General features: G+C 40.9%; 1 protein-coding gene across 1 annotated transcript; it reads right to left on the reverse strand.

The window, feature by feature from the left end:
• Window positions 1–2,655: 2,655 nt before the first annotated feature.
• CDYL2 (chromodomain Y like 2) lies at window positions 2,656–82,730 on the reverse strand. The gene is made up of 7 exons (XM_054048624.1): window positions 82,545–82,730; window positions 41,542–42,136; window positions 26,954–27,171; window positions 15,828–16,000; window positions 10,474–10,684; window positions 9,683–9,826; window positions 2,656–4,636 (listed from the first exon to the last, which is right to left on the reverse strand). The coding sequence occupies exons 1-7, from the start codon at window positions 82,566–82,568 to the stop codon at window positions 4,478–4,480; spliced, it is 1,524 nt and encodes a 507-aa protein (XP_053904599.1). The 5' UTR covers window positions 82,569–82,730; the 3' UTR covers window positions 2,656–4,477.
• Between the last annotated feature and the right edge of the window lie 61,449 nt (window positions 82,731–144,179).

Below are 144,179 nucleotides of genomic sequence, written 5' to 3' on the forward strand. Positions count from 1 at the left end.
TTCTCACAATGTATAAATACTGCATATTAACACACATGAAAAATACAACTTCTAAGGCACCCAGAAATGTGTCCATACACTAGTTACAGGACCATCAACAAATATATTGTGTACAATTTGATGTAGACAGTCAATATTTGATATATCAAGATACAAGTCTCTCCGTACTGTACCAGTTTCAGAAAATATTTACAACACTGTGATAAAGGGGTGCCTGTACCCTTATAATATTATATTATGTACTCATCATTACAAATATTAGAAACGGTTTTAGTCTGTTCCATGACGTTCTGACAAAATAACGTAAGGGCCTAATTTGCAAAGTTCTACCTTTAATTTCTTGTGCAAGTTATTAGCTTGAAATCAAATAAATTTACAGAGACAGATTTTGTGAATTTTTGGTTCTTTGCTTCATCTCAGAGGTTTGGTAATAAGCCTTACCAATAGACATGCCAGCTTAGCAGAACATTGCTCATTTTCCAATAGTCTAGTGGATACATTTCCCCCCTTATGCTTAAAATGAATGAGAATGAAATGTTTGTAGCAGGAAGAGACCATTTGATCGTCACTATAAATGTCAGACTAGTTCACTTGCTAAGTAACTAATGCTTTGTTAGAATAATGTAGTTCTTTGGTCCTTTGTTTTTATGGAAGGCATAATATTTTTATTCACTAGAAATCACAATCCTGTCAACCTGTAGATAAGTTAGGGAATGACTTTCAGTGTAGTATTAAAGTAGTGGTAAAGAGATTAATATGGCTTAAAACATACAGTTAACTGGGTAGACACAGATAACACATCCAGGATACTGAATATTTAAATGTACTATGATTAAGATTGTCTATAAGTCTCTTATGTAAACTTCTTTAGTGTCTCCTAAAGAGTGCTGGCTTTAGCCAGATTTGACTTTTATAGACCCAGCCACAAAAAGCCTGAGATTAACTACTGTGGTTGGGAGAACAATATGCACATTTTATATAGAACAAAGCCCAAACTGACAAGTCTCTAACTATGTTGTTAAAAAAAAAAACAACCCGTATTATCCTTTTCACAAGAAAAACTTAAGGCCCTATACTCTGATTTTGCCAACTGTTTTGCAGAGATTACTTGGGGAAGTCCTTAATACTACATATGCAGATGCGAAGTTTTAAGATTTGTTGTACCTAATGGTAAGGCTTATTCACAAATGCAATAAATTTACAAATTACACTTTAAAATCAGTTACTTCAAGGCTGGCAAAAAACAAAACAAAACAGAAGACCTGCGCACCACCCCCAGCAAACCTGTCTGTATATATCCCTAACATTAAAAGAGCATTTTATTCTAGTGAAAAACTATTGGCACAAAACCAGTATACTATAGATTAAAAGAACAATTAATAGTAGTGAAAAAGATTGCCTAAAACGCATACCCTAACCTACCACAGAAATATAAAAGTTTATATTCTGAAAATATATACTGTATTAAAGTTTGTAAGCTTATTGGTTTAAACAGAAATGTACTGAAGTAGTAAACTAAACAACACTTATCTACAGCAAAAAATATACATGCAAGACAACACAAAATAAATTGCTTACCTTGAATATCTACAAATGCAAAACTGCAGATTTTTAAAGATTGTACAAAACAATTTACACAAGAATAAAATAACGTACTTAACAACAAATTGCATTTTTTTTAAATACTGTGAATATTAGTAAAGGTACCCAGACTAATATGTACAGTACATCTATGGATCTGAATAGCAATAAAGACCGAAACAGAAGAGAAAATCAATTCTGAGCCTTAAATACTCAAAAAGGAAGCTTTTGAAATATTAGCCTTTTTCTGAAAGAAAAACAAATTCTATAGAAACTAGACTGTAATTATTTAGATGTGAACAATTAAACATTAAATATTATTAGCTCCTTTTATGAAAAAACATATTTCAACCATTCCTTTGTCAAACAAAATATTAATGTGAATATTTGAAAATGCAATTGAAATGGTGCATTTTAAAGTTGATTTGAATTATGATTCTTTTTTGTTCTAAAACCTTCTGTGATAAAATGCATCTTCATACTGCTGAGAGGAATTTTCCTAGATATATCAACATATAACAAGCACAGTATTGAAATAAACTTTCTAGTATTTTACTGACATATTTTACATGACCTGGAGTTGTACCTCTCTGGACCAGTATAAGAAAAAATGGAAGTTGGGGCATCATGATACTTTTCCTGATTTTTTTTCTAAAGTCCCATATTGGAAGCCTGATTGCACAAACACTTATGCATGTGACTAATCCCACTGAAGTAAGTGACTTGTGTGCATGCTTATATGATTGGGTTCTATGGCCCTGAGCCAGCAAAGCCTTTAAGCATGTGCATAACCTGAACACACACTTAAATTTTGCTAGGGGGCCTAACAAGTAAGCAACCCTTAACATATAACAAGTGCTGTATCAACCATTTCATATTTGTACTGAAAGAATTACCCTTTATTTTAGACCACTGAAAAATAAGAGTCACTCCATAATCATGTACAATGTTGCATTTTGAAGACATTTAAACAAATTCTAACTACAGGTCAGATTCTGCCCCCCCCCCCTTTTTTTTTTACACTCTAAGCAGAATTGGGGGGGGGGGGAGGGTTCTGACCTAGCGCTCTGCTTTAAAAAAAAAAAAAAAAAAAATCAATGGCACAATTTGGCCCTAGGAACATATATAGAATGTAAATGGAAGGTATTTTACTTTTAACTATGAAAAACGAAAAGATGGATGGACTTTGTGGAAACCTACTGCTCACTAGAATTGTCGGTTTGCAGTCTCTCAAAGACTTTATTGAGACTCTTTTTTGAAAGATTGTAAGGAAAAAACGAACAAACCCCTCAGCTCACTTGTGGTTCTTTTAAACTGTAATCTGGGCAGTGAGCTCAAGGATGGAGAGCAAGTGCACAAATCACTAAAGAAACAAAGGTGCAAATTTTCTGCTTTGAGAGATTTTGATTTGGGCATACTAATATAGCAGTTTGATTCACTGAACATGTTCATGTTATTTCCTCCCTAACTGCCTGCTAGACTTTTGAATCCAGTGTTCAAAAGTCAGTATTGCTGAAAAATATTAGGGTCACATTTTGAAACAGCAAATTAGATTTCTTTTTTTTTTTTTTCTTTTTTCTTTCACTTTATCACAGACTGTTTTTATGGACAGCCATAGATTTTTTTTTTCTTCCGCATAACCAGATCATGGGGTGGCCAGCCATGGAGTATTGGAAAAGCAAAACAAAAACTCTGTCTCCACCCAGTTCAAAACCTAGCACCTTTTTATAAAACTCCTATCCCAGACCCAGATGCCTCCAGAGTATTAATTATCCCACAACTGAGCAATCAGGCAGATAGACTAAGGCTCACAAGGGTTTGTTTGTAGACTTCAGACCAAAAGGAGATGTTTAAACCTGAAGAACACTATGATGCCACATAAGGGCACCACACACCCTGTTATTAATGTCCAGCTAATAAGAAAATAGTAAACTTAAAGCATTTTGTTGGCAAGCCCTTCAGTGCTCCTCAAAAAGGCAGGAAGTGAAGAGAGACTTGTGTGGGACTCACTATTGCAGCTGCCACTGATTTTCCTTAACGAGTTTAACAAACTATGACTCGACTTCAATACATCTTTGTACAATTTCACACATAAAGGAACACGTACATGGCTGTCACTTTTAGTGCCCAGACATTTGGTGATTTCTGTATGTTCTTTATTGTATACACAGCTCACTGTTAAAAATGCACTGGGCTACTTGCATTCTCATGTGAAACCATTAATCCAGTCAAGGGAAGTATGAAAATAATATCTATATGATCAATAAACAGTTGCATACAAACATAAAATAAATAAGTTAAATAAATTCAATGAAAGAAAAAAATCCTAGTAGTTTTTTTTTTTTTTCCCAAAACTAACTTTACATATTATACACATAAATTATCAGGTTTTTTCATTACATTGTTAGAACTTAAAAAAATAATTAAAAGATTTCTGAAGTATAATAATCTGGGTCTGCAGAATGTTACTGTGACCTGATTTTCAGATCGAGCCCTCAGTGTCAGCACAGACATTTGTTGCAAAGCAAGAATAAGTTAAAAAAAGGACAGATAAAATAAATCATTACAGATGGTGTGCCTTACTGGGCCACAGTAGTGCTTTTCAGCACGTGGAATGTACACTTCTAACTGGATGAGCATGTGAATGATGCAGCACTCAGTAGAATTTATGTGCGCTGACCAAGCCTGCCTCCATCTTGATTACACAAAATCAAACCAGCTAGAAGCAGCTGTGTAACTTCTCAATTTAACTCACAAGGAAATTGACACAACCATATGTATTAAGATACACTGTCACAAATTCATCTCAAGGATGCGTTCCCTCTGCTTTTCAAACACAGGTAATGTTTGAACTCTTTACACTTGGAATGTTTTCTCTCGAAGTTAAGCTATGATTTCAGACTTCATAGATTTTGTCTTGCAAGTAGCTGAATAATGAATCCAGTCCTTTGGAAGAACTCCACAGCTGTTTTAACATCTGACACTCCTTTTCATTCACATCTTCAAGTCCAGATTTCAGGAAGCTCCGCACCAGGCATTTAGACTCTTCTAATACCTAAAGTGAAAATATTAGCAAAGGTGTTTTTAAATTTTTGATCTGTTCGACTTATTATGGACAGCAGTATTAACAGTGTTTTACCACTTAAATAATTATCTCCGTGGTGTAGAGAAGTTGGACCTGATTTTTCAGAAGTATTAAGCAGCCACCACTCTACCGGAAGTCAGTGGAAGCTACTGATACTCGGCACAGACATTTGTATTTATGCACCAGTCCCAAGATTTTCAAAAGTAAATAGTGATTTCAGGTGCCTCCATTATTGGGGGCCTTACTTAGGCCGCCTTAATTTAGAAACTGTCTTAAGCCAAATTAGATTGTCTCTCTTTACTTTTTTTTACATACAAAACCCAAAGGAACTCTAATAGTTAAATGAAATTGGGATATGTTCCATGCTTCACTATGTTCTAAGGGCAGGGGGTTAATACAAGATGTTAGTGTCTGTAGAAAAGGGAGACAAAAGGGAGCAAGCTCTACCAAACAACTGAGTCCTAGACTAAGGTATCCTCTCAGTTTTGCACTGTAACTTGTTACTATTCCAGAACTGTTTGTTTCTTCTCAATAGACTGTAAACAGGTCAATTATGAGGTTGCTGTTTTTTTTCTTTGTGGTGGTTTTTGTTTTGTATTTTTATGTACAATTGTCCACAAGGAACTAGAATGAGACCATTATATTCTACTTTTGAGCTCAATCTAGACTCCTAACTCCTTTATAACTTTTAACCCTTTTGATAGGTAGCTCATGCTTGGTCATATCATAAAAGTAGGGTTGGAAGAGACCTCAGGAGGTCATCTAGTCCAATCCCCTGCTCAAAGCAGGACCAACACCAACTGAATCATCCCAGCCAGGGCTTTGCCAAGCTGGGCCTTAAAAACCTCTAAGGATGGAGATTCCACCACCTCCCTAGGTAACCCATTCCAGAGCTTCACCACCCTACTAGTGAAATAGTGTTTCCGAATATCCAACCTAGACTTCCCGCACTGCAACTTGAGACCATTGCTTAACACCTATCTTAACACCTTTCTTCAATCTAACAGACTTTAGTAGAAGATGCTGTTGTACACCTGATCCGTGTGTGGGGGAATGGAGAATGTAGGATGAGATTCAGAGCGCTTCCCAGCTCATATAATATAGGACGTATCAGCCTGATCTGATAAGCTTATGCTGCATTTCCAAAGACCAATTCATGGTGGGTTTAGTTCTGAGTATCTTTTACGAGATGTAACAATGGTCTACAATTTTTGAGAAGTCGTCTGCTTCAGAGATAAAATGTGCTATTTATTATGTATTTTGATGTGCTGAATTCAAATCTGACAATTAAAACAACTGATTGGCTACTGTTTCTAAGCTATTTAAGTTTTTACATTTTATGTCTATGTATATTGTGTAGATAGTAGAGTTTTAATCATAAATTGTAAACCTAGGTCTTTTCATGTGTTTATGGTTGCTTTACATGATAATATTTCACCTGTCTTGTTTATGTTACACTTTAAAAATCAGCAAAAGGGTTATAGAAATAAAATTTATTATGAAACAAAAGGCAAAAAACTATGATGTACATAGTTTAGTCCTATTCAGTGTCTACTCGGCGCTTCTTGGCTTGTCTCTAGTATTCATTAAATGGAGCATCTCTTGTCACTGTCCAGCAATAGTCTGCAAGCATTGATGGGCTCCATTTGCCCTGATAGCGTTTCTCCATTGCTGCAATGTCCTGGTGAAATCGCTCGCCGTACTCGTCGCTCACTGCTCCACAGTTCGGTGGAAAAAAATCTAGATGAGAGTGCAAAAAATGTATCTTTAGTGACATGTTGCAACCAAGGCTTTTGTATGCCTTGAGGAGGTTTTCCACCAACAACCTGTAGTTGTCTGCCTTGTTGTTTCCGAGAAAATTCATTGCCACTAACTGGAAGGCTTTCCATGCCGTCTTTTCCTTGCCACGCAGTGCATGGTCAAATGCATCATCTCGAAGAAGTTCACGAATCTGAGGACCAACAAAGACACCTTCCTTTATCTTAGCTTCACTTAACCTTGGAAATTTTCCATGGAGGTACTTGAAAGCTGCTTGTGTTTTGTCAATGGCCTTGACAAAATTCTTCATCAGACCCAGCTTGATGTGTAAGGGTGGTAACAAAATCTTCCTTGATTCAACAAGTGGTGGATGCTGAACACTTTTCCTCCCAGGCTCCAATGACTGTCAGAGTGGCCAATCTTTCTTGATGTAGTGGGAATCTCTTGCACGACTATCCCATTCGCAGAGAAAACAGCAGTACTTTGTGTATCCAGTCTGCAGACCAAGCAAGAGAGCAACAACCTTCAAATCGCCACAAAGCTGTCACTGTTGTTGGTCATAGTTTATGCACCTCAAAAGTTGTTTCATGTTGTCATAGGTTTCCTTCATATGGACTGCATGACCAACTGGAATTGATGGCAAAACATTGCCATTATGCAGTAAAACAGCTTTAAGACTCGTCTTCGATGAATCAATGAACAGTCTCCACTCATCTGGATCGTGAACGATGTTGAGGGCTGCCATCACACCATCGATGTTGTTGCAGGCTACAAGATCACCTTCCATGAAGAAGAATGGGACAAGATCCTTTTGACGGTCACGGAACATGGAAACCCTAACATCACCTGCCAGGAGATTCCACTGCTGTAGTCTGGAGCCCAACAGCTCTGCCTTACTCTTGGGTAGTTCCAAATCCCTGACAAGGTCATTCAGTTCACCTTGTGTTATGAGGTGTGGTTCAGAGGAGGAGGATGGGAGAAAATGTGGGTCCTGTGACATTGATGGTTCAGGACCAGAAGTTTCATCCTCTTCCTCTTCCTCGTCTGACTCAAGTGAGAATGATTCTGGTGCATCAGGAACTGGCAGTCCTTCTCCGTGGGGTACTGGGCGTATAGCTGCTGGAATGTTTGGATAATGCCACTTTTTCTTCTTTGACACACCTTTCCCAACTGGAGGCACCATGCAGAAGTAACAATCGCTGGTATGATCTGTTGTCTCTCTCCAAATCATTGGCACTGCAAAAGGCATAGATTTCCTTTTCCTGTTCAACCACTGGTGAAGATTTGTTGCACAAATGTTGCAGCATATGTGTGGGGCCCATCTCTTGTCCTGATCTCCAATTTTGCAGCCAAAATAAAGGTGATAGGCTTTCTTAACCATAGTGGTTATACTGCGCTTTTGCGATGCAAAAGTCACTTCACCACAAACATAGCAGAAGTTATCTGCACTGTTCACACAAGTACGAGGCATCTCTGCTCACTTCAGCTAAACAGAAATGTGTCCCTTTGCAAAATCAAACACTGACAAATAAGAGAGCACAACACTGTATGATTTCTAGAGCTGATATAGGGCAATTTGTTCAGCAGAGTGATGTAAGCTTCGTTATGATTGCATCATCCATGACTTCTAGGAATAACATGACGCAATTCATATCATGTATGACGCAATACCAGTTTCAGATTGCATCATTCATTGTTTTGCCTAAAAAGCAAGTACTGTCCAAACCCAGTCATAGATTTATTCATAGATCCAGTCAAAGATGTATTTTAGTCATTTCTGGTTTAAATTGAGATCCCTTCCCTTTATAACTCACTTATCCTCTGCCATTCCCAAGTCAAGGGTCGTATATATTGACCCAATAGCATATCTTGAAAACTAGAGCCAATCAACAATTTTAAGCATCATTTTCGTCTCAGTGACCCAGAATTAGTAAAGTTTGACTACATTTATTTCAGAAGCATTTTGGCTGTAGAGCAGTGTAATCTACACTTGATTTAATTAAAAATCTTCTGTGCCTCTACTGTGCCTTGAACGACAGGTCTTTTAAGTGAAGTCAAAGAATGCTAAGGGCACGGCTACACTGGAAACTTCAAAGCGCTGTCGCGGGAACCCTCCCGTGGCAGCGCTTTGAAGTGTGAGTGTGGTCGTGTGCGAGCGCTGGGAGAGAGCTCTCCCAGCGTTCCTGGTAATTCACCTCCATGAGGGGATTAGCTCTGAGTGCTGGGAGTGCGGCTCCCTGTGCTCGGAGCCTGTCTACACTAGCGCTTTAAAGCGCTCAGACTTGCTGCCCTTAGGGGGGTGATTTTTCACTTCCCTGAGCCAGCAAGTGAGAGCGCTATACAATGTAAGTGTAGACAAGCCCTAAGAATGCCAGGGGCATGCAGTATAACTAAAGAATTAAGTACAAATGGCTACCAGTTGCTTTCATTTTGTTCGTGCTGTTTTAGGGAGGCTGTGGTTTTCATTGTTACTGTTTATATTACATTTCTTTTAAAAGCTTAGATGGAGCTGATGCAGGAATACACATGGGAAAAGGGCCTTGGAAAGCAGAGGTTTTAACAGCCACTAAGCTGCAATCTGAAAACAGGGAAGTAATAACCCCTTGGACCAGATTTGGCTCCCAAGATCCTTGCATGGATCTCACCTACATGGACCTCAAGAGAATGCTCTGTGGGGTCAGAAACTATCGGGGGGAGGGGGGAAAGGGAGGGAGGGAATTGGCAGCCTAGTGATGGATGAAAGCAGGAGATGGGGACATACATTTTCCCCTCCCCTCCACTGGCTCCCCTTCACTGGGGTAGGGGGGGTGTCCCATTTTTAAAGGCAGTGGCAATGCAACTCGATTGGAGCCATGCTGCAGGGAGCAGAGGAGAAGCTGCAGGGAGGGACAGAGAGTCCACATGGAGGTGCAGGTCTCCTGCTGACCCCCTGGCTCTGTGTGTGGATCCCCCTGGTTCATCAATGAGCCCTACAATCCATTCCATATTGGGAAGAGGAAGTGAAACAACCTGGGAAGAAATCCATGAGCAGTCCTTGCACAGACTTCCTTCCATTAGCTCTCCTCTCCAGAGGTTTTACTACAGGAGTTGAGAATCTAGTTCTCTAGTACATGCCTACCCCTTGTAGCACACCTTCCGTGTTTTCAGTGAAGTTATAGTTATAAATTCCTTTTGCCTATAACTGAACAAGTTTCTATTTAATTCCTTAATACGAGTTGTAATCTAGCTGATAGAAACAAAAACTGATAGATTTCTTACCACTGCGCTGCAAGATGCCATTTCCTTTACTCGCAGCATCACTTCTTGACTGAATGTTGTTGGCCAAAATACTTGTGACACAAGTCCTCTGCTGCAGGCTTCCTGTGCTGTTAGCTTTCTCCCACAGAACAACATTTCATTTGCCTGCAAAAGAAAAGGCTCACTCAAGCTCTTGGATGGTGATTTATTTCTGTCCTAGACCACATATGCCTAGTGCTATGGTCAAATAAGACTTGCAAATATTTTCATCCTTCTCCTTAGTGAGAAGTACTTATAAAGTGTTTTTGGCAGTGACATCTAAGCATTGTATAGGCAAATTAAAAAAACACATTAGCTGTTCATATCAGCATAGTGATGTCAGTGATTTTGAAAGGGTAACTGTCAGTATATAGGCAATGATACGACACTGATCCATGACAGCAAGTATAAGCTATTATGGGGGTCAAATTCTGATCTTTTTTTACACTGGGGTAAACTAAGTGACTAATGGAATTACTCCAGATTTACACTTGTGAAGCAGACAGCAGTGTAAAGCCCCAGTGTACCCTATTAACTAGCTATTGCATGAGTCTAGCATGGTGCAGAAAGATACTTTGAAACCTCCCACCTTAGCTTTGCCAAAGCAATTTGTTCCTTCCCTGACACATCCTTGAAAATGGCCCCTCTTCTCATGTCCTCTCTTAACCAGAGACTGTAAAATGTGTCAAGTTCTGTGACAGTCATAAAAACAGTGCAAAACAATATGGAATTAACCAAGCCTGCTGAGCAATTCTAGGAGAAAAGTGCCTTACCAGAGCAACACCCAGTATTTGTGGGAATGTATACGATGAGCAGCCAGCTGGAGTGAGTCGGATCGTCGCATATGGGGTCTGAAACCAAGCCTTCTCGCTTGCCCAAACGATATCACATAGTGGTAAGATAGAAGCTCCCAACCCAAGAGCTGGGCCATTGATAGCAACTACAATTGGCTTCTTAAATTGAATAAAAGCTTTTACAAAATCCCTAAAATAAAAAAAAAAAGGAAGTTCTTGAGTAGGGAAACACTTAAATTAGTTCTTGAGTTTAAACTATGTATCTGAAAACAGATCTGAATGTCAAATGCCTTGCTCAGTTTTTATGCCGTCTACTGGGCTTTTCCCCAGATGAACACTTCAGCTGATTTGTCTGTAATTAATTTATAAGAATACTATGGAATATCAAATGATTTCTCTTAAATTGTATTTGGTTTGTGTAGAGTAACTGGAATGCCTGGAACATGGTACCTTTTTGCGGTATGGTTAGGGCTAGTATTATTTCTGGACCAGTAAGTGATGGGTTGTATACTTAGTGGCTCTCACTCTATTCAAGGAAGGCCAGCATGGATTCAGGTGGTCTTGCTTAGCTAACTTGATGGAGTCCTTTAAATATATTGCAGAATGAAAGAGGAGGGAAACTCAATGAGTGCACTGTTGTATACGTACGTTAAGGAACCCAAGGCTCTGCATCAAAGATTAATGGTAAGGTATCATACTGAGACATGGAATAGAGATAAAACAGGGTGATCTAAAGAATACACACAAGCAGAAAGAGAAAGACACAAAGGGGAGCCACAGACTGGAAAAAACTACATTGAAATGAGATTATTAGAGTGGTAACCAGAGGTCACTTGCTGGATCTTTGTTAGAAGTGATTTAGATTAAGGTATAACAAAGATCTCCCTGTCCCACCTCTTACAACAAATTTGAACTGATGGGGGGAGATAAAAGAGGGGAAGCAGAAATAATGCAGTCAAATGCAAAATGGGTTGGCTCATTTAGGTGAGAGGGCGAGAACACAGTAAATGTAGTGCAATAAGAGCTTTGAAATAAGTCACCTGCCTTCTAGGAACAAGGGTATGGAATTTGTGCGAAACAGAACAGTCTGTACACTGATCAGGAAAAAGTGTGGGTGTAATTGTGGACGAATTATGGGTTCCATCAAACCAGTGCACAGCAAGAGAGAAGGCAAACAAAATACTGAATTATATTAGCAGAAGGAAAATGCAAAGCAAGAGGTGATACTATTACTGCCAAGTCTCATATGGAGTATGTTGTGGAAGCCCATGATTCCTTTAAAGACATTTGTCCTTGGATGTGCTTGCAGATTTCCTGTTGAGATCAATGGGACCTATACTTGTGCATCTGAGAGCAGGATTTTGATACTGGAGATGATGGCAGATCTCATGGAAAGATTAAGGCCCTGATTTTAGCAAAGCACAGGTGTATGCTTAACTTTGACCATGTGACTATATACAGGCTTAAAGTTAAGCATGTCCTTAGGTACTATGCTGGATTGGGATATAAGAGAAAGGGGTTTATTTTCAACAACAACAAAATAAAAAAAGAGAGGAGACTTTGAGATGACCCAATATTAGCGTTTACAATGTATGAAAGGGACTGACAGTGACAGTGATGTGTTTTTCAAAGAGGTACAGTATGATCAATATTAAGAGGCCTGAGTCTGAACATGAGAAAATAAGGAGTGAAGAGGGAGCTCCTGAACTCCGCCTCATACAATGGACAATAAAACCGGATGAGGTTACTAGGCAAGGCAAGTAGAGTAAAGAGTACTGTATCGATGGGCTCAGAAGGCAAAGATGTATTACTGGAAAAGGAGGGGATTAAGAGGAATTATAGTTCATGCTTCGCTGAGCAAAGCAAGGCCCAATGATTAACTCAAGGGCATTTCTCTGCCTGTAATGTGACAACCTTGATCAATTCCAAAATTTCAGAGTATTCTGGGCACCAATGGGCACAAGCCTATTGATTTTTGGTACAGATCAGAAACTGGAAAAGCCTAATGCAGAGGAAAATCAAGACTCCCAGACTGCTAGGTGCAGAAGGCAGAGGAAACTCCCTTTGCCCCTGCAGCTGCCTTCACAGATCGGAGGCAGCAGCTAAATGCGCTGCATGGGGAGACAGTCTGCAGCCTGGCAGAAACAAGACAGCCTTATAAGGAGAAAGGGGGACCCCAGGAGGGGAGAGTAGAATGTGAGGGGACATTCTTAGAATTGCACTGGAAGTTGTAAACACTGTTGCACAGTGGAACTTATTACAGTGAAAGGGGAAAATGTTATGTTTGGAAGGCTTTTGTTTTTACTAGAGGAGACATGAAAATATGGTCTTCATGTGCACTTTTGAATCTTGCAATGAGCTTGGCATGGACACAGCACTCTCATTGCAGGATCAGGGCTTGTAGTCGGTTAAAGGGCCTGTGCAACAAACAAACTGCAATCCTGTTGTTTTAGGCTATGATCAACATATGAGAGCTATAGCACAGACAGAAGGAATACACTGTGAGAATTATTCTTTTCATCTCATAATATTGATATGAACACATTCCACTCTCAGCTGATACAGAGAACGGACACGGGCAAGTTACTATACACTGGCGCACCCTACCCACTGACAAAGCAACATTTTCTCTCTCTCTACAGTGTTATTTTGTGTCAGTCAGTTAACTGCTTCTCCCTTTTCAGGGAATGATTGAGCAACAGAAAAGCATTGACAGTTAAGTTAAAAGTTTAAGAATATTGTATTTCCATGCTCATAAAATCTAATCCGACTGGGCCAGAATCTGACATTCTTGCTGAGAGGAAAGATGTTATTCTGAGACTACTACTGATTTTAACATAAGAAAGGATGGCAAAATGGACTATATAAGGACTTGATCCACACCCCTTTTAAATAAGAATCCAATTGACTTCACTGCTTGTTGTCAGGCCCTATATGAGGGACATACCAGATTTCATTGAGCAGTTTATACGGGGCCATATTGCAATATCCTTCCTTGCACTGAATAGTAGCTTACAATCCATGCGACTGTTTGTGGAGTAAGGCACTACCAATGCGAGTCAGAGTATCACAGTCTGGTCCATACTTGTTTAAATGTTGAATGGATATGTATGACTCTATACATCTATGGGATTTTTGTGTGTATAAATGTATGTTTATTTAGTCATTCATATTTATAAAACAAACATTAAACAAGTATTTACATATTGATTGTGGTGTGTGTGTGTGTATGGGTGTATACACACACACACACACACACAATTTCATACATAACTAGTGATTTTGACACACTTTGAAGGTGCCTGATTTTCAGAAAGTGCTGAACGTCCATCCCATAAAAATTAGGCCTCCTTCAGGTGTCCTCAGCCTCACAAGACACTTCTGAAAATTTAAGCCATAATATTATATAATTAAATTTACAAGACGTTCGTTTTTCTCTACTTTAAGTTTCAGAAATGTCTAATAGAAGTATCCAAATTGTATTGTAATAGTTGTGACAGATATGGCAATTTCCTGTGTATTCTTGGGAGACCTTACTGAATTAAGTTGAAGTGTCTTTGGGGTCCATTGTATTCAATGCAAATCTTATATATTTTGGATTGTATGTAGCCTCTCCAGGAGGCAGATGTGATGTGAGGCCCGGGAGTTCAAAGGTCTACATTGAAAATGTTCCAGACAAGAATGGATTTTGGGACATTAAATGTGAGGTATTCCCCAGGAAATCTACTTAGGGAGAGGTTACTGCAAATTCCCCACTTTCAGTTATGCAAAACCTCAGCCTTTTGAAACTATGCCCTAAGGAATGGGTAATTGTCTGCTGATTATCTGTTCCAGGAGACTGCAGATCACACGCCCAAGCTGTATAAAGAAATAGTTTTACTGCAGTTGGGATTCTGCTTCTGAATCTGAGACCATCATGAACTTATTATCACAGGGAAAACCCAGTTGTGGGTTTTGAAGGACTGACCAGGGCTCAAGGTTGGAGTTGGGGTGAGCTCTGGTAACCTTTTCAGCATGCATGTAGATGCTTTTATTGTTGTTAATGTTTTCCCGGTAATGCTTTTATCTTAAGAATACATGTGCTTGCTTAGAATGAGCTGTGTGATAATTTATAACTGACAGCAATACACAGGTGGCAGCCCCCGGGGAGAAAGAAAAGAACCAACACTGGCTTTTTTGGCAGTCTAGCTTGCTGGGGAGATCACAGTGTAGGCAGGGAACTGTATAACCTTAAAGAACCCCCAGTCAGGATGGAGTGACATGCGGGTCTCTGCCCAAGAGAGGTGACTGCTGGGACCCTAAAAAATACAGGTGCAATTGCCCTGAAACTGACAATAGTCACAGCAGTAACCAAGACACTGGTAATCAACAGACTGAGGTCATTACTAAAATGGCTTGACTTCTGTTAGATAATTCTGTTAATTTATATCCTGAAACAATAAAACAAGTTGTCCTAATATAGCTGAAGTCCAGATCTATAGGAAACCATCCTCTTTAGTTGGATTCCTTCATAATAATGTCAGAATGTTCTGCATAAAATTTGAAAGCTCTCAAAAGAGGAATACATATTTGTAGGAAATAATAAGTCTGAGCCAAGTTCTCAGCTGGTGTAAAAAGATGTAGTTCTATTGACTCTAATGGAGTAACACTGATATACACCACCTGAAGATCTGGTCATATATTTATACCATTGTGGATAATGGGAACATTTGATGGTTTATAGTGTAGACTGATTTATAGACAGCACTTCATAAACCCTGGATTTCTATTAAAATAATCTGATATTTTAAGCAAAACCACATTTTAGTTATGAAAATAGAACTACATTTACATATAAATTACATGATTTAAATGTAAGAAAAATATCAGAAACCTTTCTAATAAGGTTCTGAAATACATTAGACGCCTGCTATATTAATATAACATGACTAAGTCATAGATCCCCATTTGTACTGAAACTCATTAAAATGATGAAAACTGAAACAAGTAAAATATGTGGCTTCGAGGAACAATGTTAAAACATGAAGCCACAGCTAATTTAAAAAACAAAGTTACATCTCAATTTGAATTTGAGACTTGAGGAAGAATTTTGAAATACACTGAGGTAGTGGAACTAAATAAATCTTAACACATTGTACTGGAAATAAAAGAGTTCTGTCTCATAAGAAAAAGCTACAGCAAATCCATTCCTTTTTCTTGTTAAATGAATTTGTAGGACTGAAATTAGCATACAATCAACACTTAAATATATAACACTCTTCGACCTGACAGATATTTTTTATAATCACACACTGCATTTCATAATTTAGAGATCATATGTAAGCTTGGGTCACCTTATAGCTTCTGCAATCCTAGTGCTTTCTTTTCTTCTGTCATTGGATAACCTGCCAATTAAATATGAGTAATCTAGGCCACTACAGAATACACTTCCCACTGCGCTGAGAAGTAAGAGTTTACTGTCATCAGCTGATGCATTGCACAATGCTCTCCGAACTTCCTTCATGATCTGTGGATAAAGAAAAGTAAACAATTCGACATGCATGCCTTTGCAAGATAATTTATCTTGCTTTATAAAATTGTACTTGTTGTTAAAGATGTATATTTTGGCCATTGTAACTTAAGTACTTTGAATTATAATAGTGTTTACAAAGCTCTTACATCTTTGAAGTGCTTTGCGGACATGCAGTAATTCAGATCCATTTTTGACAAGGTGGCATTTCTTTGCTTATCCTATGGGGGAAATTCTGGTTACCTAAATTGTGTTATTCTATTGATATTTAACAGATTTCTTGTTTCTTGGCTTTGTTTTGCTCCTATGACTTTTAAAAAAATAAACGGATGTACATCATTGTACCATCAAAGTTGTTACCACAGCAATAGCATGGCAAGCTCTGTGTTTGAGTGAAATATATAAACCCTGGTCTTCAGTTCTTTCACCAGTTCAGTTAGGATAGTCTGTATCAGTCAGGTGGAACAATACAACTTTAAATGCACAGATTTATGGCTAATTTATTGTTTATAGTGCTATGGTCAGTGACATTTTTAAAGTCTACAAATGCTATCGTAATAAAAGCCACTAGAAAGATGACTAATTTACCGCTTGATTTACTATTAGATCAAATTATTCATAAACACTAGTCAAAATCTTTAAGACTTTGATGTACTGGTGTTGAAATAAGAGGCTATTATTATTGCAAGAACAACATTTTTCCTAATCATTTTAAGAAGGGGAATAATATTTCATAAATTTCTGCAGGTAGTTTTCATTCCGGCCCTGACTGAGCAAGGCATGTAAGCACATATATAACTTTAAGCATGTGAGTTGCCCTGTTGCCTGACTACTCTTATTGACTTCTATGTGTGAAATCCTGCCGATTTAAATCAATGGGAGTTTTCTTATCGACTCCAGTGGGACTATGATTTCATTTAGCGAGACTATGCATTTGCTTAAACTTTTGTACATACAGGTATTTAAGTGCCTTATCGATTCAGGCCCCTAAGCGTGATGGGCCAAATTCTGCTCTCATTTATGCTGAAAGATTTGGATGTACAGGTAAATTTTTCAAAGACTGCAAAATTTGGCTTGATGAGTTACAGATGTAGAGAAATAAGACATTCAGGTGGCAACTACTACTTTTCACTATTTAATGCTTGAAAAGTGCTTTACATCTCTGAAGTGCTGTACAGACATGTTCTAATCCAAATCTATTTTAAAAAATGTCACTAAATGTACAGGTGCAATTTTACGCATGCCACTTTTTCTGGACAGGCTTTGCACACACAAATTCTATGATTTATGGCAGTGTTTCCCAAACTTGGGATGCCACTTGTGTAGGGAAAGCCCCTGGCGGGCCGAGCTGGTTTATCTGCCGCGTCCGCAGGTCCGGCCGATCGCGGCTCCCACTGGCTGCAGTTCGCTGCTCCAGGCCAATGGGAGCTGCTGGAAGCAGCGGCCAGTATGTCCCTCGGCCTGCGCCACTTCCAGCAGCTCCCATTGGCCTGGAGCAGCAAACCGTGGCCAGTGGGAGCCGCAATCAGCCGGACCTGCGGACGCGGCTGGTAAACAAATCGGCCCGGCCCGCCAGGGGCTTTCCCTACACAAGCAACGTCCCAAGTTTGGGAAACACTGATTTATGGGAACAAGCTTGCATTTGCTTGTGCGAATCATGTACCGTGGTGTCCACCTGATTTGCATGTGCAAACAGAAAGATCTGAATTCTAGTGTGTATAAAGCTTGGACATGAGAAATGGCAAGGTAAGTTTTCAGAAGGTAAAAACTCTTTTGTAGGTACACATTCGAGTGCTTACAATCCTGACTGTGTGAAAATCAGGTAGTTATAGGCAGAAGTTCTCTCAGCTCTGTAGCTAGAATTCATGTACAAAAATGGCAGCACCAATTTTGTGAGGGCAATTTACGCCCAAATCATGGAGGCAGAGCCTCAGTCCTTTTGAGAATATTAACCCACAGTCATGCAAAAATGCAGCTGGGTAGAACAGCATATGCAAATTTTGTTATAGCTGTGAAGTGAGAACAATCTACTCATAAAGTTTTGCATGTGATTTTAGACCTGATCAGAGCTAAACATTTATTTCAGAAGATATAGAACTGTGTAAGGTAGAGCTCTATCGGATTGACTAGTCCAACTCCCTGCTATTATAAGATTGCTCTCGTCAGTCTATTTTCTAATGTTTTATGTGTCCCCAACACTGGGACTTCCACTGTTTCCTTGGCAGATTCTATAATGTAGTCAACATGTTTGGGCAATATTGTGTGGCCAAATTAGAAGCAAAACTTCCTGTTGATCGTAATGAGGAGTTTTGCTAAAAATGTGATGATAGGATATGACTCTCCTGACAGTTAATTCCTCCTGATATTCAACTGTAATGTTCCCATCCCCATATGTTTATATGCACATCTACAATTTCTCTCTTCCTTGATGTTATCATCCTTCAAACACTCGTTTCGCTCTTAGCCCATATGTATATCTGGATCTCTTCATTTTTCCACATAAATATTTCTAGACTTAGGTTTAAATGGATAGAATAATAGAAATGAAGGGCTTGAAGGGACTTTGAGAAGTCAAGTCCAGCCCCTGCGCTGTGGCAGGACCAGTTAAACGTAGACTATCCCTGACAGGTGTTTGTCCAAACTGTTTTAAAAACCTCCAGAGATGGGGATTCCAGAGCCTTCTTTGGAAGCTTAATTACCCTTATAGTTAGAAAATTTTCCCTAATATCTGAGCTAAATCACCCTTGCTACAGATTAAGCCCATTACTTCTTATCTGACCTTCAGTGAACAATTGATCGCAGTCTCCTTCATAGCAGCCCTTAACATCTGAAGACTGTTATCAGGTCCCCCCATCAGTCATCTTTTCTCAAGTCTAAACATGCTCAGTTTTTTTTAACCTTTCCTCATAGGTTAGGTTTTCTAGACCTTTAATCATTTTTGTTGCTCTCCTCTGGACTCTCTCCAAGTTGTTCACATCTCTCCTAAAGTGCAGTGCCCAGAATTGGACACAGTACTGCAGCTGAGGCCTCACCAGTGCCGAGCAGAGTAGGACAGTTACCTCCTGTTTATTACATTCGATTCTCCTGTTTCTACACTGTAGAATATTAGCTCTCTTTGCAGCTGCATCACATTGTTGACTCATTCAACTTGTGATCCATTATAACCCCCAGATCCTTTCCAGCAGTACTAGTGCCTAGCCAGTTTATTCCCCATTTTGTAGTTGTGCAGATCTTTCCTTCCTAAATGAAGTACTTTGCTCTTGGATTTAGTGAATTTCACATCTTGTTGTATTCAGACCAATTCTCCAGTTTGTCAAGGTCATTTTGAATTCTAATCCTGTCCTCCAAACTACTTGCAACCCCCCCTCCCCCGCATGGTGTCACCTGCAGATTTTATAAGCATACTCTCCACTCCATTATTCAAGTTGTTAATGAAAATACTGAATAGTACCAGCCCCAAGACTGACCCCTGGGTGACCCCACAATTTCCCCTGATAGTTTGACAGTGAATCATTGATAAGTTTTTGAGTAAGGTCTTTTACCCATTTGTGCAGCTGCCTTATAGTAATTTCATTTAGACCACGTTTCCCTAGTTTCATTATGCGAATGTCATGTGGGACTGTATGAAAAGCCTTACTAAAATCAGGGTATAACACATCTGCTGCTTTCCCTTATCCACTAGGTCAGGAACTCTGTCAAAGAAGGAAATTAGGTTGGTTTGGCATGATTTGTTCTTGATAAATCCATGCTGGCTATTTTTTTATAACCCTATTATCCTCCATGTGCTTGCCAATTGATTGTTTAATAATTTATTCCACTATCTTTTCAGGTGTTGAAATTCGGCTGACTGGTCTATAATTCCCTGGGAACTCTTTGTTCCCCCTTTCAAAGATACTATATTTGCCCTTCTTCAGTCTTTGGGGACCTCACCCGTCCTCCAGAAGTTCTCAAAGATAATTGCTAATGGTTCTGAGATTGCTTCAGCTAGTTCCTTAAGTATCCTATAATGAATTTCATCTGGTCCTGCCAAACTGAATACATCTAATTTACGTAAATATTCTTTAACCTGCTCTTTCCCTGTTTTGGCTTGCATTCCTTCCCCCTTGTTGTTAATATTAAATGTGTTGAGTATCTGGTTACCATTTAACCTTCCTTGGTGAAGACTGAAGCAAAATAGGCATTAAACACCTCTGCTTTTTTGATGTCATCAGTTATTAGCTCTTTTCCCCCCGCTAAGCAGAGGATCCACACTTTCCTTAGTCTTTCTCTTGCTCCTACTGTGTTTAAAGTACCTCTTCTTATTGCCTTTTATGTCCCTTGCTAGGTGTACCTTATTTTGTGCCTTAGTCTTTCTTATTTTATTCCTACATGATTGTGCTATTCTTTTATATTATACTCCTTCTAAGCAATTCATCTTCATTTCCACTTTTTGTAGGATTTCTTTTTGATTTTTCAGATCATTAAAAAGCTCCTGCTAGAGCCATATTGGCCTCTTACTACGCTTCCTATCTTTCCTTCACATCGGGATAGTTTGCAATTGTGCCTTTAATATTGTTTACTTGAGAAACTAACAGTTCTCCTGAACTACTTTTTTCCTTAGATTTTCTTCCCATGGGACCTTACCTACCAGTTCTATGAGTTTGTTGAAGTCTATTATCTTTATTCTGTTGCTCTCACTCCTTCCTTCCCTTAAAACCATGAAATCATAATTTCATGCTCACTTTCACCCAAAATGCCTTCCACCTTCAGATTCACTTCCAATTCCACCGTGTTGATCAGAATCAAGTCTAAGATGGTTGTCCCCCCTGGTTACTTCCTCCACTTTCTGGGACAAAAAGTTGTCCCCTACACAGTCCAAGAACTTAATGGAAATTTTGTGTTTTGCCAAATTACTTTTCCAACAGATGTCTGGATAGTTCAAGTCCCCCATTACTACCAGGTCTCGTCTTTTGGATATTTCAGTTATTTGTTCTAGAAATGCCTTATCCTCCACCTCTTCCTTATTTGGTGGTCTACAGTAGACCCCTACCTATTTTTTACCCTTTTATCTTTTTACCCAGAGACTCTCAACTGGTCTGCCTCCCACCTCCTTCTGGACCTCAGAACAAATATCTGTGTTTTAATGTGTAAAACCACACAGAAGCAGCAATTTGAGAAAAGGTTTTATTAAATGTACACAACACTCCTCCCCCATCCCAATTTCCCCCCCCCCCAGCCGCCCCCCCCCCGTGCTGAAGATTGTTTGTTCGCAGAGGGAGCCGAAGGACTTTAACGGTCAGTCCCTGGGATCAAGTTGAATCAGAGGAGGCCAAATTTCTGACATTTTAAAATGGAAAACATTTTAAAAATATAAATAAGAACTTATTTTCACCCGTACAAATGGGACATAATTCATATTAATATAAACACCCAAAATTAGAAAGAAAAAAAAAAATCCTAGAAAGCCTATCGTGGGTTAGCCCTTCCAGTCTCCTGATAACTTTTGTTGCTCCTCTCTAAATTTGTCAATACTTCTTTAGTGAAGATGTGCTCAGAAGCTGAACAGAGTATACTTGGATTACCAGAATTCCCTGGTTCTGTGATATGATGCTTGTGCAGCCTAAAATTCTATTGGCCTTTCTACTATTCCATGGTGCACATTTGTCTCTAACTTGCAGTTCGCTATCAGACTCTTCTAAGTCTCCATTGGCATTATAGTTTTCTACACTTCTCATTGAATATCTGTCTTTTAGATTGTTTTCCTATAGATGTTTAAACATACATAAACAGACGTAGCATACTTATTGATAATCATACAGGATGAGCACAAAATCTACTTCTCGGCTACACAACCGAATGCTAGCAATATTCCAAAATGAATATCATTTTGGTCCAGTTCATGCCATTGTTTTTTTTAAGCAGAGCTCCCCACTGAATTCAGTATAATATATTCTTTCTGTCTGTTTCCAGACTCTCTGTAGGGTCCCATGTACTATTTCTCTGGCCTCTCTGGTATTTATTTTCACCTTCCTGCCACTTAATATAATTTGTGAAATTCATTAAAATGTAGTTTATTTTGTCTTCCAGACCAGATCCAGCACTGATTCCTGCAGTGGCCCAGTAGATATCTTCCCCAACTCAATACACTGCTGTTTATCATTTAACTTTTCTTTTATGGCCCTTCAACCAGTTTTCATTTGTCAGGAGATTATTCCTACCCAAGTCCTATTTGAATTAATGATTTAATGTTATGAGCAAAAATTCACAAGACCAGATCCTCAGCTGGTGTAAATCAGCCAAATCACCAATTTAGGCCAGCTGAGGCTCGGTCCTGCATCTACTGCTTTGCTGAAATCCAAATATATTAAAACTACTGCTTTCTCTAGATTGCTAATTTTGTAGTCCTATAAAAAAAAGCAACCAGGTTTGTCTGTCTGGCAAGATTTCCCTTTTATAAACCGATATAAAATGTACTTAAACTGCTAAAAAAAAAATTAGACTACTATCTTTCTAAGAGCTTAGTTGAGTTATTTCTCCTCTCCCCTCCCCTTCTTACAAATGGGTGTTTTTAAAGACTTCTCTCTAAACTTCGCTTATATTCAGGAAGTCTCAGTGAATTGGGAATTTATCCCTAAACTCGCCTACACATAACCTGTATAAACCAATAGAAGTACCAGGTTTAAAAAATTAAATGTCATATATTTATTTGAAACTGTAATGGTCCATTTGCTGATATATATAATTTTTAAAAGAGAAACATTCTCTAAAAATGTTACAATGAGCAAAACGTTCTAAACCCTTGGTAGCATTTTTATAACTATTCTGCAGTGATTACTTTTGATAGCCTTGTTATTTATACATTTAATTCGATTATTTATTGATACATCAGCACTCCTGTAAGCACACTGAGTCCTTTCCAGTACAAGGATATCTGATAAATTATATGGGATGATAAATTCTACTGGAATGATAGGGCAATACTTGTGATTGAAGTCTGCCATAAGAAGCAATCTGTCTGCTAGGAGAATAATAATACAGATAGCTGTCAACTTGAACCTGACATATTTCATGAGAAGAAGAGTGCAAGTAAACCAGTGATGTGACATATATCCATAACACTACAAGCACTGCCTTTTTTCATGTCTAGAAGAATGAATGTTGGTATTTCATGTGTGTACCTCCACTTTCAGTTTTTGACTCATAATGCATATGGAGTAGTTTTGTCAATCTTTACTAAAGCCATCATCAATCTAGAATATATTTTCTCATCTACTCTTCTGCTTTTTAACTCAGTAAATTATTAATCCCCAGAAGTACTGTTACCCTAACTAGGAAGAATAAAAACAATGGATTAACCATGTTCCTGGGTCTGAAACAGATTTTGGATTACCAAAAGTTGTTGAGTTTAAAAAACAATAACAGAAGTTTTCTATACGTTTAGCTAATAAACTTTCAAAAAAGTTGGAATCAAATCTTCAAAATTAGCAAGTGACCTGAGAAGTTAAATAACCCATTGGTGGAATTTATGTTGAAAATTTGCATGACTCTCTCTAAAAAATGAAATAAAATACCAAAGCAAAATTATAATTTTTCAAAATGAGCAATGTCTAGTTAAAGATAAAAGGAAATAATCCCGTTCGTAATCTGAATCTTTTTTTCAAAAACCACAATGGCACTGAGCCAATTACAATCAATGCAAATCCTAAAAGAAAGGAACTTAGGCATGTTTTATGCTAAAATCAACTGCATGAACTTCAACTATGATGTAGTTACTAGCAATGAAGTATGATGTTCCGTTTAGTGTTCATTTACCTCCCTTTACTCTTGATATCAACAAGCCTAGTGATAATAACTTGAATTGCATACCATAGTTGAGGTTAATCTTTTGTCAGGCAAATGTTTGCTTGGCGCTGCTTCGACATGTGCAGAGAACTCTATAATATATAACCTTTGGGTTTTTAGACATCTTTAATTAAGTGGAGATAAACAGCGTAAATCACTAGTTTAACAAAACAGCTAAAGCCCAAAGGAAGTCCAGCTGTGGCTGGGTCAGGAGGAATCACAATGGAAAGCAGAGAAGCTATGGAGAGAGTGGGCCTTTGTGTAATGTATAGTTTATAATGATTCTGGGCTGCACAAGCCTTGCTGCCTTGTCTACTTACTCTACTGGTGGCAGCAACCATGGCGGCAACCATGGCGGCTGCAGCTAGGGTGACCAGATGTCCCGATTTTATAGGAACAGTCCCAATTTTTGGGTCTTTTTCTTGTATAGGATCCTATGATCCCCCACCCCCGTCCCGATTTTTCACACTTGCTGTCTGGTCACCCTAGCTGCAGCTCAAGTTTTAACTTCCACATCAGCTAGACCTGCTCTGAGCAGATTTGAGCAAACATTTTTTCCTATGTTTCTAATAGAGTCTGAAATGAACATAGTAACTTTTAACAAAATCAAACCCTCTTCCCCACTCTCTATAAATGTTCTGCACATGTGTGGTTAGTGCTGGTAAAAGGTGTCAAACTGACAGCCCTGGGGACTGAAGCTCTGTGTTCACCCGCAGAATATTGTCTCAACCCTGCCTAGGAGAAACCACACACTAGGGACCAGAGATTTGCTCCATACTGCATGGCCCTTGGTCTCATTGCTGAAATTGTGGGTTTTAAACACGCAAGCTAGATGTGAAAAGCTAGATACCCTGTTACTAAGCCCTCGGGTGACCAGATGTCCTATTTTTATAGGGACAATCCCGGTTTTAGGGACTTTTTCTTATATAGGCGCCTATTACCCCCTACCCCCGTCCCATTTTTTCACAGTTGCTGTCTGGTCACCCTACTAAGCCCTGACCATCCAGACCTTAGATATTAATGTAGCTTTAGAAATAAAAAGGCTATTTATTTCCATGTTTCCAGCTTCAGCAATGATATCAGCCCAGCACCGGGAATACTGTCAGTGCTGCAGATCTGAGAGAAGGAGCCCACCATATTTGTTTGTGTGGTTCATGCATAGAGGTGGGCTGCTGGGTTACAGAAAAGATTCAAAGGAGTAGGACAGGTATGGCTTCTCTGGAGAATTTTGGGCTCTAGCCAACTGCTCAATGAACTTGAACTCCTCTTGGCGATCTGGGGATGAGCTCTCAGGGCCAGCAACACAAAGCGATGTCTGTTTAAAGTTAACATGGCAAATCTTTGGTTTGCCTCAGTCAGCAGTCATTTAGTTATAGTACAGCAGTCTCATACATATACATAAAGTTGTTTGCCTTATAATGAAGTGATGGATTCTATAGGAATGATGGATTTAATGTAATTTTTATATGTATGGTGAGTACCGTTAAAATGGATGTTTGGTGCTCGATAGGATTTACCTTTACTACAGTATTCCTTATAATTTGGGCCCTACCAAATTCATGGCCATGAGAAACGCATCACGGACCGTAAAATCTGGTCTCCCCTGTGAAATCTGATCTTTTGTGCGCTTTTACGCTATACTATACAGATTTCACGGGTGAGACCAGCGTTTCTCAAATTGGGGGTCCTGACCCAAAAGGGAGTTGCAGGGGGGTCACAGGTTATTTTAGGGGGGTTGCAGTATTGCCACCCTTACTTCTGTGCTGACTTCAGAGCTTGGTGGCTGGAGAGTGGTGGCTGTTGGCCGGGTGACCAGATCTGAAGGTAGTGCCCCACCAGCAGCAAGGGTGGCAATACCATACCATGCCACCCTTTCTTCTGCATTGCTGCCTTCAGAGCTGGGCAGCCGGATAGTGGCAGCTGCTGACTGAGGGCCCAGCTCTGCAAGCAGCAGTGCAGAAGTAAGGGTGGCAATAGCGTACCAGACCATCCTTAGATCTGGCTGCTGCTGGCAGCAGCTCTGCCTTCAGAGCTGGGTTCCCGGCCTGCAGCCGCTGCTCTCCGGCGGCCCTCCTCTGAAGGCAGCGCTGCTGCCAGCAGCAGCACAGGGTTAAGTATAGCAGTACTGCAACCCCCCCACAACTCCTTTTTAGGTCAGGACCCCTACAATTACAACACCATGAAATTTCAGATTAAAATAGCTGAAATCACGAAATTTACGATTTTTAAAATCCTCTGACCATGAAATTGACCAAAATGGACCATGAATTTGGTAGGGCCCTACCTATAAATACTGCAAAAACTGTGTGTGATAAGTGTCTAGTTTTGTATGGTACCAACAGCATTAACGTCCGTGTGTCCCCAATATGAAAGACAGAGTACATTCCCCACTGGATCTTAACTATTTGAGGGGGGAGGTAAAATTTAAGGCCTAATGTGCTTGGCAATGCTTTTAGCTGTGTTCAATTATTGGGAATTAATTTCAAAATGACACATTTGTTACTTAATAGAAGTCTTGATAAACAAGACAAAACAATCCTAGATGTAGAATGACTGACTCAATGGAAATCAATAACATCACTTATACAGAGACACCCTGAATCCCTGTGCAGTTGAGTGCAGGGTTGGGGCCTCAGTTTGTAAAGAATACAATGCATGAAAATGTCAAATGGACAATTAAATAAAAGCAGTGAAGGATTAAGATGACTTTTAATTTTTTGAATTTTTATCCTGAGATAAGATCCTGATTTGAGATGTATATGTGTATAAATCCTTGCACCACTAATCAAACATATTATTAAGGGTAGTAATTTTTACATTTGAAAACTACTTCTTAAAACTGCAGGCAGGGATTAGTGATCACATCTTTCCTTTTCTTACTCTTCATCTTTTATTTGGGGAGAAATTATTTGAAAAAATAATTTCCATTGCATATAATAGTTAGATCCACCTGAATAAAACTCCAAGCATGGAAAGATGGAATATTTGAGCTCCATAAATTTTAAAAAGATATTCAATAGGGAACCCCACCCTCTAAAAATACAGATTAAGAGTTGCCTTAATTTTCAGGTTAACCACATTCCCATCTATTAAGATGGCTTTCTTTTGCTTTTATGGCTACATGCTTACCTCTGGGGTCAGTGCATTGTTATCTGAAGTCTGGCTGGAGAGCAGAATGTGTGTGAAACCATCTTCTTTCCGGACCACAATGTCCCTGAACCGACAGTTACTTTCATTTTGACGCACGCTGTACCTTAGTCTCTTATCAAAGACATAATCTTTCTCCCCATCCAGTTTCCTTTTCACAGTGCTGTGCAGATTCAGGCCTCCATTGGCCAGAGAGGAACCTTTCAAATGCAAACAACCAAAATGGATACATGTGATCATGTCTATACCTCCAAAGAAAACAGTGTAGTGTATTATTAACTTGAATTTCACTTGATGTCTAGATCATCCTATTCCAAGGGTGGGCAAAAATGTGTCCAGCAACCAAATGTGGCCCACGAATTCTAGTGTGTCCCCTGACTGCTCATTTTTACTACAGCAGTTCAGCCTGCGTATCCCAGCATGAAATGCTCTATCATGATCTGAGCAAAAGACCACTCTGATCTAGATCAATCATTGCATTTTGGGACTGGTAGTCTCAACAGATGTGCCTGTAGTGGAAAATGAGAGCAGCTGTACCCTGCTCTTTTATGTGAATTTGGGGTGACCCTCAAGTCCATGGGAAAATTCTAATTCAGTTTTCTTTGGCAAAGCTGGGCATTATTGACTTAGTCCATATCATCTCTTCCTAAGATACATATTGTTCCTTGTATACAGAGCTAAAGCCATTACCAACTCCATTTGGGAACTTTAATGTAGGAACAGGGTCCTCAATTGTACATCTCTACAGGGACTCAGAGCAAGATAGAGCAGTTCATATCAAACATTTACAGCTAAGCTGACTCCACTATCACACTCCTCTTCCTTATAATTCCAGCGGTCACCATTAAAGGTAGTATTTTACCCAGTGTTATCCCACTGTGGTATCTGAGATTATGCTCAAATTAGGATACAATTTGATACAGGGTGCTCCATTGGAGAGGCTGCAGGGAAAGGCAAACCTATTTGCACATGTGAAGTTTATGTCCAAGAATAAAACAGTTTTGGGAGGAAACTAAAAGTCATCTCATGACAAAATGCTGGCTTCCTCGAGGTCCCCTGACCTGATTACCGAATGCTCCAGTAAAGGATCTACATTTTAAACAGGATGACAAATTTAATTTTTTTTTTTTTTACTGTTAGCAGCAAGACCTTGTATTGTACATTATTGGGAAAATATTACTTCTCCTTCAATGGAATCGTGGAATAGTAAAATACATACTGTCCTCATATTAGAAAAGCTTTTACACCAAGTATATACGCAAGAGAAGTGCCAAAAAGAGGATAGCCATTTAAAAAATTTGGTCACCCTTTTTAGCATACTCAGAGAATGAGGGCTCTCCAACTAGGAAGCCAGAATCTTTAGCCAGGTTCTTTGAATATTAAGCTGATCCTTAATAAGTAATAATATATAATGAAGTATGTTAATGTCTTATTGTAACTTTACATTAATAAAAAGTCCCCTCCCCACAAAAGGGAGACTAGGACACAACTGTGGTATCTCATATGCCACTGTGTAGTAACAGTAGGTAAATACTGACTTTTTAATCACCTGTACTTATAACATTAAACTGCAAAAAAATGTATTAATGCTGGTGCCATTTTGCAGAACACATATTGATAGGAAAACACTAAATCAATGACAAGAAATACATGCTTCCTCTTTAAAAACAAAACCACCACAACGAAACAGCATCTTACTGAGAAACATTCAGTTTATCCTGAGTTCTGCTTGCAACAAATTGTAACTCCTGCTCTGTTCATATTTATAATTCCTATGGGATATTCAGGAAATATGTTGTCATTAGTAACAATACACAAGTAGGCCAAAGGCTGTGTTAAGGAGTCATAAAAATATCCTAAACACATGCTTTCTGTAAGTCTCCTCCTTTTTGCAGTTATAGATATTTTAAATGTCATTACCATTAAAATGATGGGTGAATAAAATAATTAGATAAGTTCATGGCGGATAGGTTCATCAATGGTTATTAGTCAAGATGGTCAGAGTGTCTCTAAACCTCTGACTGCTAGAAATTGAGACTGGATGACGGGGTAGATGACTTGATACATTTCACTGTTCTGTTCACTCCCTTTGAAGCATCTGGCATTGGCCACTGTCGGAAGACAGTATACTGAGCTAGGTGGACCATTGGCCATACTGGGTCAGACCATTGTTATGTTCTTATATAGACTATGCAAAAGCAGAAGTTAAAGTTGCTCAATTTACTTGATATATTGGCCATTTTTTTTAAAAAAAAGAGAGAGATGGTCCCAAAATACTCCAAACATGCAGGAAGGAAAAAGAGCAGTACAGTCTACATCCAAACCTGAATCTGTATTTAATTGTTTGTTCTTACCTCTAGAGCAGAGTAAACCAACCTCCTGGTTTTGGTATTAAAAAGCTAAGAGCGTTTTTTTGAGGAGGAGGGATGGAAATTAGGACATGGATTTAAATTTTGTAGCTTAGTTCATCTTTGTCCAATTAAAAACACATTGTTACTGATGACTGTAATGATGAATTTATAGTGAAAGATTCCCTAACAGGAGCCAGCCATCTTCCTTCGATAGTCTTAATATTTCCATTACTCGATGTCTGAGTAGCTAATTCAACGACATGACTAGCCATCACTAAACCCTGGACTCTGCAAATGTTCACATCCTGTAAAATATCCGTTTATACCCTGCAATTATTATATTTAGTACTAAACTATATTAAATGTCTAATAGTATTCAGCTGATAGAGTCTGGCCTGATTTAATATATACATATTTGTTAATTCTATTTTTTCTGGGATTTAATAAAACTCTTTTTAGAGTTAAATTATAGACACTCTCTAGTAGAGCTCTAGCAGATATATTCAATTAAATAATGGTTTATTAATTGAAACATTAAATTTAAATTAGTTCCTTAGTTTAGAAAGAATATTTGAAGCCTTTAGGGGGTTTTTGTTTGTTTGTTTGACAAGAATTATTTTCAAATGTAAAAATCCCAGACCAACGCCACATTTTAAAATGCTTGAAATTTTAAAAATTATAACTTGTACATTTTTGGCTTCTTCCTTGTTTTAGTGACTCATTACTAGAGCACAATGACTTGTCTGGTAGTTTATTCCTTTTTTTTCTGTTCATGAATTATTTGCAAACTGAGGTCTCAATCTTGCAAACACATATGTGCTTAACTTTAAACTCAGGAGGAGTTCCATGGAAGTCAGTGGGAGTATTCATGTGCTTAACGATAAGCAGTGTAGAAGTGTCTGCAGCCCTGGTGACTGACTGACTTTTACAGATTTGTTCGGCATTCAGAATTATTCAGCAAATACTTTGTGAAAGCATTTCAGCCTGTCATTGTTTGCAACCAACTTCCTTTATCTAGGTCTTCATCTATTTTCTGTTCACTAAGTATATGTCATCTAGGATGCATGGTACTGTTTCTTGTGCCTGACTGGAGGACTGTAGCTTTTTTACAAACAGTAGATGGGAAATACAGTTCACAGGTGTCCGGTTTTTTGACTGGAATGCCTGGTGAAAATGAGTGAGTGAAGGTGGGGAGAGTGAGCGAGAGAGGGAGGAGGGATGGAGTGAGCAGGGATGGGGCCTTGGAGAAGGGGCGGGGCAGGGGGCGGGGCAAGGGTGTTCGGTTTTGTGCGAGTAGAAAGTTTTCCTAATGGGAAAGCAAAGAAATTTCAAGATGGCTACTTGAATAGGTAACCTTGTTAGGAAAGAAGTCAGACATGACAATCATAGTTGTTCCTTCTTGCCTTTAAATCTGTGAACAACTTCTGGTATGAATCTTTAAGCAAACTTCTACTTAGGTATTCATCAATTTCATTTTTCACAAACATTCTTATAAATAAACCAAAGTTCTTGCATAAACTTTCATGGGAAATGAATAATTGGGGTTGTGAATAATTCATCTTTTTTTGTTTTTGGGGACCAAAGATTCCAATACCACTTTTGTGCACTATTTGCTCTGCTTTCTGCTCACTATGTTGTTTGGTCCATCTGCAAGCCTGCTGAAGAGGGAGATTTTGCAATAAAGTCTAAAGAACTTAGGAAATTAGATGCAAGAATGGACATGAGATGGAAGCAGCCTCGGGCTAACTGCATTGGTAATCTGCATACTATTAAGGAATAAGCAACAGCTGTTCTAAATACAGATGGTAAGGGAAGGGTGGGGGCTTAATTCTTAAGGGAAATCCATCAAAACAAAAAGCCTCTCGTCAATCAGTTTATCATCATTATTTGTTGCATCTCATTTTGTTCAAATAGTGCGCCAAGTGGGGAAGTTAAAGATATGACAAAAGACGCTGTTAACCTCACAGCAATTATTATAAGCAAAGTATGTGTCAGCTGACAGGATTTTAACCAACAGAAGGTCTACATGCAATCTACAATGGCACCTATGTTTTCTAATTTATGCTTTCCTCAAATGACACTGTAGATTGCATGTAGACCTTCTGTTGGTTAAAATCCTGTCTGCTGACACCCACCTTGCCTATAATTGTTTTAGGTTTCATGCAAAGATTTACACCGATGCAACTAAAATAGGTCTGGTCGTTTTTGCATGAAACCTAAAACTGATACAAATACCAATAACTATCCATGGATTATCTATGGGATGAATGTCTGATAGTCCCATGATAGAGCAATTCTGTATCAAAATTCTGAACAATGTTGCCTGTCTGTCAATATCAGTATTCCAGCATGGAACTCAGACGCTCATCTCTAGTTGTTGGAACCTACACATAATTTAGTTATCTACTTTTGAGATGGGCCAAGAGAGTGAATATTAACCTCTGCAGCTATAATTAAATAATGTGTCTTCCTACTGAATATTCAGCCTACAACAAAATGCTGCCTAACTTTTATCACCTGGTTAGTACATGGTAGGGTAACAGTTAACACCTTAATATGTCAAGATGAAAAATGACTGTGGCATGGAGTAAAGCTAGCCATCCCCCCAAAATGAATAATGTATGTGAAATAAATTAGAGATGTCACAAAAAAACACAGGAAGCTTTAGCTACCTTTGAGCTTGATTTCCCAGCCTAAGCACAAAGATGAAAATTTTAGTTCAGCTTTTTGGTGCTCTCAGTTTATATGTGAAAGAGAGCACGAGACAATGTTTCCTTAATTTAGCTAGGTCTATAAATTAAATACCGGGTAATAAATAATCTGCAGTAAAACTTATGAAGGTGTGTAGAAAGAGCCATGTAAAGATTGGGAAGAAGAGTTGGTAAAAGTCACCAAGGGAACAAAATTTATATTGGTGTCTAGAGATCCCAGCTGACTTCAGGGCCACATCATGCTAGGTGCTGTACAGAACTCATCCCGATAGACGTACTATCTAAAAAGATGAAACAAAAGGGTGGGAAAGGAAATAGAGAAGTGACATGCTTAAGGTCATACAGCAGTTCAGTGCTGAGCCAGGAACAGAACCCAGTCAAGTGTCCTATGCACTAGACCACACTGTCTCTCTAGCTACCATGTTAGCTAAGAATTGATGAGTAGGGCCCTACCAAATTCATGAAAAACGTGTCACGGACTGTGAAATCTGTTCTCCTCCTGTGAAATCTGATCTTTTGTGTGCTTTACCCTATACTATACAGATTTCATGGGGGAGACCAGCATTCCCCAAATTGCAGGTCCTGACCCAAAAGGGAGCTATTATTTTAGGGGGGGGTCACAATTTGCCACCCTTACTTCTAAGCTTGGCAACCGGAGAGCAGTGGCTGTTGGCCAGGTGCCCAGCTCCGAAGGCGGCGCCCCACCAGCAGCAGCACAGAAGTAAGGGTGGCAATACCATCCCATGCCACCCTTACTTCTGTGCTGCTGCTGGCGGCGGCTCTGCCTTCAGAACTGGGTTCCCAGCCAGCAGCCACCGCTCTCCAGCTGCCCAGTTGTGAAGGCAGCACCACCGCCAGCAGCAGGGCAGAAGTAAGGGTAGCAGTACTGCAACCCCCAAACCCCTACAATAACCTTGTGAACTCCCCACAACTCCTTTGGGTCAGGACCTCTACAATTACAACACTGAAATTTCAGATTTAAATAGCTGAAATCATGACATTTACGATTTTTAAAATCCGATGACTGTGAAATTGACCAAAATGGGCCTTGAATTTGGTAGGGCCCTAATGATGAGTCTCTCACACTTTAACCAAGTTTGTTACTCACTTGTTGCAAGGATGTTCCAGAAGAGCAAATGAAAATAAGAATGTCCCAGAGACAGTTCTGTTGCATTAAACTCTCAGGTGTGTGTTTTGGTAATAGTTTTAGAGCCATGTAATCAATTACGCATCTGCAAGTTTCCTTAAATCAACACATTTCTATCCAGACTGACCTGAGAAAGTGAGACAAGGTGGGTGAGGTAATATCTCTTATTGGACCAGAGTGTCACAGCTAAGGTGGAACAGATTGTTTAGCATAAGCAGTTAACATACAAATGAATGGCAAATAAATGGCAAATGAAATTTAATGTGGATAAATGTAAAGTAATGCACATTGGAAAAAATAACCCCAACTATACATACAATATGATGGGGGCTAATTTAGCTACAGCTAATCAGGAAAGAGATCTTGGAGTCTTCGTGGATAGTTCTCTGAAGACGTCCACGCAGTGTGCAGCGGCAGTCAAAAAAGCAAACAGGATGTTGGGAATCATTCAAAAAGGGATAGAGAATAAGACAGAGAATATCTTATTGCCCTTATATAAATCCATGGTACGCCCACATCTTGAACAGTGCATACAGATGTGGTTTCCTCATCTCAAAAAAGTTATACTGGCATTAGAAAAAGTTCAGAGAAGGGCAACTAAAATGATTAGGGGTTTGGAACGGGTCCCATATGAGGAGAAATTAAAGAGGCTAGGACTTTTCGGCTTGGAAAAGAGGAGACTAAGGAGGGATATGATAGAGGTATATAAAATCCTGAGTGGTGTGGAAAAAGTGAATAAGGAAAAGTTATTTACTTGTTCCCATAATATAAGAACTAGGGGCCACCAAATGAAATTAATGGGCAGCAGGTTTAAAACAAATAAAAGGAAGTTCTTCTTCACACAGCCAACCTGTGGAACTCCTTGCCTGAGGAGGTTATGAAGGTTAGGACTATAAGAGGGTTTAAATTCATGGAGGTTAAGTCCATTAATGGCTATTAGCCAGGATGGGTAAGGAATGGTGTCCCTAGCCTCTGTTTGTCAGAGGGTGGAGATGGAAGGCAGGAGAGAGATCACTTGATCATTACCTGTTAGGTTCATTCCCTCTGGGACACCTGGCATTGGTCACTGTCGGTAGACAGGATACTGGGCTGGACGGACCTTTGGTCTGACCCAGTATGGCCATTCTTATGTTCTTATGTTATGTTCTTATTTCAAAGGGCCATTCCAGGTGAAGTGGCGTGTTAACACCCCTCCAGTTATAGGTGGGTGAAGGAAAGAGGAAAAAGGCAGCAGGGGCAAGGGGTTTGGGATTATTATTGGATTTATGATTTATTACTGCAATGTGTCTATTCAGTCCATTGGAAAGTGTTGTTGTGCATCTTTCTTTTGAGGATGAGGACTGATAGGTCAGATCACTTTGTAAAAAGTGCTCACCCACAGGTGATGTGTTTTTGTTGTTATAATTTTTCCTGTGTGAGTTCATTCGAGAGCATACTGATTTGTCTGGTTTCACCCACATAACCCCTCACCCCCAGCTGCCTCCCTCACCTTCCTTCCTCCCCCCCCTCCCCGCCCCCATGATGGCCACTTTATCTTGAATGGTCCCTTAAAATGTGTTAACTACTTATGCTAAACAATCTGTTCCACCTTGTGTTTAGCTGTGACACTTTGGGTACATCTATACTTACTTCCTGGTCCGGATGTAAGCGATCGATCTTCTGGGATCGATTTATCGCGTCTTGTCTAGACGCGATAAATCGATCCCGGATCGATCCCGGAAGTGCTCGCCATCGACGCCGGTACTCCAGCTCAGCAAGAGGAGTACGCGGCATCGACGGGGGAGCCTTCCTGCCACGTCTGGACCCGCGGTAAGTTTGGACTAAGGTACTTCGAATTCAGCTACGTTATTAACGTAGCTGAATTTGCGTACCTTAGTCCGAAGTGGGGGGTTAGTGTGGACCAGGCCTTTGAGTATGTTTCCCAGACCTGAAAAAGAGCTCTGTAAGCTCCAAAGCTTGTCTTTCTCACCAACAGAAGTTGGTCCAATAAAAGATATTACCTCACCCACCTTTTCTCTCTAATATCCTGGGATCAACTTGGCTACAACAACACTTAGAAAGTGAGTATTTTTGGTTGCATTTTACTGTTTCCTATAATTAACAGAACAAGGGGAATAAAAGGAAGCAGGAAACTGGGTTGAATATTTAGATTAAGGACAACATGACACTATGAAGGTTTTCATAATGGAAAGATACAGAGGTTAGTGATACATAACAAGCAGGAATTCTTCAGCAGACGGTGTGCAGAACTAGAGTAGGGCAGGAAGAAGACTATTTAAAGGGAAAAATTTGATGCTGTCAAAGAATTTGACACAACAATCACTCTCAATTGCAGTATCATGAAAGAAGCAGATAGCAATGGGATAACAGAAGACAACAAACAACAGAGGGTCCTGTGGCACCTTTAGACAACAAATGTCATCAGAATACTGCTTCAAGCTATAGAAAGTTTTTTCAACAGATGTTCCAGAGTTTACTTAGTGTTTGTTTTCCTCATGGCCTGGCCTATTATAGTCATTCACAATGCAAGAGTCCAGACCTCCAAGGCTAACAGCACGCATCTCCTTAGCAACATCAAAACAATAGGTGTTCCTAGTTTATGGCAAGATGCAAAGGAAACAAGAGAACAGTGTACATTAACCTACAGCACACCCTTACACTTACTGACAGGGAAGAGCTGAGAGGATGTGGCTATTTCACGGGAATTACAATGCTGTGTGTTGAAATGGACTAGCTAGTGTAGATGGCAAGTCCAGCCCCCTAGTGGACAGAACCAGTGCGGCTCAGGGCATTTTTGATTTATGTTGTCCTCTAATGTCCACCAGGCAAAAAACTTTTACCCTAATGGAGGCAGATATAAGTATTCATATAGTCATTTGTTACATGGTTCTGTTCTGCCATTCTAGGTAACAGAACTAATAAAATACAGTAATCTTGTGATTAAGGAAAATTAAGAGTAAGTGGAGGAATGCAGAATGGAGATTTCTTTTTATGTTGGTAAATGTATTAAAAGGTGGGACTGAACGTTAGAATTTTAAAAATACAGATATTAATTTACATTGTGAGGTGCTTGAAGCTTTTATCACCAGCTGTTGATTCCCTTAAAAGATAATAGGAGAAGATGGTAAGCACTACTTGATCTGGGCTTTCAAGGTTGGGGCTGGATTCTTCCCTTCGGCAGAGAAGTCTATGGAAGAGGCAGTATTTTTCCAGGCAATTATCTCCTCAGGAGGGAGGGTGCAGATTGTGGGCAAAAGGTGTAGTCTCCCAATCCAGCAGATCCTGGGAAGAAAGCAAGTCCATGGGATCCAGAGGTAAAAGCCGTGTCTGTGGCTATCCCAGCTGCTCTGCTGAGTCTGACATAGCTGCACAGTGGTCCAAACCTCCAGTAATGTGCATGCAGGCATGTGCGTGCATGCGCGTGCACACACATCTACAAGTACCCCATGGGTCTGTTGGTGAAAATTGTATCCGTGGGGTGTGCAGGTGATAGCCCATACAAGTATATGTGTATACAAAGTGGGGCATGCATTAGTGGAGGCCACTTTAGGGAGCCACTGAACCTCAGTCCCCGAACATATATTATTTTATTTCTACAGCACCATTAGTATGTGTGGTATTTTATAGACAAAATACAGGTTATTTAATTATAGGGTTACTCAGCTTATGGTATAAATTTAATTATCAGGTTAATTCAATTATTCATTATTGCTATAGTATGAAAGGCACTTTTGGTTCAGGGTGATGGGATATGGGGCCTTTCACTTCTAGGCTATGGGTTGGACTATAGCCAAGATTGGGGATGACTGAAGACTTAGTTGCTGTCCTATGTAAAAGGAGTTGGTGATGTCAGTCCAGTACTAAGTGGACATATGCCCTCATCACAACTGGCATCTGTATTAATGCTAATAAGCCTTCCCATAAGTGTGCAAACTGAGGAAAGAACATATTCATCTCAGCCAGAAATGAATAGCAGTGCAGATTTCTTTGATTTACCTGTGGTTTCTGTCACACTCTCTAATTTCTTCCTGACAGGGAATGGAAGAAATTTCAAAAGCCTATAGCAAAAAAAATTTTAAAGCATTACTTTTAGTCTGTCTTGCCTGCTCCTCCTTGCCCGTTTTCTATCCCTTCCCCTCTTATTTTGGTTGCATAGTTTGTCCCCTTTTTCTCTTCTCCATTGTGCATGTTGGCCACTGCAAAGTGAGACTGGATGGAATCGTCAACTCAGGAGTGCTGCTAGATATAGAACTTTTGGAGGATATGCATCTAAACTCAAGATGTAGAGATCAAAATTCAGCTTCACTTTGCTTCTGGCTGCAGAAAGAACAGAATGGAGTGAAGGGAGCAAGACGAGTGTAAAGTACAAGAATAGAAGTGAAGGAGTGGGGGAGATACAATGTAAAAATCATTATAAAGAAATGTTCTCAGATAGTTTGGGCCATCTGCTGTTATGCCATAAGGCATATCCATAAGTGTCTGCACACCTGGGAGCTCAGGGCAAGGAAGGGTTTTTTTTCCAGACAGACCTGTCAAGGGTATTATTCAAGGAATGGGAGATACCGTTTTCTCCCCCCCTAGGGACAAATGAAAGTTTATTTGCCCCTCGAATTCTTGTTTATTTTCCCCTTTTAACAAAATGATCTTAAAATATAAAAGGAAGGTATGTGTAAAAACCACTGCATTGTGAATAAATACATTGTGTACTGGAAAATGAATTAAGAGCAATAGGCATTAAAAACTTTCATTCATTAAAATCTATAACTACAAAAAAATAACTTAAATGTTATACACATATAAGCAGAGTCAGGATGAGCTCTAACCTGACATCTGGTGGTGAATTATGGCGAGTGTGGAAAAGAACTCCAGGGGCTGATCTGGTTTGCATAGGCACACCCACCCGCCTGGCATGAGACAACAGCAACTGATAGTGGTTACTTTGGATGGGGTGGGATCCCCAGTTTCTCTGTTATTGGGGCAGGAGGAATAAAGTGTTGTTACCCTGATTATGTGAATCAAGGACAATGAAACTGTTTTATGACAGAGGATCTCACCATCACCTAAGTGGCACTCGCTAGACAAGGGACATGGGTTCCACAACCCAGTGAATTGAGAGAGGGTGGGGACAGGTATTTGTACCTGATGGTATGGCCCTCCCCCTCCCCCCTTTGAGGGCCTGAAACACCAATTGCACCACGTCCTCTCTCCACTGTTGAATGTTAGAGCTAACTTTGATTCTATTAGGAGTCTAGTTACAGGTGGCTGCTGAGCTGAATTCACTTTGGGCCAATGGTGCACCAGCACTAGGGCTCCCCTACTAGGAGCTGAAATCACTAAGAGCTGAAACCACAAAAGAACTAAAGTGACTAAGAGCTGAGATCACTGAGTGCTGTGTTAACTAGTGGGGGAGCCTGAAGCTATATTGCTAAGCGGCTGGTGGAGCAGCGAACAGCACGGAGCCTTGTGGGGATAGTTGGAGTGGCCCAATGAATGGCAAGCGGAGCTGTTTGCGGGGCTGGTTGGAGCGGCTCACAGGTTGGTGAGTGGAGCGGAGCAGCTCATAGAGCAGAGCAGTTTGTGGGACGGCAGGAAGTGGACTGGCTCGTGGTGAAGGCTGTGGCAGAACCTCACGGAGAGACAGCCGGTCGGGCTCGGATCACGTAAGGTGCCCCTTAACACCCTACATGCCCCCCTTTTACTCTGGGGCTGCACTGACCAGGGACAGAGACTTTGGGGGTGTTGGACTTCGGGGACTCTGGGTGATTTTTGGGTTGCTGGATTCAAGAACCAAAGGGAAAGGACATGGCCCAATTTGCTGGGGTGGGTCTTTTGATCATGGTTTGTGTTAGGAATCCTGTTTGTGGTGTTTTTTCCAATTTAATGCTGATGTCGTTTACCTCATGTTATTGAACATTTTCTGCTACACTCAGACTCCGTGCTTGCGAGAGGAGAAGTATTGCCTCTTAAAGGGGCCCAGGGGGTGGAATGTAATTGTCCCAGGTCACTGGGTTGGGGCTCGAGCCGGTTTTGCATTATGTTATTGAAACGGAACCCCTAGATACAGAACCCGGCCCTGGTTGCTGCCAACTTAGATGGGCAGAAGGGTTACACACACAACACAGCTGAAGCTCAATTTTCAAACAGACTCCTTCACCCAAACCCAGCAAAGCACAGAAGCCCAGACTCTCAGCTTTAAGCACGAGAGTTGCCTCATTGAAACCTTTGGGATTACTCATATGCTTAAAGATGAGCTTTCTCTGGACAGGACATTTGGATGCTCAGATTGGAACACAAGTGCCTTATTTTCAGCCTGGCTACCATGAACATTGGTTCATTAATGCCTGTGTGTGCACTTGAAAGGGTTCAAGTTAATGGGCATTTCGGTGCATCTCACTTGCAAGGCTTTAATTTCACAAAATGCAGGTGTGAACTTCTTATGCAATACCCAAATAACAGCAATGGTTGTGTAGTGTGGCAACTGCTGGGGTAACTATAATAATCAAGGTTATGGGATTAGCAAAGAAATAAACTGCATACTTATCTCACTGAAACAATACCAAATCAGTAATTAAGGAATTAAAAACACCTTGATGGCCATGTTGGGGCAACCTAGTATGGCTCCTGTCAAAGAATACTGCACCTCTCTAACCTACTAGAGTTCTTTGAATGTCTGTCCACAATGTAGTGGATAATGGAAAACTGGATGATATGATATGATTTATGTGGAATTTCAGAAAACCTTTGACAGTCATTCACAAGAGGCTATTAAGGAAACGAATACTATCATGGATTAGAAATTGGCTAACAAAAATAAAGAGTGGAAAGGAAACGATTTGTTCCATCATGGCAACTGATTAACAGTGGGCTGCCCTACGGACCTGTAGTAAGACTGGTTTGTTTGATATACATATAAATGATCTGAAAAGGAAGTGAAGTGCTAGAAACATCTGTAGTGAACAAAATTTGATGACTAGAAGAAATTGTGAGGAACTAGAGAGAGAGAGAGAGTCCTGAATTGGCAACATCACAGCAGATGAAATGGAAGGAATTTAAACTACTCACACACATTGCTGGATTCTAAATTAACTGTAATCACTCGGGAAAAAAGATTGGTGGGTCATTGTGAACCCCTCAATGAAAACCTCTGCTTGCTGTGCAGCAGCAGTAAAAAACCCAAACAAAATGTTAGGCAGTATAAGGAAAGGAATAGAAAACAATACTGAAAACAGTGTAGTGCTATTATATCAGTCAGCAGTACCCCCTCACCTGGAATACTGAGTTCAGTTCTGCTCACACTGTCTCCAAAAATATACAGCAGAAACAGAAGGGGCCAGAGAAGGGCAATGAAAATCATTAGAAACATGGCAAGACTGCTATATGGGGAGAGATTGAAAAGACCTGGCACTCCTTGGCTTATTGAGGCGATGCATGATAAATTGGTTGCTCCTATTTACCTTTTCACAGACTATAGGAACAAGTGGATATTCAATGAAATTGAAAGGGAGAAACTGATAAAATGAAATACACGACACATAATTAACCCACAGAAATTATACAAGGTATCATTGATGTCAAGTGCTTAATACGATTTAAAAAGGATTTGACAATTCTGTGGGCAATGAGAAACTCCCCAATTATTTTAAACAGGATGATTTTTTTAAAGGGGTATAAACTCCATTCTCCAGGACATAAGCCAACCACTAACTACTGGGCTAAGGAATAAACATCCCCTCTGGGCAGGTTATTATAAATTGTCTACTACGGGATTCCTTTAACCTTCCAATGAAGTCTTTGTCTTGCACCTTCCTATGAATCAAGTCACTGTCAAGAAATACTGACTTCTGGGCTCATCTGGAATGGCAATCCTGAATAATTACCTCCTAAAAGTTACTAGTGGCAGTAATAAGTACCGTAAAATTATCCAGGCATATTTATCACAAAGTTTAGGCAACAAATTAATACTAAGATAGTTTCCAAGATCCTGCCTTTTCTGGAGTGCTGGGCTGGTACTTGTGGAAGCAAATAGTGAGTTGGTAAGAGGTATAGCCAGAATTTCAGTGTTGTACATACCTCAACTGTCACCCCCACACCATTCCTCGGCATCCCTCCCCCACAAATACCTGTAAATAAAACACACCAGAGAGGTGTGTGACACAGTCCACATTGCCTCACATGACTCAGCGGGAAAAGGGAGGGAGGTGAAGAAGTGGATCGATGGAAAATTGTGTGCAGAGTCTGGACCTTTTTCATGTGCTTATTACTCATGCAGTATGACAATAACTTTTCCATGAATAGGGCTCTTTTATCAATTGCCATAATTAAAACCCAACAGAAAGGACTGTTGCTGTTTAAATCACATACCGATTCCATTCACAACAGGCACATCATTATTAACTTCCAACATGCTGGGCAAATCATGTTCTCCTTCATGGCCATTTAAATCCATATTTTGCTGTTGTGAGCCATTCCCAAAATGTCTAGATTCTTTCTCGTGACCAGCATCTCCGTTCTGTAGGCCATTGTGAGGCTTTTTCAATGGCATGATCTGTAAACCACTGGGCGTAGTTCGGTAAGTCACAGTTTTAGCGGCCCTGTCACCAGCAGGTGCCGGCTTTGCTGTGTACCCTCTTTTCTGTTTTTGAAGAGATGGGTTAATTCGCTTTCTTTTATGTGTTGACCCTTTGGCCTTCCCAGATTCAGAAGGTCTGTGTGATATTTTCTCAACAGATGACCCTCGGCTTTCTCGTAAAAATTTTGGCGCACTGGTCTGTTTCCCATGTTTTGCTCGTTTTTCTCTAGTGACACGTAGTCCATTGAACTCATCAATAAATTCCTCACAATGCAATAGGTGATGCTCAGGTTCCCACGTGTCCTCATTGCTTCCATAGCCTTTCCATCTGATAAGATATTCCCATTTACCCTTTTTGTTCTTCCTTTTGTCAACAATCCTCTCAACCTAATAGAAAAAGAGGAGATACCATTAGCTGTTAGAAAGAAAAACAATTCAGTCATGAAAAACATTTAGGGCCTGATCCCCAGATCCACACTAAGGTGCCTTTACACTGCCAGAGGCTGTTTACCGGGACCTTCGTGTAAATGAGAATCAGGTCCCTATTGTGAATATAAACTGATATTGCATTCTGGCACTGAACGCTGGGGACTGTCTAAGCAGGCTAAACAGAAATTTTGCCAAACAGATCAAACATATTCTCATTTTTTAGAAACCTCTCCGATCCCCTCCCTCACACCTGTAGTCCCATCAGATCCTCAATAGACCCTGGCTGACTGTTGATGTGGCCTACCTGGCTCCTGCATATACTGCTTGATATTCCATTTATGTATCACAGCTAAATGTCCTCATTTATCAAAGAATGCTCACAAGCAGATCTGGCTGTATATATGGAGGAACTTTGCTGGCCCATTTGGTACGTTAATAGCAATCCCATTTGCAGGCACTCACCTGTTTTCCCTGTGAAGGAATCTTAACTGTAATAATGTACAACCGTGTTTTCTGAGTATGGCTAACTCTGGGAATATATGAGGCTTACGATCAGTAAAGAATGTGTGTTACCATTGAAACTGCATTTCTAAAATGAGACCAATTGTCATCCTCCTCAGCTGTCTCCCATTGAAAAAAGCTAAAGTATCTTTTGCTGCCCTCTTTATACATTGAACACTCTATTCTGTGTATACGTATGCTCTGATAGTGACAGTTCTCTTATTACCTGAACGATAGGAACCCCTGCTACTTCATCTCTGAAACTATCTCACAAAGAAATCGTACTAAATTGTGTGGTCATCCTGTATATTGAGGGCCACATTTGCAACCTTGTGTGTTAACTTTTATATTTGCCAGCTCTCCCAAAGTCCGATTTCTCTATGGATGCAGTGTTTGCACTGAAATTTGTGCACACACATCAGTGTATGTGAACTTAGCACATTTATTTTTGAAAATCTGGCCTCTGATGACTGACACTAAACTGAAACTAACTGATTTGCATCTGACACCAAACTTAATTCAGGTCTCCACATGTATAAAGCAAAAGTTAACAGTACTGGTACAGACAAAGAAAAAATTAAATGGGTTAGTGCAACAACTTTTATTGGTCCCCTGAGGTGAAAAGTCGGCATGTTTACATGCACTGTGCCACTTCCCTCAGCTTATTTTCACTTCTCCCCGCCAAAACTAAATACCTGTTTAACTGTTATCTCCTATTCCTTTCTGGACATATCTACTATTAGCTCCTTAACTACCCTTTAAACTACAAAAATGTCCAACTGAATTCATTTTGCACATGCATATGTTGATTTGTTTGCACAATTACATTTTTTTCCATGCATAAAATTGATGCCCTCAAATTCTGAAGGCATGATTAAAAAAAAGCATGCTGAAAAACTGCTGACCATAATACTTGTCAGTAATAAATTCCAAGAAACCTTTGTCCATTCTTGGGCAGCGACTGTGTCTTCATTTATGTTTGTGCCACCCTGAGCACACTTGTGGCCGTCAATGAATAATAAAAGAATATAAGCAGCCTGCTACTTCTACCTGCGTCTTTCAGTGATGCTTCAGTTTAATATTTTAGGCATCACAATTACTTATATGATAGGGTGTATGAAATCATTGAAGGAACTGAGCATCAAAAGGAGATGGTGATTAGAAAGGGGAAAGCTGGTATTTACACATTTTAATGGGCAATGATGGGAAAGAGAATATAGATTAAATGCAGGACTATCCAAGAAATTTGAGTCTGCGTGTTTATCTTTGAATGTTCATAGTTTTAAATCAATCTATTTAGTGCAGCATCAATAGAATCCTGAAGGAAAAAGATCCATTTGGAAATAGAAAATAATTCATTAGAGTTAAAATGATTACAACTACAGTGCAACACCCATTATCAGCAACTGAGGTCTGTTTCTTAAAAGGTATAAAACAAAAGTGTCCAATGCTTTTCCAGATTAGATATAAAACCAATCCCACATATTTTTATCCATTCACAGCTCAAAATTATGTTGAGATGTAGTAAAGGCCAAGAGTACGTATTAGTAATTTATGTAAAATTATGTAAAATACAGTACATGGTTATTGTAGGTTTCCCCAAATTAAGCATTATAAACTCAAACAATTCAGATTTAAGGTTAAACTGGGGGCGAGGGGGAATTTAAACATCTTAAGTTATGGAAATGTACAGTTAGAATACAGAAACAACCTTACACTGCATTATACCAAGCAATAAGCATATGGTTAAGATTAAGAAATTTTACTGGTTGAGGTCCAGGTTTAAATTGATTTTTAAAAGACACATTCGATTCTTTTCTTTTTTTCCTCCACATGATGTCACAGCACTAGCAAAAACACACTCTACAATGCCAGCTGTCAGCTGTCAGTATCCCTACTCCATTGGCTTCAGGCCAGAGAATAGTAGAAGTAGATGACTTTTGCCTGGCTATAGACTGGGGCAGTACATCCATAGTCATCCTGTTGGACCTCACAATGGTATCTAGTAGTTCTGATCCCCAAACACTACAGTCCCACCTCCAAGAGGCAGTAGGATTGTGGGAGGCACCTCGTGATAGCTTGAGGCTGAGAGGGCTGTGATGGGAAATTGTTCCTCCATCTCAACTGCACTCACCCGTGGAATCCATCACGGCTCATTCCAATCTTCTATCTTATTTAACAGCTACAGAAAGCCACTGGGGAAACAGATGAATCAACATCTCCTCCACACTGAATATAACATCACCCTCTCCCAGCTTTCTCATGCTGATAGAAGTACAATGATGAAGAGCTGCTGCCTAAAGCGGGATCTAGGCAAGGTGGAGGTGACTTGTAGGGAAAGAAAAAGCACTTAGAAGAACTAGCCTCTTCCATAAAGTCCAATCTTAAGGACATCTTCCCTCAGATTGTTAAATTGCTTTGAAGCATTGTGATCCTGTTGCATTTAATGTTACCAGATGTCCACATGACATGACACTAGCTGCAAAAAAACCTACCCATTTCTGTCTGTGGCTGGGTAGAAAATGTTGTATCAAATTATGGAACGCAGTCCTGGCCATAGTCATCCACACATTCATGACCTTGACTATTGCAGCACACTGTATCAAGGAAAGAAGTCATGTGTCCTAGACAAGCTCCAATTGGTACAAAATTGAGAAGCCCATTTGCTAAGTAAGAAGGTTGCTGTGAAAACATCACATCACACTGGTAATCTTCCCACTGTGTACAAAGTCCAATTCAAGATCTCTGTCTTGATACACAAAAAATATTTATCAGGCTGACTCTGCTGACCTGGGGAGATCACCTCTCCCTTTGCTACCATGACCTCTGCAACAGCTATGTTCCACCAGAACAATGGAACTGTTAACCATTAGAGAAGGTTGATTACAAAAGACAGATCGTTAACAGGAGCTAACTGTGGACCTCACTCTCACAGGAGACATAGATGACAAAGGACCTCAAAATTTTCACAATTACATACAAAATATCTTTTCAACCTAGCTTTCCCATAATAAACTCACAAACAAAATTTCTACTAACCACTCAAGTGTAATTCTACCTCTGAGAAGGAAAGAGGTCATTTTGTGTTTCTTCTTTTTAACACTTGGGAAGTATTCAGATACTTCAGCAACAGAGCACTGTAAATATTTACATAGACAAGAAGGGCGAATAGGAGGACTCTATTCCTAAGGAATAGCACACTAGCAATGGAGAATATGAGAAGTGGTCCACACAACACACAATTGCTTCCAGTACAACATAGGAGCAGAGAGACAGACAGACAAGAGTATCATGAATATACATGTGCAACAAGAGAGCGAAAAAAGGCACCAAATGATGCACAAGACATATGACTAGATACCTGCCTACCCCTCACTGCTGTCCTTTTGTGCATGGTTGAATATTGTTATAGCATCAAGCACAATTACTGGGCCTTTCAACCTGGCCCCCTTTTCCCTGTGGCTTCATGTCCTTCATTTATGCCAACCCCCTTTGGAGTGCTGCTCTGCCCTCTAAGTGTATTCAGCAGAAGCACAACAGTGCTTCAGTTTGGACATGAATTTCATATTTGTTCCCCATCACGTGGTACAACTTCCACCATTTCCCTTCAATGTGCAGTGAACACCAACAGCAGGATTGGCCATATATTTTTTCCAAAATGATTGGTTTTAATTTCTACTATATCAGTTGAAAATGCTCTGTAAATAATCTTCTTGCCTTTAGTGTAAGCTTTCAGAAATTCATAGAAATTGTTCTTAAGAAATTATTCTGACAACTAGTAATTAATGGAAATGATATTTTAGTTTTTCTCTCAGAATTCAGAATTTCTGTTTAAGTAGAAAGATCTCTGTTACTTCCACTTCTTATTTTCCGTATTTCCCATCAGTTCACTCTTCAATGAACAATGTAAAAAATGCAAAAAAGCAGTCTTGGTAGTCTTGTATTTGACACCTTGAATTTATTACATTTGGTTTGGAAAACTAGATATTTAATCTAATAAAAACAACATTACCTAATTACGTTGCTGTCCTATCTTTTATAAGCACAAGTACATTGTAGAAGTATCATAGTTAAGAGTGTCAGAATTTTACATGTGTCATTACTTCCTTTGACTATACGATAGGCATACAAGCTAATTCTGGGTGAATTGAAATGTTACTAAATATGTTTTAAGAGAAGAAATGGAATGAAACCATGACATCTGTGGAAATGCATTTTTAACACTACTTTTCAACTTTCAAGTGTGGATGATTCATAATCTTAGCAGTATTCTCACCTATATAGGTTAAGAGGAATGACATAAATGAAATAACATCCTTTTTGATTAAATTAAATATGGGGACACAGTATTAGTATTAGATCAGGAAACAATGGTACAGATCTGTAGAACTTTGTAAGCTAAAATATAAATGCAGAATTTGTGCATGCAATTAGTGATTGCATGAGCAAATAACCACTTAAACGTAATTAGTGAAATTGCACAAGTCATGTCTATGCATGTTCTTGAATTAGCACTTGAACTTCTATATCAGTGGTTTCCAAAATTTGTATAACATGGACTGCTGAACAGAGATGATACATACCGCATACACAGCATGCACATTTTGCTCATTCATAAAAAATACAACATGCAAATCATTTGCGTATAGAAGTAGTAGATCAAATCTCATTGGAGGGTGGGCACAGGAGGGGTCAGCCATTTTAATAATTGCATCAGGACTAGAGGTTGACACATAGGGGCCAGAAGGAGTTTTCATAAGCAAAGATTTTTTTAGAGGCAGTCTACACTCTTATGGTGTACCTGGACCTCTGGTTCTGACAAGGAGTGTAAACATGAGAGCAACGTACTGTACAGTACACACACACACACCACTATATTATCAGGACCTCATATTTTTCCTACTTTAGGTACACTCTATTCTCTTTCCTACATGAGCGTAGTGTCCAACTCCATTGAAGAAAATGAAGCATAAACCTGACACTGTGTGAAACCAGGCAATACACTTCTCTCCCTTTCTTTGTGTCAGGAATCTTCTGGTTTTCTGAGGCTGAAACCTGGGAATAGAGCTGGCCAGCTCCTCTTTATACCAGTTTACACCAAAGGAGGCTACGGCCCACACCCTGCTGTGTTTGAAAAAAACCAAACAGACCACAACTATGGTTCTTCCATCCATGCTCACATCTCTAGCTGCCTCCTGGCATGTTTTCTTAGAAGTCCAACCACTATCTGAAATTCAATCTCTTTCAAATTGAACTTCTCATCTTGCCTTCCAATTTTTGCTCTCCTCTGCCTCTTTTCACTATTTCTTTTTGACAACTGCCATTATGTTTCCTGTCTTCATTCCCATAGTCTCAGTGTAATCTTCTCTCTCTCTCCCCCTTTCTCTCCTTTTCCAGCCATTTCCAGTCTCGTACAAGGTCCAATGCTTCTTCCTCTTTAATATCTTTTCCTTGCTGTCTCTGCTACCAAAACCTATTTTCATTCCCATGTCTTCTCTCACCTTGATTACTGCAACTTTCTCCTGGTCTGATCTAATTGCCTTTCCCTTCTACCTATTCCAATTTATCAAAATAATGCCTGTGTTCAAACCATATTCCTCTCCCACCCTAATCTCAAGGGGATTTTCTAAACCACTTGACTGCATTAGTACATACAAAATACATTAGCATCCTTCTGAAAAGTCCACAGTGCTATGGGGCCTTTCCCATTGGGCAAGATCTATTTAATTTCAAATGCAGATAAAATGCCATATCCCCCCCTTCCTAGTTTTTGTGGATTTTAATTTTGTCATCAACTTGTAGCTTTTAAGGCTGTCTTGCTAGCTGGACTCTTGTCTAAAAGCCTATATAGAAGGTTCCAACGTACATTCAAATGAAAGGCAGATTCTTAATGCAATGTGTGGATTTTGAAATTCCATCTGCCATTGTATTGTAAGTATTAATATTTAAATTATTAAAGGAACACTGCCAAGGCTGCAGGCAGGAAAAAAAGAGACCTACCAAGCTTTTACTTGTGGGTGTACATACTGTAACACGACCGATGGTGAAAATGCTGTGTTTGCTGATTATTCATGTGAGCAGTCAGGGTCATGAAATATATAAGAATCCTACTCTGGAAGAAAGGAATTTTTCTATAATTCAATACTGTGACCACCCTCAAGAACAGAGCCAGAAAAGGGGAGTAGAGGGATGACAGGACATGTACATGTTTGTGTTACACGCATACACAGACTGTGCCTTGGGAGTTTTCTTGCTAGGTCGCTTAGCAGAACAATTGGTTACTCTTACATTTAATTATTTTTAAACAACACTGACACTCTCATTTTGGAAAACTGATTCGTTTTTCAGGATTAAGAGCCATGTTATTAGGAAAATTTCTTGGTTTTGGATAGATTTAATTTACATAGACAACATTTCTTGTACCTAAAAAGATTAAAACGTAGACCATACCCTTGCACCATTACATCAAAAGGACTAGGATGCATAACAGTGAATGAGGCTTCTTTAGGTTAATCAAAGAGTAGTTGATTAGAATTTTCAAAGTAGTTGCTAACTAGTTCTGTGAAGTAATCTAGTCTGTTCAAAAATAATATTGAATGCAATAAATTCCCATCAAAATAGTCACATTCCCTTCTCTCATAACAAAAATGCCTGTCTAAATAGTTCAAAACTCACCTACCAAGTGTCAAAGCACAGAGCACAACATGTAGAAAGATAATGAAGATGGGTTTCCCACTTATTTTAAAGAATAATGATGCAATTACATTGCCAAATCACCATTTTCTAAGGCAGGGGTAAACTGTTCCCTTGTACAGGAAGTAAGCCAATGAATGTTCTTCAGTGTTTATTTATTTATTTTTTTACAAAAAGCACAAAATAAGAAGCTAGGCTTCCCAGTGTCTCAGCTTCGGTTGGATAAAAAATTAGAATTTGGCTATGATTGCACACTCGACAATCCTGCTAGTATAACTTATTTCAAAATGAAGCTGGCATTTGAGTTTGATGACGAATACTTATTTTTATTTCACTACTAAGCTACAGCTGGTAGTTTTTACTATGCAACTAAATTTGTTTTGTAATGGTGTAGTGCATACTTTAAATATAGAAACAATAGATGTGTTTTCAGTTTGCATGCTAACAAAGGAAAAAATACGTACAGGTTCCTCTTTACTGCTAAAAGTGAGATTTAAAAACAAAGCCTGTACATTGTGTTAATGCAAAAGATTTGAGAAGTGGATAAACTTTGTTTTAAGTACAGCTATGTTTGTAGAGCTATGTTTGTATGGTCTATTTTTGTGACTAACATTGATGAATACAGGGGAAATGAGGCATCAACATTTTTGTAAAGCACTACAATGCTTGCCTACCGTAGGAGATGCAAGTTCGGCTTTCAGCTTGTGTGGGCCAGATCCTCAAGTGGTGTAAATTGGCATCACTCCCTTTCAGTTCAGCATCGCTATGGAGTGTTGGGCCAGTTGATAATCTGGCCCAGCTGAGCTTAGTCATATGTACTGAGGGAGTGAAACACGAAACAGGATGCAGGTGCACGAGGATGCAAGAGTTAATTACAACTCTGATAAGCATTAAGAAGTAAGGGCCTGATTCTGAATACACTTACTCTGGCTTTCCAATGCCATAACTCCATTAGTGTCAATGGAGTTGTTGCTAATTTACACAGGTTCGAGATCGGAATTATTTTTATTTCTCTTGATTTTAAAATTAGGGAACTTGAGTGGTGGTGATTGGGTTGTTTTTTTTTAAAAACTTCACAGCTGAAGGTCTTGTGCAAAACACTTACTGGTTGCCTGCTGAGATACCATAACAGTAAGAACATACACTATTATTACTGGAGTATTTCACTGAAAATGTACAAATCTTTCTTTAATTGAGAACATTTGTTTAATTTAAAAAGTTGACAAAGTCTGCAAAAAATTAAATATCTATAGATTTTACCACTTTACTGCCCAGTTCTACCCATTACTCTATCCTCCTCATTGCACTCCTACTGACCAGGAAAGCATGAAGGGACAGACCCTTGGCTGGTGTACATTGGCATAGATCTATTGCAATCAATGAGGCTATACTGAGGCCAACCAACTGAGGCTCTGGCCCATTGTATTTTGTTTGAGAATCTTAGTTTTATCTGCTAAGGCCAATTTACCTGAAAAGAAAATCTGTATCAACCGAAGAATCTGAATTTTAAAGAGGTAATTTCAAACTCAGCATCACATAAAAATACCACTGTACTTGATTGATTATACTAACTGCTTTTATAGGATTTGGCTGTATTTTCTTTCTGCTAAGGGCCCGATCCTGCTTCTTTGGAAATCAATGATAAAATTCCCATTGCCTCCACAGAAGTAGGATTTGGCCCAACTTCAACAGTACTGCTCATGGCAATGATAATAATTCGAGTAAGAAGAGGTGAGTAGGATGCAGGCTAGATGTGAAGACCCTAAGAGGGCTGGTATTTCTGTGACAGCGGCCCAGCTCTAACAATGGAATATGCTGGAAAGATGTTAACATTAGTCATGTTTTTAAACAGGTACAGGAACATATTAGAAGCAGTTATATTTTTAACTTGAGTGTCATTATAGATGCTTTTCACTAGCATCACACTAAATGCTAGTGGGCTATTTTACAATGTCCAGAAATGCAGGAAGCAATTACTAGTTTACATAAATGCTGTACCTGAAACCATTAGCATTAATGAGCTCTGCCTGTTGTCTTTCATATGCTTCTATTTCCCCATTCAGTTGCAGGTTATTTAGGTCTCCTGTTCTTGTAAATTTCTTCCACTCCTTTCCTTCTCCCTGTGGACCTGATTAATGCCCACTGAACCCAGTAGAAAATGTTTTCACCCCTCAGCTCATAGAGTACTACTAGTCACTTCAGTTGGCCCCTGTTGCCTCTACCCCATAGATCATCCAAAAGTGGTGATTCAGCGAACAAAGATAATAATGAAGGTGCACTTTTAATGCTATATTAATAAAAGTTTGAACTTCTGTGCTGAGGTGCCCCTCTTTCAGCATCAGTAATAAAATAAGCCTCCTCACTGGTGTGTGGCAGGTAAGTATTTGTATAGCTGTCTTGCACAACAGAGTGGTAAATGCAAGCAAAAAGAAGGTAGGGCCCAACTTTTGAGAAGTGTCTGCTCATAGTGGATGAGCCCATGGATCTAATATTCAGAGGTACTGAGCACCCACAACTCCAAAGAAGTCAATAGGAACTTTATCTATTCAGGGATGCTCTTTTCTTCCAGCTTCTTGCAGTGGGACGTATAAGTAGGTATTCTTCTGGGGCAGTTTCTTGGCTGTGCAGAACTTATGCTCTAGGTATTAGACAAGAGACAACAGGTGGATACAACAGATAGGTGAGGGGAAGTGCAAGATAACAAGATGATACTGATCAGCATAAGAATAATTACCAAGAAGGAAGAATGATAGACTACTATCCTCTCAAAAACAGCATTCAGGTGAGCAGTGTCACTGGGCAAGATTTGGACCTCAGTTATCTAGGGTTACCATATTTTAACACAACAAAAAGAGGACACTCCACGGGGCCCCGGCCCCGCCCCAACTCCGCCCCTTCCCCATCCCAACTCCGCCCCTTCCCCAAATTCCCTGCCCCAACTCTGCCCCCTCCCCTGAATGCTCTGCCCCCTGCTCCTCCCCCTCCTCCTCCCCTGCTGAAACAGGCAGGCAGGCAGCAGGTAAGCTGGGGCGGTGGGGGGGGGGGTGGTTGCAAGGAGGCGCAGCCCAGTCCGGCCCTCCCGGCCGAGCGGCTCCCTCCGGTGGCCGGCCCCGGCCAAGAGGCTCTGGCCCCGGCGTCTCCGGCCTGGCTTGGCTTGGGCCCTGGGGCGCCGGCCCCGGCTGAGTGGCTCCGGCCCGCCCCAGCCCCGGCGGTTCCAGCCCCGGCCCCGGCTGAGCGGCACCAGCCGGCAGCTGAGCACCCCCAGCCCCAGTCCCAGCGGCTCCGGCCCGGCTCGGCTTGAGCCCCGGTTCCGGCCAAGCGGCTCCGGCCCGGCACCAGCCCCGGCCCTGGCTGAGCGGTGCCGGCCGATGGCCGAGCACCGCCGGCCCCAGCGGCTCTGGCTCCGGACCCAGCGGCTCCAGCCCGGACCCAAGCCCCACGACCCCTCCCTATTTTCCCAGACATGTCCAGCTTTTTGGAATTTCCTCCCGGACAGGGATTTGAGAACCAAAAAGCCGGACATGTCCGGGAAAATCCGGACGTATGGTAACCCTAAGTTATCACATTGGCTTCTGTGGAGTCACTCGAGATTTACACTGGTGTAGTTAAGATCTGAATCTATCCCAATGTAAAATCAATATATTATGGGTGCCTGGAAGGAACAAACTACTACCTTACCGATAGTGCTAAAGACAGTTATGAAAGTTGTCAGCAGATATCAGGCTGATGTGTTTCCAAGAATCCACAGAACAGCTGATTAGAAGGCTACACTAAGAAACTGGCAGTCTGCAAAGGCCAGGAAGCAATGGAGCAGGAGCATATTTAACTGCTTTGATGTAAGTACATGTTCTGGGGTCATCAGAGGCAATGTGTGTGTGAAAGACCGTTTCCTCACAATGTGAATGAAAGACCACTTGCTATGGAGAAGCCTTAACGTACTGTGCTTGTACAAGTGGGATGTGTGTGAAATGAGCCATGTTCTGACTCTACACCATACTGCATGGCACACTACAGAGCTTATGTCATCATGCAGAAAGTAACACTTTGTAAATTCAGACTAGAGTCCTTCGCATTAATCAGTCTGAACTCTCTGCTATTTTGTAAGACCAAAACCAGGCAGTGAAGTCAGTTCTTCCCATCACCCCCCATTAAACATAGCTAGAGTGTTGAATAAAGAAGTTATTATGTAGTCACATAACTCTGATGGCAATAGACAGTGAAGTACAAACACCACGGGGAGGACTGAGTGAGATTGGTATGCAGAAGAGTCAGACAATCACATGTTCCCTTCTGCTCTCCTCAGGGACAGCTAAACAGACCCTGTTGTGAGGCCACTTTGGCAATATCCAGAATCTTCAGCTTTCCTTGACCCCACTCAATCTGGTTTCAGCCTCGGTATTGTACACAAGCCAAGCACCATTAGCTGTTGCTTGCTGGTTCCTTTAGACCTGCCAGTCTCCTTCATTATTCTTGATCATGAGGTTTCAGTGACATGTCTGCAGACCTTCCACGTACAGACGGCGTTGCTATGGAATGTATCCATTCTTTCTTTCTGAGACAGGGTGGCATTAAGAATTGCTCATCTGTCCCGAGGGCTCTCCCATGCAGAGTACTACAGGGTTCTGAGGTGTTGTCTATCCTGCTTAACATGCGTATGAGGCTACTAGGCAGGTTAATGAGGAGGCCTGGGTTACAGTATCTTTATGCTAATGACACCCATCTCTGTGTCTCCTGACCCTTTTGGTGAACAGAGACTTGTCCAGCATCAGGGTGAAACTGGAGCTAGATGAAGCTCTGGCTCCATCCATGGATGGCTGTGGTATGATTGTGCTGCTGGGAAAGCAACCAGAAGAAATGGTGATTTATATCAGTCCCCTTAACTGAGGGAGTTTTTCTGCCATTTGTTAGCCGGATGAGGATTGATTTAGATCCTCCTCTGCTCAGGAATGGACATACAGAAGTAGTAGCCCAGACACAGGACTTTCTGATATGGGACTTTTTACAATTCTCCCTGCCTTCGTCAGATTGGGATTAGGCTGCTGCAGTGCTCTCCATGGCACTATACCATTCACAAACTTAAGTTGGTAAAGGTTTCAGCTGCTTCCTTATTAAGTGAAGGTTTATGCAGAAAACACTTATATCGGTGCTCTGAGATCTACGTTGCCTTCCAGTTAGTTTCTGGGTGGAATGTCAGATGTTGGTTTTGACTTATAAAGTTTTGGGTCACACTTTGCATTAAGGTTCCATTTATAAATGATTTATTATTAAAAGGTGTTTTAATAAATGACTAATTATTAGGGACCTTCAGAGTCTAGCAGCTAATTAGGTTACTTATAAACATGGCTTATAACCATGATCTATCTTTCTACTGATGTGCTTATAATCCTCTATAACATATATTACTCATGTTCAGAACATGTTTATAATATCTATTAATCATTTACTAATTCTGTATAAACTATTTATAAATGGAACTTTAATATAAAGTTTGGCCAAATTTTCTGTGGTATTTGTAATTAGTCAATGTGATTGAGCTAACAGATGCCAGGCTTAGGAAGTTGCTGGCAGGGGATTTCCCATGAGCAACTCTGGAACTTCTTCCTTCCTTGATCCTTGAGCCAGGATTTGTTGACTTTCAGGTCACACTGCGAGAATCATCTGTTCCCTCAGACATTTTAGGGCAAGATAGGACTGAGTTGGTTTGTTGCAGGGTCTCATATAGGGTGCATTCTTAATCACTAAATGGGCAATTTGTGATATTAAATGGCTATACCGTGAAGTAGCTATTGGTGCTAAAGTCCCCTCTTTAAAGGATACAGAAGGAGCAGTCTATTTTTAGTGTTTGCTTGGATGTTTAGCCTAGAAGCAGTTTTGTCCAGTAGACGGACCACTGGATTGGAGCTTAGAAGACTGAGGTTCTATTCACAGCTCTGCCATTGACCTACTGGGTGACCTTGGACAAGTCACTTCACCTATCCGTGCCTCAGTTTCCTCATTTGTAAAATGATACTTGCCTTCTTTGTAAAGTGATTTGAGATCTAGAGATGAAAATTATTATGATAGGTCGGTGGTATTATCAGAGGTTGGAAAGGTACTATTAAATGTCTAAATCCGTTTGCAAGTTGAAAATTCTGATGAAGAGAATGTGTGAAGCTATTTCTTTGGAAGCCTAGGAAACAGCGTAAAATGGAAGAAAAGAAAGATAATTAATTTATATTGTCTCTCTGTATTTAGCATTTACACCAGCTGATACCTGCATTTAGCATTTATGTGAGTACATTATGCAATGCAGTGTCCTGAAAAGACCAGGAGGATCCAAGGATGCTAGAAGGGAACAGCAGGTTCATATGATGAATGCAAGTTTTTCTTTGCTGAGAGCAAAAATGTACCATCCAGGATTAGATGACTATGCAATTATGTACAGAATTTATGATCCTATACCAGCTTGTCCTCTCCTCCAAAGAGTATATGGGTTACAAAGGCACATATAGGAAAAATAATGCCGAAATAAGTGGTAATGTACAAGGTGAAGGGATATCATATGCTTATTACTGCAACAGAGCTACTACAGTAAGCAAGGTAAATATTTGGGAAAGCATTACCCATATTATGGTTGTCAGGTGCAGACTAATATGAAGAACTTAAATCTCAATCAAGTTGGAATCTTTAGAGGAATATTAGCTAGCCTTTCAGATAAGAATAAGGCAAAATATATTTTACATGGATTTACTAAGGATTTTAGGAGCTGTGCACATGTTTCTGTGCTGTTTGAAGAGGAATCAAGAATCCACTTTACATTTGTAGATCATGAGAAAATGATCTGTAGTGAAGTTGACCATTTGAACAACTATCTTTTAATAGAGAACTTCACCACAAAGCTGAGCATTCCCAAATTATTGATCTTTGACACTTAATTTTTATTGCTTGTAAAGCACTATACACAACTATGGTACTCTATGAATAATAGCTATTAATAATAGTAGAGATGTCACTTGGGTCAATGAGCACTTCATGATGTAATATATCGTGATCCAACATGTATATTTGGTTAAACAGTCAGGACACACGGATGACAAAATACAATAGTGAACTGGCTTTTGGATTATAAATACTGGTGAGCACGAAAGATGCTCTGACAAAGATCTTCCCCTGGGCTGTTGAATGTCATATGCAGTGTTCAAAATATACAATATGCAGTGAAGGGGCAAAGACAAGGCATACAGTTCAGTGTGCTACATTATCTCAATATTTCCTGTCTTGCTAATTCTGCTAATACAATCAATTGCAAATAATCAGTACAGATTTTAAAAGAGTAGTACTTGGGAGCTGAGAGTTACTTTTAAAGGGAAGTTTGAGATTCTTTAAACAAAAGTAATTAGTTTTTCAAAGATACATAGTAGTTAACTGATAGCCACAGGAAAAATTGGGAAATGTATCTCTTTATTTATGGAAAGAATGCTCTAAAGATGATGATGCTAAGGAATATGTGGTATATAAAGTCATCAAACAAAATTTAAGAGGTTTATTGAAGAGTTGTCTCAATGAGTAGAGCATTCTCAGGTGTGAAATAACTTATACCATTGATCATATGGCACAATTTCATTTTTAATTCAACATGACAATCTGAATGGCTTTATTCAACTGTCTTCTGATGTACACTCTGTTTCAAGAGTGTTTTACACCCACTTTGCACTCATATCAATGACTGAATGAGTGTACGACCGTGGAGAGTCAGGTACAAGTTAATCAATAAGCCATTTAAATTTTGCTGAAGGAGCATCATTTCAGTTTTTCTTCAACTGGACAATCTGAATGGCTTTGACCATTCCATTTACTATTGTTTTCTGCTGTACGTGGTGGTAGGTGTTTGGAGGCCAACAACTAGCAAGAAAAATAATTTTAGAATATTTTCCTGTCTCTGCTCCAACCACAAGTTTTGCATTTTGGAATCTGGGAATGTCCTTTACCAATATAATAACCAGGTACTTGTGGAATTAATAAGTCAACAATATTAAATCCAATTATATAACCAATTGTGAGATCTCAGTGTCAGTGTTCAGTGAGTAACATACTCTAATAACTTCACTACGTTGCAGGTGAAGCGAACAATATTAGCTGATGCTTTGTTTTGTTTTCAATTCTAAAGATTTTTTTATAAACCACTAGAGTTGGATATGAAACCTATGCTTATTTCTACTAAGCTGTGAATGTTTGTAAACTAAGACATTAGATATGTGTAAATAGTAGCTGCAAAAACAGGTATTATATGTATTTTAAATTAGTTTATTATTTCTGACTGTAGAATATTGGGGTTTCCGTTACCTAAGAGTGATACTCAGTATGTTATTCACAAAATAAAATTTGACTTATTCTGCACTCATAACTCAGTTGGTGGACATTCTTCTTTAATAAATTGCAGGTTTCCTCCACAATGCTTAAAATGCAGGGCCACTACCTTGTTTACTAGCTGATCCTAGAAGGATGGTGAAAGAGAAAGGCACTTTATGCACCTTGGTCCTATTTCTCTCTTAAGTAAACTGTTTTGAGTATTGTATGGCTGTGCACATATTTGTATAACAGATATTCAAATATATTCTTTGCATATTAAAGTTTGAAAATTAAAATACAAAAACTATAAGAGTTTATATATGGTAATAACCATCCAGAACATTTCAAAAAATAATGTAAAAATTTCTTTCTTCAGCAAATTGGTTTTTGTCAAATAATTGACCCTCAACCATCAAACGTTTGGGGATGCAGTGACCGAGTAATATTTTGGTAAGCAAAAAGGCCAAGAATTATCCATCAATAAATTGCATGTGAGATGGCATGATAAGAATGATAGGGCCCACCACAGATAATGTTGTTGATTTAAGACCTGTTGAAGAGTGATGCATTGTGCTCTTTAGGTATAATTGCCCAGCCTCAATTGTTTATCTGGGATGGATGTCCATGAAATGCACGGCAGTATTTATAGATTCACTTACTCCTAGACGTAAAGGCCAGAAGGGACCATTATGGCCATCTAATCTGATGTCCTGCATTACACAGGAATGAATTTCACCCAGTAATTCTTGCATCAAACCCAGAACTTCTAGTTTAGCTGGTGCATATCTTTCAGAAAAACATCTTACCTTTATTTGAAGATTTCAAGTAATGGACAATCCACCACTACCCTTAGTAAATTGTTTTAATGGCTAATTACCCTCATTTCTAAAATATGGGCCTAATATCTTATCTGAATTTATCTAAATTGTCTTCCAGTCATATGATCTTGTTATGCCTTTGCCTCCTAGAGCAAAGAACCCTCTACTATCAGAAGTATTCTTCCTATGCAGGTTCTTGTAGATGATCATCAAGTAACCTCTAGTAAATTTAACTTCATAAGTCTGTCCTGGTAAAGCAAGATTTCCAAATCTTGAATCCTTCTTATAGATCTTTTTTGAATCCTCTCAAATTTTTCAATATATTTTTAAAAACTGTAGACACCAGAACTAGACACAGTGTTCCAGTGATGGATCGCTGCTCATCTGGAACCTCACTTCGACTTTCCCACCTTGGGCGACTCTGCCAGGAGTGTGAACTCCAGACAGCATTGCTCTCAGGATCCTGGGAACGATTAAGTTGCTCCACCACATCGAGGTCGCGATCCACTGGGACTTTGTGGAGAATTCTCCTTAAATTTGGATGCCTGCCAAAATTTGTTGCCATTGCCATCCTCTGATTCTTCCAGGACAACATGTCTATGTTGGTTGTCAGCAATGGATCTGAAACGGACCCCTTTCTAGTAAAGACAGGAGTTAAGCACGGCTGTGTCGTCATGCCAATCCTTTTCTCCATCTTCCTTGCTGTCATCCTCATCATCACTGACAAGCTCTTCTCCTGACTTGACATCCAATTCAGAATGGATGGCACTTCAACCTCATTCAGCTCTGATCCCAGACAAAGACTATTACTAAATCAATCATTGAGCTCCAATATGCAGATGACTGTGCCCTGTGTGCCCACTTGGAAGAAGATCTTCAAAAAATAGTAGACACGTTCTCTGAGGCCTACAACCAACTCAGCCTCACACTCAACATCAAGAAAACTAAAGAAGTCCACCAACATACTCCAGATCACCAGGATCCTGCTCTTGTAATTCAGATCAATAAAGAGACACTGGAGAATATTGAGCACTTCCTTTACTTCGGCAGTCATCTGTTGCAGAAAGCTGACACCGATGAAGAAATTCAACACCGCCTTCAATGCGCCAGTGAAGCTTTTGGACATTTGAGAAAAACATGTCTGAAGATTGTGACATCAAGAATTAAACCAAGCTTCTCATGTACCAAGCCATTGCTATCCCTGCTCTCTTGTATGGTGCTGAAACCTAGGTCATGTACAATAGACACCTGAAGGTTTTTGAACAATACCATCAGTGGTGCCTCTGCAAGATCTTCCAAATCAAGTGGGATGACCGACATACCAACATCAGTGTTCTGTCCCAAGCCAAAACCTCCAGCACTGAAGCTATTATCATCCACCATCAACTCCGTTGGGCAGGTCATATTCTTCAAATGCCAGAAAATCGACTCCTGAAGCAGGTCATGTTCTCACAATTGAGCCATGGCACACGGACAAGGAGTGGGTAAAAAAAAGCACTTCAAAGACACCCTCAAAGCCAACTTGAAAAAGTGCAGTATTGACAAACTAATGGGAAATCCAAGCCTTCGACTGACAAAAATGAAAAAGAACCATGTGTCAAAGATTCCAGTATTTCAGGAAACAACAGGAAATGGAGAAATGGGAAAGGACTCAGTCCGACTCAACAATCCAGATCTGCCCCTTCCATTGGGAAATGTCTGCCCCAATTGTGACAAGATCTATGGATCCCAGATCAGTCTCATTAGCCACCAGCGGATCCACCAGCAATAACTGGCTACCGTTTTACAAAAGACAACCATCTTCGAATTCTGAGGGATCGCTGACATGCAGTGATGGTCTCATCGATGCCATAAAGAGAATACCACTTTCTTACTCTTACTCGATATTCCCCTATCTATCCAACAATTGTGTTATCTGTCTCAGCCGCAGCATCTTATCCCTCTATCAATCTTTGTGTCATCAGTCTTTGTGTCAAAGTTTACAAGCAATTATTTTATACTTATTATTGAAGAAACCTTTCAGCAACATTTTTCAGGAAATGATTCTTCAAAGACCTTGCATAAACAAACAAAAATCCTTTTGCTCCCCTCCTTGATAAAGGTATTAACTTTTTAATAGATATTTTGAAAGATATTGTTATGAGGCCAAGAACAGATTCCTACAGGATGCCTCTATAACCCCCACATTTGATGAAAATTCCCCTATAATGATGATCCAGGCAGTTTAAAGTAAGTTAAATAGATGGTCTCCATATTTCTGTAAATGCTTTAGAATCTCAGAGCTAATATGATGGTGTAGTCTAATATATTGTATCTTCTGTAATGAAACTGTATCAGCCAGCTTCCAAAACACTATCTCCCAGGTTTGAGGGGTCAATGCACATTTTAAAAAGATTAGGTATTTTTATACCATTTTAGGAGAAAGAGCTGTTTCCAATAAATGTACTGCCTGCAACATTTTCTTTAAAAGGTTAGTTCAATTCAAGTTACTTATTTTGTCTGTCTTCTATTATTTTTTAAAAATGTTACATTCTTTTTAGAAAGTGATGAATTCCAATTACAGACAAAAGAAAGTTTTGAGTATAAGGAAGCAGGGTGGATTGATTTAAATTGAAGCAATTTAAATCACCGCTTTTAATCATGATTTAAATCAACAATCAGGAAACCTTGATTTAAATAATTGATTTTAATCTTGTTTTGCATTTGTACTTTTTAGTAATTTTTCTAAAGATTGATTCTCATTGGCTGGTAGCCATTAAAACGTATTGATTTGCAACTAAATGTATGCTTTACATTAAAATTAGTACTTCTGTTTACTAACCAGGATGATACACTATATTGTACACATTTATTTAAGCAATTATATAGCTTAATTTACATTTATTCAGAGTCTAAATTTTTATTTTTTTATTATGTGAGAAAATGGTGAATGATGCATTTCTTATCTACTAAATAATTAATTTTTTACTTGTGAATTGTGTCAAACTCTATTTGGATGGAAATTCAAATTCAATAAATAATGCATAAATAGCATTTTAAAATGTGTTTTTATTAGTTAAATAACACTATCTTCAATATGCTGGTTACATAAGAAAAAGGTTTATCAGGAAGTATACCGAAACATACTTTGCATTTAAAATGAACTGATTTGTTAAATAAAGGAAGCATTAGCTGTAGTTAGTGCATGTAACATTGTTTCTGGTCACTATCTACTTCAAGATTTTGTAAAAGGTCAACAAGCTTTCCTGCTTTTTCAACTACTACTGGTTTCTTAACTTTGAATGAACTAGTCACTGAACTCCACTAATTGAATACACTGAAACTAAGAAAATATTCTCTCTGCACCTGCCAAAGAGCTATTGTTGTTGAAAGCTGGTTTAGCACTTCACCTGGCTCCAGGAGCTTGGTCAGTGACTTCCCCTAGTGCGGTGGTTTGACTTCCTTTAAAACTTGGCAGCAAATGTACCACTTAATATTATTTAATGTAATTTAAATCATTTTAATAGATTTAGTGAGTTTAGGCCTTAACATAGGTTGTCATTTTCAGATTTAATTTTAATTTTTTAAAAAAATTTAAAAAAAACCCCACACAGTTATATTTAAATTAAAAAATAATTCAAAAAATTTTAAATTAAAAAATTGATTTTTTTTTAAATCACTGATTTTCATCCACCCTGCAAGGAAGATGTTTAATACTAATTTCTCTGCCACCACTGTGTTGCAGCTGTGAAAACACAGTTTTCAGCTGGTAGCTGTCTAAATTGCATCTGGAACCATGTGTTCAGTCCTACTGGCTAAAGGAATAGTTTCCCCATGTTGTCCCATATTGCAATGGTTCTCAACCAGAGGTCCGGGGCCCCCTGGGAGGCTGCGAGCAGGTTTCAGGGGGTCTGCCAAGCATGGCTGGCATAAGACTTGCTAGGGCCGAGAGCAGAAAGCTGAGGCCCCGCCAAGCAGGAATGTAGGCGGGAGCCCCAAGCTCCACCACCCAGGGCTGAAGCTGAAGCAACTTAGCTTTGTGGTGTACCCTGTGGCATGGGGCCCCAAGCAATTGTCCTGCTTGCTACCCCCTAACGCTGGCCCTGGTTTTATATGCAGAAAAACAGTTGTTGTGGCACAGCTGGGCCATGAAATTTTTACAGCATGTTGGGGGGCCTCAGAAAGAAAAAGGTTGAGAACCCCTGCATATTGGATCACTGCACATACCTATACACTTGCCCACATTCTGTTTTATATTTGCATAAATTTTTAACCTTTCTTTCTAAAGTGGGATGACAATACACACCTTCCTCATTTGCATTTCAAAATCCAAGTGCTTATTGTTTCTTTGAATGTATTTAAACTTACTGCATTATGCATGTCTGAGTCACTAAAAAAAGTGTCATGTATCTGAGTAACATAAATCCTATAGAGTTTAATAATCTGCCTTTTTAAAAATCAACAGTCTTCTATGTGTTGAATTTTTGTAAAACACATATGGTGTATTCGAGAATCTGTTCAGAACATAGGTGGTTGTAAAGAATATTTCGACATGCACTAGTTTTAAAAGGATACACCTAATGTGATGATCAACATGTAGGGAAGGAAATCAAATGTATTTTGTATTCTAGATGTCTGTTTTATTCAAATTTCCACAGTGTGGTGCAGAACTCATTGGAAGAGCTTGAGCTGAGTTGGTTTTTACACAGCACTATCAAGATAGATATCCCTCCAATATACCTTAAAATAGGAGAGGCTTGGTTAAGGCTGACCCCTGAAAAGTTTTCACAAGGCACAAATAATTTCCCTCATAGAGTTTTACGCTGAATGAAGGAAGCTTTTCTTCTGGAATGAGAAAGGTTTATCACGGTCACCTTTAGAAGACAGCTTGGTGAGACTGTACCACTTGGATACACAGAAAGACATCCTTGGAAATATTGTTGTTTAACTCCTGCAGAGCAGACTGTGAATTAAGAAACAAAAATTTAGTAATTGTTTTCTACTGAAATTAACAACTAGTGAGTTTCCACTGAAACAAGCCAGGTCTCTGCATTTCAGAGCTCAGAGAACACCACAGGGCAAAATAGCTCAAGTAGCCTTGCCTTGTTGGTACATGAGTTCACTGGTCCTGGCTGGCTTTATATGACTGATAAAATACTTTAATTCACTACTTAAAACACTCCCTCAGAAGTGTAGTTGTCAAACTGAGTGCCAAGAAGGGACTTGAAATGGCTATCTGAGAAACTCTGTTTTCTAATACTTTTAAAAGTTTTCTAATATTTTCTAGGAATTTTATAGTTTCTGGAAGCTGCAAGTAATGTAGCCAGTTTTACTGATACCATTATAATGTCCTTAAAAGCATGTCCTAGGTTATTACACATTAATTGTTTGAATGAATACTTAGAGACTTCATGTCTTCAAGCCAAGTTTAAAATTAAGGCTTGACGGGAATGTTCACAGTGGTAATCTACAAAGAAAAATATGCATATATCCGTACTTACGAAAACTAATGGTCTGTAAACATTACAGAGGGTATATAATTTTTCATCTGTTAGCTATACTTACAACATGGGTCAATACCAAACCTTTCCAATTTCTAGTCATTTTCTCTGAGTCACTATTGTGAGAAAATATGTCTGTTTGTAGTATGTATTTTTGTCTAATTGGTTAAAATATCAGTATTTTTTGTCAAATACACTCTAAAAGCAAAGAGCATGTCCTGCCATTGATCTGCATACAAAACTCCTGTGAAGTCCAATTGAAATTCCAAAGACAGGATGATACAGGATACAGCATAAGATGAAGGAATACAACTTTGGTACTTTCACTAAAGTAAAAGGGAACAACATTTGTTGGTCACGGATCTAACAGAGCTGGACCAGCACTTGTTGGCATTCTGGAGGTCATCTGAACACCTATTTAAGAGACAGTAGGCTACCTGCCTATAAAAGCTTCCCTGCTTGACTGTAAAAGGTTTCTCTGGGTCTACAGCCACAAAAACATGTCCTTATTATCAATGCCTCAATCTTCATACAGTAGCCTATTATTATCCCCGTCTCATGGGCAAAGAGTGAGACTCTTCCCCAGCTAATTGCAAAATATGGCAACTGTGCTCAAAGGGATGATGATGCAGGTGGGTGTGGAGTAGCAGCATTTTCAGTGTGACCCACAATGAGGTACAAGTTGCCTTCTGACATTCAGTCAGCCAGGGAAGAATTTTAGTAAAGTTGGGCCTGTGGAAGTGTCCTGAGCTGACAAATCTATTTTAGAACTCACTAAAGGCGAAGACACTGGGTTGAAGATTCTCTCCCCCAACTCTTGGCAAAAGGGAGAAGGAAGGGATTTTGATAACTTGGAAGGAGTCCCTCCTCATGTCAGCTCTGGTGATCAGGAAAAGGAAGCCCTAAATTACCTGTTCCTGCTGGTCAGGAAGGTGGCTAGGATCCACCTATCTCCCACCCTTGTGCTGCACTGGAGGGTTACTAATTCCTCGGGTTGTGAACACTAAGGTGAAGGGAAAAGCAGCGGCCCAGCTCAGGCACAAGGAACTGTGTAGTGGAAGGGAAATGGGAGCCCATTAACATGAACACTTTTCCTCTTCTTCACTCCCCCAAAGTAATTCTCCAATTCCCTGCTATAGAACTGTTTTTTTTTTCGCAAGTCGCCATCCTTTTCCTTGACTAGATCAGGCTGCCATTCAGCTAGCATCCACATGCTTGCACAGGTGGGGAAGTTCTCTCTTGGTTGGACCCTGAGGTAGTACTGTCTTGTTTTCGCTGTCTGTTTGAAAACCCCTCTAAAGGGGCTTCATAAAGAGGAAGAAAGGAAAGATCAGACTATAGCATTAGCAGTTGATGTTTTAAAATATGTAAATGACATATTCCCCTAAGAAACACTAGAATCTTTTATATCAGATATTTCCCTAATCATCTGTGCCGAAGGCTGTCGATGATGCCTTAGCAGAAGTCAAAAAGCATTGACATTACACCATTATTAGCTTTTGATGCATCATTTAAACTGTGCTAAGTTCATAACTATGCAGAACCAAATCCCTCTAGCACCTTGAAATGTAAGGTCAACCATGTTCAGCTGAAGGGTTTTTTTATGGAATTTTTACTATACTTCGCTATAAGGCTTTTTATTTGTTATATTTACCATGCTTTTCAGCTTTTGGTATTAGTAGACATGAGTGTGTGATAAGCAGGGAAACTACCAGCTAGCACAGCAGGGGTTAAAGAGAGCCCTTGGACCCAGCTAGCCCCGCCCGGCTATACCTGCAGCCAATGCCAGCCTGGAGGTGGGGAGAAAAGAAGAGAGACAGGCTCAGTTTGGGGCTGACTGGTGAAGAGACGGGAGCTAATTGCCCCCCTACTTGAGGGGAAGGAGTGCTAGCCGGTCAAGGCAGCCAACAGGGAAGAAGCACTGTCTCCCCAGCCAAGGGAAACTGCAAAGGGGACCTAGGAGCCTTCAGCACCTGAGCTAACTGAGTGAATGAACCCCACAGACATTGTGGAGCTCGCCCTCACCAACTTGCAGCAGACCTGCCTGACAAAGCCTGGACCATGGTAGGGTACTGCCCAAGACCCAAGAGGGGACCCTATAGGAAGCAAGCCACCCAATAAATTGGACTAGAGGGGTCATACCCCAAACTGAAAAGACTGGTAGGAATTATCCTAGGGCAGTGGATTTTGCCTCTCTGCTAGGAGGGACCTGCCCCCCACCCCCATTCAGGGGTGGACATACACAGGTCCCTGGACTGGGACCCAGTGGAGTGGGAGGGTCTGGGTCCATCTATGCCTTAAAGACTGAGGTTCCTCAACCAAGCAGGGGACTGAGAGCCACATGCTCTAACCATTAGGCTGCCTGGCCCTCCAAGCTACCTGTTATAGTATTATTATTACTATTCTAGTAAAGAAGAATCAGTTGGAGAAGAAATGAAAAGTTAGGCCTTACTATTACTATTAATAGATGTGAGTCTTAGCAATCAAATAAGTACCTAGTCCTGGGAAGGTGATACACCAAATATTACAAATCCGGTGGGACACCTCCTTAATCAAATGCCATTGCATTTAGAGGTGCATGTGTTCAAATACACATTCAACACATCCCTACAGTTTTGGCTTTAGGTCTTAAACAACCCTAGGTCTTAAACAAACTTTCAGGTATGATAGTCTGGTACACATGCAAATTAAGATCTCATCAGATAATTACCATCATATTTCAGCCCATGAATAGCAGAGATGTTGCAAGATTTTGGAATGGCCATCTGCTGAGGCCAGCAGGAGCACCAGCAAGTGGAAAAGCACACTTGGGGGGAGAATGGGGTTGTATGTGGATAGACGCTGTCAGATAATGACTGAGATACACAAGAAATCAGTTTAATTTGGGAATCTAGAATTTCACTAGAAAATGTAACGCTGAGCCAAAAGTGGTAGCTGTTACTGAAGGAATTCTGGTTGTAGCCTGAGAATGGAAGCAGCTACCGAGAATTTTCTCCTTAGCCTGTAGCCTGTGATTTAGTCACAAATCCTGAAAAGGACTGTGAAGAATTGGGGTGTGAACATTCTAACATTGAAGGACGGGGCAGTAGTCCAAAAGCAATTGGGTAGCACAAGTATTTTTATTATTCATTATGCAATGTCCCTCTTCTCTGTGCACTATACAGGCTACCAGAACAGTTGTTGACAACCCTGGAGAAAATTTGCACAGTTAAGTGTGCAAATAGCAAGTCCAGTTCACAAGCAAAAGAAGCCTTTGTTTTCTAAACAGGGCAGGTTGTCAGTGACATTTGATTAGAACAGATGCAGCAGAGAAAATAACAGTGGCACAGTTGTGGAAGAATTTAAAACACAGCCCACACTGGATTGTCAACAACGGGTAACTACACACGTACTGTGATATTTGATACCACATCTAATAGTGAGAGCTGTACTAGCGTTGACAATCACTGCAAATACTTATCTTTGGTGTCAGAAAGCGAGTTTGTTGTTGCAGGGTCAGAGAATATTGATGGGGAAAAGGATCCTGCTTGTGACAAAGCTGGGAAAGGGCAGACAAATTACTCATCCAGGAGAGATTGTCTTACTCCATTTCTGCTAACAATTCCTTGAAGGGGCAGCAAAATCCATAGTTCATACAAACTGTGAACCAGGTCTGACCCAATCCATATGGTGAGCAGTGATGTTTATTGACGGAAGTGTGTCCTATTGATGTTCAAGCAAAAGGTTGACAAGAACAATTCACATCTGTTACATGTGAAAGAAGAAAACCACGTTGCCTCCTTATTAACTTGTAATTTCAACAGTGACCCACTTGATAAATGTGGTGCAACATGCTGTTTGTAAAGCCTTAGTCAGCAGGGAGAGATGGCAAGGCCACGTTGGCACCCCTGCTTTAATCTGTCATCTGATGCAAGTGCATGCCAGTGCACGGGAAAGGCACCAGAAGTCATTTATTGCTGGAGAGGACGCGTCAGGAGAAGAACATGCAGGGAGGAGACTGAGTCTTCTTGCTGTGACATCAGAACATTCTTTACTAACTGAGGACATGGGAGGGGCAGATTGTTCTACTGTCCCTTCTCCTACTGTCAGGTCACAAACTGTATCCCTGGTACTAAATCTGAGGGCATTATTTATTCCCTTAGTGCCCCCCAAATTACTAACAGACCACTAATGGGTTCAGCAAGGTCTGAAATAAGTAAGAGTAAATTCTGAAAAACTGATAAAGGGAGAAACCTGGTGCAAAGCACCTGTTTACTAAGCATGTTACTGAGGTCTTTGCTGCTATGAGAAACAGGCCCTGGTTCTCATGGGGGGACTTCAATCATCCTGACATCTGCTGGGAGAGCAATACAACGGTGAACAGACAATCCAGGAAGTTTTTGGAGAGTGTTGGGGACAACTTCCTGGTGCAAGTGCTGGAGGAACCAAGTAGGGGCTGTGCTCCTTTTGATCTGCTGCTCACAAACAGGGAAGAATTGGTAGGGGAAGTAGAAGTGGGTGGCAACCTTGGCAGCAGTGACCATGAGATGGTCGAGTTCAGGATCCTGACAAAAGGAAGAAAGGAGAGCAGCAGAACACAGACCCTGGACTTCAGAAAAGCAGACTTTGACTCCGTCAGGGAACTGAGGGGCAGGATCCCTGGGAAAGCTAATATAAGGGGGAAAGGAATGCAGGAGAGCTGGCTGTATTTTAAAGAAGCCTTATTGAGGGCGCAGGAACAAACCATCCCAATGTGCAGAAAGAATAGCAAATATGGCAGGCAACCAGCTTGGCTTAACAGAGAAATCTTCGGTGAGCTTAAACACAAAAAGGAAACTTACAAGAAATGGAGACTTGGACAGATGACTAGGGAGGAGTATAAAGATATTGCTCAAGCATGCAGGGGTGTTTTCAGGAAGGCCAAAGCACAATTGGAGTTGCAACTAGCAAGGAATGCAAAGGGTAACAAGAAGGGTTTCTACGGGTATGTTAGCAACAAGAAGGTGGCCAGGGAAAGTGTGGAACCCTTACTCAATGGGGAAGGCAATCTAGTGACAGATGATGTGGAAAAAGCTGAAGTACTCAATGCTTTTTTTGCCTCGGTCTTCATAGACAAGGTCAGCTCCCAGACTGCTGCACTGGGCAGCAAGGTATGGGGAGGAGGTGAGCAGCCCTCAGTGGTAGGGTGACCAGATGTCCCAATTTTATAGGGACAGTCCCGATTTTTGGGTCTTTTACTTATATAGGCTTCTATTACACATCACCCCCTGTCCCAATTTTTCACATTTGCTGTCTGGTCATCCTACTCAGTGGTGAAAGAACAGGTTAAGGACTATTTAGAAAAGCTGGACATGCACAAGTCCATGGGTCCAGATCTAATGCATCCGAGGGTGCTAAGGGAGTTGGCTGATGTGACTGCAGAGCCATTGGCCATTACCTCTGAAAACTTGTGGCGATCGGGGGAGGTCCCAGATGACTGGAAAAAGGCAAATATAGTGCCCATCTTTAAAAAAGGGAAGAAGGAGAATCCGGAGAACTACAGACCAGTCAGCCTCACCTCAGGCCCTGGAAAAATCATGGAGCATTTTGGAATCCATTTTGAAGCACTTGGAGGACAGGAAGGTGATCAGGAACAGTCAACATGGATTGACCAAGGGCAAGTCATGCCTGACCAACCTGATTGCCTTCTATGATGAGATAAGTGGCTCTGTGGATATGGGGAAAGTGGTGGACGTGATATATCTTGACGTTAGCAAAGCTGTTAATACGATCTCCCACAGTATTCTTGCCAGCAAGTTAAAAAAGTATGGATTGGATGAATGGACTATAAGATGAATATGGATGGATAGAAATGGATGGATAGAAAGCTGGCTAGATTGTCGGGCTCAACAAGTAGTGATCAACAGCTCGATGTCTAGTTGGCAGCCGGTATCAAGTGGAGTGTCCCAGGAGTCAGTCCTGGGGCTGGTTTCGTTCAACATCTTCATTAATGATCTGGATAATGGGATGGATTTCACCCTCACCAAGTTCGCGGATGACACTTAGATGGGGGAAGGGGTAGATACGCTGGAGAGTAGGGACAGGGTCCAGAGTGACCTAGACAAATTGGAGGATTGGGCGAAAAGAAATCTGATGAGGTTCAACAAGGACAAGTGCAGAGTCCTGCACTTAGGACAGAAGAATCCCATGCACTGCTACAGGCTGGGGACCGACTGGCAAAACGGTAGTTCTGCAGAAAAGGACCTGGGGATTACAGTGGACAAGACACTGGATATGAGTCAACAGTGTGCCCTTGTGGAGGAGGGATTTGATAGCAGCCTTCAACTACCTGAAGGGGGGTTCCAAAGAGGATGGAGCTAGACTGTTCTCAATGGTGGCAGATGACAGAACAAGAAGCAATGGTCTCAAGTTGCAGCGGGGGAGGTCTAGGTTGGATATTAGAAAAAACTATTTCATTAGGGAGAGTGATGAAGCACTGGAATGGGTTACCTAGGGAGTTGGTGGAATCTCCGTCCTTAGAGGTTTTTAAGGCCCCGCTTGACAAAGCCCTGGCTGGGATGATTTAGTTGGGGTTGGTCCTGCTTTGAGCAGGAGGTTTGACTAGATGACCTCCTGAGGTCTATTCCAACCCTAATCTTCTATGATTCTATTGTTCTAACCCTGTGACCCTTTCTGTGAGAGATCCATGACTCCACAATATACTGCAGATGACCATGCCCTGATATGAAATGCCAAACAGTATTTAAAAAAAAACTGTGCCAGAACCATTCCTATGTTACTTTGATGGGAATAGAGCGTGTCTCTGTGTGTGATATAGGAGAAAATCCTTCCAGTGTAACATTACAAGTTAGTGATCATTAACACTCTGCACCAGCCTGGAGCCCCCTCCTGCACCCAATCCCCCCCCACAGCCCACATCTCTCACCCTCTCCTGCACCCCAATCCCCTGCACCAGCCCGGAGCCTCCTCCTGCACCAAACTCCCTCCCAGAGGCCGCACCTCTCACCCTCCCCTGCACCCCAATCTCCTGCACCAGCCTGGAGACCTCTCCTGCACCCAAACACCCTCCCACAGCCTACACCTCTCACCCTCTCCTGCACCCCAATCCCCTCCACCAGCCTGGAGACCCCTCCTGCACCCACACACCCTCCCAAAGCTTGCACTTCTCACCCTCTCCTGCACCCCAACACTCTGCACCATCCTGGAGACCTCCCCCCAACAGCTAATTTTTTTCAAGCTTTTCTTTCCCTCCTAGTTGCCTCAATCTTTTTTCTTTAGTTTTCCTTTTACAGATAGATTAAAACAAAACCATTTTGTATTTTAGCCATCATCCCCCTCCTCATTCATTAATAGGCCTCCTTTCTTCCTCATATTCCCCAATCTCTGATATTTTTGAAAAGGATTTTAATCCACTGAATCCTAACATTAACAAATTCTATTTTCTGCTGCCCTTAACTTTTTCCTGCAAGCCTTAATGGACTTTGTGTGCTGTTGTTTGGTTATCTCCCTTTTTCATTTCCTGAACAAAGCTGTTATCCTCACATTTGTGAGTTGTCTCTTATGACGTTACACTGATCACTTCTTGTTCCTTGCATTCTTCTTTTTTCACAGGATTTTTTTCCTCTGGTGTCTCTTAGGATTCTCGAGTCTTTTTCTACACTCAGGGATTTTCATACTTTTTCCCATTGCACACTAAATTTCTCAATTCTCCCAAATTTGCTGCTTTGAATTCTAATTCTCTAGTTCTGTTGCATTTTGTGAAGCATTCCTTACTATGCTGCATTCAAGTAGCTTGTAATCAATAGCTCCAAGAACTTCCTTGTTATCCTTGTGTTCTCAAAAAGCTCCTTTTCTTTTGTTCTCACCAGCAAGATGTCGATCCAGGATGGTTTTTCACAGGGTTGGAATCTCCGCTTCTTGACTCCTTGGATCACAGTGCTGTCTTCTACGTAAGCTGGGAGTAAGAGCCTTTTGAACGTTGATGCACATTTAGCCGTATTGGCTAACCAATAGCTATCTGGGTAACTAACTTGTTTCTTGTGAAAGGTATTCTGCAGTACGGAGTTCACTGAAATTTGTGCCAAGAAGTTTTCATTCTTGCTCTTCTCCAATCCTGAGGATTGTCTTTCTCTTCCTGTATCTCTAAGTATTTCTCTACCATTTTTGCCACTGAAGTGTAATTCACTGACTTGGTAAATATTGTACTTTCTACTCCCCATTGCCACTTTCTTTTCTACACAGAGTTCATCTGACATTCCAAAATGGGAGTAAATGATCATGCCCCAACTGAGATTGTTATGCTCCAGTTTTTCGTTATTAGACTCAACCCACAAAGTTTCAGTTATGTTCTCTTTGTCATTTAGTACTACTTCAGGAACTTCTGGGTTATTTCCCATTCTCCTTGTATTTTTGTGGAGACACTAGTACATGAATGCACCTTTTTCTATAATTCCTGTCATTCTGATTACAGTACTTAACTTGTGATGCAGACTGTATTCCTCATCTGTCCTCATCCGCATGAAAGTACATGTTTGATTATTGGATCCATTCTCACATGTGACTACTTCATTTAGAGCTGCCATAACAAAACCTGCCATTTTTGAAAGTGGGAATTTGTTACATCCTTGCTTAAGTGGAAACCATCAAATACAGTCTCTTCTCATCACAGAAGGCATTCTGATGATCCATGAACACCAACTCTCCTCCATCCATGCTTCTATCCGTTAACCTCCAATATTTTCTCTCTACTCATACCTGTCATCAGAAAATTTTCTGAGACGATCACCTGCCTTGACTCCCTCTTCAAAAGTTCCAGAAGTCATTCTTGATTCTAGCAAAACTCCATTTGTGCACTTTGGTCCTACACGCACTACACTCAGCACGAACTCCCCAGCAGTATTCAGGATATGCTCCACCTTTCTTGTCACATTTCCGACACTGAAACACCTGCTATCCTGTCACAAGGAGGTTTCTGAAAGAGGAATTCATCCAGTATAGTCATTTGTTAAATGTAATGATTTTTATACTACATCTTGTTAATCAATCCTATAAATTAATGAGGTTTTAATAATTTAAGACATTCTGTTATTAGTTTGAGGAAACTCCAAACACACAACATTTTAGGGGAAGATCCATCTCCCAACATTAAACATTAAAAAAAGTTTCAGAGTAACAGCCGTGTTAGTCTGTATCCGCAAAAAGAAGAACAGGAGTACTTGTGGCACCTTAGTCTCTAAGGTGCCACAAGTACTCCTGTTCTTCTTTTTATTAAAAAAAGGTAATCTTCAATAGATACAGTATAGAATTCAGTTGTCTGTAGTTATCAGTTATAATTTAAACAGCATTAAACATTAAAAAAGGTAATCCTTTTACCAAACCTTATCATACAGTCGTGTTCTTTTTGTCCTCCTTCCCCTATCATGGATGACTAATAAGCTACGTGAACAGAAGCTATCTCCTTTACAATCAGCCTGTTATACTCACTGATGTCAGAGCATAGCTTATAACATCACCGTTCATCACAGTGAATGAGAATGTGATGCTGTAAAAAATGAATTTTGGCTTCACTGAAATGGAGCAGATTTGCTGGACAAGAGGTAGCTGTTTACATTAAAATATATTGATAATCAGCATTTATAAGAAGGGTAATAAGGAAAAAGTATATAGCCATTTAATAAGGTTTCTGTGAAATGTTACTAAAATAAAAGTTTGAATAAACTACCACTTGCACACAACAGTAAACTAGGTCTGTTCAGATTAATGGGAAGAAAACATAAAATTGTATAGAGTGTGATACTTCTGAAGATGCACCCCAAAATCTAAATTAATGGAAAGCCCTGGAATAAATCCTCCCAGCACAGATCTTGAAATGATTTCTCTGGTCAAAGCAAAATTATAAAAGAGGAGAAAGCTATTTTAGGCCATTAGAAATACCTTCTTTTATTAATATATATTTACAACAACATTGATTTTACAGGTTAACTCATTCTACACGTATCACTAAAATGCCTTTTAATTTATTGTAATTTCTTTTGCAAGGATTTTCAACCAGAATGGAGGGGTCAGTTACGTTTATTACTACTGTCTATTAAGCATAACATATTTGCACATGCCACAGCATGTGGAGATTCTGGGTGACACTGCCATCCATCGGCAGCTGAGGATGGACTACCTAAGTTGTGCCAGGGGTTGCACCAGCCTCTGGAACAACCCAGCATCAGGGGCATACAAAGGTGGCTTAAAGCCATTTTAGTCCCCACTCCCTTTGGGCTGCAGGTTTTGTGCTGGACCTCCAAGAGGCATAGCAAAAATCACATCCCAAGTGATATAACAGCAGTTTGCAAAGAAAAGGGTATTTTTGGCAGACATTTTTTCAGCACTATTTTCATTGTCATTGTCTATCACTAAGTAACCCCATGCTATTCAGGTATCAGGATGTACTCTAATGGGTGATCTATTTCCCATGCTTCGCTAAGTTACAACAAGAATCACTGGCTCCTACACTGTCCATCTGTATCAACCTAAACAATGTCAAGAAAGATATGAGAAACCTTAAATATACCCTGCAATATACAGGTCACTGTTTAAATTATAAATAATAACTACAGAAGACTGAATTCTACACTGTATCTAACAATGACAACATTACAGTTGATGTGTGATAAAAGAAAATAGACACACCATATTTCCCCCACAGCCTTACAACACTAGCCATCTATAGGATAAGGGCTTGGAAATAAACATAGCTATTGTGGCACTGTTGTTAAACAAATCAAAAGACCAGTTTTCTTTCTCTAAGAAATAGAAGAAGAATCTTATTTTTCTTTATGTAAAACATGTTGGGGCTCATACAGTTCGATCATCATTTCTACCACTGTAAATATTACAGGTTTAAATGGTTTGATACGAACTTTACATAATTCCACGCACTTAAATAAAAACAATAGTTAAGTCTTTCATCCAGCTTGTTGACAATACCAATATGATTATGGCATAAAATATATTATAAAATTATTTCCCAAAATATATGGGTAAGAGGTGACAACAAATAATCTACACTGATGAAAATATACAAAGCCAAGAAAATGCAACAGTGCTAAAAGTCAAATGAATGGACAAAGAAACATTATTCACTGAGTAGTTAGCCATTACAATTCCGCCTTTGATGGAAAAAAAAATCAGCTAATTTTCCTCAGTATCAGATCACATTTGAATTTCACAATTATTTGTATTAGGTTTGTTCTAAATATATTTTCACTTACAAAACACAAACAATTACATCAGTGGTCGGCAACGTTCGGCACGCAGCTCACGAGGGTAAGCACCCTAGCAGGCTGGGCCGGTTTATTTACCTGCTGACGCGGCAGGTTCAGCCGATCGTGGCCCTCAATCGCCACGGTTTGCCGTCCCGGGCCAATGGGGGCGGCAGGAAGCGGCGCAGGCCATGGGATGTGCTGGCCGCGGCTTCCTGCCGCCCCCATTGGCCCGGGACGGCAAACCGCGGCCAGAACGGCCGAACCTGCCGCGTCAGCAGGTAAATAAACTGGCCCGGCCTGCTAGGGTGCTTACCCTGGTGAGCGCGTGCCGAGTGTTGCCGACCCCTGAATTACATAATTACATGACAATTTTGAATAAAACACCAATCTAAGTGCAATACATTTTGTATTTTTAAATTTTTGTAGTTGACCAAATGCTATCAGAAAAGTTATGATGTGATTATATATGTACCTAGACAGCGAAGGGAAATATACTCAGTTTAATTTTTTTTGAGAAATTTACTTTATCTTGTATATTTAATGGTGATTTAACTATAATAGAAAGTTTATCCAATCAGGAACATGGTCATCTCATGCACATTCCTGAGTTAACCTACATTTGGAGGAAATATATCATGCTCTGGATGAAAGAACTTCATCAAGATGGTCATAAAACACTAACGCGATAGAAAATCATTTGGTTTACAATAGGTCTTTTCATACTCAAAATGTCCCAAGCAATTTCCAATGCAATGAGGAAGTTGGATACTGGTAACACAGTGACAATGTAGGTAAACATGACAGTCGTTGTGTGCACAGTAATGTTTTACATAGCTTTTGACACCAGAGTCTGTTACTAAGCCTGTACTACACTTAAACATTAGATTGATCCAACTACATTGCTCAGGGCTGTGAAAAATTTTGTGCCCTGAGTACAGGGTGACCAGACAGCAAATGTGAAAAATCAGATGGGGTGGGGGGTAATAGGAGCCTATATAAGAAAAAGACCCAAAAATCGGGACTGTCCCTATAAAATCGGGACATCTGGTCACCCTACCTGAGTACTGTACTATAGTTAGGTTGGCCTAACCCCTGGGGTAGATCTAGCTTGGTCAACAGAAGAATTCTGTTGACATAGCTACCCCCTCTTGGAGAGATGGATTAACTACATTGATGTAGGAAGCATCTACACTACAGCACTATAGTGGCACTATAGTGGCACAGCTGCAGTGCCACTGTAGCAGCAAGTATGTAGACATGTCTTGAGAGGGAATATTGGCAGAGTTATCCCCTATTCTTTTCTTAGAGTATTATGAAACTTTTTCTTTAATATGCAGAACTACAAGATGTGAGTAGAAGAAACCTCAATTTAACTTCTTACTGAAAGGTTGACACCTAAATTTAACTTCTCATCCAGCAGATTACCCAATCTAGAACTACATAACACTTTCACCACTGGGTACAAGATCAAATTTAACGCGGATTTGTATCCAGAAAGCTTCACTCCACTGTGAGACTTCTAACTGAACTAGAGTAGTATTTGTACAAGTTACCTTAATTTAAGTAAAATTAAGTCTCCCAAATACTATTGGTTGTGATAATCCTTCAGTGACACAATGATACAGAAGTAAGTTTATGATCAGTTAAATTGCTGATTCTTCCTAAAGAGACTTGATAAAGCATTCTCTTTAGCAGCCGTTTTGCTTAAATGTAATAAGGCCAGATCAGCAGCCAGTGTAACTAGGCTTATTTCAATTGCAATCAGCATTACAGTCAATAGAGGTATACCAATTTACACCAGCTGAGAATCTGTCTCGATATACTATATTTTTCTGCCCTCACTCCAATAGAATTTTCATTATTTATAAAATCATTTGCTCTTGAAGTCATCATTCTCTGCTTGTGACATCACACATATCCCCACAACAAACAATTGTTATGTCAATAAAGAGGTTGACTTCGGTTTGGAAATAAGTGTATTTACTTCTTAAACAAACATTCTGTTTTCAAGTAAGTCGCCTCTGTAATGAAAGAGGAGGGCGTGAACTTGTTTTAAAATAAATTTCCCCTTCCCAAATGTTTTCCATAAGATAACAGCAGTTTAAAGTGTGGCTCTATACTGAAAAGTGACTCCATGAAAAGAGCATTGTGTGCTTCCATCTTTATTACGGACTGGTAATCACATTAGCTTGGTTTACAAGCCAAAAGTCAATTTCTAAACCCTAGTTCTGTAAACTCAAACGGGAATGTGAAATTCAAGTTGTAGTCTTTCTGATTCACACATCAAGACAGGTTACAAATATTCTGTGGACCATATTCTGCCCTCATTTACATCTGTGGAGCACCACTCTTTTCAGATTCTGTCCTCACTGATAGCTGTGCAGAGAGCACAGGTATAATTGAGAGAAGAATTTGACACTGCAACTCAGTTGGAGCTTAATTAACAATCCTGTTGATGATGTGAGCGGGAATAGACTGCAGCCCACTCTCACATAGCCGTATTAACAGGAGTAAAATGTAGTTAAATCTTATTTTTGTCACTGATGTAGGTAGACATGAATACAAACTTAGGCATTGTATCTCTTGATTAAGACAGTTTCATTTTTAAGAAGTCACTTTTCCAAGTAAAATAGCACTTTAGTGGCTAATAGTTTTAAATAATGATGAAATTACTGTGGTCCAGAGATATCTACCTGCCACATTCCTCTCAAGAGACTTAGCTGCTAATTCATTAGATCGCTGAATTAAGATACTGATTAATAAACTACCATAATTGGGATTTCCAATAGTTTTAAAGAACTATGAGAAAATATTTAAGTTTTAATCTCATTGTTCCAAAAGCTCTGATTACGTTGGTTTACTATAAACAATGAGAAAATATAGACAATTTTAGCTCAAAATAAAAACTACACTTCAAAACAAAATGCCCATGATCTTCAAAAGCTTCTGCATGTTATTGATAAATGATATCAGCTATTCATCATCATAAACCAGACCTTATGTTTTATTGCACTAAATTGCATTCTCTTTGCTAGAAAAAACTTGTGTGCAGTGGTCTGAAGTAAAAGTTTTATTTTTTATACTGTCATCTCATATTTAATACCAGTGCAATAGCCTTCTTAAGAGATCTAATTCTGTTAAGAGAGGGTCTTAAGTGAACTCAAGATGGAGAAAACAAAAGGATATACCAAGGCAATGACAGCAAAACTCATAGCACCAATGAGAAATGTTGAAATTTACCCTTGATTATTTTACCTGTTCTCTGTTACTGAGATTAATAAAGACATTATATCAATACATTCAACAAGTTGTCTAAACTAGAAAGCTCAAGAGTGCTATGCTACTGAAGGTCACTGTGGATATGCTGTTGCCAAAGTTTGTATTTAAATTTTTATTGGTCTAAATACTGTGCTATATATTTCTTAAATATTTAAAAAGATTACATTGCCTGAGCAAATATCGACGTAATAAAGAACCTCCTCACCCACCGGGAGAAGCTCAGAGTCATAATTACGTCAAAACAAGCAAACCAGAACTGGCCTTTTGTTCAACCTGTGAATACATAGCTGTGCTTGAGATTCTATTCTATTCTATTCTGGTTCTTACACTGTGCTCATCATCATAATGTCTGAGTGCCTCTCCACACTTCAATTTAATCTAAAATTTATTAAAGGGAAAATCTTAAGTGAATTTCTACACAAAAAAGAATATTTGTTTCTGTCTTAGCACCTACTTTCTAATAATATTTGATGCAAGATATTATCCTCAAGTGTAACACATCTTGATTCTAAGATACACAAACCTAGAACCCTATTATCAGTAAGCATAGAAATCTCTAGGGATGCTCTTCATTTTGTAGAATAAATGAAAACTAATTTGTAATCCTAGAGAAATAGAACATATTTCAAGCAGAGATGACTAGAAGCCATTTGATATTGAAAAGTGTAGCAGGACAACATAAAATATTATTGTTGTTTTGACTGTAATCTTACATTTCCTTTAACCTCGACACATGCACTAAATTTATCTTCAAGTCAACACTGTGTTGAAAAAAAATCTGTTTTTAAAATAATTGAACAATACAAAATGGATGAATTGTTATATATATAATCACATATCTAGATTTCAAAATTTAAGGGTTTGCACTGAATTATATTTCTCATATGTTACATAATGTAGATACAACCAAGTAAAAAATTTAACATGGGTTAGATGGGTAATAATGCAGTGTACTCTTTTTAGTCATAACTACTGTAACCGTAATCAGCTGTAGTAAAATCATTTTTAGCCAATACCATTTGCTTACTATTACAGAGGTAACTGCTCTTGCATGATTCATTGAACTTCAGTAAAAATCTTTGAAGGACTGAGATATTGTTAAGGCAGTTCTACACATACTTAGTAGATTCATAAGGTGTATCTACAATTAAAAATGTTATGCAGGGTGCTTTAAGCCCCAGATCATTCAGAAGAGCAACCTGTTAAAGGTCAAGTATCAGAGGGGTAGCCGTGTTAGTCTGAATCTGTAAAAAGCAACAGAGGGTCCTGTGGCACCTTTAAGACTAAAAGAAGACTAACCTGTTAAAGGTGACAATCATAAGCTATTTAATATGCATCTTGATATCAGAACATTTTATCTGTCCAAAAAAGCAACAAAAACAATGCCGCATACAACCAAAAAATAAGGTATGGACTCCAAACACACGACATGTTCATGGTGATAACATCATCTCTCATGCTACCTAACTGATATTTGACATCACTACCTACACAACTGTTAGAAGCCTCTTTCTAAAGACTCCAGAAAACCCAAAGAGATCTTTAGACGTGGGGGTTGTATGTGCGTGTGTGGGAAAGTTTAGCAGTCATTTAACCAGAGCCTAACAACTGCCAACTTGCAGCATATCAGAATATAAACTATTCATCTTTCCAGTGGTTCTCTCTGGCCCCAGTCACAAGTACCTTCACAGTAGAAAGGGTTTTACACCGCATAGATTGAATTGCTAATTTAGCTCTGCACATACTTTTCCCAGCAGCTTGACATAAATGCAATGATGTAACACCATGTACCATCTCAGAAGGTCATGTTCTAGACATATCAACAAAGTAGAGGTGGAGATCCATTCTTTCACTCACCTGTCCTGATGGAGACAACTCTCCTCTATTATATATTGATAAGCAAAAACAGCCCAAAGGGAATGATCAAGAATAATCCACAGGCTGAAAACTACAGCATTCAGCATTGCCTAAATTAAGTTCATGGTACAGTCAAAGATGGCTTCACCACCTAGACTAGAGCCTTTAAAATGATCATGCTTCGATGTGCTTCCTAGGTTGCAAGTCTGGATTTCACATAGCATTTTCATGGCACAATACACAATATTAAATGCAGAGCCCATCTCCCATTTCTATAGGTCATCTGCTCATTCAGAGTAATGCAGGGCTCATAAAAGAGCATAGATTTTAATTAATGAATAGGAGCTATAATAACATAGCCAGTGTCAATGTTAGCGGTATGTGTTTGTTACCTTCCAGAACTAATCTAAACATGTACTGAAATGTCTCTGGGGTGCAAGATTATCTAAAACTTCTCCATGCTTCACAGAAGTTACAAATAGGCAGTAAAAGAAGGGCCCAACCAAACCTTTACTTCACTGAAAGTTATGGGCCAAAGTCATCCTTGATAGATCTTCTATAGACTACAATGGAGTCAGAGCACAGATAAAGTTGACACAATGCCGTTAATAACTAATTACAAACTGACACTACAAAATCTATGACGAACCAGCGAAAACAAGTTGACAATATTAATTTAGATCAGTACACGTCTCTGAGCATTTAATCTCACCTATGAGAGTCCAATTTCTACTTACTTCAAGGAAACTTAAAGTCCAGTTCAGCACAAGAAAGACGCAACTGATCAATATCGTACATTAATTACGCCCTTTGTTAGGGGATTTCAAAAGCAATAGCCATGGTAAAAGGGAAACGCTGATCACAGATCCTGTGAGTTTTGGATGCAAGACCCCAAATTCTACAATCAAAATAGAGAACACGCCTAGCTACTCTTACTGCACCAGACCCAGGCGCATCCTGGTATATGATCGCTGCAGAAACCTTGACACTTGGATGGAACTGGAACATGACAATTTTTGGTTGCAAGTCTCATAGTGTACAGTTTAAACAAAGACGTCTAGCCATTCCAATTTTACTTGAAAAAAGGTGGACCTTGATGCATCCTGATTCAGTAGCAGTTATAGGACCAGATATGATTTTTTTTTTATGATTTCAGTGATGGACTTTGGGGCTTGGACCACATTTTGACAAGATTCAGCCGGATCCATTCGCTGGAGCCAGGTATTTGCAGTGCCTGGGTCCAAATTCTCTTGTGGACCAGCAGGAGGGACTAGACTTGCTCTTGCTTTGGACATTTAAAATTGGGTGCTCGGGGTCAAAATTTGGCTGGATCCAGCAAGACCCTACGGCCAGGTTTGGTTTTTTAGTCGGAGGTCCAGCTATTTTTTTTTTTTTTTGGCGCAGTAGGAGCAGCCAGACTTGTGCAATGGTACAAATGGGGAGCTTGGAACCAAAGACGGGCAGGATGCAACGAGCTCCAGCTTTTCCCTCCCTCCCGTGGCCGCTGTGGTCCAACCAGCCACCAGGGAGCTGCCCAAACTTTGACAGCCACCCCCTGCTGCCCCGATCCCCTCCCCGCCAAGCCCCCGATCTCCTCCCCAGCCGCAAGGTGAAGACGCCGGGCGTCTGCTCCTGCACTTTGCACGGCCAGGCGCGGAGCCGCCTCCATCCCTGCGCCTTCCTCCCCAGCAGCGCCGCGGCGCATTTCCCCCCTCTCCTCCGCACTAATCTGCAGATTCAGCACGTCCAGCGCCGCCGCTGACTTTACCTGGACTTTCTCCACTCTCCGGGCGGCTGACACCTCCCATCCTACCGCTAACTCCGGCTCGCGCTCACTCCTTCCTCCTTCTCCCTCCTGCAAGGCCTGCTGCACTCCAGCCCCACGGAAAGTAGGGAGCGCGAGGGAAAGAGGGAGCCAGGCAGGGGGAGGGAGGGGAGCGCTCCATCCCGGTCCCCCCTCTCCCCGCCGCCCCAGCGCACACGCCGGCCCGGCTCCCCCCACCCCCGCCTGGGCGATTTCCTCCCCTCGTCAGGAACTAACCAGGCTCCGCTAAGCGTTTCCGAAACAAACCCCCCGCTGCCGCCGCTGCCTCCCCTCCCCGCCCGGCCGCCCTTGCCCGCTGCCCGCCCGGCTGCGGCGTGCAGCTGGCCCGGGGCTGCCCCCCGGTCCCCGTACCTCGTAAAGGTCCCCCGAAGCCATGCTGGGCTGCGGGACTGGGCTGCTCGGCTGCCTCCTCGCCACCTCTCCCTCTGTCTCCCCCGCTCGCCGTGGAGTAAACTGTGTTTTGCAGAATGACAGGCGCTGGGGCCGGCTGTGCGCAGAATCAGAGGCGAGGAGAGACGGCGAGCGAGGGAGGCAGCGGGCGGGCGGCGGGGCCGGCTGGCGTAACCAGCTCTGGAGCAGGGCGCTGCGCGCTGTGGCTTCTCTCGCGCCGGCTTCAGCCACCCCCCGCCCCCGTCCCCGTCTCCCCTCCAGCCGAGGGGCGGGCTGCGCCCGACACACGCCGCCGGGAAAGTCCCCGGGCCCTCCGACGTGCCGCCTCCCCGGGCAGCCGGGTGCGCTTCAAACTCTTTCCACGGCCCGAAAGGAAAGAGCGAGGGGGAGCCCGGACCTGCGGTGACCCCACACCGGCACAGCCAGGGCAGGGCAGCTAGGCGGGAGATAGACCGGCCTCCAGCCCAAGGTCAAGGCAGGCTGTGGGGCTTGCAGGGGGGTAGTGGAGTGGTAGGGATTTCTGGGAGCATGGGGGAGCTGGTGCCTGCCATCTCCCTCAGGGACAGGGTGACCACCATGAAGGAACGCAAGGTGGCCAGGGCTTACTTCAAGCCCCATCCACCCAAGGACTGCTATCAAGGACATGGAGGTCTGATAACCCTCCATGGCCACCTGTAGGGAACGATGAGGGGATAGTGGCACCCTTCAAACCCCTCTCCCTTTTCCTTCTGCGCCACTGGCCACTGACTTCCTCCATGTCCCACCCCATCAACGGCCACCACCACCAGGAAAATGGAGGTTTTCTCATGGCTTCATTCAACTATCCTACACTTGGAGTGGCCACCATCAATGGAGCTGCCCATGAGTGGCTTCAAGACCCTCCTCCAGTAGATACAGACAGGTAGTCAACGTCATGAAACAGTGTCTTTATGGAGAGTGAAATATGGAACAGATTCTCCGTTCCACTTTGCTCCTTTCTTGGAGCATGGAAGGCTCACCAACTTGCTCTGAAAGGCATTTACCCCCTTCTCAGCTCACACCCCCTTTATTTGCAACAGAGGTGTCAGAGGTGAGGAGTCGTTCAGAGAAATTTCTCAGAAGAGGAAACTTGCTAGGTACCTTGTGTTCCACCTCTGCTTTGCCTCTAATCTGAAATGTTTGGGAAACCCATTAGGGTTTGGAGCCCGGGCAGAGGATGAGGAGAGTCCACTGGATGAAGGAGTCTTAGGTACATGTGTAATGTCAGCCTGATACCATATTATTAGAACAGAAAGGTGCTAGCAGACTAGGATGGATCAGCTTTGCCCTTGGGCAGGGTTGTCCAGGAAAAAAGCAACCGGGGATTCCAGCTGAATGGATTCTGCTGGGACATACTCCAGAATGCCCAGACCAGGAGTCTTTCCCTAGATCTGTTTAGCCACTATGCCCCAGGAATGTGCTGAACACCCATGGAGCCTCTGCTTTGCATAGGATGGGATGGGAGCTGCATTTTTTGTGTGCAAAGAAACCATCTGGAAATGGGCTACATTTTGGAGAAACTGATTAAAATGTTTGAGGAGACAAAAGACTCTTTTGCAACGGGGTGCCATTACAGTAATATAAATGATTCTCCTAAGACTTCACAACCCCAGATCTACCCAACCAGAGAGACTTACCCCCCCAGCTAAAAAGTGATCATCTTCTCAATAACAGTTTTCTTGACAATGGAGAAGAAAGCAAGTAGATTCTGGTTAGCTAGAACCATTGCATCTTGACTTCATAGAGACCCTGTTGTCAGCAGCACAGTGTTCCTTGGTTTCAGATTTGATGTTTTCACCTCTCTGCAAGGCACCACTGTAAATAGCATGGTCCTTGTCACAGTGCCTTGACAGATGACATGGATGCTGTCAGGTGTGTCTATGTTTTGGCCCTGTTTTCTATTTGCTCTCACTTGATTGGTATTTGTCATTTTGGTTGTACGATCTCATCCTTTTGAATGTTTCTATAATACACATGAATGTGAGATATGTTAAGAGAGACAGATTTGAATACAAGGTGGAAGCCAGTGATAAAATATTATATAGTAATTCTACTTTGTTACTAGTAAATATGGTTATTTTTGGCATTGCATTGTCTTCTGAATTTTCATTTACAACGAAGGATTCAAATAGAATAAGTACTAAATACTCTTGTAAGTAACAGAAATTTACCAATGCTCAGTACGTACAATTGATTTTTTTTCAATTTTGTATTCTCTTTTACCATGACAATAGGAAATATTTATATATATCTTGACTGACTATTCAACCTACCAGTATCCTGAATTGTGAATATTACATCTGGTGATTATGAACATGCCAGCTAACCAGATTAGTATTGACATATGGGTCAATAAAAACGATATAGTTTTTTATTTTGGAGCTTAAAGCCATTTATGGTTCATGTGGGCTACTTGATGATATGATCAATTTTAAATTCCTAAGAACAAAGCTAGATTGTTTACCAAAAAGCTAGTAGTTTTGTACAAGGGAATAATCGGAGTTCTGTTTTAGGTTTATCAATTTGCTGGCAATATTTGAATTTTTTGAGATCTGATATTTAAGTAGTAACATGTTGAAAGGATTAAGAAATATCATAAACTACCCATGACTGGAGCATAATTAGTAATTGGCACAGTAGAAATGCCTTTATGCCCAATAAATGTATTACTTGATAATCACACCCAGTGGTTTTGCCTTGATATTATTGTAGAACTCCTTTGTCAGAAAACAAATACATTATTTTGTGCTAAAGTAAACTGAGATTGGTAGTTTATGATAGCAACTCAGCCCTTTAGAATGCTCACTGAGCAGAATGCTCTTTAGATATAAATACATTTTAATTAATTGCCCTTAAGAATCTAGTTTGCAGGACACATGCCTGCCATTGTGCTCCTTTCCACAGCAAAAAACCCAAAATGGCATTCAAAACAAGTGAGTCACTTCTCAAGTGAGTCCTACGACTTCCTTTTCATAATTTTTTCTAAGAATTAATTTCAAAGATGTCTTAAAAATGTCCCTTCTCTAGTCGTTGAAGAACATGCATTGATACCTTATGGTACATCTCAATAATCTAAAAGATATCTCTAGTTTTCCATGTCATCTTGTTATTACACCAATGAGAATTAGAACAACACCCTCTAGTCACACTTGGAGAAACTTCTAGGAGGTGGTTTATATTTTAAATGTGCTTGCAAGAATATGACACCATGTTTAGGTTAAGTGAACATTGTCAATAAAATTGCTATAGAAGATGTTATAGTACAAGTTGGATCACAAGCCAGGCAAGCATTATGTGTTGGATACTTTAAAAAGAGGAATGCTTTAGTGAATACTTTGAAGAAGGGAAACATCTTTTTCCTGATTACTCATTCCTTGTTTTTAGAATATGTAGTCCCTTGGGTATGCAGTAAAGTGTGAGTCAATAGTAAGGAGTAGGAAGAGGACTTATATGAATATTTAATCCATGAAAAGTTGATTATGGTCTCAGTGGTTTTTTTCCTCTTAAGTTTGGCAAAAAAAACAAATGTAAGAGATGTTTATCTGTTTAGTGAAACACACACTTGTTTTTAACGCATCAGTTTGTATGAGTAATATCCATTTGAGTCTTTCTGAATAAACCAGAAAGAACATCTGACAACAATGGAAATTTATTATTAAACTGTGTTTCAGTTTCTGCAGACAGTTTTTACAGGGAGTATTTTTTTTAAAATCTTAACAATTGTTTTTAAATTTAAGAATATATTTTTATTCTGAAGTCAAGTTACTGCAAAATTACAGTGGTGTTGTAAAAATCACATATTTTTGGACACTATTACAAACATTAGACTGAACATTCATTGCAAAATATGCACTTTTCATCCTCTTAATTGTTTGCACTCCCTTCCATTTCCACTCCCTTCCACTGTGGAAGGAAGGCAGAGAGATTCTGAGGATGATTCAAAGTGATCACACGGTGTTTCTGGTTTGATTAGATATTTTGGGTTCCAGCAGTACTTTCCATTTTAAGTACATTCAATATCTCTCAAACTGGCAGAATCTTTCAAAATGGAAGAAACTTGTTAAGTGAAACCATTGTACTATTTTTAGTTTAAAAATAAAGATAGTAGCATGTCTGTGATATTGATTTATTGATTGGTCATAGTACGCTCAATGCTGTGTAAATACCATATAGCCAACAATATAGTTCCTGCCCCAAGGACATTTCAGTCTAAGCCCCAATCTTGCAATGAACTCTGTGTGGGTGGGCCAGTCTCCTCCTATGGAACCCAGTGCAGGATCAAGGCATAAGGACCTAAACCATACATTTAATCACTATTGAGCAAAATGCTTTCTACTGTGATTAGTCCTATAGACTTCAGTGTGTCTGCAACTGGCAGTAAATAGTAAGTTTAGTAGGATCAGGCCTTAAATTAGAGACAGGTAATACGGTCTTAACATATAGGATATATAGGGTGGATGGTGGGGCATTTGTCAGGTTATCATAAATGACTGAATTGTGTTTTAAAGAGCAATGAGAATGAAAAGAGGAAAGACATTAGGTGAAGAAGGAGAGGGAGGGAGGAGTTATAATCTGGGCCAGGACGGAAAAAAGGCATGAAGATGAGATGGGAGAAGGATACAGAAGAGGGCATTCAGGAAGGAGGGTTGGGATGAGCAGAAGTAATGGGAATGGGACTAGGGGGACAAGAGACCAAAGATGTAGGCAAGGACAGAGCTGTGCTAAACCTTGATGATGAGAAATGTGATGATGCAAAAAGGAGGAGGGAAGCCCTTGAAAGGATCTGAAGAAGGGAGTGACATGATCCAAGTGGAACATGAGTGTTTTAGCAGCAGCAGTTGTTTGGAAATACAGTAGAGGAATGAGGTGAGGAAAAGGAGTCCATAAACGTGGAGATTTCAGGGTGAAAAGTTAGAGGTGACCAAAGCATGGACATGTGTCTTAGCAGTGGGGGTGAAGAGGAAGGAATGGGTTTTAGAGATCTTGTAAAGGAAGAATTGACAGGATACGGCAATTGTCTAGAGTAGGAGAGAGGAATGTTTATTGTGACACCACTGTTTTGCACTTGGTGACGAGCAGGACAATGGAAGTTTTGACACAGCTGGAGAAATGCAGTTGGTGTTCACATGTTGATTTTGAACTGGTGAGGAAAGATGCCAGAAACGCTGTCAAAGGCATGAGACCAAACAGAGGCTGGACAGCAAAATACGGGAATCATCAACTTAGAGATGGTAGCTAAAAGTGCATGAGTAGGTGAGTATGAAGGAAAAATAGGAGGGGATCAAGTTTTGGGTCACTAATTTGTACATTTTGTAGAGGGAGAAAATGGATTTGAAAAAAGGAGTATTCCTTGTACTCATGAAAATGCTGAACAGTCTTCATTTCAAAGGTTGTGATCATTTGGTTCTGATTCTAAATTCAAAAGATGTCCACTAAATTGTATACAATGCAAATCTTTATAAATTAAAGAAATATTTAAAAAGGCTACCCAACATATGACAGTGTATTTAAAGCAAATATAAGGTAAGAATAAGTAATACAAATATCATTTGAGAAAATGGACAGGGTTCCATCTATCTTTTTGGGCATTAATACTTTAACAACTTTGTATAGAATTTAAGGACAGAGTGAATCCAATGATTTTCATATGCAACTGAATGGAGTTCTTCCAGCATTGAAAGTATACTTTAATTGCAATTATTGTTAAGAGCCACTCTAATTTGTACAACCACGTTCCATTAGAGTTTGCTTGCTGCTTTTCACAAAAATTATGATATGGCTTAATACTATTTTGTCTTTCTGTTTTGTGGGAATAATTCAACACTTTGACCTAGGATGTGCGAGAAAATGGATGCTAAGAAAAATATCTAGTAAACCACCCTAAGATGTCTGCCATAACAAGCCATACCCGGAATCCGAATCTAATAAGCCAATGTTATGTATTCTTATTGCCATCCATATAGCCTTAGGAATTAAGGAGGCAGAGGCTTGACTACCAGAGACTGGAAATCCATTTGTATACAAGGAAATAGGTGGAATTTTTTTTCTAATACTTTCACTTATTTTGGGATTAGTTTGAGGGGTTAAAGACAGAAATGAAAGACAAAAGGAATCATAGAGGAAGATAGACCCTATTGGACAGGTATCTACTTTGGAAAATGTGTCAGGTCAGAGACAGCCCATAGCCCTGATATTGCAAGTTAATCCATTTGATCTATTGATTTTAATGGATCCCTGTCAAGCAAAAGGACCTATCAATTGTTATCCCCAAAACAGAATTTGCATACCCTCAGAACTGATAACCTGTTTACTTATTATAACCAATCTGTTTTCATTAGGTATGGGACTCTAAGGTGGTTAAGGAAATACTTGGAGGATGCGGATACAGCCTTCTGATAAATGATTGACACATGCAATATTCTTTCGAAAACAAGATGCCTTTTATTGATACGAATAACCTTCCTTGACAAAATAACAATCTAAATACGAATCCCTTATAACAAGTTAAAGTAATTCAAACCACATTGCCTTATAGTTTGAAATGATACAAAGTGGCTGGTCCCTGCTTACGGTGATCAGTCATTCATGGGTAGCTAAGAGCAATTTTTAGATGTTCATTAGGTTTTACATATATAAATCCCTTTCACAACCAACACACATACATACATCTTTATTAACTACCCCTCCCAAACTTATATACGTTCACATACTATACTTTGCTATAACTATAACTATTACTTTGACAGACTTACTCAGCTGACTGCACAATATCTTCTCCTGTTATTTCTCTCTCACACTCCTCTGATGCATCCTTCTCTTGTCATTCTGCTTGCTGCTTCTTCTCCTTCATCTCATCCTCACCACCTTCACACCTTTCTCTGCCTTCTTAGCTCTCTGCCTAGCTGCTTTCTCAACCTCTTCTCAAGCCTGTCAACTCTCAACTGTCAGCAGTCAACTGACACACTGACCTTTATACTATTTCAATTCTATTTTTAGACATGACATCGTACCATTTGACTATTATTTGTATCTGTCAATCATTGTTTACCACCTTCTTTTTCCCACCAGTTCTACTATGTGACCTTTAGCCTATATTCTAAATTAGCTCACAGTGTTATGATCTGTTTATCACCTTTTCTTGCCAATTTGGTTTTTAGTGCTATGTGATCTTTAGCCTCCATTTAATGGTGGAGTGATGCTTGCTTATTTAAAATGGAAGACAGGGACACAATGGAAGACAGGGACACAAAATAGAGTTTCTCTGGTATTACTATATGGATCAGTTTGATGGACTGGAACTGTATAGGAGAAATCAGGAAAAGACTCAGAGAAGGCTGCAGTGATTTTAAAAAATAGGGCATGGAGTGATGGACCATAAGAAAATAAAGCAGAGATACTATATGCCATTGCTATGCCATATAGAAAAAGAAAGGACAGAAATTACCCTAGAGACATCACTAGAGAAAGAGACATCACTGTCAAAACAGTGTTTTCCGGAACAAATGAAAGTACCATTCTGTAACAGCAGTCACTGAAAAGAATAAGAAGAAAACATGGTAGTGGGTAGAACTTGTCGCCAGGACAGATAACTCATGATTAGTTTCTGATGTGAGTCAGTGGAAAGTACATTGCTGATTCATTATCATCACAACCACATTACAGCCACTGCAGAAGATGCATTACCAGCAGGTATCCCTGTTCTAGGACAAGTATGATCATGAAGGACCTATCCAAACCCCATTGAAACTAATGGGATTTTTTCCTCTGAGTTTTATGGGCTTTGGATCGGAACATGGCTTCTACCCAGGTTACTAGTTAATCTCTCCCTCTTTTTTCTTTCGTGGGCTAGAACCCACTTCATCAGATGCTTGGAGTGGAAAATACAGTAGCAGGTATATATACATAGTACATGAAAAGATGGGAGTTACCTTACCAAGTTGGGGGTCAGACTAATGAGACAATTCAATTAATTCTCTAGTATGTCCTAAACATAAAATGAGAGAACATGGTCAGAGACATCAATTAACTGTCTAACTTTTATAGGGGTAGAAATTTGCAAGTATGAAGTGGATGGCTATGGTGGTCTATTCTATCAAGCAGAGGCGACACGTATTGGAGGGGCATGGGGAGTCACGTTCCCCCCCCCCACCACCGAATTGCTGCTTGTCTTGTACTGAGCATGCTCACATGGACTGAGCATGCTCAGTAACACTGCTGAAGCTGACTGCCCTCCCTCTGCACCCCCACTCTCGGCAAGCACGGGTTGTGTCTGCTATCAAGCGGTGCATGAAATAATATAAACAGCTTAGAATTGCAGAAGTTATAATGGAATAAGGAAATTGAAACTTATGCCATGCCAAATAGAGAACATGTTAAGAGTGAACATGCTGTCTGGACATAACAGCCATACTGGGTCAGACCAATGGTTCATTTAGCACTGCATCCTGTCTTCCAACAGTGATCAGTGCCAGACGCTTCAGAGGGAATGAACAGAACAGAACAATTTACTGAGTGATCAATCCATCCCCTGTAGTCCAGACCCAGCTTCTGGCAGTCAGAGATTTAGGGTCACCCACAGCAAGACATTAGTATCATTAAGAAGGAGCCATCTGTAGACAGACCAGTTGGAAAACACCAGTAGAACTATCTGAACTAAATAAGAGTCACTTCCTGAGAAAACATCTGCCATCTTCACCCTATGTACCAATAGGTCTTGATATAATAAAGCACAGAAACAGGTTGATAGCTTGTCCCCCCTGACATTTGGTGTTAAAACAATATAGTACCAATAAGCTTCCAATTACTACTATGTAGATCGGGGTCGGCAACGTTTGGCACACGGCTTGCCGGGGTAAGCACCCTGGCGGACCAGGCCAGTTTATGTACCTGCCGACGCAGCAGGTTCGGCCGATCGTGGCCTCCATCGCTGCAGTTTGCCGTCCTGGGCCAATGGGGGCGGCGGGAAGCTGCGGCCAGCGCATCCCTCGCCGGCGGTGCAAAGTGGCGCGGGTGAGGGATGTGCTGGCCGCGGCTTCCCGCCGCCTCCATTGGCCCGGGACGGTGAACCGCGGCCAGTGGGGGCCGCGATCGGCCGAACCTGCCGCGTCAGCAGGTAAATAAACTGGCCCGGCCCGCTAGGGTGCTTACCCTGGTGAGCCGCGTGCCAAACGTTGCCAAACCCTGATGTAGATATTTCAAATAATGTTCATATTTCAGGGAAAGTAACATTTTATATATTAACCCAGAGTATGTTTCTTCTTTGTTCATTTTTCAGTCATGGATTCAAATTAGGGCTCTGTGTTTTTAATTGCAACCCACAAAAATTCCATTGCACACATAGTATTTGTTTCCGTGGCACAATAGTGTGTTTAAATATGCCAGTGGCTCTGAAGCCAGGCCAGGACACATGTCATTTCAGAAAAAAGAACCGCTAAAGACATATTGATGCAATTTCTTTACTAATGGGCAGTACACACAGAATAATGCAAAAATCATAATTTTGTTGTATTTATTACTATGTTTAATATTAACTATTTGCACATGTGCAGTTTCTTTCATCTGAGAATCTCAAAGTACTTTCCATATGTATGGCTGTTTTATTATCCCTAACTTACTGATGGGAAAGTTCAAACACAGCAAAGCTAAATGATTTTCCCAAGCTCATGAAGAGTTGCAAAGACAGAGATGGATCCCAGGTCTTCTAAGTCTGAATTAATTGTGCTTCCTGCATATTTAAGATGATTATTTTATTTTATTTTATTTTATTTTATTTTGAAGAAACCTCTTTTTCAGTTAAAGAGGTCCTGGACATTGGAGAATTACCATGGATTTCACTTTGATTGCTTTTAGGAAAACCACATGCATTGGATCCTCAAAATAAATGGGAAAAAAGTGTGGTAAGGATTGCAATAGTGGCTCAAAATATTACTTATTACTTGTGAACTGGACATGAATAATCTACTCTTGTCTAGGAGCTTGAAGCAAAGGTCTGTTGGATGTTGCCAAACAGGAAAAAGATTCTTTAGGCTAGGCAAGAGGAAATGGAAAGCCTTGAATTTATATGAAGTCTATTCTGAGATTTATTCTGTGATTAGTTATGTAGATGGAGGCTCCAGCTATCTTGTTGGCCTTGTGGGTATTTATGAGAAGTTTGTTTGGGAGACTGGAGATTAAAAAAGGCAGAAATAAGTGCTTGTCCCTTTTGATTTATTTTATTGAATATATTGTCTGCTTTTAGACAGTAGACTGTATATGGTGCTTTATATTTTAGTCAGACCCATATTGTTCTTTAAAAATAGTAATTTATTACATATATTTGTTAATCACTTATTATTAGAATGGGTGCACTAAAATATTATCAGCTAGAACTCTCCATTTATGTATAGGGAATATTGCTGGAATTGATAGTAGCTATACAACAGGAATTATGTTTTTAAGTGTGACCACTATAAGTGACTATTGTATGTTATGGTGCATACTTAAGTATGCTTATTCATGGGACCAATCCTCAGGACTACTATTGAGAGTAAGGATTACAAGACTGGGCATTGAAAATGGAGTATAATAGCCTAAAAAACATTCTCATGCAGTTTGTATTAAAGAGAATCTGCAAAAAAGCAGATATCCTGTTGGTCATGTTCTCAGATATTAGGTAGATACTGCGTTATTTATATACTGGGATGCTTAGTCTGTAAAATTAAATTAATCTGTAAACTTCAAAATGTTGAGAATTTCAGGTGGGCTCCACAAAGGTACTTAGACACATAAGTCCCATTGTTATGCACCAATGTGAAGCACAACATTCTTGCTTGGCTGCCATCTAACCCTGCAGGTGCCTAAATTCACTCAGTGCCGAAGCTTTTGTAATAAAAGCTCCCTATGTTTCTGACTCTAAGCATATGCACTGCTGCCTCCCTCTAGGTGCCCGGGCACCTATCTCCCATCTAAGCCCCAGAGCAAGTCAGAAACTGGGGAAGATAGGCATGCAGTGTCCTTAATTGTTTGTGCAGGCCCAATCCAGTAGCTGTGCTTAGAGGCTGTGTAACACCGCACAAAATGTAGGGAGGAAGAGGCGGAGCTCCCTTATTGCCTTTAGCCTGGTGTATAGGGTACTCATCCAGATGTGGGAAACCCCTGGTTCAAAGTGGGAGACAGGATTTGAACAGAGATCGGTGATCTCTCAGGTGAGTCCTCTAACTGCTAGGTTATAGAGTTATTCAATGCTTTCTAAGGCCCAGTTAATATTTAAGCATTCAATTATTTAATTAAAGCAGAACAACATCAATGGCAGAGGTTGAGGGAAAGCCACATTGGAATTTTTCATAGTCTAGTGATTAGTGCATTCACCTGAGGTGTTTGATCCCTGTCCAGGCCCTTTTCCCGTTCAGGAGGAGCAGGGACTTGAATTGGGGTCTCTCACATCCTGGGTGAGCATCTGTGACAGAGTGCTGGGAATTAGCAGGTGAGTATGCACGCTGATCACTCTGGCATTGGCTGTCCCAGAGAGGGCTGATTGGGGGGATGAAAAGTTATAGTAGGCTAGGTGAACTAAAGGATTAATTAGCCCATCAGCAGAGGACTGATAAAAAGGCACAGGAACAAAGTGAAAGAGGGAGGAGCAGGCAAGCTGAGCGTGGAGTCAGAGAAATCTGCAGGAAGGGAGACGTCTTCTCCTCTTGGGCTCTGGGAAAAGGTCTGAGGATACAAGGGACATTGTACATCGTCTTGCTGCATTAAACTGTAAAGATGTTGGTGGAGGGATCTGAAATAAACAGCACAGTATGGATATCTAACCAGTGGGGTCTGAGCAGGTTTCGGTGATACCACAGAGCAGGGGCAGAGTGCCAGCCTGTCACAGCAGCCTATCCACTTGACTAAAGGTTATAAGGGAGAGTGTCCTCCTCTTCCCCCTGACTGTTTTGTTTCAGGGATTGCATGTGTCTTAGGCATTTGGTCACCTGTCTTCCCTGGCTCATGGATGGCAAACAGAGATAGGTGCCTATCTTTGTGAGATGGGCGGAGCTTAGGCCACACCCCTCTCCTCTCTATCTCCCATTGGCTAGTTTAGGCCTCTCTTCACCTATTGCTGGCCTTGTGGAACACATTCTGAGGTGCTGATTGCTCCCTATTCGTTGAATAGAAACCTAGGCTTCTAACTCAGGCTTTATGGATGGCGGAGTTGTTCCTGTCATTTTCTAAGTCAGTGGTGGGCAACCTGCGGCCCGTCAGGGTAATCCACTGTCAGGCCATGCCTGCAGACAGTCAATGTAAACAAACTGTCTCGCATCCCAACAGCGGATTAACCTGATGGGTCGCAGTTTGCCCCCCACTGTTCTAAGTGCTTAAAAGCTGGGTACCCCGTCACTCAGCATTGCCTACATCCCTTGTGGATCCCACCTTTCATTTTTATAATTTTTCCACCCAGAATTACTTAAATTCAGTAAAAATTTGAAATTCATCCAAAGAATCTGACCCTTTCCATGTTAAATGATTTACAAATAGTAACCAATCTAATTTACCTTGTTTTTAATGGAGATTATATAAGAGTGTGGCCAACTATCTCTGTCTGTGATGGGTATTGGCTAACCCACACGCTTAATAAGGTGGCTTTCTGGGGCAACAATGAAATGACATCTTGGAGCCTGAGTTAAAAGGAATAAGCTAACTAATAAGCCTAATTAAAATTGAGAGCTTGATTCTCCTCATATTTCCACTAGTGTAACTCCGGAGTAACTGTGTAGAAGTTAATGAAGTTACATTGATGTAAAACCAGAGTAAGAAGAGAATCAGGCCTGAATCTTTAAGCACAAAAGCAGGCTTCCAACACAACTAAGGTCTTTAAATACAAATTGGGACATCTTAACAGCTTGAAAGCTAGATTCTCAGAAGGTGTAAATTGGTGACTTCAGTGAAGCTACACCTATTTACATCATCTGAGAATTTGGCTCAGAGTCTTCATCTGGAGATAAATCATGTGTGCTGGCAGCCATCAAGGAGAGAGCTTTTATCAGCTGAGTTTCCATCATCCAGTCTTACTCCACACTCTGGAGCACATTGACTTAAAGAGCATCTATGTACCAACTCAAAGTCGCAATGTAAATGGCTTCCAATCCCGCTATTTGCTGTTTATACTATTTCTTCCTCCCTGATGGAACGATCTTTGACCCCGACTCCCTACCTCCTGTTTTCCTTTGTCTGGATTTCACCTTTAAGTTCTGTAATGAAGGTGAACACCAGAAGTGAAATCCTGCCCTCCCGCTCTCCATCATTGAAGTCAATGGGAGTTTTCCAATTCAGTGGGTCCAGAATTTCACCCCAGCTGTCAATATGCTTCTTAGAGACAAGGTTTAATCCTTCTGTCTGCAAAACACTGTGTTAGGTCTGCATGTTGTTTTACAGGGATATACTGATAAAATAATTAGAACCCAAAGAAAAGGCTCGGAGATTTTTTTGCAGGATCCTTAACTGCAGTCATAAAGTTTTTACTTTTTGAAATTTTTAATGTCATGTTAGTACACGGGTATACGAAATAAAGCGATCAAATTATCTTGTGTGGGTGTAGATAATCTACACAGTTTCGAACAGCAAATAGTAATTAAATGGGGTGGTGGCAGAATGTACCCTTTACTAGACCAGCTGCTATCCACATTGTTCTACTGTCTTCCTTCACTGCATTTTGTACAAAGTACTAGTGCAACTTTAAAGAAAAGAGGAAGGGAGTAGGTAAAGCTGCCAGATAATCATGAGAGTGTTGTGCATGAGTTGCCTGTGTTTATTATGATATGACTGTGTTGCTCTAATAAAATGTGTGATTGCAGATCTCTACTAATAGAGCAAACCTGTAATTGGGCATTCAGAATTTGTAAGTGGCCAGTCTCTGAATTGTGCAGCTGTATGTTCACATCTGCGGTGGCGTGCGCTAATATAGGAGAATTCTGAGGGACTTCCTACCTCCAGTACTGTATGGACCACACAGCTACTTCCTTCCTTCTTTTTTATTACTGACTACAGGCAGGGAGCTATTAGCATGGGAGAACTCCAAATGTCTGGCTATGCCCATGTTCAAATCTTTCCTTAGCTGATGCTTATTCAGTCATCCAGGCAAGGGCCTGATCCTGTGTTAGGACATGAGGGACAGACTATGCATGTGAAGGGGGCAGTGTCATCTCTGGAGAGGCAGTATCACTCTGATGCTGAGGCTAATTTTGCCTGGGTCTGTTCCTAGGGATTGTAAAATGCCAACTTACAGGGGAAATGGTAATTTTTAACAGTTTGTTACTCAGCTATGCCTGAATGTGTAATTTCACAGGATAAAGAAAAGGCACTTCTCGAGCCTAAGGGCTGAACAACATTTACAATAATAAGGTTCTGCTCTGATATTGTGTAGTGGTATCTGAGTGATGTAATTCATAAAGCCAGGCTGAACAAGAATACCCCATTACAATTGGTAAATTTATTTTTAAGGTACAAATTTTCTAACTTCTGTGTCTTTCTGTGTGTCTGTGATAGATGATGTGAGAACAGTCTCAAGTACACCCTGAATACTAAATAATTTATAAATGCCACTGTTCAGTGTTCACCTTCCAGGGAGGAAACACTGCTGCCCCTTTTCTCACCTTTGCTTTTCTTTCACGCACTTCTCAGCAGAGGAACTAGAAGAGAAGAAGTGGGACAGAGCTGAGCCTCTCCTCCCTGCCCCCAAAGAATGAAATGAGCAGGAGGAGATGCTACTGCTGTCAGACGTCTTGCTCCGAATCTCTCTCAGGAAAGTTCAAGGACCGTATTGGGATGAATATATAAAAATATTCCAAGAAATAAGAGATGGAAAAGATTTATTACTGTAGGTCTCTCCCTGGCCAGTATGAGATTGTTCTTCCAATGCTTGGTCCATCTACTTTCAGTTGTCCCAAGCAATGAGGTCTTCATCAGTTCCACACTCTACTAGATCTCACCATTAGGAAGTCTTTCCTAATACTCAACCAATGGTCCCATTTCATGCCATTATCCTTATGTACATGTTATTTGCCCACTCAAAGAGATGACATCCCTTCCTAGGCATTTTCTCTTCTTTGGTTCTTTGTTTTTGCCTATTTCTCTCCCTATAAGTATTTCTACTGTGTTCATCGTTATATTATTTAGGGACTGTGTTCCAGTGCCAAACATAAGAGATATGTAATATTTTGCTAGAAGTTGGAACTCCCCTTTAGGATCTAAAGGCCTTTGAGATCAATAGGAAAGCTCCCATTAATTTCAGTGGGATTAGGATCAGGCCCTTAAGAAACTATCTTTGTGAGATCAGAGGTTTTACTCCTACACCCAATACCTCAGGGCCCATCTGCTTTGAATGCCAATGAAAAGATATGGGTCTTGCACTGTACCCTAATAGTGCTGGTTTCATGCTGCTCATCATTCCATTTCTTCTTTCTCTTTCTTATTGTGTGTAAATCCTCCCCTCTTTCCATCGCCTTTATTACCACTTTCCCTCCCACAATGCCTCTGACTATTCTTCCTCATCTTTCTCTCTCCCACCCTTCCAGGAGTGGAAGGAACTCTTGATCCATGTAGTAGGGGAAGGGGTGCTGAAGCTATGTGCAATGTCTGGGAGATATCATTTGGAGTGGAGTACCCACCACTGCTCCAACAGTAGCAGTATGCAGCTGGCTCTTTAGAGAGTTCATGTTCAACTCTTATTTTGGCACGATCCTAAATTTTTCCTGAGCAATGCAAGCAAGAGAGGGGAAATGGTCATTTTTAACAGTTTATAAATCAGCGAAACCTGAATGAAAAAGAAAAGGCACTTGTCTAGCCAGAGTGCTTTCTCCCTACTGAATTTCAAGGGCCTGCTGCAAACTATGGAGATTTGTGAGGTTTATAACAAACAAACAAAACTATTTGCAGAATCTTTTATAATCGAAAATGGTAGGCAATGTAAATATAGAGGTTACTAAAGGCAATAATGTTAAAGTTTTAAAAATAATTTCTGACTTTGAAAGGATAAACCAGGGAGAAAAATATTTTTGTTCTGTTGAACGAAGATTTGGGTAAGCCACATACATGAAAATGAATTATGAGCTGGCTAATGTCAATGACTGTTGATCCAAGTCTGTTCTGTAGCAATTAAATTCAAAGATCACAAGCATACAGCAGTTGTTTAACTCCCAAGAAATGGGAGATATGTTTGTTCATCAATTTATTTTAAGAGTGCTTTGTGAGCCTTTAAGATAAAGGGTGCAATATATAAAAAGGTACATTTTATGATCTTTTCAGATCCAGAGTTGTGATGCACTGAACTGAATTTTCCTGCTCTACTGCACAGAGGTTCTCTACTGACACATAAACCTTTTATTGATGCAAAAACGTGCAGAATTCCCCCTGGAAAAAGGATACCAAAACTGGGGAAAGGTACAGTATACATTGAACTACAGTCACTTTTGCATGCAAAACCATTCAGTTTCTCCCTTCCCCCCCCAGCTCTCTTTGGGAACTGTCCTATTTATTGCTTTGGGTTGGATTTTTCCCTGCAGACACAGGAGAATGCAAATTGCATCTCCTTGTTCCTGTGGTGGCAAGTGTGCTGGATGGGGGATTCCCCTAGTGCAGGTGGTAGTACTGCAGGAATGGGCAGGACTGAACTCCAGCAGAGGTTCCTTAGGAGCCCTTCAGTGAAGGTTGCCTGAGAGATGCTGTGATGGGTCATGTGTCCCATACTGGCAAATAAAAGGTTAATAGGAGAATTAGTGCTTAGGTAGCCCATCAGGCTACACCTGGGGGAGGGAAGAAGGGCAGGCCCAATTTAGTATTGGCCAGCTGAGAAGGAGGATAGGGCACCTAGGGTAGAGGCTGGGAGTAGCTTTCAGAAAACTCTTCAATAGAGAGTTGGGAAGAAGCTGCACAAAGACAGCAGGTGTGGTGGTGGTTGCAGTCCCTCTGAGAGATGCCAATAAATGGGAAAAGGTAGGAGCAGCCCAGGGAAGTGGCAAAGGATTGTAAGGAATAGCCCTTAGCTGCCTAACACACAGGGACCCCGCTGGACCTCAGAGGAAAGGAGAGGGCAGACCTGGATTCTCCTCCCCTTGCCCCAGCCAGAGGGGAAGTACAAGTTTCAAGACTAAAAGAGGCAAAGATTGATGGGAGCTGAAGGCCTGTCATAAAGGTTATTAGACTTTGGTGTTTTTTCTGTCTGGACTTTTCTGCTACCATGAATGTGAAAGGTGACTTGCCTGGAGGATTGGGACACAGAAGCTGCAGACCCAGGACCATAGGGACTAGAGTGAAAGAACACCATCAACCCCTTATCATGGTTTGTGGGGGTGTTTCAGTGGTGATTTCACTCCCCATTACAGATGCTTAATCAGTGCCTCTTCCACCCGGGTAGGTGATGCTCCTCCTGAGTCAATCCCATCCATTTTGGGGCAGCCTGGGCTGCTTCTGGGCCCTCTCAATGGAGTGGGATTAGCAGGAAGCTGGCAGCACTACACCATTACTTCTGGTGAACATACCAAGGTCAGTAGCTGCTAGGCCCTTAATTAGAAAAGTAAAACTCCCTCACGCAGTTGCTCAGAAATTTTCTGTCAAAACTTTTGACAAAAAATGGCTTTTTGAATAAAGAGAAATTTTTGTGGCCAAAAAATTCCATTTTTGTCAACAATTTTAGGGTTTTCAACCAAAAAATGAAAATTTGAAAATGTAAGTTTTTGGCAACCAACTTTGTTTTGGTTTTTGACAGAAACATTTTCATCGACATTTTTCACAGGAGAAAAATATTACTTTGCAACCAGTTCTGCTCCCTAATGTTGGCCTTTTCAGATAGGTAGAGCTCACCTGTTAGAGGTTGAGTCTACACAGCTGCAGTGAGCATGGTAAAAACTACTTTTGTACTCTCTAGGCTTTCATGATTGCTCAGTGTAGTGCTTCAGTATCAGCTGTCAGTTATAAACCATTTTTTTAAGACAATAGCAATGAGACTGCCCCATTGTTACACACGCTTACCAGCATTTCTTATACAGAGAAAGCTAAATGAGCTTAGAATGTTTTTACTTTAGGGATATTCTAATTTAATTTTTGGTAAAAAGTGTTAAAAGAAAGCTGGCCTGTCTTCTAGCATACATTACAAACACTGAAGTACTCCAAAGTGCAGTAGGGTGCTTTATGCTGCTAATAATTGAGTGATCTTTATGTTAACACAACTTGCAAGAAGGTTTAATGCCTCTTTAGTGACATTAATATATTCAAGAGTTATATTAATAAGTATTTTGAGTCATAGCTCAGCTTTAAAATGTAATTACATGTTCCTCATACTGTTATATAAACCAATAAATTCTGCCTTTTCATTCAAAATTTGTCTATGGTGAAACTAGCTGCAGTTCCATTCTTTGTTGCCCATAAAGCCACATCTTGAAGTCATTGGGTTTGCACCAGTGTAGCAGAGCAGAGTGTGGCAGCACGTGACAACAGCTCAGCTTTCCATATATTGTTCTCATTGTAACTGACAAACCGATTTTTCATTATTTCCGTATCAGAAAAATTAAGTAAAATGTGCAAAATTGTGTTTTTTAAACCACAATTGTTGGAAAATAGCAGTAATGGGAAATCAGACGTCATGAATAAAGGATAGTCCATGATTAGCTGTTATATGGGCTTGCTCCATCCTCGAGGACTAGGATAAAATTGTCGTGTCTGAATACCAATTTTAGCTGGAAAATGGGAGTTTCTTGGCAGGAAGTCATGCTTTTTTTTTAAAAAGACACAACACTTTATTTTTTTTTTAGAATGAGTTGAGCTTGAAAAACGTGTTGGGGTTATGTTCCCTCTTATTTTTCTCCATTTAGAAGTAAGTTTCTCATTGAGAGTTCAGAGAAAATGTATATTCTGGTATGAGGAGGTACTTCTGCCCTCAGGTTTTACCATTATTTTATGTATGGCATATTGAACTGGCAGGGATAGAATATTTTATTTGCACTGCAGCTACTTATAAAAAAAACAGACATGGGTTCTGTGGAGACCTCAGTTTGGTATTGCTGAATGGGATTTCAGTCAGCAGTGTGTGAATGAATGAGTCAGTGGTTTTTCAGAGCAGGGTATTCTGCATAGGGAAGGATGAGTCAGCAGGTTGTCCAACCAGAGTGTTCTGGGATAGCTGGTGCAGTTAAAAAAAAAAAAAGCCACAGAAGCCAAGGAGTTTGACTTCATCAGCAGTACTTAGATCAGACTGTGCAGACTCCTACAGAATCTTCAAAAGTGAAGGGAGAAATCACTGCTTTTGGGTGCTTCTGGTTCTGGCTGCTGTTCTCTCCACAGCCGGGCCTATTGTGCCCTTGGCAATGACTCTTAAAAAGTTGACTTTCCAAAATAGCACAACCCATTTTGCACCGGTAACTCTTTACTTACAAACACCTTGGCATGCCTTTATTAACGCCAGCACTTGTGTGTGTGTGACAGACACTAACATCTGTGCAAATAGATTTTGCACATGGCAGTGTAATCACTTGTGTTGTGCAAATTATAGCGTCAAGTGGTTAGTCCATGTAATGTGCACATGCAGATGTATTAAATAAGGACTGGGAATGGCTGAGCCATTACAAACATTGAATCTATCTCCCCTTGTAAGTATTCTCACACTTGCTTCTTATCAAACTGTCTGTACTGAGCTATCTTGATTATCACTTCAAAAGTTTTTTTTCTCCTACTTAATTGGCCTCTCAGAGTTGGTAAGACAACTCCCACCTGTTCATGCTCTCTGTATGTGTGTATATATATCTCCTCAATATATGTTTCACTCTATATGCATCCGAAGAAGTGGGTTGTAGCCCACAAAAGCTTATGCTCTAATAAATTTGTTAGTCTCTAAGGTGCCACAAGTACTCCTGTTCTTTTTGAGGATACAGACTAACACGGCTGCTACTCTGAAACATGCAGATGTATGTGTGTAAAATATCGTGTGCACACAAATGAGATATGGATAAGGTCCATCTGCAAATTAAAAACTAACTTCAGCCACTGATGAACAAAGACAGATCTACATCTATTATTTTCAGTTAGAATTACTGCTAATTATTAGGGCTTTCAAGTGATTAAAAAAATTAACCGTGCAATTAAACAGTAAGAGAATACAATTTATTTAAATATTTTTGGATGTTTTCTACATTTTTAAATGTATTGATTTCAATTACAATACAGAATACAGTGCTCACTTTATATTTTTTATTACAAATATTTGTGCTGTAAAAAACAAAAGAAATTGTATTTTTCAATTCACCTCATACAAGTATTATAATGCAATCTCTTTATCATGAAAGTTGAACTTACAAATGTAGAATTATGTAAAAAAAAACCTGCATTAAGAAAAACAATGAAAAACTTTATAGCCTATAAGTCCACTCAGTCCTGAGCCAGTCACTCAGACAAACAAGTTTGTTTACATTTGCAGGAGATAATGCTGCCTGCTTCTTGTTTACAATGTCACCTGAAAGTGAGAACAGACATTCGCATGACACTGTTGTAGCCAGCGTTGCAAGATATTTACGTGCCAGATGTGCTAAAGATTCTTATGTCCCTTCATCTTCAACCACCATTCCAGAAGACATGCATCCATGCTGATGACGGGTTCTGCTCAATAACGATCCAAAGCAGTGTGGACCAACGCATGTTCACTTTCATCATCTGAGTCACCAGCAGATGGTAGATTTTCTTTTTTTAATGGTTCGGGTTCTGTAGTTTCCGCATCAGAGTGTTGCTCTTTTAAGACTTCCGAAAGCATGCTCCACATCTCATCCTTCTCAGATTTTGGAAAGCACTTCAGATTCTTAAACCTTGAGTTGAATGATGTTGCTATCTTTAGAAATCTCACATTGGTACCTTCTTTGCATTTTGTCAAATTTGCAGTGAAAGTGTTCTTAAAACAAGCAACATGTGCTGGGTCATCATCTGAGACTGCTATAATATGAAATACATGGCAGAATGCAGATAAAACAGGGCAGGAGACATGCAATTCTCCCCGAAGGAGTTCAGTCAAAATTTAATTAATGCATTTTTTTTAACGAGCGTCATCAGCATGGAAGCATGTCCTCTGGAATTGTAGCTGAAGCACGAAGGGGCATACAAATGTTCAGCATATCTGAAACGTAAATATCTTGCAATGCCGGCTACAAAAGTGCCATGCGAACACCTGTTCTCATGTTCAGATGATCTTGTAAATAAGAAGCCAGCAGCATTATTTTCCAAAAATGTAAACAAACTTGTTTGTCTTAGCGATTGGCTAAATAAGAAGTAGGACTGAGTGGACTTTTTGTTTTTGAGTGCAGTTATGTAACCCAAAAAAATCTACATTTTTAAGTTGCACTTCCACGATAAAGGGCTTGCATTATGGTACTTGTATGAGGTGAATTGAAAAATACTATTTCTTTTGTTTATCACTTTTACAGTGCAAATATTTGTAGTAAAAATAATATAAAGTAAGCATTGTACACTTCGTATTCTGTGTTGTTATTTAAATCGATATATTTGAAAATGTAGAAAAACATCCAAAAATACTTACTACATTTCAATTGGTATTCTATTATTTAACAGTGTGATTAAAACGGCGATTAATTGCGATACATTTTTTAATCGCAATTAATTTTTGAGTTAATCGCGTGAGTTAACTGTGATTAATTGACAGCCCTACTAATTAAACCAGGTAAGACATTAACTCTAACCTTCCTTTTGTGTTTAGTGAAATCATAGTTCTTTACACCCCACATCATAATCACTTATATTGGAAGCTATAATATTATCACAAATAAGGTCTATAATATCAATTTGCTATGGAACAAAGATTTTGTTAAGTCCATTCTTTTTCATTATAAAGCTTATATATCTTCTATTCATGACTGTTAAAGATTGATATATACACCTCTACCCCGATATAACACTGTCCTCAGGAGCCAAAAAATCTTACCGCGTTATAGGTGAAACTGCGTTATATCAAACTTGCTTTGATCCGCCGGAGCACGCAGACCCGCCCCCCCAGAGCGCTGCTTTACTGCGTTATATCTGAATTCGTGTTCTAGCGGGTCACGTTATATCGGGGTAGAGGTGTATTTAACTTGTTTATATTTCCTTGGTAAGGAAAACACTGATTAAGAACTGCTGTGAAAAGGAATTTTACTTTTCCCGTGGTCATTGCCTTGCTTTTTGACTCAAGTTATTATTTACATGGTTGCCATATTCCCAAGATTCTATCATAAATGAGCTCTAAAACCCAGTGGTGTGTCCTGGTCAGGTAAATAAATGGAGACAAAATACTCTAAATGATCTTGCTGTTCACATTTCGTATCCAGTGTGTTTTATGTCTGGTAGATTAGCTCAATAAATGTTATGTTTTATGCATTTGTGCCACAAATATTCCATTTGATTCCTAATGGTTCATGAAGTGCCTTCTGCAAACCTTTGAGGGGATGTCAGACTGAACCATGGAAAATATATTCCCTACTAAATTAATTTTTCACAGTTTTACTGTATCATGTTTATCCTGTTCTTACTTTTCTAAACTGTATACATTGCGAAATTTTATATTTTGGACCTGATCTGCCTCTTGTTTGTAGGAGTCACTCCACAGAAGCCAGCAGGTTTACACTGACACAAAATGGGTGTGAACTGGGTTCTGTGTATGCTGTTGCATTCTAACCTATGCAATCTTTTATTAACATAAGAATAAATACCAATCCCTGTTAAAATTATACAGGTCTTGATTTTTTGTAAACATACAAAACGAAGACAGTTTAGAAAATTGAGTCAGAGTAGGTTTGAAATATATCAAAGAGGTCTCAGGACAGGAGGTTAATGTGCTGTTAAATCAACCAGTTGTACCTACAGCTTGTAGAATGGATCACCCATAGTTCCTGATATAACATGACCTACAATTCCTGACTTGGATGGCAAAAGTTGAATGAGGCTGCTGTAACAGAGGACTAACCCAACTTCAACTTCTTTTGGCCTTTGTTCATTTAAGTGAGAATCCCACCCCCCTTTCCAAGACTGTTTTAACATAGTATTTTGCATTTCCTCCTTTGTTTTTAAAGTGCAGTTATACTCTGAAAAGTGACCATAATCATACCATTGTGGAGTTGTTTGTTCTCAGTAAGTATATACATACTGATTATTTCACTAGGAAAAAGAGTTTGTTCTCCCTGACATTGCAGTCTGTTTTGTGATCTGAAAATCAGGTCTCTCTCTTCTGGCTTGGGCATATTGCCAGTTATAAAGATCCAGCATTCAGAACTTATTTAATAAAGTTTGTGGATGATGCAGGAGTGAGACAGACCTTAGCTCAGTTTTCCTTAGCTCTATTGGCTCTGCAGAGTAAAGAATAGTAAAACCATATTTTTATCACCAAAGCAGGCTAATGTCAATTCTCTGACCATAATCACAGTTTAAGGCAGTATAATTTATATAGGTCATATTCAGTAATATTGAATTACATTACAATGATATTCTCAAATATATAGACAAGACTGACTTAAAGCAATTCAGAGGATTATAGAAAAGCTGAACATCTAACTTGCTTTAAGTAAGATTCAGTATACGATTAAGATTCAGATAAACCGATTTCATCTTGGGTGGAATAGATTTTCATACATGTGGAGCATAAAAAGAAAAGGACAATAAATTCTAAGTAGAAGATGGTACATTTTGAATGGCCAAAAATACAGCTAGATCCAAATGGCAGTGTTAGTTCAGCATTTGCTTCAGTATTTAGGATGACTTAGTCCCAGAGAATTCCTTGAGACAATCTACTTTGTGTGTGATGGAAAGTTGTAGGTCACTGAGACAAGGCTAATATCTTACATCTTAGTTCTACTAAACAGACAAGTACTGGAATAAATAGCATTATATGCAGCCAGGATGTTGGCAAATCCATAGCTATAGAATGCTAAAATAATATGGTTTAGTATTAATGAAGAATTCATCTTTTTGAGAGCTCATTGGATTTAAAGGATCCACCTGTGGGGTCTAGCAATGCTTTTTGTATGGGCTCTGTAAGGAAGACTAACATATATAGAATGCAGATTTTGACAGAAGAAACCAGGATGAACAGAAGGTTGCCTGGCAAAATTATACCAGAAGGTGTTAACTGCAATTTAGAGTGAAGGCCAATAAGCACCAATGTGTTTCTTGCTCTTATTAAATTGTACAAAGTTATTTGACAATCAAGGTTAGAGGACATGAAACAAGTAATGGCATTTGGAGAAATGTGGGTAAAGACAAAAGGATTGGTACCTGATCAGCACTGATATGACGGCCACTGTATCCTTGTTACTTCAGAAAAAAAACGCTTATGACCTGATCCAGGTTCACTGAAATCAGTGGAAGAGTTTCCACTGATTTCACTCAGATTTGGATCAGACCATTAGCCCTATGCAATGCTTATCAAGAGTGACCGGAAACGTATATAGAGAAAAGAATAGGCCCTCCCTTAGTTGTTTAGGCAGCTCCTTAGAAATTTGTACTTTGGCAATGAGTACAGTCCTCTTCAAATTAACATTGTTTAATCAGAAAAGTACATGTAAATCCTTTAAATATTCTATTAAATCAGTTCAAGGTTCCAAAGGCAGCCCCCCCAAACAAAAACAAAACAAAATGCTCTGAACAATATATTTTGGGTAATAGAATCAAATCAGCAGAAAAGATACAGAAGCAAAAGCAGGTGCATCTGACCCCAATAAACTCATATTCTGTGATTGGGGGTGGGGGGAATCTCAGAAGACGTATGTCAGTAAATCCTTGACGTATGTCAGTAAATCCTTGACTGATACAGTGCCCAGTAGGCATGGATTGCAAAAAATGTGTGTGTAATTAATGTGCAACTACCTGTTCAGTCACCTTCAATGAAAATGGAGGGTAAGAGGTGGCACAGTATCTTATTTGATTGGCTATTGCCAGAGATGATGGCATACAGAAGTAAGCTATTTTAAAGCCTGTGGAAGTTCACTGCTTAATGAGTGAGTGTCATATAAATCAGTAATCACAAAGATTAAAGATTCAAATGTTGCACTTTTGTTGATAGTCATCTTCAGTGCTTGCTCTCTGTAAAATGTTTAGGATCAATGGTATGGCAATAATCAGCATACAAATTATTGCCTCCAGTGAGGTCAATGAAATATTTCCCATTGAAGTTAATGAGAGCAAGATCGAGCCCGGAGTGACAGTCTACATTTAAAAATGAGGGTTAAAATAATGATAACGGAAAGACTGGTAGTCTCTCCAGAGGTAAGGTAGTAGCTGGTGTTCCATAATAAAGCAGGATCCAAATCTAGAATCTCCCAGTCCTTATCAAAATTTGGAGGCTAATTCTGAGGGAGACAGAAATTTTCTGGAAACCTTGGAGGAAATTGAGCAAATGCTTTTCCATTTGAACTAATTTGTGAATGACTGACTGTTCAGTTGTTGTGAAATGTTCCATCCAGGCTTCTCTCCCCAGACAAAACCAACTCTATTGTCCTCAGTCTACATTCCCCACCCAACCCATGTGATGCTTTGCAAGTCCTCCAGGACATACCTCCATATGGGCTACAGCAGTTGAGAAGAAGAATGGATTTAGGACTTTAGACTTAGTTATGGCTGAGGAGGTCTGTGCCAGTTGCATGGAGGGGAGGACCAGTCCTTTCAGCGTATAACTTTTTCTGCATCAAAATTTTCATCTAAAGCCTTTTAAAAATTTACTGTGTTATGCACTGGAGTCTCTATTCGCTGAGAACAATTCAGCACCCAGGGCTTTCTGCACTATCAATTTATATGATGAAAAGATCTTAGAATTTAAAAGTCTTTTATGCATAGAATAGTTTGAACTATAGTCAATGGCATCACATAACTCATGAAATTAGAGCTCAAATTAAACCTGAGGTGCTGGATCTGCCAACTTCTCCTTGGAACAGTTATCCAGGTTGGGGTGATGAGTTTCCAAACTCCACCCCTGAGTCTGTGCAGCTTCGAAGCACTGAGTCCATTGACCTGAATGAGAAAGATGGACAAAGGACACCAGATTTTCAAAGCCATATTTCGAAGCCTTATTTAGCTTTGATGATACTGGTTCCCGTCTTCACTCTATAATGGATGAAATACAGAGCGTTGTCTTGTCTTGTCTAAGCTGATCGACAAGCAATTTGCTGCTCTTTCTAATTCATAGGCGTCTTTATTCAAGCTAAAGGAACAATCCCTGCCATAACATTGTAATGTTTGTTACATCTCCCTAGTTAGATTTAGGAAATGTAGTTTCCAAATCCTTAATTGCTTTTTCCAAGAGCTATATGTCTTAAAGCTGGTCCTTCTGTTTCAGTTTGGATAGCTATGCAGTTCTTCATCTAAGTGTCTTGAAGCTTTTCTTCTTGTTAGGTTCAACCCCAAACTGGTGGGAAGGTCCATCTCTTACTTGTTATGTAATAATTTTAACTACATATTGCCTTTTAGATAGAACTGGTCAGAGAAATTTTGATATTCTATTGGATTATTCGGTTCTGAAATGGTCATTTTTCCCAGCAATTTGTTTTGAAAGAAAATTGGGGGGGAAAAAAATTCTGAAAACACAGAAACATCCCATGATGACGTTTTTGGAACAAATGTTTCAATTTTTTGTTTTGAAACAAAATTTCAACATGAAAAATTGTTGTTTATATAATATAAAATTGGAGGTGCCCTTGGCATTCTGAGTCAGCCTTGCAAAGTAGTCTAGAATAAAGTTAATCATATTAATATCTTAGTGCTAAATTCTACCTGGCTTTAATGGAGCTGCATGGGTGTGACTAAAAGCAGAAACTGAAATATTTAATGATCACTCAGGAGGCAGGTTTTGTAAGGAGAGAAGAGAGTATTTGTATCAGCTATGTGAACAGTCATATCACACTGAGACTGCTCAAGATAGGTCTACGCTACGAAATTACGTCGATTTTACAGAAGTTGATTTTTAGAAATAGATTTTATACATCGATTATATATATCCCCACTAAGCGCATTAAGTTGGCGGAGTGCGTCCTCAGTACTGCAGGGCCTCCCAGAGGATTCAGGGGGCCTGGGGCAAAGCAATTTCGGGGGCCCCTTCCATAAAAAAAAGTTGCAATACCATAGAATACTATATTCTTGTGGGGGCCCCTGTGGGGCCCGGGCCTGGGGCAAATTGCCCCACTTGCCCCCCCCCAACCCCTCTGGGCGTCCCTGCCTGTGTATGGCTTCATGAGCCATGGAAGCAAGGGGTAGGCTGGGTCTCCAAGTATAACTATTGGCATTTCAACATCCCCAACAGTAATTTTCTGGTCTGGGAAGTAAGTCCCTTCTTGCAACTGCTCACACAGCCTGGAGTTCCTAAAGATGCAAGTGTCATGCACCTTTCCCGGCCATCCCATGTTGATGTCGGTGAAACGTCCCTTGTGATCCACCAGTGCTTGCAGCACCATTGAGAAGTACCCCTTGCGGTTTATGTACTGGTTGGCAAGGTGGTCTGGTGCCAAGATAGGGATATGTGTTCCGTCTTTCGCCCCACCATAGTTAGGGAAACCCACTGCAGCAAAACCATCCACTATGACCTGCACATTTCCCAGAGTCACTACCCTTGATAGCAGAACGTCAGTGATTGCATTGGGTATTTGAATCACAGCAGTCCCCACAGTAGATTTGCCCACTCCAAATTGATTCCCGACTGACCAGTCGCAGTCAGGCGTTGCAAGCTTCCACAGGGCTATTGCCACTCGCTTCTCAACTGTCAGGGCAGCTAACATCTTGGTATTCCTGCACTTCAAGGCTGGGGAAAGGAACTCACAGAGTTCCAGGAAAGTGGCCTTATGCATGTGAAAGTTTCGCAGCCACTGGGAATCATCTCATACCTGCAACACTATGCGGTCCCACCAGTCTGTGCTTGTTTGCCAGGCCCAGAATTGGCATTCCACTGTATCAACCAGCCCCACTGCCACCATGATGTTCCAATTGCCACATCCCGTGCTTTCAGGAATGTCTGTGTCCATGTCCTCCTCACAATCGTTCTTGCGCTGCCATCTCTTAGTCAGGTTCTGCACATGCTGCAGTATAATGCGTAAGGTGTTTACAATGCTTGCAACAGCAGCGGCGAGCTGAGCAGGCTCCATGCTTGCCGTGCTATGGCGTCTGCACAAGCAACCCAGGAAAAAAGGTGTGAAATGATTGCAGTTGCTTTCACGGAGGGAGGAAGGGACGGAGGGAGAAGAGACTGATGACATGTACTCCAGGCTACCCATGACAATGTTTTTGCCCCATCAGGCATTGGGAGCTTAACCCAGAATTCCAATGGGCAGTGGAGACTGCAGGAACTGTGGGATAGCTTCCCACAGTGCACCGCTCCATGAGTCGATGCTAGCCACAGTACTGCAGGGCGGCCCAGAGTGGGGAGCAAGTGGGGCAATTTGCCCCGGGCCCCACAGGGGCCCCCACAAGAATATAGTATTCTATGGTATTGCAACTTTTTTTTATGGAAGGGGCCCCCGAAATTGCTTTGCCCCAGATCCCCTGAATCCTCTGGGCAGCCCTGTACACAGGCAGCCTGGACAGTAGTAAGGAGCAGTTCAACTATAGGCTGAGCAAGTGCAGAATGGTGGTAGAATGTGCCTTTGGATGTTTAAAAGCTCTCTAGTGCAGTTTGCTGACTAGGTTAGACCTCAGCGCAACCAATATTCCCATTGTTATTACTGCTTGCTGTGTTCTCCATAATATCTGTGAGAGTAAGGGGAAGATATTTATGGTGGGGTGGGAGGTTGAGGCAAATCGCCTGGCTGCCAATTTTGAACAGCCACAAACCAGGGCGATTAGAAGAGCACAGGTAGGCACGCTGCGTGTCAGAGAGGCTTTGAAAACCAGTTTCATGACTAGCCAGGCTACGGTGTGACAGTTGTGTATGTTTCTCCTTGATGCAAACCTGTCCCCTTTGTTGATTTTAATTCCCGGTAAGCCAACCACCCTCCCCCCTTCGACCACAGCTGGCAAAGGAAATAAAGTCACTATTGTTTTGAAACCATGCATTCTTTCTTTATTAATAAAAAAAAAAGTGAGATAACTGATAGGGTAGCCCGGGTGGGGTGGGGGAGGAGGGAAGGACAAGGCCACATTGCTTATTGTAGCCACACTACAAATCAAAACTGTTTGAATGACAGCCTTCTGTTGCTTGGGCCATCCTCTGGAATTGAGTGGCTGGGTGCCCGGACCCTCCCCCCTGCGTTTTTGGGCATCTGGGTGAGGAGGGCATGGAACTTGGGGAGGAGCGCAGGTGGTTGTACAGTGGATGCAGTGGTGGACTGTTGGCTTTCCTGCAGCTCCACCAGACACCTGAGCATATCCTTTTGCTCCCCCATTAGCCTCTTCTCATCACGCTCACTTAATGCTTTCCTGGACTCTGCCACTGAATGCCTCCATGCATTCAGCTGTGCCCTGTCAGTGCGGGAGGACTGCATGAGCTCGGAAAACATGTCATCGCGAGTGGGTTTTTTTTTCCCGCCTTCTAATCTGCGATAACCTCAGGGATGGAGATGCTAGGGGGAGCATAGAAACATTTAGACCTGCGCGGGGATAAAAATGGAGAGTAAAATTTAAGATGATACATTTCTGAGAACAAAAGGGAGACTCTTTCACAGTGAATCAAGCAATTCACAGCAGACAGCACATGTGCTTTAAGTACAAGGTCGCATTTTGCCTTTTATATTGAGCGCCTGTTGGTATGGTGACACATCACACACGGCTGGCCAACAGAATTCGGTTTCCAGGCAGCCATGGTAAGCCAAAGGGTATGCAGGTTTGGCTTCTAACGCCTTCATAACACGTGGGAATGTTTTCAAACTGCAGCACCCTCCTTTCCCATAGCAAGCAATGCCGGTTGGGTTTGCCATTTAAAAGGAAGGGCTGCAGTTTTCGGGTGGCTGTGCAGCACACACCTCCCTCCACCCCTATGCGTGGCTATTTGGGATGATCCCTTCACCCCTCTCCCCACCGCGTGGCTATTCTCAGGGATGATCCCTTTTAGCCAAGCGCAAACAGTCCAGCATGAACGGCATCCTTTTACTGTTCCCTTACAAAAATTTCTCTATTTCAGGGGTCGGCAATGTTTGGCACGTGGCTCGCCAGGGTAAGCACCCTGGCAGGCCGGGCCAGTTTATTTACCTGCTGACGCGGCAGGTTCGGCTGATCGCAGCCCCCACTCGCCGCGGTTCACCGTTCTGGGCCAATGGGGGCAGCGAGAAGCGGCGCGGGCGAGGGATGTGCTGGCCGCAGCTTCCCGTCGCCCCCATTGGCCCAGGACGGCGAACCGCGGCCAGTGGGAGCCACAATCGGCTGAACCTGCCGTGTCAACAGGTAAATAAACTGGCCCGGCCTGCCAGGGTGCTTACCCTGGCGAGCCACGTGCCAAACATTGCCGACCCCTGCCCTATTTCAATCAGGTGACCATGAATGATATCACTCTCCTGAGGCTAACACAGAAAGATATAGACTGAATGTTGCTTGAATGCAACCAAAACCCAGGACCATTCGCTGCCATGCTTTGTGCCGCAATGATTCCAGACTACTTGCTACTGGCTTGGCGTGGTAAAGTGTCCTACCGTGGAGGACGAAATAAGGCAGCCCTCCCCAGAAACATTCTGCAAAGGCTTTTGGAGTACCTCCAGGAGAGCTTCATGGAGATGTCCCTGGAGGATTCCCGCTCCATCCCCAGACACATTAACAGACTTTTCCAGTAGCTGTACTGGCCATGAATGCATCCCAAGTCTTCAGGGCAAATCAAACATTAAACACTATTGCTTTTAAACCCTGTATGGTAGTTACAAATATGCACTCACCAGAGGTGCCTTCTCCGCCTTCAGGGTCGGGGATCCCGCCTTGGGAGGGTATTGGCTCCAGGGTGATGAAACGGTCCTGGCTGCTGGGGAGAATGGATTCACCGCTTCCCAGCTGCGCATTCTCCTCCTCCTCCTCCTCCTCTTCCTCATCCACAAAATCCTCCTCTGTGTTGCGTGAGACTCTCCCCTTACAGGTGTCCACAGACAGTGGTGGGGTAGTGGTAGGGTCCCCACCCTAGAATGCCATGCAGCTAATCATAGAAGTGGCATGTATGGGGCTCTGACCCGGAGTGACTGTTTGCCTCCTTTGTCTTTTGGTAGGCTTGCCTGAGCTCCTTGACTTTCACACTACACTGCTGTGTGTCTCTCTTGTAGCCTCTGTCCATCATGCCCTGCGCGATTTTGGCATATAGATCATCATTTCTTCTTTTTGATCGGAGTTCTGCCTGCATAGATTCTTCTCCCCATACAGCAATCAGATCCATTGTCTCCTGTTCGCTCCATGCTGGAGCTCATTTGCAATTCTGGGACGGCATGGTCACCTGTGCTGCTGAGGTCGCCATGCTGACCAAACAGGAAATGAAATTCAAAAGTTCCCGGGGCTTTTCCTGTGTACTTGGCTAGTGCGCCTGAGTTGAAAGTGCTGTCCAGAGCAGTTGCATTGGAGCACTCTGGGATAGCTCCTGGAGGCCAATAACGTAGATTTGCATCCATACTACCCCAAATTCGACCTGGCAAGGTCAATTTTAGCGCTAGTCCCCTCACCGGGGAGGAGTACAGAAGTCGATTTTTAAGAGCCCTTTAGGTTGACGGAACGGGATTGTTTGTGTAGATGCATTCATTATAAAATTGACCTAATGTGGCTAAATTCGACCTAACCCCGTAGTGTAGACCAGGGCTCAGTCTTTTCAACTAGCTCACTATGTGCATGCCTAGAGGCTGAATACAGGTATTGGCATAGTCATTGTCTCCTTAGCTTAGTCATCTAGTAACTTGACATCTGCCTTCAGAGAACTTGCTCTTTTAAATAGTTTTCATGCCTTATCACTTTTGTAAATTAGGTGGAGAAGGGTCATCAGGTTTAATTTCTGGCAATCTTTGAATCAAGATGGAGTCTTTGGAATGAAGAATAATATATAATCTGACCCTCCTGACTTTTCTTAAAGAAATCACATAGTAAATTGAATGTACATTTGAGTTAAATAGATACTTATTTCTCTTTAAATGAATTATTTAATCTGGAGGTATTTCCTAGAGCTATTTAAAGACATGATGTGTCATATTCTGACAGTTCTAAAGGGTTACCTTTAGAGCTTGTCCCAAAATATTTTTGGGGGGTGGGCATTGGCCAAAAAAGAACACTTTTCAGTGGCAAAATGAAAATTTTTGGCCAAAACCTTTTGGTTTAATACAGAAAATTTTGGTTTGGAAATGCTGCCATGATGCCTTGTGGTAGTGGCTTAAATTCATGAGAGGGCTGGAGCAGCTTTTTGTCATTGCAAGTTTGGTTCCAGCCCTAGTCAAAACTGCTACCAAGGAAATCATGAGAGTTGACAACGCAACATAAGTAGGACTTAAGTGGTGCCTGGGCCTTGTGTTAGTTTGCTTCATGAGTGCATTTCACCCATTGGGAAGAACTTGTCCCTATGTTCTAGGTCTTTCAGTTGGCCTCCTGACCGGGACAGATGCTTTTGGCAGTCCTGCACTGGTTCTTTAGGTGCATCATTTTCCTCTGAAGTATTGGGTCTGTTAAAGGCCATATACTATGTTAGATAGACCAATGATCTGTTCTTATATGGTAATTCCTAGGTTCAAATGTATCTCTTGACAGCACCTTTTTGTTTTTTTCAGAACCCTGTTAACTAGTGACTACACTGAAAATTGTCCTTAACCAATCAGGCAGATTCTCCAAAGTTATTGTACTTGTTTTATTCAAAGGCTCTTATAATGTGCTTTTCACAGTTTGCCTGTTCCAGTGATGACGTGGATTGCAGCTGGGCAGTGATTCACACTGTGGGAAAAGGCTTGATTCAATTGCTACTTTCAGTTTTCAGACTTCTTGGTGTCTTGCATGCAGTTTCACTTAGAGAAGCTATTCTTTTTTTCCTTCTAACGCTCCCCTGCATCTCAGCACTTGCTCATCTAGTTCTTTCTTCCCCGGCCTCTCACTTTATCCGAATGGAGTCAAATCGGTGAGCTTAGAGTCCAGAGCAGCTTACATCTGACTCTTCCTTGTGCATCTAGATTTTTTGGTCTTTTTCAGACTCATAGAAACTTAGGGTCCTCAAATTCTTTTCCACTTGGTTCCAGTCTAGACATGTCTGTCTTATGTTTGAGCCTAACAATGAGGAAGTATAGAAAGACATTTGAAACAGCATTAGTACAATAACTCTGCTTTGCTTCACATAGGATGGCTGGTTCCCAATATACTCAAGGGACAGTACTTCATGCTCCTCCCCCCTTTCGCGGAGCAGACTTTCTCATACACACAGAGCAACATGATGTGCCCAAGCGAAAAGCATCAAAACAAAGATTATGGGCAGGAAACAAACAAGCCTCTAGAACCTTGACAGGAATCTATGCAGGAAATCCTCAAAACACATCAACTTCATGTAGTGCAAAGCCAAAAAGCCTTTTCAACCACAGTGACCCACTCACTCGGAGGTTTCATTTGGTTGTTAAATATTCATAGTTTTTATCATACCAGGAGCTTAATATTCGGTCACACTGTTTTGACTAACAACTAAATTGCAGTGTTTACTCCCCCCCCCCCATAAATACTATGATAGATTGACAAGAACAAATACATATTTTAGATTAAGCTGTTTGGCACAAAAATGCAGATAAATTACAGAAAGGCCAAATTTGAGACATACATAATCTATAGAATGTCGCAACAGATGCTGGGAGGAGAACACAGATTAGTAATATTAGTCTGTGATTCATACCCAATGGCTGGGGAAAAAGACTTAAAAGTAACAAATGAAGGCAAGTAATAGTTTTCTGTTGCGCTGTGAATTGTAAGAAGGTCACTATCAGTAGTAGTTTTGGCTGGGACTTTATGTTTCACAACACATGTATTTTTGTCACCATGGATTTCCTATGTGACCAAGAGGAGATGCTAGAAGCTGTGTTTTATTACAGACAAAAGTGTGTGGGGTTGGGGGGAGAGAAGGGGAGGGAGTCCAAACACTTGCTTAGGGGTGGGTTTTATCATTTGTATTTGCTCTCCAAATGGTACACTGATCTCAAAATTATTTTAAACTACAGAAGGTAACAGAGTCCCTATAGATCAAGGGTCAGCAACGTTTGGCACGCGGCTCGCCAGGGTAAGCACCCTAGTGGGCTGGGCCAGTTTATTTACCTGCTGACGTGGCAGGTTCGGCCGATCGCGGCCCCCACTGGCCGCGGTTCACCGTCCCGGGCCCATAGGGGCGGCAGGAAGCGGCGTGGGCGAGGGATGTGCTGGCCGCGGCTTCCCGCCGCCCCCATTGGCCCGGGACGGCGAACCGCGGCCAGTGGGGGCTGTGATCGGCCAAACCTGCTGTGTCAGCAGGTAAATAAACTGGCCCGGCCCGCTAGGGTGCTTACCCTGGCGAGCTGCGTGCCAAACGTTGCCAACCCCTGCTATAGACTGAGGACTTCACATGGCGAAGCCCTCCATCATTGCCTGCTGCATAGGAATGTGACAGATTTCCAGGTACTTGGCCTATGGACATATCTAAACATAGGTGCTGGAACTAGTGGTATGGGGGGTGTTGCTGCACTCCCTGGCTTGAAGTGGTTTCCATTATATCCAGGGTTTACAGTTTGGTTCAATGGCTCTCAGCACCCCCCACTATACAAATTGTTCCAGCATCCCTGTATCTAAAGAAGGCTTTGTCTTCTTTCAGGAACCTTTGGTGTTATAACTTTTAAAATTCTCTATTTTAGGTTTTCAAAGAAGTGCTTATAACCCTGTTAATTAAATGCTCTTAGAGGTCTCAGACCAGTGGGAAATCATACAAATCCAGGGTCACATGCTGCCTGCGTTTGTGTGCACTTAAATATCATTGAAATCAATGGGAGCGTTGTATATGCCATCAGTAGCAGAAATGATACCCTGATGAACTCCACAAATTGGGTATTCTTGTAACTGTGTCTACTAGTGAAGCCAATATTCATTGGGTGCAACATAGAGCAGAATTTGGCTGCTATTTTCATTAGATTGACATTAGAATGATGCAAACTGACCACAGATCAAAGATTCCTTTGAGAAAGAAGCTGTACATTCTTCACTGTGAATTCTCTTGCTTTTGTGCATGGAAACCAGGCTTTATGGTATTTTATGTAATATTAAGCATGATGCTTTTTTTTTGTGGATCGATAAAAGTCACAGCCTGGCTGACTTGTGCATGAGGAAATCATGGGAATAATCTTCTTGCGGAGAGGATAAGAGCAGTACTTGGGTAGGGCCTGTGTCTACTGGCATTAATTTGAGAGTAGAGACATTTTGTGTGTGTGACAAAAGAAGAATAAAAATTACGCTTTTAGCAGCAGTGTTTACAGTATTTTTTTCTGGGGCGATATGCTGGTGACATGATGATGATGTTTCTTAAAATTATATTTGTTTCACTGTGGCATTGATGTTATATTTTAATGCTAATGTGCTGTGAGGGTTTGTGTCTCAGAGGTTTGTCCACAAAATGTACAGTGTGTGGAGAAAATATATAATGTACCAAATTATAAGATTTGCTATCCTCCTGTGTCAGTAGAGACAGCATCTGCTATATGTTGGAATCCCGCAAAGGGACATCTAGACAAAAGGGGGAGGGGGGGAAGCATTGTCTTTACCCAAAGCAGATGTTTGACATCTTTCATCCCCACCCACAACAGATTCCACATGGCGTCCTTTCCGGATCACACCAAGTTCCTTCTAGTTAAGTTTAGTCATTGCTTTACAATAAAGATGTTGACTTTTGGTTGTCTTCAGCTGGCAGTGGATTAGGTGTAAATTACTTGATGTCTCTGCTAGTTCTTGAGCCATAAAGGGTATGTCTTTACAGTGCTTGAACATGGCTGTGTAAAAACATGGCAGCTGTAAAAAAAAACCCATCCCCATGAGAGGCGTAGCTACCAGAGCCGGGAGCGTGGCTCCCAGCGCTGGTGCACTGTCTACACTGCCACTTCACAGCACTGAAACTTGCAGCGCTCAGGGGGGTGTTTTTTCACACCCCGAGCGAGAAAGTGCAGCACTGTAAAGTGCCAGAGTAGACAAGTTTCAACAGGAAGTTAAGAAGTTGTCACACCTTCTACAAGACACTATGCAGTGCCATGTTTCCTATTGACTTCCTCAGACCCTCTACTACACAGAGAGAGGCACTAGTTGCAGATGCTGAGACAGAGAATTCGGAGAGGCTAGACTACAGCAGCACAATGTTTAATTTCTAGATTATTTCTTGTTGTCTTTGGATGTTCGCCACCTCTGAAAGTCATTCTCTATATGTCTCATGTTGAGCACCCAAAATCAGTGACCATTTTAGGAAATTCTTCATTCAAGTATTTAGTGGAAGCAACCAAAATATGTGGCTAGGACCCAGTTTTCATATCGTAGCAGATATCTGTGTATTTGCCGCTCTGTTTGTGAAAGGGGTGGATATTCTGTGGTGTCCTCCCAGCAGTTTGCTAACAGTGTCTGTACATTTTTTGGCTTTATCTAGCTACTTTGGGTTTCATATCAATAATGCTGAATGTCCATTAATGTTATCACTTCATCAAATAGTCAATTAGTTCAAAATGGGAATCCTGAATGTGTCTTCCCTTTGGCCTTTCATAGCCTTCTCCTGCCTGGAGGATTGTCACAGAGCTTTCCTAGCATCTCCCTGCCTGGCTGCACTTCTACATAGTCTCTGCTGAGATTCTTTGGATCATCATCCCTGCTATGCTCTTGTACCAGGGAGGAGGAGGAGCCTATACATACTGCAAGTGCAGGGTGGGAATTGGCTGGGAGGCAAATGAAGAACCTGAGCATGGGGAGGAGGAGCAGAGGAGTAGTCCCACCCAAACATGGGGTTTTCTGCACAATAGGGAGCATCTAGGAGGTCAGTTACACCTGGTGGGTGTTTTTTGGCACACAGGGCAACAGACCAGGTAATTTCAACCCAGCAGGCAAACTTTGATCCACTTTCTCTCTCTTGAAAAAGTGCTCACCATTAGCAGAGTCTCTTGAAATACAAAGGGTTTGTGATACAGTAATATTGTAATAGAAGATCAGACTAATTCTTTCTGGTACATTAGACTTTTTTAAAATGCTTTCCCAAGACTAAATCCATGTGAGTATAAAAATCCTTGATGTGTGGAGCAACGCTGGCATAAATTATTAGCGCTGAACTCCAATTTATTCAGTTACAGACTAAAGTAGAAAGTAGTGAGTTCTTTTTACTTAGGAATGGATCAGTCTAATTTGGGAAAGTGGCTATTATTCTGGGGCCAGATTTTCAGACATGCCTGAGATCCATACACAAATATGTGCACTTTGCTATCTACATCTGTGCATATAGTTTCTGTGATTGCACGTACATAAGAGCAACTATGTGAGCAAATGGCACTTTTGTGCACAAACTGTGTGCATAGATCCTTGAGAATGACTGTCAATATTTACTGTATCATTAGCAATCAGTTATAAATTCATGATTACTCATTTTCACCAATATATCCATATTAGATTAATTTGCCTCCAGCTTTTTGCTTTAATAGTCTATGCAAACCATTATGAAATAGTCCTATAGCATTTAATAGAGACAAAACTAGTAGGGTTCCATAGGAACTTCATAGGGGTCTATAGGAAGTTTTAAAATAAATCACAGGATGTAATAGTAAAGGAAATAAAGACAAGTGCAAAGTACCACACTTAGGAAGGAAAAAGCATATGGCCATTTACAAAATGAGAATACCCGACTAGGCAGTAGTGCTGCTGAAGAGGATGGGAGGGTGGGCTATAAGAAATTAAATGAATTAACATGATGCAGTTGTGAAAGGCTAATATTATGGGATATATTAACAGAAAGTCATACGTAAGACATGTAGGGTTGCCAACTCTGACTGAAGCTATTCTGGGAGATCCCCCCCCTTGATGTAATGTCATTTTCTTTAAATATCCTATTAAAATCTACCGGATTGCTTTCAATAGTCACCGTGAGATCGATGCCACTTCCGGGAGACTCCAGGCCAATCCTGGAGAGTTGGCAATTCTAAAGACACAGGAGGTAATTGGCTCACTCTGCTTGGCACTGGTGAGGCCTCAGGTTAAAAAACTGAGCATGTTTAGAAGAGAAAAGAAGACTGAGTGGGGACCTGATTAGTCTTCAGGTATGTTAAGGGCATTATAAAGAGGACAGTGATCAGTTGTTATCCACCTCCACTGAAGGTAGGACAAGAAGTAATGGGCTTAATCTGCAGCAAGGGAGATTTAAGGTAGATATTAGGAAAAACTTTCTACATATAAGGGTAGCTAAGCTCTTGAATAGGCTTCCAAAGGAGGTTGTGGAATCCCCATCACTGGAAGTTTTAAGAACATGTTGGACAAACACCTACCAGAGATGGTCTCGGATGGTCACAGTGGCCTGGACTAGATGACCTCAGGAGTTCTCATCCAGCCCTACGTTTCTATGATTTTATGATATCCCACATAGGGTTTTTGAACCATGCTATAAAGTGCCATAGTGAGGATATCATTCTCTTATTAATCTTTCCATAAATTTGTTTTTTTAAACATCTTGCGTAATTTATCATTTTTCTAATTTCCATAGGATTTTTTTTTTGTGCTGGAGCTTTTAAATCCAGTTTATAATGCCAATGTTTGTTACCCTGCTTTGAAATAGTTTTGTTTGTGTTCTCCATTGAAAAGAAGTCTCCACTGTCCAAACGGCTCTCCACAGGAGTGCTCTGAGTCAGTGACTGAAGTATGTCTCTAAGGGATAGGAAGATTGGAAGACTAAATAGAAGGAAAGAAACGAAGGAGATGTTTTGTGGGAAAACACACAAGATTTCTGTGAGACTCAGATGAAAAGGAAAGGATGAGAAAAGCTGCCTCCCCAGCAGGGGTTAACACCAGAGAGACAAAAGGCCCTTTGTGCCTTCTTATGTGGGATAGATGTTTACCATGCAGCCTTGTTACACCAGTAAAATGGTGCTAGGTCACCGTGACAGAGCCTCATACCTCTCAACTTAGTTGGACTGAAATATAATACAATAAGAGAATTGCTTTTCTGGCTGAGCAAATGTTGTCCAGAGAGTGCTATGATAAGTATCCAAAGATAAATGAGAAAACAAAAGAAAGAAGTTCCTGTTGCCCAGTGAGTTCAGATGAATCACTCATCTGGGTGTGGAAGCCTGATCTGTGGCCTTCCACCCATACATAATTTCTGATAAATTTCAGTCTAAAAATCTTACCTTTTTTTACAGGCATAACTTGGTGTCCTGCAGGCTGCTGGTCCTGATCTAGTAAAGCACTTAAATACATGCTTAACTTCAAGAACATGAGTAGTTCCATTGGGCTCAGTGGGTGTGGCTAACCAGGCTGTGGGTGGTCATGCCTAATGGTGGAAGCAAGAGTTTTGCCTACTGGTTAGAGCTGGGTCCAGGCTGGGCAGAGACCAGGAAACGAACCGAGGGTCAGTACCAGAGGGACGGAAGCCAAATGCCAGAAATGAGGGTCAACCACAGTCATAAACCAGAGGCAGAGCCATGGATCAAAGCCAGAAGTCTGAAGCCAGAGGGGAGCAGGTCCTAGAGCAGAGCTGGAAGCAGTCTAGAGCAGGACTTGAAGCTAGGGCTGGAACAAAGCAGGAGCAGGGACTGGAACAAGGGCAAATGTAGTTGCAGGCATGGATAATTTGCATTGAGCAGCCACTGATCCACTTTGGGGGCCAGGCTTATAAGCAGGGCAACTAGAGAAGCAGCCAGTTGGGGCTGTGGCCATTCTGTCAATTCCAAGGCAGTGCAGCTGGGCTTACTGGTTGCCTAGCAGAAAAAGTCAGGAAGGAAGCAGGTCAGCAGCTGGTCCTATCTGATCTGGTCCTTAACAATGGGACTATTAGCATGCTCGAGTGCTTTGCTGTGTTGTGGATGGAGTGCTCAGCAGTTTGCAGGATCCATTGATATGATTGTTAATATATTATAATGTATTATTGTGTTTGATCCGCGGTGTGTGCTCAGCACTTGAATGTTTGTAAATGTCAGCGTTACTGGTATAAGCTCTGATTTCCTTGAACTTGGTCCTGGCAGTATTATACAAACACTACTCATCTGTGAAGGACCTTGCCATCATGTCAGAAGGGTTGCACAGGACTTGCACAGGACAACGTCTTTGCTGTACTTGGTTCCAAGTTCTAGACTTCACCCTGACTTGGACTCCATCTTAGTCCATCTCTCCCAACTTTTTAAAAAAGAAACTAACCCATATTTTAAATGACGCTTGAATAATCACTACTGGGCTCCATTTTTATACCCTTTATTGTTCTCTTCTTTGCTTCCCCTCTTTTTAATTTGGAATCTTCTCCCTTGATCTGTTTGAATTATAAGAGTGTTATTTTAATTCTTTTAATTTAGCTTTATTATTTCATGCAGCACCCTGAGTGCGTCAGTATGACTGTGCTTTATATATACAGCTATTACTAGTGTTGCTATCAGAGAAGATAATTTTGATCTACAAACCTGATCCTTGCAATCATTTCAGGAGACTTGCAGACCATCTGGACTGAAATCTGCTAAATATTTTAAAGCAAAGATGCACCTCCATAAAACTTAAGGAGACACTGCTGAGGTGTGTAAGTAGTGTTTCTGTATTTGTTTAGGAGTCTGTAATTCTACATATGTCTTTCTAAGAAAACAAATGATGTAATGCTCTCTGTTTCCTAAAACAAAAGCAATGTCAGCAGCTCACCACTTATGAGCCAACCTACATTAATGTGAATTCAGTAAAAATCACTAGGTTCAGTTTGAATACAGGAGACATATTGATACAATCACGGAGTTGTTAACTGGAATGCTTTTGGACCTCTTTAAGAAAGCTGGCTGCTTCTTTGCGGTATTGTCCCTAAGGGTGCTCCATGTGAGGATGTGCACCTGCTTGTACACTTTCATTCGGTGATTTTTCTGGTAGTAGTGGTGCCCGTACACTTCCTGGTGCTCCACTACACGGTCGTTTAGGGAGTAGTGGATCCTTGCCACTCCAGTTCCTTCTCAGCCACCCGCGGCTCAACACAGAGTTCTGTGGAGTCTGCTATCAAGCTGACTCAGTTTTTCTTCTGCCCCTTTACCTCTTGATTTTCATTTTATAATTAGTTTTTAGGGTTTTTGTTGTTGTTGTTAACTTACCCTGATAGTGCAGTTGTGCTTTGAAAGGGGTTTCTCTCTCCCTTCTCCTCCTGGTTTCTTTGAGACCCTTCTCTTTCTCTTGGGCCTTCTCAACTGGTGGCTTTCCTTGTGGGGTTTTCTCAAATCCCAGGAATCAAGCCTTACCAGACCTGCCACAGGGCTTTCCCCCCAGTGCTGGGCTCTCCAGCTGCCTCTGCTGCTTTGGAGAGGCTCATGCCCCATCTAAATGTAAGACTTGCTTTGGTTTCAAGAGCAGATCTTGAAAAATGAGGGAAGACTGCCTGAACTTGCTCCTCATGAAGTGCAAGTGCTGTCCCTCAGCACCCAGATTTCTCCAGAGCGACTGGGGCCTTCTTCGATACTACTGGATATATTTCCTCTGGAGAAACACTTGCCAGGCTTACCAGTACCTTCCAGGTTCCTCTCTCATGAGGACTTCCATGTTATGGAGGAACCTGAGTCGTCCTTACTAAGAGGTACCATGAGGACTTTTCCACTTGTACCAGTCTCCCACCCTGACCCAGCATATTTGCTGATACTGCTGCAGCCTCAAGTAAAGATTGACCCAGCAGTACCATCACAATTGCCAGATCCTCAATGGTTTCCAGGACCGATGTAAGTCCCAGTATGGACTCCTACTACAAAAATCCAGGCAATAATCTGGACCTCCTCGCAGGTATCCCTTGATGCGGTAGATATGCTTCTTGATCCATGGCCACCACAGTAGTCATGCGCCGGGCCTCCTGGCTACAATCCTGCATACCCAGGGCAGTGCAGAACACCGTGGAGGACTTTGAGGGGCCTAAAATCTTTAGTGATGTCACAGGTAGATCTTTTCACTTACTCAAGACGCCAGGGGGATGTTGCATTCTCTCAGTATCTACATGCCATCTGCAAAGAGAAAATATAGCAAGTCTCAGACAGTGCAACACTCCCATCTTGTGTACTATCAGGTGCCCCAAAGAACCATTGAGCTGCCCAGAATGAGGCTTGGCGACACAAGAAAGGCCCGTCCTCCACAATCACCTCTTAGAAAGCTACCTCACCCAAATGAACATTTTGACACCTTGGTTGAGACCCATAAACCTTCACCATTGGATCTTCAGCTGCAATATGCCTGTCACCCACACTTTGGAGACCATTTTGCCCATTTCCTCCCTTCTTGAGGTCATATCACCTCAGACAAATGAATGCTGGCAGTAATTTTGATGCTCAGCTCCATCCCCTCCTCCCTGTCTCTGTTCAGGGTCCCTTCTCATGAGGGTCTCCTAAAACAGGAGGTAGTATCTCTCTTGAAACTGGGGACAATCAAACCTGTTCCTCCAGACTTCATCAGAAAGGGTTTCTACTCCAAGTACTTCCTGGTCCCAAAGACAAAAGAAGGGTGGAGATCGATTCTAGATCTTTGGTCTCTAAAAACTTTTATTCATATGTAGCACTCCAGGATGGTCACCCTAGCAATGAACATTCTGTCGTTAGATCCCAGAGATAAGTTCATCACCCTCAACCTCCAGGATTCCTACTTTCATGTAGCCATACTCCCAGCGTACTAGTGCTTCCTCAGGTTCATAGTGGGCACTGATCATTGCCAGTACTGGGTTCTGCATTGCTGCCTATGCACTGTCCTGAGAGCCTTTGTCAAGGTCCTCTAAGACATTGCAGCCCACCTCTGTTAGATGGGTATAGCCATTTTCCCTTATCCGAATGACCGGCTGCTCATTTTTTCCTTTAAGTCCAGTCTGCCACCAAGAAGGACGTAGCTTTGTTCCACTCCCAAAACCTTTGCTTCAATGCAGAGACATCAACCCTGATGCCTGTGCAATGCATAGACTTTATCAGGGCCACCCTAGACACTGTGGCACCCAAAGTATACCTACCTGCAGACAATGTCTGACCCTGTTTGCCACGATGTCTGATACGATCTCTACATTACAGGAGAGCCCATGAATCATGACAAAGCCTTGCCTTCTGCTCCTGGGACACATGGCACCCTGTACTTTCATTAAACCCCCAAGCAAGGCTGCACTTCCGGCATCTTCAAGCCTGGCTCAAGACAGCTTTCACTCACAACAGGCTATCCAGGGAGGTGTCAGTTCCTCAGATGATACTCGACTCCTTCAGTTGATAGAAAGACCCACAAAAAGTCTGTGTGGGAACCCTCTCCTCACATCAACTTCCCACACACATCGTCACTATGGATACCTCCCTTCTAAGCTACAAATTCATAAGGCCTGAGGCAGATGGATTCCTCAAGAGTTGTTGCTTTACATCAACATCCTCGAACTTCAAGCAGTCAGTAATGCCTGCCTTCAGTTCCTACCTCTCCATCTGGGGCCAATTGGTCAGAGTGAGACTGAACAACCAAGCAGCCATGTTCTATATAAACTGCCAAGGAGGAGCAAAATCCTGATCATTATGCAAAGAGGCAGTGCGGCTCTGGAACTGGTGCATAGCCCAGTGAATTGAAATCTTGGCAGTCTATCTGCTGGGATCACAGAACACCACTGCAGATTCACTGAGCAGAATTTTTCATCAAGACAATGAGTGGAAGCTGACTGATGTGATCTTTCGAGAGATCTGCCTTACTTGGGGCTTCTGCAGGCAGACCTCTTTGCCATGCCTTCCAACTCAAAATACCGCTACTTTTTCTCAAGGGGGACATGATACACGAAGCCCTACTCAAATTGAAATAGGAAAAAGCAGCAGTTATTTTTATAGCCCCAGCATTGCTGAGGCAGATGTAGTTCATGACCCTGACCTAGTTAGGGACACACCCACCTCTACACCTTCTTCTAATGACGGATCTTCTGATCCAAGAGTTGGGCTCCATACCCTCCTCAACCTATCATCCCTGCACCTTAAAGCCTGGATGCTCAATGGTTCTCAGGTCTAGAGCAGAAACATTTGCCCCAAGTTCAGTCAGTTCTATTAAATAGAATGAAAGCTACCACATACAGGATTTACATGCAAAAGTGGAAGTGCTTTGAGATTTGGTGAACCCAGCACTTCATGTCTCAGGCTGATTCTCCCCTGGTGTCCATTCTTGACTATCTACTAAGCCTGAAATTGCGGGGACTGTCCCTGAGCTCTATTAAGGTTCCTTTAGCCACCATCATGGCATTCCTAATTGAGGGTTTCTCAGTCTTTGCACATCCTCTGACAGCCAGATTATTTAAGGACCTCCATAAACTGTTCTCTTCCATGTGGGATCCTTCCTCACCCTGGATATCAATTTAGTACTTAATGCTCTAAGAGGACCTCCCTTTGAGCCGATGGCATCCTGATCATGACTTTGTTCCGAGTGGCAATCACCTTGGCCGGAAGCATAGGGGAACTAGGAGCCCTCATGGCTGACCCACTATATACAGCATTTTATCCAGACAGTTATGTTGCATCCCCACCCAAATTTCCTTCCTAAGTGTCATCACAGTTCCATGTCAATCAGGACATTCAGTTGCCAGTATTTTAGCCCAAGTCCCACTCATCCAAAGCAAATACCAGTCTTCATACACTGGATGTAAGACAAGACCTGGCTTTCTATCTTTACCAAACAGAACCCTTCAGGGTTTCTCCCAGTCTCCTAGTTTCCTTTGTCAAGAGAATGAGGGGTCGCTTAATATTCTCTCAGTGGGTATTGGGGTGCATTTTGGCATGCTATGAGCCTTCTGGGATGCACCCTCCTTTGAGAGTCACTGCTCACTCCACAAGGGCAACTACTTCTTCTGCCCTCCTTAAGAAGGCACTCATCAATGACATTTGCAAGGCAGCCACCTGGTCCTTTGTTCACAGGCTTTCATAGCATTGTGCCTTAGTGTGGCCTTTGGTGAAGCTGTTCTATACTCTGTACTGGATCCATCTCCTCAGCACCCTCCTCTATATTAAGGTACTACTTGGGAGTCTCCTCATGTCGAGTACCCTTAGGGACAATATCTCGAAGAAAGAGTGGTTACTTACCTTGGACTGTAACTGGAGATGTTTTGTCCCAATGGGAGCTCCACTACCTACTCTCTTTTCCCATCTGCTTTGGAGTTTTATCCTGCTCTGAGGTTGAGAAGGAACTGGAGTGGTATGGCTCTGCTCTCCTCTATATGCTGTTTTCTGTAGCATGAGGAGGTGTACAGCACAGGCACAGATCCCTGGGTACTACTAGCAGAAAAACTACTGAGTGAGAGTGCATAGGAATGCACATATCCTCACATGGAGCACCCTTAGGGACAAAATATCTAGAAGAACACAGATTAGACAAGGTAAGTAATCTCTCCCTTTGATACAGCTGATTTTGAAGGGCAGCCCTCACATTGCAAACTCTTAGCTTCACTCAGTGATTCTTCTAATGCTTTTATACTTTATATGATGTTATATAGCATTTATACTTTATATGATGTTATATAGCAGTATTTCTCCAGTAATTGTCTTTCTTAGGATACTCTGAATATACTAAGTACATAGCTCTCAAATATGGGCTTTAACATGTGGAAAGGAAATTGGCAAATACTTAGAACAGCGGTTCTCAAACTGTGGGCCGGGTCCTCAAAGTGGGTCGCGACTCCATTTTAATGGGGTCACCAGGGCTGGCATTAGACTTACTGGGGCCTGAGGCCAAAGCCCCACTGCCCAGGGCTGAAGCCCTTGGGTTTCAGCCCTGAGTGGCTGGGCTCAGGTTATAGGCCCCCTGCCTGGGGCTGAATCTCTTGGGCTTTGGCCCCCCACCCAAGGTGGCGGGACTCGGGCAGGCTCAGGCTTCATTCCCCCCTCCTGGGGTTGTGTAGTAATTTTTGTTTTCAGAAGGGGGTTGCGGTGCAATGAAGTTTGAGAACTCCTGACTTACAATAGAGGTTTCCATTACCTGCTCAAATAAAATACCTCTTGCAGAGGTCAAATATTGTGCTATTAAAAATTGGCTGTCAGCAACCAGTATGATTCTATTTGATATCAGATCCTCAGTTTACACTAATGAAAAATTAGATGCTTTATCAAAATTGAAGATGAAAGATAGGGTTTTCAAAACTGCATGGCATTTGTCTAACTGTTCCCGTTGAAGTCAGTGATAAATCACTCATTGGCTTCAATGCAAGCAGAGTTAAGCCAATGCTAAGTGCTTTAAAAAATTCTGTTTACTATCCAGTAAATGAAAATGCAGGCAGCAGTTAAACTACCCTTTAATGTTAGACTAGATTTGTGAGGAAAGGATCAAAGGCTCTTCAATTAAAATATATATCGACATGAATAATCTGTTAAGGGGGGGCAGGGAAGGCAAATGCAAATGAATGAAACCAGAATGGTCTGGAAAATGTAGTTAAGCAGATAAAACTTGTAGAATGCCACTAACCGACACAAACAGAGAGAAACACCCTACACTGTTATCAGAAATGCCGAGAATAGTATTTGTGCTAATACAGTATCTCTCAAAAGACCTTAATTTGTATTATGCTCCATTTTACATCACTTACATCTCTCAATGCATGAGGGAAAATAATTATTAGATCCAACTTATTAGCCTTTGACTCTGTCTATCGTGTCTGGAAAAGGACACCTTCTGTTGGAGAGGAAGAATAGTCTATTTCAAAATTATCCTCTGGCAAAACCCAAGGTCCTTACTGAATTTTATAAACTATTTAAAAGACTTAGTTTCCATGTTAGTTGATCTCTGAATCAGCTCTTTGGGATGGATTATATCCTGAGATTCTGTCCCCATGCTTCACTCGGGTGGTATAAAGGGCCTGGATTCTGTGCACAAATTTCCAGCAGAGAATTCTCTTTGTTGCAGCATCTGACCTGGACCTAGGCCCTATACCTCTGCCCTCCCTTCTCTGTTGGCACAGGGGACCTGGCAGGTATGTGGAGGGGGTGTGACAGACCTCTCAGACACTTGTTCCCCATTTGTTCTACACCAGTGTCAGAATTTAGAACAGCCTGGAAGCAGTTCTAATCACATTGGAGTAGGGGCTGGAATCTTTTCTGCAACTTCCTCCTGCCCCCCTATTCTGCACTAAGCAGAGCTCTGACACAGAAGAGAATCTTCTCCAATTTTGTCTAATAGTTTCCCTTCAACTGTGTCTCCATGTCTCCAACATGATTATTAATAAAGACAAAAAGGATAAAGGGCTCTAAAGAGTATGACTCATATAGGTCTATGTATCTATTCAACATGAATACAAAAGTCTTATCCTAAATTTTAACACACAAACTAGAAGAATTGCTCCCTGGACAGTCCACTATGATCAAGTAGGATTATATGGGAGAGACATGGGTTTTATTAGAACCTTAGAAGTTTATTAAGCGCAATTCATGCCACTAACCTGAGTGATTCTTTCCCTACACTCCAAAAAGGCCTTTGATTGTGTTGTGCAGACATTACTCTTTTACTGCTATAAAGTCGGGGGATTTGGACCAAAATTCCTTACTTAGATAAGATTCTGAACAGCCAAGATCCTTATTAAGGATTATTAATCCGACAGTTTTGGCTTGAAACCTGAAGGTAGGCAGGGCTGTCCCTTATCTCCATTATTGTTTATTCTGACTATGGTAACTCTCTGGTTCAAAGAATTAACTCCGGCAGTTGTAGTAATGGTATAAAAGTCTGAGATATCGATAATCAGAATGCATTGTATGCTGGTGACTCATTACTGATGGCCAGTTGTCTCAGCATATTGAAGTGTAATTTTTTTGAGAATTTTTCTGCATTCAAACTAATTATAACAAGGACTTACCGAGGGTCATTTAGAGGTACATAAAAACAGTGGGCTTCCATTTCAATTAAATATTTAGTACTTGATGGAGCCAAAGAATCTTTATTCCCTTTTAGCTATTAAACTTAAAAAAATCTTCCCTAATTGGAATAACCTAAGTTGCCTATCATTGTTTTCTTGGATAATACCATTAAAATGAGCTTTCCTCCTGTATTAATTGTTACAAATTCCTCCAGTTACATTTATTTTAAAAATGGCAGCCTGATATATTAACATTTATTTGGAAGGCTAGAAGATACAAAAATAAAGGTGATGTCCTTAAGCAGAAAACAACTTTTGTTCTAATGTAAATAAGACGAATTTCTGTGAAGTGACTGGAGCTGTGCCATTTACATGAGCAAAAATTGTGGCCCTCATTGATGATTTGGCACTTCCAAACTCTTAGTTCTTTACTGTTTGACAGCACAATTGAGCTAGTTAGCTGCCTATGGCGGGCTGATCCCTGCAGATCTCTGCAGAACCAACAGGAATCTCAGGCTTCTCACTAAATTTATCCCCTTGGTAATAATTAACTCATGTTACTTGCCATACAATGATTATATAGGCAAGGGCTGCTACCATTCTAATATACCTTCCATTACTTGCCTTTCTTTTGTAGTAATACATTGTTTCCCCTGGGAGATTGCTGCTTTGGCACAAAGCCTGAGCCCTTCATGTTTACAAGCTTATTGGACATCTTCAACAAAGCTATGCACTAAACATCCAGAAGTTGAGGCGAGTATCAAGTAAAACATTAGCAATCTGCAAAAGGTACTTGTTTGCTTCCTCCAATAGAGCCAAATTCTGCCGATCTTCTGAAACCCCATTGATCTCTATGGAAGTTGATCTTTACACAATATTTTTCTCAACTATCATGGGCCACCTGCTGTTTTTTAACACAATAAGATTGAATTATTACACAGGTTAAAAGAAAAATGGAAAGAACTGCCCCCCCCAATCTCTGGAACTTCTTGTTTACTTTCTTGGATGAAGATGCTTTTTACTATTTGCAGTAATAGTAGTTTTTTTTCACCAAGACACCTTCAGCCAGTGGAATTCTCCATTGAAAATACTGTTAATGTTGACTTTCTCGTCACAATATGTTTAGTTTCAGAGCTCACTACCTTTCATCCTGGTGCACCAGAGTCACAGAAGAGTTTGATAGCCTCCAATTCTTGATCTGTAGATCTGGTGGCCTCAAATTTGTTCTGTAGTTAACATTTGTCTACAACACAAAAGCAGCAAAAATTTGACATAATCAAAAAAGGCCTAAGGCTGGAATGTTGCAGGTCAGGGCTGAGCAGTCTTGGCAGACATTTATGGTAATGCTTGCAAAGAAACTACCAGAGGAGCATTGTGCTATCTGCTTCTCTAACTTCTGAGAAATAAAATTCACTTGGCCAAACTTTCTGCTCTCAATTGCACCAGTATAACTCAACTGCAATCAATGAGCTAAAGTTAAAACATTGTCTGGCAGAAGTACATCCAGGATTCTGTAGTCCAACAGAGAAGGAGTGGCGCCAAAGAGGCCAAGGTAGTGTTGGCATTGCCAACACCTGCATTTCATTCTGTATGCAAAGATTGCTGTGTCAGCTATAATTTAATACTCTGACTTTTTGGCAAAAAAAAAAAAAAAAAAAAAATCAGAAGGTTCTGCATTCCTGAGGCAGGATTCTGTTCGTTTTAGGAGCAAACATCCCCTTTTGCCAACACTGCGAATGCTCTCCCGGTCTCACAGCCTTTTGTCCTTTCGCAACTGCACTGCACAGCAGATGAGTTTCCTGTAAAGTGACAAAGAATGCAAGTCTCTGGTGTAATTTATACAGCAGATTTCAGGTCTGCACTTTTAGTCTAGGCAAACATCTGAACTTCCATGGATGAAAAAACGCTTGCAGAATTGGTCCCTTAATTGACAATGAAATAATTAAGTAGATTGTTCTTAAACTGTTTTTTTTTCTTTTTTTAATTATTTCACAGGGCACTTCATTTAATTAGACCTCTTTAAACATACTTGTGGGTAAAGCATGCGTTTGTGGTTTGAATAGATAAAGAGTGAGAGATCACATAGAATAACCACAGTTCTCTTCAGTTTTATCCTCTTCAAAGACAGATGCATTTGAAAGGTCAGAACTTCATTTAACCTAGGCTGATTTTAATCTGCCCTGTTTAAGGGACAGAGCTATTCTGCACTCACCCAGGAACAATCCAGGGATGTAATCATGCCTAAAAGAGCCTCCTTTCTGCATCCACGTGTGCCAGGTGGGTAGCCCATATGAGTAGCAGACTTCCACCCCTCTCCACCATGCTGACTCAGCTATGCTGGATGGTGTGTTGGGCAAAGCTGGCAGAATAACCCCATGATCCAGTCTTCTGTAATTAGATACTGATGTAAGTGACCGATTTTAAGCCATTGCTACTAAACTTTAATGAAACTACTTTCATCATTGCTTGATGTGTACTGACCTGCAGAGCAAGAAGCTTTCAGAATTAACCCTAAATAAATACTTTTGTTATTACTGTGGCTCTCTAAATAATCTATTGTATCTGAAAGTTTCATTTTAATCAAATCAGAGCTGTTTGTACTGAATGCTGCCTCGATATGCACATGTTGTATGCATTTGCTTCTGTTTACACAAACATCACAGCAAACATTTATACACTTGGTATAATATAACAGAATGTTAGAGATTTGAAGTCTCCTTTCCCCATTTACTATAGAACTAATAGGTTTTGCCTTTAGCATGAAAAAAGGAAATATTTTTTTAAGGATTGAAGGTTGGTCATTATCAGAATGAAAAATCAGTGTTAAGTTTTCATTTGAGATTTATCCTCACTAAATATACAGAGTATTGTTACTATATTTATCTTCTTTTCTTATTGCTGGTATTGGAAAGGATCTAATGTAAATATTTATCAGCTCTAAAAAAACCTTTGAAATTATTAGTATTAAAAAAAAGCTATCCTGCTTTTGAAAATAATCTGATTAAATTGAACAGAGTCTAAAGAGTTAGGAAAAGCAAAGCAAGTCAGTAGGGAAATAACTTGTATAACTAGACAATATTTTAATAGAACAGGACTATTTCCTGCAGCATAGAATTCTTGCAAAGCATTTCAAACAGTTGAACTCACAACAGGAAGTAATTTGCTGTTGCAAATAAGATCACATGACAGACACTGTCTATACTGATAAAAGGGTAAATACATTTCTTGGTAAAATTGATATGTGTAGTCTAGTTAATGTAAAGGCATCAGGGAAATTTAATGACACTGCATGTTTTAAATTCGTTTGCAATCTTAGAAACATGCTGAAATACCGTGTCCAGTTCTGGTGTCCACAATTTAAGAAGGATGTGGATAAATTGGAGAGGTTTCAGATAAGAGCCATGAGAATGAGTGAAGGATTAAAAATTATGCCTTATAGTGATAGATTAAGCTCTTTGAGTCTATTTAGTTTACCAAAGGGAAACTTAAGAGTGACTTGATTAAAACTATAGGTACCTAAATGGGGGACAAATGTTTGATAATGGGATCTTCAAAGTAGCAGAAAAAGGTATAATATGATCTGAAGGCTGGAAGTTGAATCTAGACAAATTCAGACAGGAAATAAAGTATAGATTTTTAACACTGAGGGTAATTAACCCCTGGAACAATTTACCAAGGGTCCTGGTGGATTCTCCATCACTGGCAACTTTAAGATTGGATATTTTTTCTCAAACATCTACTCTTGGACTTATTTTGGGGAAATTCTATGGCCTGTGTTAGACAGGAAATCAGACTAGATCAGGGGTCGGCAACGTTCGGCACACGGCTCGCCAGGGTAAGCACCCTAGCGGGCCGGGCCAGTTTATTTACCTGCTGACGCAGCAGGTTCGGCCGATCGTGGCCCCCACTCGCCGCGGTTCGCTGTCCCGGGCCAATGGGGACGGCGGGAAGCGGCGCGGGCCGAGGGATGTGCTGGCCGCGGTTTCCCGCCGCCCCCATTGGCCCAGGATGGCGAACCGTGGCCAGTGGGGGCCGCGATCGGCCGAACCTGCCGCGTCAGCAGGTAAATAAACTGGCCCGGCCCGCTAGGGTGCTTACCCTGGCAAGCCACGTGCCGAACGTTGCCGACCCCTGGACTAGATTATCACAATGGTCCCTTCCATCCTTGGAATCTATAAATCTATTAAACAAAAGAAGTTTCTTGGTGCTTCAACTATCAAATTATAATTTACAATCTAAATTTTAATTAAACCTCTACTGCATAAAAATATGTTTTAATGGTCTCAATAAGTTTTAAAAACCTCCAGATAGTTAGCAGATGTTATAAATGCATTTGATCTCATCAAATTCATACAAGGGCTTGGGGCGAAATTAGAAACTATTTAATTTTCATTTGAACCATAGTGACATGATTTATTTAGATTAGTTATACCTAGAGTGGCCATTATGTAAAAGTAGGTCCATAATTCTGGAAAAATTGTATTTGTAGTTTTATAAATTAGTAATGAGTGTCTATTTTAACTTATGCAGCAAAGGCCTATTCCTGGAGTCAATGAAGTCAATTGGAATTTGGTATAAAAGTGAATGGGACAGGACTGGGCCTCTATTCTGGAGTTCTTTTGTATTTGTATATTGTGTTATGATTGGCTACAGACTGGTTTCTTGGAAGATTAAACTGTAAATGTTAAATCAAAACAGCTTCACAGTCCCTAAAGAACAGCAATTAGTGGTTGCAGTGTGAGATGATTGGCTGTTCTCACTGGAGTCTGAAGATTTGCCATATTTGACTGACTTTGTTTCTGAAGTTCACCCCTTGGCTATGGTCCCCAAGGGCATTGTCCACCAGCAGAGACTAACCAGAACTCTATCTGATCCCCCTACAATGGGGCTACAGGTATGTAGCACAGGAGCCTGTCACATCAGTTCTATGCTACCTAGGATGCCTGGCTGCTTTTCAGTCCCTTAGCACCACTATCAAAGTTCAAAACAACTGGATTCTAGCATAGACACTCATTCAAAATGTACACGATGGAGTTACTTCAATCTCTGATCACATATGCTCATGTGTAGCTGGGACTCTCATTAAAAGGAAGGTTATTATTAAAATGAATTTATTTCAAATTCTATTGATCAGAGCAGTTAACTTCCAGTTCCTCTCCAAAAGTAAAGCCTTTTAGAATAACCTCCTTTAATAGCAACATGCTAGAATTGACCCTAGTTGTTTACTTATTTATCATGTAATACTTAACAGTTTGTGCATATTCATGGAAAAAGCACAGGAAAAATGATGATGTAAGAGCTGCTTTAGCTGCAGGGCAATCTCATACGCACTGGCAATTTAAGTGAGTATTACACAACTATTTACTTTGCTTTTAAAGGGGGAAAAATCAGTTACCAAAGCAACTATTACGTTGTGTGCTACTAATGCTATTTTTGAGGTAAAGAACATCGTAAAGGTGCACACATAAATATGCCTTAGGAACTCATATACTTGTCACAATTGGAAGAAAAAGCTCTATTATAAGCAAACTTTTTAAAAAATCTAGACCTTCTTGCTAACTTTTCTGAATTGTATTTTACTAACCAGTTTTCATCCCCATTTTTAGTTAGAGGCTACACGGTGGTAATGGATAAGTCAAATGTGAGTTTAGATATAGAGGTATATTCATATGTGTGCATTTCTGAGCACTCTAGCATTGTGTATATACCAAGTAGCATTAGCAGCTCTGGGGGTGCACTAAGCATTGCTGCATTTTATATAATTCCTGAAGAAGTCTCCATATAAATACAAGCAGATGACTATTAGCTGAACAGATAAAACAAAGTGCCCTCCTATCATTACTTGTAAATGCTCAAAGCAAAATGTGTTCATTCCTTGCCATAAAGCAAATGCTAAAGAATATAAAATGTTTACATAATATTGCTATTGGACGAACAACTCTGGTGGTGTGTCACCGTTGAAGATAACAGCACATGACATAAGTTACAGTAGATCGTTTCTGTCCTAAACACAGTCATGACCTAACTGCAGAACTTGGAAATGCTTGTTATTATTTTGTCAGTGGCAGTCCAAAGGGCAGAGGAAGACAAGCAGTTTAAGGAGAACGGGATTTTATTAATCAAACTTCATCTCATTCTGTTAACAGCTTGTCCATGAGCGGATTGTGATTTCCTTGCAAATACTTTGGAATAACAATTAGATTCAAGACATAATTTGTGGAAATATCTTGGTCTGTAGCTCATTGTAAGCCGTAGATTGTGAATGTTCAGTATCAATCTGAGTTGTTTTTGATTGGACGCATACATCAGGTGATACTATTTTCTTCCTTGATTGGAGGAATGTAATACTTAGAATAAGGTTTCTTGTGCCAAGTCTCATTATCGTGAGTATGAAATTCCCTTTCTGTTAAACATTCTGCTAATTCTGCTTAAAATGTACTGTTTCCGTGAGCCTTTTTACCAACAAATCCATTTACTAGATTGTTTGCAGTGTTAATTCCACCCTTCAGTTACCTGCATGACCAACTTTACTCAAATGGTTAGTCTTACTGAAGTCAATGGGACTACTCAGTGGCGCGCATAGCTGTATGCACATGATGCACAGTGTGTACCATTGGCAGGGGCAGGGCTACCTGGGGGGCAAAAATGGAAGTTTTGCCCCAGATGCTCTCTTTGAGAGGGCCACCAAAGTGAGTGACATTGCGACCTGGTGCACTGATTTGCAACACTACTCACCGACATTTGGCCTGGTGGTCCCACCATCATTGTGGAATTGGTGGACGGGCCAAACCTGAGTTGTGCCATGCTAATTAAAATGAGAGTAGTTCAGTTGTGCTTACCATGTGGAAAACCTCTGGAGCTGCCCCCAGGACTACTCACAAAATTAAAATTACTCATGTGCTTATGTGGTCGGAGGATTGGGCCAAGCATGAGCACAAAAGAGGCTCAACACTGAAGCAAGTTTATAAAAAAAAATCATCTTTGAATAGCTCTGGAAACTTTTTTTGGCAGTATTCGCCCAGTTCTGAGCCGCAGGTCTGGTGCAAATGAGTGTGGCTGCACTGAAGTCAATTGAGCCGTGCCCATTCATACTAGCTGATGAGCTGGCCCTTTCATTTTTAAGATTAATTGACTGGGGTGGTGTTATTAATCAGTCCATGAAAATTGTTCACTTATGTAGAGCTAGTGGATTAATAGAAAAAATATTTGGCCAATATTCGTATTCGATGAATAACAGCAAAAAACCAGTGAATACGTTATTCATCTAATAGTATTCAGCCAGCTCCGCTTGTGTGTCTGTATCAGCATCATGTGCACTTGAGTCAAGTCATTTCATTTCCCCGTGCCTCAGTTTCCCCAACTGTAAAATGGGGGTAATGATGATGACCTCTTTGTAAAGCACTTTGAGATCTACTGATGAAAAGTGCCAATAAGAGCTAGGTATTATTATTATTATACAGCACAGGTAGGCGTCTGTAGTGTAGTATGGAGGGGAAAACATAACATCTGGCTCATTGTGTGTGTATTCCTTGTATCTGAGTCCTGCAGACCACTTCAGGAGAACTTCTGTTTCTTGAATGAAGATTAGAGATCCTGGGAACTAAGTAACCAAAGCTCATCAAATGTTCTGCTGCATCTCTGTAAACTGTAGAAATCGAATATTACTCTTCTGCAGAAAATCAGTGAGGCCTTTTAAGTTACTTAATTATTTTAAATTTGTAATGTTAGAAACAGAGGCATTTAAAAAAACAACCACCAGATAATGTATAAATGCTTGCAAAGCCCTAAAGAGGTGAAAAAATTGCATCTGTTTTAGTTTCTCTTTATTCTTTAAGCCTGCATCGTAAGCACTTTTCCTGGCTCCCTCTGCTGGCTATGAGGCTGGCTTGGCTTTCTTTCGGTATGATACTATTTTTGGTGATTAAAATAGCTACAGTAGCTCTGTGTCTTTCTCTTTCTCCTTCCCCCCGTTCTATGAATTTTTTGCTTAATCACACAGTTGTCTTCATGACTGATTCTATTTTTCCAGTATATGAGTCACATTAAAAAATGAAACTGTATTTTTTAAAAGCAATCAATCAAACTGTATTGAAGAAAGGGAGACAGAGAAGGGAGGGAGAAGCAACTGAGTTATTAAGGAGCTATGGCCATTGAGAACTAACTTTTTGAAAACATTTAAAAGAAAATAACTGTTAACAACCTGCTAACACATGCTCTGGTCATGCTGTTTTTATTTGTTTTTATTCAGAACAGTGTCTATTTTCTCATCACTCTGGATGTGATTTCTTGTATCTGTCTTAGAATAACAAAGCACTTTTCATCTCTAAAGCACTTAGCAAATATGAACTGATTAATTCTGACAATTCCCCTGTGAACTAAATAAGAAAAGGCTATCCTCATTTTACAGATGGGAATGCTAATCTAGGGAGGGTCAGTGACTTTCCCAAGGCCAAAAAACCCTCAGTCAAAATAAATAATGTAGAGTACTGATTTTCACATCAGCAGAAGCCCAGTTTGCTATTTGCAAAGGTGCATGTGTAATTGCACACTTTGTGTCTAACTGGCCATATGCACATGCAAATATGAAGGCTGCATGCACAGTTTCTGTAATTGCAATTGCAAAATAGCAGTCCCTATTTATCTTTTAGATTTGTAATCTAAAAGATGAGATGTAACTGGTGGATGAAACAGACAAGCGGGCAGTGATGGTCAGGTAAAGGTCATGGGGTTACAAGAAATGCATGCAATTCTTAGCCAGTCAGGAACAGTCATTACTACTGGCCATCTTCCTACTCAGTATCAGGTTGCAGTTTTCTGTATTCACTACAGAAACAGTGAATTTTGAAAAATAACTTGAAGGAAGATAAGATTGTTGTCACTTTACAGCTTTTGACTTAATTTCCCCCGGTAATGTGAAAATTAGGCCCTTTATGTCAGAATTCAAGTTAATTTATTACTACAAATATTGTGCTCAGATTTCAAACGTAGGTGCCTAACGTTATCATAAGTAACTTATGGGTGCGATTTTCAAAAACATTGGCCTAACTCATGGACTTTATTGAGGACTGTAAAGGTCCGGTGCGGGGGTTGGGCCCTCTCAGGGGCTATCGGGAGCCAGTCCGCCTCACTACACCGTCCACCCGCTGGCTCAGGGAGGGCGGCCCACAAGGATCCCGGCGGGCCCAGAACCGTCCTGGAGGCTGAGCCCTCACAAAGTCAGTAGGCCCAGGCCCTCAGTCAGGGCGGGGCAACAAATGATAGTTCAGGGGCTCAGGACCTTCCGGCAGGCTGAGCCCAAACAGAGTTAGTAGGCCCAGGCCCTCAGTCAGGGCGGGGCAACAAATAATAGTTCAGGGGCTCAAGGCCTTCCTGCAGGCTGAGCCCAAACAGAGTTAGCAGGCCCAGGCCCTCAGTCAGGGCGGGGCAACAAATAATAGTTCAGGGGCTCAGGACCTTCCTGCAGGCTGAGCCCAAACAGAGTTAGCAGGCCCAGGCCCTCAGTCAGGGCGGGGCAACAAATAATAGTTCAGGGGCTCAGGACCTTCCTGCAGGCTGAGCCCAAACAGAGTTAGCAGGCCCAGGCCCTCAGTCAGGGCGGGGCAACAAATAATCGTTCAGGAGGGTGGGCTCAGGTCGGGGGTATCAGGAGCTGAGCACGGACAAACTCAGGACGCCCCAGACCCTCAGTCAGGGTGGAGCAACAAGCAATAGTTCAGGGCAGCAAACAATAGCTCAGTTGCGGTGCCAGAACGTTGGCTGGAGGGGGAGGCTGCCACCCGTTAAGTGGGGTGGCAGGGGGGACACAGGCCCACCCACTCCACTGTGTCCCAGCCCGGGGCCCTAAGAGCGGCAGTCAGTCTGCCGCTGTGTTGGTGGGGTCCTGACCGCAACACACCAACATTGGTTCGCTCTCTGTTGTAGCTAGACTGGGGTCAGCTACCCCCGGGCTGCTTTCCATTTCCCCCTCCATTTGTACCTGCTCCCCGCTGGGCTCGGCAGCGGGGTCCCACACCATGGGTTCCTCAGTTCGCAGAGGGTCGTCTGGGTCGGGTTGCTCCTCTGGTCTCCAGTAAGGGGGGCGGTCGGGCCCCTCCTCGGGGTACCGTGCTCGGGGCAAGTGCGGCCAGGCTACTTCGGGGTACCTTGCTTGGGGAAGGCTTGGCCAATCCGCGTCGGGATACCTGGCTCTGGGGAGGTCCGGTCGGTCGGTGTCCGGGTATCTGGCTCTGGGGCAGCTCGGTCCGTCCGTGTCCGGGTACCTGGCTCTGGGAAGCCTTGGTCTAGCCGGAGCTCGCACCGGCACGTCTGGCCTCTCCGGCTGCTGGGGTCCAACTGAGAGCTGGGGCCTGGCTCTTATACTTCCTGTCCCGCCCCTTGACTTCCGGGGGGCGGGAACAGGTGGCGGTGGCTCCGCCCACTTGGGCGCCAATTCAGGCTCCTCTCCCTCAGGGGCTGTCGGGGGCCAGTCCGCTTCACTACAAGGACTTTTACAAATCTCATCCTACATACCTGAATATAGAATTTAGGCATGAGTTCTAGATGCCAGTTTGAAAATTGGGGGGTGGGAATTAGGAATTTAGGAGCCGAAGTTTAGGCTATTTTTGGAAATCTTTGGGCTTGTAATAATGTACTTTGTGCATGAAATTTTCAAAAGCACCTAAGTTTCTTAGGAGCCTAAATCCTAGTGGGATTGCATTTTCCCCAGCTCAGTTTTGAAGAAGAGGACATGTTCCCTCATGTATGCCTAATAGTCACATTTACTGGGTATTTTGCTTGTTGGATCTCTTCCATGCCCTTCAGCGTGGAGGATGACTTCTTTGCCTCTGGAACAAGGCCTCCTGAAGTTAGAATGAGAGTCACATGCTCACTGACATTTGTGTACAAAGGATGATTTCAATACATATCTTGGAATTAGAGTAATTTCCAGTGTGATCCCTCAAAATAGATCATGAAAATTAAAGTATTAGGGGCCCAATTAATCCTTGGTGTAATTCCATTTGCATACATTGTTACACCAAGGATGAATTATTTATTATTACTATCACCACAAATATTTGCAGTGCGTGGTAGATGGCTGTCACGGTGGTATCTGGGTGCCTTTTGCCTCACACATTTGGCATTTCCTGTGAATACTCTTTCTTGAGGAGTTACTGCAGTTTCTATGGCCAGTAGGAGTAGAAGCCTATCTGCTTTTGTTGATGGAAACATAGGACCAGGTTGACATTTTCACTTAGGCCCCTTTTCACCATCCTGGCAATATGAAACTTACTAAAAAGGCATAGAACAAGTATGAATAAATTGAGGCTGGACATAAAAGATGTTGACTTCTGACTGTGCTTCTGTTCCCTTGACTGTGCTTAGAGATTGGGGTTGAGATTTTCAGAGTTGTGCAGGGGATTTAGCCACATATCTTCCATTAGAATGAACAGAAGGAACACAATCTGTTAACTAATGGAAGACATGTGGCTAATTCCCTTGCACTGCTTTGAACATCTCAACCTATTAGCATTGCTGATGGAAACAAGATGGCTGGAAGAAATAAGCAGGGAGTATGAATAGGAGACCATAGTGAAGACCATAGTGTATTAAGGGCACGTGTGTGTGTGTGTGTGTGTGTGTGTGTGTGCGCGTGAGAGAGCGATTTTGCTCTAACTGGTAAGAGGCTTAATAGCTTCTCCTCTATTAAGTTTTCCTTTGGAAAGGAGGATCTTTTAAATATTAAAACACATTTCATTACATTTCACGTGCTTTTTCATTCTCTTCATGCACTTCGTGTTTGATAGATTTGTCTTTTCACCAAGACTCCACATGTGACAGATTATATCTACGTATCATCCTGCCATTTAATCTGAATCAAAGGGAATATTTTATCTAATGTGACAGGTACACTCATCTGTTGTCAAAGCTGTGACAGTGCTGACCAGATTATTTGGATGAATGGTCATCTTGATGTTGCAATATGGAAGGTGTGGGCTTTGTGAATAAACTGGAATAGCACAGAGAGATGGACTGCCACTGAAGTGGAAATGATGGGATAGACTTTATGCTAATGTAATATATAAAGACATCAGAAACTGACTAGGGGTATTAGGATAAAGAGTTTGGGGATGTTGGTAAGCGTAATGGAGGATGTATGAAATATATACTTGAACAATCTAGGAGAGGTTATTTGGAATAAAGAAGAAAGCAAGTACTTTTTTTTATGCAAGTAGGTCATACATCTTTCCTTAGCACTGCAGTGATTTCAGTTACCCTAAAATGTGTTGGGCTACTGGTAGTGGAATCTTTTACTGATAAGACTCAACATGTATATTCCTGGAGGCAACATCCAACTGATGGAACACTCAAGAGGAATATAAATTTTCCTAAACATATTCCTAAGCAAATGAGCTGAGCATGAAAATAATTTAAAACTGATTTGATATCTTGGCCATGGTGGGCTCATCACTATTAGGTGTGAAACACCTATGAGACTGCAGTGGCTATGATGAAAATTAGCAGATAGGGCTGGGATTTTCAAAGGAGCCTGAAGGTGCTCAGATTCCAGGGAAATTGAATGGGAGTTGGGCACCCACGTTTATTGTGCTCCTTCGAGAACAAAGTATGAAAGTAGAAAAAAGTATGGGACTATTCAAAGCCCTAAATCATGTATCTGATCTGAGTGTACAACACCCAGTTGTCTGCATTTGGAATTATGAATGTGGATCAGAGGCAGAAGGGAATGGAGAAGAGGATGAATGAAACTTCTTCTGGGAGAGGACTGAAGAGAAGCAGAAAACATAAATAGCACAGTAAAATTTTGAGGGAGGAGAGCAGCATGTCCCCTTTAATACCCTGTAGTGATTGTACCTATCAACAATGGAGATGGTAGATGAAGGGACTGAACATACCAGGGAGTAGCCTTAAGGATCGGCTACACAATAGTGGAAGAGGCACTGAGTCACGTGACTGTGGCAGTGTTGTCAACTATCCCAATTTTACAATATTTCATTACATTAAATGCTTTTCTTAAAGCCCCAGCTCCTGAAATCATGTGAACATAATCATAGAGTTAAGGCCAGAAGGGACTACCAGATCTTCCAGTCTGACCTTCTGTATATCACAAGCCAAATATGTGAAAACCTCAGTTTAATTTAAAAAAAAAACCAACACAGTAAATTTCTAGCTCTCAAGGTTGCAGAGGAAAACCTTGAAAATGTGACCCAAATGCATCCTGAAGGCTCAAAAGCCAGAAGGCAAATAAGAACCCTACATGTATTAAGTTTTGTTTTGTTTTAGTTTTGTTTGGCTTAAAAATCATGAGATTAAAAAGAACAACCTCAAGATTGTGATGGTGACCCATGATTTTTGAATGCTTGGTTTGCAATACAGCTGTGAGAGCTCTGTCCAAATGGTATTTTCCGTTTCTTTCCCAAAGGCAGCAGCAGGATGGAAGGCTGCCGAGATCGTCGTGGTGGCTCCTGCAGTCACAAGACTGGCTACAGGGCACTTACGAATATGGCGCTGCCAGAGATCTTTGTAAGTTAATGTTGTCAGAATTAACCTGCATGCTCAAATGTTCCAACGTGATGTGACTATTACCCTGGAGGATGACACTATGGAAAGTGATCTCCTCTGGCTCTGCCCGGCCACTTCCCTCAAACTGTGTTGTCCAAATGTTATGTGGAGCTGCTGCCATTGTTGTGTAAAGAGGT

Source organism: Malaclemys terrapin, chromosome 14, assembly GCF_027887155.1.
Source record: "Malaclemys terrapin pileata isolate rMalTer1 chromosome 14, rMalTer1.hap1, whole genome shotgun sequence".
Taxonomy (NCBI): Eukaryota; Metazoa; Chordata; order Testudines; family Emydidae; genus Malaclemys; species Malaclemys terrapin.

Coding starts and splice junctions, on each gene's coding strand:
- CDYL2 (XM_054048624.1), bottom strand. CDS start 82,568: ATGGCTTCGGGGGACCTTTACGAG. Junction 42,137..82,544: donor CTTCGGGGGACCTTTACGAG/GTACGGGGACCG, acceptor TTTTTCTATTAG/GTTGAGAGGATTGTTGACAA. Junction 4,637..9,682: donor TGGCATCTTGCAGCGCAGTG/GTAAGAAATCTA, acceptor TTTTCACTTTAG/GTATTAGAAGAGTCTAAATG.